We start from the raw sequence: 144,179 nt of genomic DNA on the forward strand, positions 1-144,179 counted from the left end.
CGCTACCTGATCCTTATCTCATTACCGGACCCCTCATCTCTCTAAACCAACTAGTGATAAGTACCCCACAGGGGATTCCTTCCTATCAACTTACACTATCTACTCTTGCATACTAAAGACTGTTGCTATCTATGCATTACTATTTCTATCATCTGCACTGTTACATAGATTGTTAGCTCTTGAGTCTACTACCATCTATATCCTTGCACTGAGTTAGCAATTCCTGTACACTTCATCTGCTGTCCCCTACCACCTGTTATTTGTACATGATTGCTAACCTATCTGCATACTATCTATCACCATCTGCTAACACTCCTGAACATTACTATTGAGTGCCTATCATTGCTATCACTACTCACGCCTGTCCTTTCAGCACATCACCTCTATACTATCGTATACAACCTATCACTCCAGGAACATCTTATCTGAGTGTTTGTATATTTGCATGCTGAGGCAGGCTGGGCCACAATGATGAGTCTGGAGAGTTGGATATGGTGATTCAACACATCTCTACACGACTACTGAGTGGAAATTCTGCAGCTGCAAATCCAGTTCACTAAACAAACGCCGGAGCGTTACAGATTGCACGAACCAGGAAAAAAAAATGGATTCAGCAGAATTAGCCACTCATGTGATACAACTAACACAGAAGGTAGATGCATTAATCCTTTCCCTTACCGAAGTGAAAAATGAAAATCAGACTTTGAGACAACAGATAGCCCGTGTTTCACAGCTCACTGCTGCTCAACCTCCTGAGCCCAAAATAAACCCTCCTCTAGTGTTTACAGGTGATCGGAAAAAATTTTTAAAAACGCATGTCAATTGCTTTTTAATTTAAAACCTCGTACTTATACTACAGACCAAATTAAAGTCTGTACCACTATCTCATATTTGTCGGGTGATCCACGGGCTTGGGCAGACTCTCTCTTTGAGAAAAATGACCCTCTTCTTAACTCCTATTCTTTATTCTTAGCAGAACTCGCTAGCTTATATGAAGACCCAAACAGGCAGAGTACTGCTGACAGCCAATTGTGGGCTTTAAAACAAGGAAGGAGACCTGTTGAAGACTTCGTAGCAGAGTTCAAAAGATGGACCCTTGATTCAGGGTGGAATGATGCATCTTTGCGAACCCAGTTCAGACTCGGGTTATCAGAAGCCGTTAAAGACGAGCTCGCCCGAGCGGATTTACCTGGCACTTTGGATGCCTTAATACAACTCAGCATCAATATTGACAGGCGACTGCGAGAAAGAAAGGCTGAGAAAATGGGAGTACCATTATCCAATCCTTCTCGGGTTTCGCCCGTTGACCCTACTCCTATGGAGGTAGGAACCATACGCCCACCATTATCGTCTACTGAACGAGCCAGGAGAAGATCTGAAAATCTCTGCATGTATTGCGCCTCCCCGGATCATTTGATAAGCGTCTGTCCCCTTGTCCGCAAAAAAGAGGGTGAGTGTTCACATGTCTTGCTGGGGGGATTAACGACTTCTTTTTTCTAATCCCTATCTTTTTATTCATTTGACCTTACAGTGGGACCACAATAGGATCACCACCAAGGCTATGATCGACACAGGATCTTGTGGGAACTACATTGACACTAGTTTTGTTGCTTTAAATAAAATACCTATTATTTCAAAATCTAAACCTGTCTCTGTTAGTTTTATTAATGGTATCCTGTTATCTTCTGGTCCAATTACCAATCAGACACAAGCACTCCTTGCTACTGCTAACGAGTCTCATGCTGAGACCACCACTTTTGATGTATTACTTTCACCACATTTTCCCATTATTTTGGGACTTCCCTGGTTACACATACATCAACCAACCATTGATTGGAAAACACGGACTCTAACCTTCCCCTCTCACTACTGCGAGACCACGTGTAACCTCCAATCATATAAAAAGATCCTGTCCATGGTGTCAGATGAAATCTCACCACCACCATGTTATCAGGATCTATCAGAAGTCTTCCTTGAGAAAAATGCTCAAGTATTGCCTCCCCATAGGGACTACGATTGTTCTATTGATCTACTCCCTAATAGTAAACTACCTTTCGGTCATGTTTATCCTCTTTCTCAGGATGAACTTTCTCATCTCAAGGAATACTTGGATGAGAATTTAGCGAAAGGGTTTATTAGACCCTCTACTTCTTCCACAGCTGCAGGACTTTTCTTTGTCCGCAATAAGGATTTAAGTCTCAGGCCTATTATTGACTATAGGCAATTAAATACCATTACGATAAAGGATCGCTATCCTTTACCTCTCATTCCCGAACTCATTGAACAAGTACGCGGAGCTACCTACTTTTCAAAATTGGATCTAAAAGGGGCATACAACCTCATCCGAATCCGTAATGGGGATGAGTGGAAGATGGCATTCAGAACCAGATACGGATTATTCGAATATCTAGTGATGCCTTTTGGGTTGTGTAATGCTCCCGCAGCATTTCAGCGATTCATAAATGACATCTTCAGAGATTTACTTGATGTTTGTGTTGTGGTATATCTGGATGATATACTCATTTATTCTCAGTCCTTGTCCGAACATGTAAGACATGTAAGACTTGTGCTATCCAGATTACTCGCACACAATTTATACGTAAAATTGAAAAAATGCCTATTTCATAAGGAAGAAGTACTATTCCTAGGATACATCATATCTAAGAACGGTATCAAGATGGATATGAGCAAGATATCGTGTATACTGGATTGGCCTGTACCAACAACTCGTAAGGCATTACAACGATTCCTTGGATTTTCAAACTTCTATAGGAAGTTCATCAAGAACTTCTCTTCTATTGTGAGACCGCTCACACAACTTACAAGTGTAAAGAAACCATTCAAATGGTCTGAAGAAACAAATAAAGCTTTCCGCTTGTTAAAATCAAGCTTCACTTCTGCTCCCATACTACGCCATCCAGACCCATCCCTCCAATACATCCTGGAGGTAGATGCGTCAAATATGGCTGTAGGAGCAGTTCTTTCCCAACGACCAACGAATACATCGCCACTCCACCCAGTTGCTTTTTTCTCTAAATCACTAAGTAGCCCAGAGGTGAATTACCCAGTGGGTGAAAAAGAGTTGCTTGCCATAAAACTGGCACTAGAAAATTGGCGACATTTACTTGAGGGTACACGATTGCCAATACTCATATATACAGATCATAAGAATCTCCAATACCTTCAGACCAACAAGACTCTTTCCCACCGGCAGGTACGTTGGTCATTATTCTTCCTAAGATTCAACTTCCTAGTGACCTACACGCCTGCAGACAAAAACAAAAAAGCGGATGCGCTATCACGACTAACCGAAGATAACTGCGCCGAAATCCCTTCACTTCCTATAATACCCCATGACCGTATTATTGGTGTTGTTCGTTCCTTGAAGGAAGAGATTCTGCACAGTATAGGACTGGATTCACCACCACCACAACTAAGTGCTGATGCAGAAGGCTTCCTCTACTTTAACGACAAACTCTACATACCTCCTGGTATGCGTACCAAGATCTTGGAATTATCACATGACGTACCTATGGCAGGACATATGGGTATGACTAAGACATTCAATTTGCTCACCAGGCAATTTTGGTGGCCTGATATGAAGACGTCTGTACAAAAATTTGTTTCCTCATGTGACATCTGTGCAAGGTCCAAAATTGACACTACAAAACCATCTGGTCTACTTTGCAGTCTACCAATACCCAAAGTTCCATGGGAAGTTGTGTCCTTAGACTTTATAGTAGAATTACCACCTTCCAAAGGATTTACTACCATTCTAGTGTCAGTGGACCATCTGACAAAGATGGTACATTTCATTTCTATTCGCAGACTACCTTCATCTAAGGAAACAGCGGAATTACTAGTGAAACATGTGTTCAAGCTACATGGAATTCCAAAGACTCTTTTATCTGACCAAGGTTCACAGTTCATCTCCAAGTTTTGGCAAGCTCTATGTCATATACTACGAATTGAGCGAAAACTTACTTCTCCCTACCACCCTCAGACCAATGGACAAACTGAAAGAGTCAACCAGTGCATTGAACAATATTTGCGTTGCTACACCTCATACCTACAGGATGATTGGGTGGACCTCCTCCCTCCGGCAGAATTTGCTTACAATAACGCAACCCACAGTACTACTAAGCAAAGTCCATTCTACCTAAACTATGGGTTTCATCCCACACTTCTTCCACCACGCATCCTACCATCAAGTAACCCAGTAGCCTCTGACTATCTTACCCAAATAAAAGACTCTCTGGGTTTACTTAACACCACCATCTCACATGCTCATAGCCAACAAAAAAGGTACTATGACCTCCGTAGAAGACCTTCTCCTCAATATGCTATTGGGGATCTCGTTTGGCTATCTACGAAAAACTTTAGGTTAAAGATCCCCAGTAAAAAGCTTGGGCCTTTGTTTCTAGGACCTTTCCCAATTGAGAAGCTCATTGGGAGAGCTGCAGTTCAACTCACCTTACCGGCAGATCTTAAAATACACCCCATCTTTCACGTGTCGCTACTGAAACCACATGTTCCCAACCAAGAAATAAGACCTACCATCTCGCCTCCACCTCCAGTACAAGTTGAGGGCGGAGAAGAATTTGAGATTAAGGAGATTTTGGATTCTCGTATCCACAGAGGGAAACTCCAATATCTCATAAGATGGAAAAACTATGGACCCCAAGACGACACCTGGTTGGACACTTCTGACGTTCACGCTCCCAGGCTTATACGAAGGTTCCACTCCAAATACCCGGAGAGACCAGTGCTATAGGCCTTCCGGAGCTGGCCTTAAGGGGGGGGTACTGTAAGATTCTGGTACCCTTCCAGCCCATTTCTTCCGCATTTGCGTCCCACCTTTTCAGCTAGGTGGAACGCATATACCTTTAAGCCGCATGACGTCATCACTAGGCGCCGCTCTGAGCGGCTATTTCAATCGCCGGCTTTCACTCACAAGGTGTTCGTGCAAACCGCTTGTTATACAGCCTTGTCTGACGCTGCCGAAGCCTCCAGCTATTTCCCCAGTATCTGGATAGACCGGAGTCTCGTTACTTGATCCTGTATCTCGCTACTGATCCTGTATCTCGCTACCTGATCCTTATCTCATTACCGGACCCCTCATCTCTCTAAACCAACTAGTGATAAGTACCCCACAGGGGATTCCTTCCTATCAACTTACACTATCTACTCTTGCATACTAAAGACTGTTGCTATCTATGCATTACTATTTCTATCATCTGCACTGTTACATAGATTGTTAGCTCTTGAGTCTACTACCATCTATATCCTTGCACTGAGTTAGCAATTCCTGTACACTTCATCTGCTGTCCCCTACCACCTGTTATTTGTACATGATTGCTAACCTATCTGCATACTATCTATCACCATCTGCTAACACTCCTGAACATTACTATTGAGTGCCTATCATTGCTATCACTGCTCACGCCTGTCCTTTCAGCACATCACCTCTATACTATCGTATACAACCTATAACTCCAGGAACATCTTATCTGAGTGTTTGTATATTTGCATGCTGAGGCAGGCTGGGCCACAATGATGAGTCTGGAGAGTTGGATATGGTGATTCAACACATCTCTACACGACTACTGAGTGGAAATTCTGCAGCTGCAAATCCAGTTCACTAAACAAACGCCGGAGCGTTACAGGCTGAACATCACTAAACAACATCCTGCCCTGATCAACTAAGGAATGATCAAGACAAATGCATTCTAGCAGCTGATCTCTGGCCCACTTCCTCAGTATCTGTCAGCAGTATTATTTTTCCTCTGTCACTAGCAGAGAAAAGTATATAATCTTCTCAGGATGCTTCTTGCCACAAACAACAGCAGAGCCAAGATGGCTTCCTTGTCCAGCAACTTATGGTCAGGACTGGCCTTGGTGTTATGTCAGGAACTGGTGTGACCAGAAACGTGTCGACTTCCACAGGGAATATCAGGCACAAATACAGTGTAAAAAAATAGAATTCTGTTAAAAATAAATGAACAACATAAACGCACCTCCAATATACCAAACTGTGTAAAACAAACAAGGTAATCAAACAAACAATGACACACAATGAATAACTGTCCAAACCAAGTATATACAGCAAGCAGGAAATGCAAAGTGCAGTTGTAACAAAGCCAGTCATACACGGGAGATCAAGAAGAGGGAGCTGGGAGCAAGACAGAACAGGGAGATGGTAACAGGAGATGGAGAGAGCAGGCAGGAAGAGATCAGGCTGTGGGGTCAGATTCAGGGTCCAGGAACAGGATGCAGGAACACTGGAACACAGGTCTGGAGCACATGGAGACAGAACACCAAGGCAGGAATGAAGAGCATAGATAGGACCTAAATACACATCCTGCAACAAGCATCAGGGGATGACTGATTGCATGAGATGATTGTCTGGCTGCTGAGAGACATCCGCAGGTGGACACTGGAACTGCAGTATATGGATCTGGGAGCCACAGTGTCACCAGCAGGTGAACCTTTTCCTGACAGCATCATTACCGCTCACCCATTGGTTGCTAGAGGTTACTATCACTATCGCTCACCCATTGTTTGCTAGAGGCTACTGCACATCATTACTGTTCCACTGATTGGTTGCTAGAGATTACTGCACATCATTTCCACTCACCCATTGATAGAAGCTACAAAACATTTCCCTGTAAGCAGTAAAATTCTAACTTACCTTTATCAAAGCTTTGGGGATTTCTGTGGTGCTCACTTGCATTATATTCTATGTTTTATCCCCCCTCCACTGACTAGAGTAAGCAGAAAGAGGGTAATGCCCATTCCAAACATCATCATCAATGCTACTAATTCCCAAAGATACCCAAGTGTGAAATATAGACCTGCCTGCTGGAGCTTTGAACACTGACAGCATTCCAACTGAACACATGCATGATCTAGACAATATGGGTGTGGTATGGGATCGGTGCTGTTTCTTAGTGAGAATACTTTATCTTGCAAAAATTGCTGTGTAAGTGCAAGGGGATTTGCTACTATGAATGGAATAGGATATTTGCATACTGTCGTTAAAGCTCGGATTATTGCATACAAATCCATGGAAGCTGCAAATCACTGTAGCAGAGGCTTCTAGAGTGAGTGCAACTATCTTCCAGGTCTTGTGCTAAGTAGCTTCCCTCCTGCATAGTGACCACAGGGGGTCGCTCATTCAGCACTGACAACATTCACAGAGCACCTTTTTTAATGAATATGTAGCCCCCAGGGGCGGACTGACCATTCGGGGATTAGGGCACTGCCCAAGGGCCCAGGGTCAGTAGGGGGCCCCATGAGAGGCTACACACTACAGAAAGAAGCCAGGAACTTCCATGCAGGCTATGCTGTGGTAGATATTTAAATGCCCACTCTATGTGGCTGAGCTGCAATTTGTAGGTGGGGCTTTGTGTGGCTTGAGTGTGGACACAGGGGGCCGCATGATTTCTGATTGCCCGTGGGCCCCATGAGTTGTCAGTCCACCCCTGGTAGCCCCATCCTAGGTAGGTGCTAGAGAAATGCATCTATCTGCTGCTTCTGCTTATCAGGGGAGCCTGATCTGTTAGGTTGCCTGTTGCATGTCTCCAGGTGTGATTTACTGGGTCTGAGGGAGTGTCCCCACTGTATACAATGAGGGAGCGTGTTGGACAGTGGAGGAAACCCAGTCAGTGACATACTGGCTTTTGTGGGAGTCCCAGTGGGAGGGCATTTTTGCAATGCATCCTGGGATTGCTCATAAAAGCAGGGGGAACATGTGGCAGGGTGTCTTTGGTGGGAAGCAGAGTCCCAGGAGGAGGTGGACAGCTGTTTCTCCTCCTGCAGTGTTTGAGGAAGGTGGTCTTAGGCGGTCGGCCTAGTGAACCAGGTGTGGAGCTGAGCTAAAGAGGATCCGGTGTAACTGACGGTGGAGCTGCAGGCAGAGTCTTTTGGGGAAAACAGTGTCCGTGAGTACTGAGGGATCTGCCAAAGGATCTGGCCCGGGAAGGGGGACCACTTCAGTGAAGTCAGGGGATCAAGGAGCTAGCTCACATGGAGAGTATTACAGTAAAGGGGGTGCCATGTAGTAAGCCCTAAAGAATAGGAACAAAAAGGGTGCCAGGAAGGGCCATGAAGTGTGTTCTACAGTACAGTGCGGCTTATCTAAAGTGGTTCATTAAATAAAACTTCAACTCTTGTGACAAGGTGAAGCAGCGGCCTTAATGCACTCAATTATATCTAACGTTCCAGAAAATTGTGCATAGTTTATTCAAGCTGGAGTATCCCACTCGTTCCCTTCTTCTATCCAAGTTCTCAAAAAAAACACAAAAACCAAAACTCCTAGATTGTTTCTTGACTGAGCCAGGCACTTTGAAGTTGCTGAATTATTGTACTGTTGCTATGGGTAACTCAGGGGAACCCATCAACAGCAGCTCTACCGGGATGTCACCCTTGGTTACCGGCCCGGTTGCTAATGGCAACGGCTGAAGAACATTTTCAAAATTGCCATTTTTGCTTCAGAGAACTACTGTTCTAATGCTCAAAACAAGTGTAAAACCTGCTCTACAGGAGATAGGGAGAGTGGGATGAAAAGGAAATTGCACAATAATGGTTGCCCTTGGCGATGGAAAGATTGGAAAGACTCTTTTTCCCTCCATGGGGTGGCTTTGGTCATTCAGACTCCAGTGACTGATCCCCTGTAAACAAGACTAAAATTGACTCAAATAGGTAGTTAGTGACAGGTTCAGGACCACCTTGGAGGAGTGGACTGATCGACGCGTCAAATAAAAACTACAGTGCAGCTGACTGTGGAAGTCAGGGAAATAGGATGAGAATATCGCCTCCGTGGGGAGGGTCTCCTCATTATTGTGAAGTTTAGATAGTGATACCTGTTGTGTACCGGTGATATGTTTAACGCTTTCTTCTTTCTTTGCAGGTAACGCAAGACTTAGAGATAGTCAGTCAGGCTAATTTGTTACACACCAGAGAAGGCTTTGCTTGGTGGGGGGGTGCATTGCTATAAATGCACCTGTAGCACCCTAGAAGGTAGGTGCTGGGCAAACGTATAGTGGGCCTTGGCTGCCTAACAGCAGGGCCCTGATTTTCAGCTGGGCTGTCATGTTTCCCAGGTGTTGCCATTGAGAGGGGAGCCTCCCCACTGACTCCCTGAGAGGGTTCTCATTGGGCAGTGGAGGAAACCCAATCAGTGGCACATTCAGGCTTGTATCTACCCCAGGAAGGCAGATTCTGCCGCACAGCATTCTGGAAGTGGGTATAAGTTTGAGGGGAGCACATGATGCAGCGTCTTTGGCGGGAAGCAGAGTCCCAGGAGGGAGGGTACGGCTGTCTCTCTTCCTGTCAGAAGGATCGGGTGTCTCGGGTGGCTGCCTGAGAGTCCAGAGAGAGAGCTGAGTTGAGTTGCGGAAACGAACAATATTCAACCTGATTATAGAACCTTTGGCGGAAAATCCCATCCGCATATTTTGGGTTTCAACTTTGGAGGCAGACCCCATGTAATCAATCTTTTCACGGACGATATCATTCTGATGTTAACAGACCCTATGACTATGCTCCCACATGTCCATGACACTCTAAATTCCTTCTATAAAGTAAACCACTCAAAATCTCTAATACTGAACATGAACAACCTCATATGAACAAATCGAAGACTTCAGCTAAGATTTCCATACACCTGGGCTAAAAAGACCATCCCATATCTGGGAATCCCGCTCACCTCCTCCTACTCCACTTTATGCAATGAACACTACGGGCCTTTGATCACAAAAATAAATGCTCAACTTAAAACAATGAACAAAGTTGAACTCTCGTGGATGGGAGACTTGCAGCATACAAGATGCAAATTCTACCCCAAATCCTCTATATTTTCCGTTCCCCACCAATACCTGTCAAACAGATCCACATCTTAACATCTCAACTCAAAAAGTTTGTCTGGCAGAGCAAGAGAGCTCGCAGTTCATACTCCTGACTTATAATACACAAATCAGTTGGAGGAATGGGCATGGTGGATCTACCAGACTACTTAACGGCAACGCACTCAGATCAATTGAAACACTGTTTCTGGAAGCCAGACAACCCCCCCCCCCCCCCCCCGGATAGAAATTGAAACGAGTATTCTTAAGACAGACTCCCTAAGCTCCTTACTATATGCAGGCATTTGGTAACCCCTTACACTATCCAAACTTCTCCCGACAACTATAGCATCAATCACTGCTTGGAGAAAAATAGCTCTACTACCCTCTTCCACGCAAGACAAGTTTATAGACATTCCCCTAAACACTGTAGAACAAATTTTACCTGACGTTAAGGTACACAACCTGGAAAAACAGGGCTTAGCTCTAGTACAACACCTCTGGAATGGCAACATTCTTCATTCCCCCAACTCCCTCATCCAACAATTCGCCCTACCCCCCTCATCACACTTCACCCTACATCGCATAGTACACTTTGTGAAATCCACTCCACCCCAAAATCACACTCCACCCTAAGATATGGCAATTTTTTCTTGGTCATCCAAAAAAGACAAAAGGCGCCTCAATTCTATATAATACTCTACAAGGGAAAAATGAATTCACAAAAACCAAACCAATGCTACAATGAGAGGCAGACCTTAACACATCCTTCTCTGACTCCCAATGGACCCGAGCCACTCGACTCAACTGGAACTTTATTCCACCTACTGTGGACATGTAATAATATCCGCAGCTACTGGCGAAAAATTTTCAGTATCATTTCAGAAATAACTGGCACAATTACTCAACCAGACCCTGCTCTTGCTTTACTCAACATAGGCATTGACAAATTTCCCACAATGTATCGCGGCATACTAACCAATGTTCTAATCAGGTAATTATCAATTACCAGATGTTGGAAACAAGCTACATTCCCCAATCACTCGGAGGTCCTTACAGCTACCAACCAACATTATATATGGGAAAAAGCTACAGCACTCCAAACTAAAAATCTAAATCTGAATGGTACATAACTGGATATTAATGTAATCTTAGACTACACACTCAACATCCCATGTCTTTACAAAATGTCTCTGCTGATTGATTTCTATATCGCCCCTTTTTGAGCCTTCTCCTTCTCTCTCTCTCTTTCTGCTTTTCTCCTCCCCTCCCACTCCTTTCTCTTCCCTTCTATATTTCCCCTCCTCTCTATATCTGCCCAACCCCACTTCTCTCTTTCCCATATCTTCTTTATTTGAAAACCACGGAAATAGTACCATTATACTACTTATCTTATACCTAGTTTGGAACTTTTGTACTGTTCATTACTCCACGCATCTAGCGGCTGCGCCTGCATTTCCGTATTATCTATTATTTTTCAAAATACCAATAAAGATTATTAAAAAAAAAAAAGACCTCAGATCTTCCAAGTACACTAAAAAAGAAAAAAAAATGGTTAAAAAAATAATCTCTTTAAACCGGTCGCTAGGCAACGCCATTTGACGTCGCTCCGGTCCTCTAAGACCATAGAGTCAAGTGAGGGCCATCTTCCCCTCACTCGACTTCCTGTCTAAGAGGACCTGGGACCGGATCATTTTCTCCGCTGACGGCGGGGAAAAGAACCGGGACGCGGCGGGAGGGGGGGCACCTCTTCCGCCGCACCGTAAGGGTGATCCCGCGGTGAATGCGCTGCTGGGACCACCCTTATCTAAATGCCGATCGCCCACCGTTTTCAAAAATACCGGGGTTATGGCAGCTATCTGCTGCCAAAAACCCGGTATTTAGCGTCAAAGGACCGACGTAAATTGACGGCGGTCGGCCGGTAAGTGGTTAACATCAAAACATCAACGTGAAACTGCGGCAGTCGGTCCGTAAGTGGTTAAAAAGTGTTCCTTTATTTTTTATGAGCAGTGTATTTCCAAATAGCCTGGGGAATGGGAAAGACTTACTCAGGTTAACTGAGGGGAAATGCTGAATCTGTTGTAGTCTAAATATGTCAGCTATAGTGGTGGTATCCAGTAGGTATTCCCGAAAAATTATAACCCTGAGCAATCTAGTCTCTCAGAGAAAAGTATGGGATAATGAATTTACAGGCCTGTAAGAGAATTTTAGGAATATATGGGTCCTGGGGAGGGGGGGGGGGGGGGGGGGTAGTTCTGCTGAGCACATTTTTCCAGGCTCCTAAAGTAGAAAGGATAGTGGGTTAAGCGGGTTTAACCACTGTAGGGGAAAGCAGTGATGCCAGAACTAGGGCAGTGAGATTGTGGCCAGGAGTAATGGCCTGTTCAATAGATAACCATAATTTATCACTTGTGGGCAGGGACCATGAATTAAAGTGTTTGTTACCCCCATGTACTTGTGTGTTCTCCTTTGTATTGCTTCCTTTGTATTAAATGCCTGGTGATCCTGCCAATCCCTCTGCGTTCCTATTATAATCTGACCACACTAAGCAGGAAAGCACAACATGGTCAGTTCTCTAGCTTTGCTGGGACCTCAGCCTGGGAAGATCAGTGTTCTGTTGCCTCTCCTCTCCCTGGCTCTTATGCAGCTGAGAACAGAGGGAATGTGATCACTTATAAAAAATGGGAAAAAAATGTATTTATTTTATATCTATACAAATGTTTTGCCTTTTATTTCTATTTTACACTTAATGTTTTTTTTTTTTTTTTTTACAAGGTGATCATTTACAATCACTTTGAGCTGACCCCATAGTGTGACCTAGTATGTTCGATGATTTGGGGGTCCTACTAGGAAAAAGAACCAGGGCAATATCCAGTAGCTTCTTCAGGGGTAGCAATACAGGAGCAATTACCCCACATTTGTGCAGATGTAGTCAGCACAGCCAAGACCCTGGACAGACGTTCCAGGAGAAGTTTACAGAATTCAAAAGGAGCTGCAGCAGCAGTCCTGTCACTAAAATGAGTAGAGGAGAGTAGTGAGCCGGATGCATAAAGGCTAATGGACAAGTCAGAGTCCTCTGAGTGAGTATTAATGACAAGAGAATAACTCATACCCAGCTGGGTAGTGCTATAAAGTGTGACTTGGAGGGAGAGAAAGGATGCTTCACTTTGTGAATCTCAGTTTTAATAAAGCAGAATGCTACAGATATAACATGGAAATGGCTTAGAAGTAATGTCTAATGTGCTGCTTTCACATAATGACAGTACATCCACAATATGTGTGATTGGCAAGGTGATGTCACGCAACCCCAGATAGTATGCCCATATAATGTGATTTGTCACTGCCATCTTTTGAAGAACAGCAGTAAAGTGCGGAAAATATATTATCATTTTGTGGACATTCCTTTCTTCTGAGTATAAAGTCTTATGGCAGGGGATGTCATGGGATAGCCTCTAGAAAAAAGATGGGCATATATCTATCTATATAACCAAAAGTATTGGGACACCTGCCTTTAAACATGCATATACTGTGTGTGTGTGTGTGTGTGTGTGTATATATATATATGTGTGTGTGTGTATATAACAGCTCCCACTCTTCTGGGAAGGCTGTCTACAAGGTTTAGGAATGTTTGACCATTCTTCCAGAAGTGCATTTGTGAGGTCAGGCACTGATGTTAGACGAGAAGGCCTGGATTGCAGTCTCCGCTCTAATTCACCCCAAAGGTGTTCTATCGGGTTTAGGTGAGGACTCTGTGGAGACCAGTCAAGTCCCCCCCCCCCCTTCCCCCTCAAACTCACTCATCCACACTATATTGCCAAAAGTATTGGGCCACCCCTCCAAATCATTATGGTGTGGGGTTGTTTTTCAGGGGTTGGGTTTGGCCCCTTAGTTCCCGTGAAGGGAACTCTTAAGGCGTCAGCATACCCAGACATTTTGGACAATTTCATGCTCCCAACTTTGTGGGAATAGTTTGGGGATGGCCACTTTCATTTCCAACATGAAGGAACTCAACCCAAGGTGTGCATAGGGAAAACCTTACAATTTGTTTGTTATGTGTTACCATCCACGCAGCATACTTAAAAATAATTTAAACATTTTTCCTTACCTTCCTAGGTTTTTGTTTTGAGCAAGCCTTGGGCAGACTCTGAACAATTTAAAATGAGAGGAAACTCAGTCGGTCTCCACTGAAAAAAGAGGGATACACAGAGTTTCCCATCTAGCAAAGGTTAAAGAAGCCAAGTTTTTAGATCTTTAAAGTATAACTAAAGTCAATTTTTTTTTTCTAGTTTTGGACAGAGTAGAGAGGGATCAATACACCTGTTTGTTTTTTGTTTTTTTGTTGCAGTCTGTGTTCCAGTTAGGGAGATTCACCCTCTCTATTTCTTATGTTTACTGTTACCATTGAAAGTAAAAGTAAAAAAGGGGGCGTGGCCGGCAGCCGAAGGAGATGGCCGCTTAGGATCCGAGCTCCGTCTCTCCCGGTACCTCCACCGACAGCCAAGCGACGTGGGTAAGCACCTCCGGCTCCTAATCCCCACATAAGCCACTCAGGAACCTCTAGACCACCATGAGGAAGCGCAAAGACCGCGGGGCGCCCCGTAAACTGACGGACTTTTTGGCCACCTCCAGCACTCCGCGCTCGCAAGATGGCGCCGAGTCCTCCTTGCAGGCCCGAGGCGCCGGAGCCTCCGGAGCGGCGCAGCGAGCTCACGAACGGACATCCGGCTCTATCTCCCCCGCTGCGAGCAGCAAGTCATCCCAGGGGACCTCACCTACCCACAGCCCCCACAAATCAGCGCCCAAGAGGTCTGAAAGCCACAGATGGGCAGGAGATAAGCGGGCGGGGGAGGGGTCCCTGAACAGCACGCTGGAGTTCTATGAGAACTTTAAAGACTTTCCTACTACAGGGCAGCCTCTCACAGATGCCACTATGAAGGAAATGCTCCTCACTATTAACGGCGCTTTTCACAGGGAAATTGTGGCCTGTGTTAATGGAATTAAAACCGATGTAGTTGAACTCGGGGGCAGGGTGGATCACTTAGAATCCAAAATGGAGGAGTTCACACTAGCGCATAATGAACTAGTTGACTCTCATAACGAGCAGGACGATGACCTGGAGGCCCTAAAGAGCAAGATGGCGGACCTGGAGGACAGGGCCCGCCGAAACAATGTTAAACTTCGGGGGGTCCCGGAGTCTATCCCACCGTCAGAACTGAGGCCGTATGTCCAAGCCATGCTTTTGGCTCTGATGCCTGACACACCTGTGACGGAAGTAGTGGTAGACCGGGCTCACCGTTTGCCAAAGCCGCAACATCTTCCAGATAAGGTACCACGGGATGTCATTGCCCGCATCCATTTTTTTCATGTCAAAGACGATCTCATGAGGTTCGCGCGGAAGCATACACCGCTGCCGGACCCGTATCATGATATATCTGTCTACGCAGACCTGTCTCAGTTCACCATGGCGGCGAGGAGGAAACTAGTTCCTTTGACCAAGCTACTACGGAACAACAACATTGCCTATTCCTGGGGATTCCCTACCAAGCTGCTCATAATCAAGGAGGGCCGCACACATGTTATCCGCTCAGTGCATGAGGGCTTTGCGCTGACTAAGCAGTGGGGAATTATCCCGGATCAGCAGAGCTCACCGCCGAGTACAGATCCACCAGCTCGACTTGAACCTGAATGGCGCCGAGTCAACAGATGAACTTTGGGTCCCTTTCAGTTGGCCCCGATGGTTCGGATGGCCTGTCCTTTTTCCATGGAGGTCTCTTCAGCAGTTCCAGGGAGGTTTTAGGGGGTCTGTCTGTTTCCCTTTTTTTTTTTCCCTGACCTACATGCTGGAGTTCAAGGGGTATGCGGGAGGCCGGTGCTATTACCCCCCTTACCACTACCTGCGATTGAATCGCATGATGGGGTTTACCCCAAGCTTTTGGTTTGTTACCTTTGTTACTTCCATGTTTTGTTCTATTTTGTTTCTTTTATTTCTTCAGCCTCTTTGCAAGCTACTTACACCTGGAAACCACTCAACATGTAACCAAGGACTCCCACGGTTCAACTATGCCAGCAAGGACATGTTGCTCAGTTCTGAACTTATTCTACATGGACCGCAGGTACTGTGACGGCCACGGCCTAGTGTTGCCCTCCAATTTAGGTCTGGTCGCTGATGCTGGAGACCATTCATGGTCCCCAACCATATCTTGCAGAGTTCTCATCTCTGCATATATGTGGGACGCGGCCACTGCAATGATCATTACGGTACCATTTTAAATGGTTATTCAAATCGTTTCTATTAACGCCCATGGACTGAACAGCCCGTTCAAACGTAGGTCCCTCTGGAGAGAGGCCCGCACCCTCAAGGGTGATATTATATGTGTACAGGAGACCCACTTCGCGCGATCAAACCCACCTAAATGCACGGATAAGGCTTATCCACATATATTTGTCTCTTCTGGGGAATCCAAAAAAAAGGGGGTGCTCACTGCAGTTAAACATTCTGTGGCATTTCAGCTGCATGAGGTGGTGTCAGATGAGGCAGGTCGATACGTGATATTGATCTGCGACATCAACAACACTACATATACAATTGTAAATCTCTATGCCCCGAACAAGGGCCAGATCAAATTCTTTAAAGCATTAGTCAAGAAGGTGGATCGCATGAAGAAAGGTCTCACGGTGTATTGTGGGGATTTCAACTGTGTGGTGGACCAGGAGCTGGATTGTTCTCCGGCTCAGGGACGTGCAAGGGCTACTCTGCAGCGGTTCTTGCATGCCTCTGACCTGTACGATGTGTGGCGTTGCTTTAACTCCACGGAAAGAGATTTTACTTACTTCTCGGCCCCTCACAAATCTTATTCACGGCTGGATTTGTTTGTGGCCGATTTGCAATTTTTGAGGGCAGTGGAAAATTCTGTGATACATTCTATATCATGGTCTGACCACGCGCCGGTTTCGGTGGCGGTCTCGGAGTCTCACGTGACAACGCCGGTGCATTTGTGGCGCAATAATGTCTCTTTGCTCCGGGACCCCGCTCATAGGGACCGACTGGGTGGTCAGATAAGGGACTATTTTGGGTACAACGACACCCCTGGGATTGATGTGTTTCATTTGTGGTGCGCTCATAAGGCGTTCTCGAGAGGGTTGCTCATTCAGCAGGCTTCTAGAGTTAAAAGAGCAAGAACGGGGGCTCTTAGGGCCCTAATGGAGAAACTTAAAGCACTAGAATCAGCACATAAACTGAATCCGTCCCAGCTCTTGTTGCGAGACCTCACGAACTGTAGACTGCAGGTTAGAGCTAAACTTATGGAGGAACATCAATACCTCCTCTTTCGCACTAAAGCGCGGCATTACTCTCAAGGGAATAAGTCGGGGAAAATGTTAGCTAACTACTTAAGGAAAAGACAACAAAAAACTAAGCTGGCCTCAATCACTGATCCCGTCTCTGGTAATCAGGTGCGACACCCTAATGAGATCGCTAACGCTTTCTCGAGTTACTATACCTCGTTGTATAATCTTCAGGATGACGCGATTACCCCACAGCCTACAGATTCCCTTATTGCTGACTTCCTGGATACCCTTCATCTCCCAGGTGTTACGGACCATATGTTGCAATCCCTTAATGCCCCCATAACCGAAGAGGAGATCCAACTAGCCATAGCTTCTTTGCCCTCCAATAAATCACCGGGAGCGGATGGCTTCTCCTCAGAATACTATAAGGCCTTCAGTCAGGTTCTGTCTCCATATCTAAGTAGGGTGTTCAACGCCGCTGTTCAGTGCTCCTCCTTCCCCGAGGAGATGCTCCAGGCGGTTATCGTGGCACTTCCAAAACCTGGGAAGGCGCCAGATGCTCCTCAGAATTTTCGCCCCATTTCCCTTTTAAACACCGATCTCAAGTTGTATGCAAAAATACTGGCGGTCAGACTGGCTGAGGTGACTCCTCACCTGGTCAAGGCTGACCAAGTGGGTTTTGTGAAAGGGAGACAGGCGCCGGACGGTACCAGGAGGATGCTGGACCTGGTGCAGATAGCTGAAACTCGGAAGGTGCCCTCTGTGTTCCTGACATTGGATGCTGAAAAAGCGTTCGATAGGGTTCACTGGGGGTACCTTAGAGCGACACTTACTAAATTCGGGTTGAGGGGGAACATCTTCTCGGCTATCTCAGCACTGTACACCAAGCCCTCAGCTAGGGTATTTACATCAAGTGCTTTATCATCTAATTTCAACATTACAAATGGGACCCGTCAGGGGTGCCCCCTTTCCCCCTTGATTTTCACCCTGGTTATGGAACCGCTGGCTGAGGCGATTAGGAGCGACCCTAATATATCTGGGATTTCGGTGGGAGGTAGGGATCACAAAATCAGGCTTTTTGCGGATGATGTGATCCTGACCTTAACTTCCCCTGTAAAGTCATTGCACTACGTACAGCAACAGCTAGACAGGTTTGGGACAGTCTCTTACTACAAACTCAATGTCACTAAGTCCGTGTGCCTACCACTCTCCCTGAACCCTCCGATCTTGCAGTTCCTGAAATCAAAATATCCTTTTCAATGGACTAACAAGTCCCTTACGTACCTGGGTATCTCCTTAGTGGCGCCGACATCCTTAACGTACCAGACCAACTTTACTAAATTACAGTCCATTATTGCTGGGGACTTGCAGCACATTGCGTCCTACGATCTTTCCTGGATGGGCCGCATAGCTGCCCTTAAAATGATAGCGCTCCCCAAAATATTGTACTATTTTAGGACGCTCCCTATATTGTTACCCGAATCCTTCTTTAGGGGTATGGATAAGCTCTTCCGAAACTTCCTATGGGAGGGCAGGGTACCTAAATTGTCATACTCCACGTTACTTAAATCTAGATCGGCTGGGGGGGTGGGCTTCCCTCATCTTAGGTCCTACCACTCTGCTGCCCTGTTGGACCAAGCAAAAGCTTGGTTCGATCCAACTTCGGACAAACTATGGGTGCTGTTAGAGAGGGCAATGGTGGCACAGCGAGATCTACCATCTCTGCTTCAGGCCGCATTGACAAAAAGGGAGGTGCACATTCCCAGCCTGTCCTCACTGCGGGCCACACTGGGAGCTTGGGGGGAGGTACAGAGGATGGAGGGAACCCCGATAGCTAAGAGAGAATTAACACTGGCAGCCTATCAGTTCCTGCTTCCCTCCCTGAAAATTCCGAGGACATTGTTCCCGGATACCTTCACATACCATGATGTCCGTGGGCAGGTCGGAACCCCGTCCTCCTTCTTTCATGCACAGCTTCACCATTACCACATTAAGTTTCCCAACCCGATTATTGAGGTGCCCTCTGAGATCTGGGACTATTTGCACAAAGAGTATCGTAAAACGAAGGGATTGTCGTGGTTCTACCATCGTCTGCGCCTCCAGCGTGGATGGGTCAAGTCGGCTAGTATGGTGGCCTGGGAGGGCGACCTTTCAGTGGTATTTTCGGAGCTGGAATGGCGGCTGGCTATTCGCTCCTTTTACACATTTACGCATTGTACTAACCACTGGGAGGTGGCTCTCAAATTTCTCCACCGTAGTTATCTGACACCTGTGAAGATGGCTAAGATGTTCAAAGATGCACCAATCTTATGCTGTAGGGGATGTGGGGGTAGGGGTACACTATTCCATCTACTGTGGCAGTGTAGGAAGCTGAGAGGATATTGGGCAGCGGTGTTTGCACTACTTATCTCTATAACGGGAATTTCGCTGTCCATGTCCCCAGCCCTAGCTCTATTGAACTTGGGTATTGACAGGGTTCCACGACCGTTTCGTTGTGTGACCTCTCACATTCTCACAGCTGCTAGGATGTCTGTCACCGCGGCGTGGAGGTCTGTTGATGCCCCCATGGTGACAGATGTCATTAATAGGGTTAGAACCCACTACTCTTATGAACAGTTCTTTGCCAACTCCAGCGATAGAAGCCTGCTGTTTGACCGCGAATGGAGTCCTTGGTTGCTAAAGTACCCGAGCTGAGGGGTTTTCCTCTTGCTCGGGCTTGATCTTTACTTGATCATATTATTAATGATGACATATATTTCTATCTGAGGCTGATGTTTAGACCGTCCGGTTGATGGTCTCTGTGTTCATCTGCGTGGTTATTGCAAACGTAATGTTCTACAGCATGCTAGAGTTCGGGTTCTTTGTGGACGCACCTCTTGTTAGCTTCGGGAAGCTCTGGGTGTACGCCGGGGGCTGGGTCCCAGCTCCTGCGGGGGTGGGGGGGAGGGCGTGGGACCACAGTATTGATCCCCTTGGGGGTGGTCCGGGCGGCCCGACCCTTCGGCTCAGCGCGGGGGGGATTGGACTGGAGCCTGGTCTCCGGGGGGGCCCGGATATTGAGTAATGGGGGCTCCAAAAATGTATCCAACACGGTTTTGTATGGTACACTCTAGTGTGTTTACTATATTTGTTTAATGCTATACAACCTTTACGTTTACCTGTACTGTATCTTATGTTTGATGTTTTGAAACTTTAATAAAAACCATTGAAAAGAAAGTAAAAGTAAAAAAAATCTCATATTTTGGTTTTCCCTAGAACAATAATAGGGGGAACATTTTGCAATGTAGTTGATGCCAATAAACTAGTTCTTGTGGTAACCAGGGATTCCTCTCACTTTCTGTTTGTCTATGGGACAGGAAGTGAAAGGAAATCTCCTCAATGGCACACAAATTACCAAAACAACTTAACTGGGATTATAACCCTATTTTACTCTATACACAAAAAAAAACCTAAAAAGTATTTGTGGTTATAGAGGTGCAAAAGAGAGTAGGACAAACCCCACAAAATGTGTCAAGCATATTAACAGTAAAAAGGTCAGGTCTGAGCATGTAAGCCCTTTACTAGATAATTTTGGGTTGGTTACTGGCGACAGAGAAGGCAAACTTTTTAAATACCCTTTTCAGTACTGTGTAAACAAAAGAAAATGGGAGGCTCAAATCATTAATTGGGATAGTATCGACATAGCCCTAAATGGTCCACAATAGCTAACAATTGACATGGTCCAGAAATATTTGGAAAAAATAAAGGTGAATAAAGCACCTGGACCAGATAGCTTACACACAAGTGTGAGGAGCTGAGCTCTGTTACATTTATACAATTATTTCTAATTTTAGGAGACTCCTTAATAAATGGCATACTGTAGTACCACTGGATTGGCATAAGGCCAATATGGTACTTATATTTAAAAATGGATCAAATCCATTACCAATTAACTACAGACCAGTTATTCTATTTCAATAGTCGGGAAAATACTGGCGATATTAATAAAAGAACACATAGAAGAGCTTTTTCTAGAAATTAAAATTGTAAGCAATAGTCTTCATGAATTCACAGAAGACTGACGTTTTCAGGAGGGGATGGCTGTGGACGTGGTATACTTGGATTTTGCCAAAGCATTTGACACAGTTCCCCATATGTGGCTAATGTGTAAATTATAGTTTACGGGCTTTGAAAATTCATATTGTAAATTGATAGAATGATTTTAGCGTAATTTGTCGCTCGACAATCGCGGCAAAAATCACACTGGGTTTGAGGCGCCATTAAGAAATAATGGCATTGCAAAAGCATCCCGTGTTTTGCCACAATTCTGGAATAGTGGGCAGCATCATGCGATTCCGTCCGCAATTCTAGTGCTGCGAGCGGAGCCTAAAAGAGAAGTATGGATTATAAAAAAATAAACAAATATACTTACCTAGATGGTTGCAGCTGTCCCCCACCACCTCTAAGACAGAGAATTGAGTGGTCAAACATTGTTGACCACTGCTGATATGGTTGGGATCTTTTCAGAGCTTGGAAAGGGTTAGTGACATCAGCTGACAGTGGTCTGCTAACTGCACTCCTGTGATCCAGAAATATAGCAAAAAAATTTTGCATGCAGCTTAACTAGTATAGGAACTGAAATTTCACATAATCACCCAAAAAATCAGCTAAAGGGCAATCTTTCAGCATTTAATCTTTCCTTCAAATTCAGAATATCCAGAGATCCTGCAAGAATAGTACACGGGGCGTCCCTTATTTCACTAATATTTTTATTACAATTGTCAGTTTATTATTTTTCATAATTTTACAAAGGTCAGAACATATTGAACGTGAAGATGTGGAAGTCTACATCTAGTTCAAAAATGATTTTATTTGCGAAATGGTGAGTCTAGAATAATTGCAATACACAATAAAATGTATACATCCAGTTCAAAAGTAATTTTATTTGCAAAATGGTCTATAGTGGCTGCAATATACAATCAAAGGTTTACTACCAAAACCAAAATAAAGTTGGCAGCCTCTAGCCACAGTGTGACACCATGTTTGACAATGCATGATGAGTATTTCACCGAGGGACAGCAAACATCTTATATTTCCGAGCTCTTGAAGCGTTGGTGTTGGGTTCTGGGGTGATCTCTAGGTCCTTCGTGTCCCCTGTAGATTTTAAAGTAAATCTTTGCAGTATAGTAGTAAAAAATAAGAAGAGTTCCATACGAGCCAGCCCTTCTCCTGCACAAATGCGTTTACCTAGAAAGAATGGACCAAATAAAAAATCAGCATTTCAGTGCCATTACAAGCCCAACGTGCAGTGCAAAATCATGTTTGTCAGTAACCTAACACTGTACCCAGGAACACCTGATTCTAGGCTTATGATGTGGAAAGCCAGGGCTTTACAAATCTATGCATCAGTGTTTCTTTGCAGACAATGTGATTACATAGTTTTGTTTCATTCTGTTTTTTTTTTTTTGTTTTTTTTTACATTTTGTACAATTTTGTATCTTAAAGTGCTTGTAAAGCCTTAAAGTTTTTCACCTTAATGCATTCTATGCATTGAGGTGAAAAACTGTTCTGGATGCAGCTCCCCCCAGACCCTCTCTTTTTCTTACCTGAGCCCATTCGATCCAGCAATGTGCAGAAGCTAAGCGGCTCCAGCCGCTGTCACTCTACTCACTGGACAGATTGATAGCAGCAGGAGCCATTGGCTCCCAATGCTGTTAATTACAAGCTGTGACATGAGAGCGGGATGGGGCAGAGTCCCACTGTCTATGTCAATGGAAGCAGCAGCAGCAGGACTCAGGAGCGAGCCTGCACGGGTGTTCCCATGGAAAGCTGCTTTCTGTGGGGGCACCTGATGAAGAGGAGGGGCCTAGAGCACCGTTTGGGGACCACAGAAGAAAAGGATTGGAGCTGTTCTGTGAAAAAACATTGCACAGAGCAGGCAAGTATAGACATGCTTGTTATTTATTGAAGATACATTTAAACTCCCTCATACTTTCTTCTGTCTGACTGCTGGGTTAAGAAAAAAAAAAAAAATCTGAATTCCTATTTTTCTCTTCCTAAGCTTTGGTCATATGATCATCCAATGTTGGGTACTTTTCCTTGCTGCTTACTTCCCGGTGGGTCCTTCTTTGAGATGACCAGTGAAGGCTTCCTCTTAGGATCCAGAAGACGCCTGATTAGATTGTCGGCTCTAACGAGCCTACTGTATTAAATTGTATTGTAACTGTACTGTCTACCCTCATGTTGTAAAGCGCTGCGTGTTTGCGCAGTGAGAGTAAAGGGAGCTAGCTTGTAATGGTTACATGTGGGTACTGAACTAGCAGTTCCTGCATGTGGAAACAGTGTCAGCAAGGGAATTAGATGGGGGACTTTGGTGAGTATAATTGACTTCACCAGGTAAGGAAAAAAACAGTTTGCAGGATATATTAGATGGGGGGGAGAGATGGAGAAAAAAAATATTTTTGCCTTCAGTTGGTCCTTAAGTGAGCAGATTCTTGATCTTGGTCAAGAAAATATGGCACCCATGATCTGACAACAGAAATTAATGTCATGAGACTATGGTTCTGTCCAGAGAGTTTCTCATAGGATTGCAAAGTTGGACTGAAGAAGAGGATTAGATCAAACTTCAAAAAGCAAAGATCAAAGCAAATAATGCATCCCCTAGTAAGAGTTGTCCATGTGGGATTCATTTTGATACATATTTATATTTTTACTCACATTCATATGTAATAATAAATTGCAACATCCATACAATGCTATAATGTGGAGGACATGTTGAGGCTTGGATTTATTTTCTTTTATGGATTAGAGCCACTGTGTAATAAAAATCATACACACAGGTTGAACTGGATGTAACTTTGTATTTACAACTTTATAAATTATATAATATACTTAGTCTTAGAATGAATTGCCACTTTCATCATTCCAAAGTTCTCTGGTACCTGCAGAAAATGGCATGAAGGCATCATTCTTCTTAAAGGCCCCGTTCTCATCAAGAAAGTGCTCTGGGTCAAACTGAGTTGGGTTCTTAAACCATTTAGGGTCTTTCAAGACCGATGTTAGTATAGTCGCCACCACAGTGTTCTGAAATGAAAATAATAAGAATGAAATTATTTGATTTTCTGATTGGATACTGTGAGACACATCTAGGCACTGGCATTCTTTTACATAAGGGTGTATGTATGGCAGCAGAGAAGACTCAGGGAATCCTCAGCATCTTAAATAGGCACGTTCTGGGTTCACCATACTAACGGCAGAACGGAGTGCAGTGCACCTGTACAGTGCAACAATGTTTGCATGAAAAACTGAAGTACTGAGCAGGTATCCTGGGTATCCTGAGCTCCCTATTCTCATCCCAAGGTTTCCTTGTGTTTGTTTGAACTACCCCATGTAATCCTCAGGCTTTCTCACAGCACAACTCTATCTCACTCAGGTATGAAGTGTACTCTATGGGACTGAATTACTGAAAAGGACATAGGCTGTTAACATTGCAGAGCAAATTGCTATTTGAAAAATAATTTACACTTAGTCTAGTGAATGAAGTGAAGCTCTGCTGACTTTCATCATCAAATCATGTGCAAGCCGAATACTGTTTTTTGTTTTTTAATTACCTTTGCAGGATTGAGTATTTTTTGCATTACCTATACTTAGGGAAAATTCCATTGCTAGTACAAATTTCTGTGTAAGTGAACAGCCTGTTTGCCATTAGTAAATATAAAAATAATATAGATGTGGTAACATAGTAGATAAGGGTGAAAAAGGCCAAAATCCATTTCATTTACCATATTCCAAGTATTTATGTATATAAAAATATTGCTGTAGTACCGATGATCCAGCAGAAGAAACACAATTCTATTGAGAAAGCTGCATTCATCCTGACAGTGGGGGAAATGTTTTATTAAAAGTTGTAATGGCATTAATCAGTGGACATGCATTATTTAGGTAATTAATGAATCAGCTAACTATAACCAGACATTGCCCTATTGCCGGCCAGGTGTAAATGGACCTGTCTGCCCACTGCCCTCTGATCTAATTATTCTAGATGGAGGGGGACAGATCCCCTTCAATTTTCTTTTAGGACCCTTTCACACTTGTGATTTTGTCTCGACTTTGACTGGACTTCAAGCAATGCCTGTGTAATCTTGAGGTCTATGGACCTTCAAGTCGCATCCAAATCAGACCAAAGTAGTGCAGGGACTACTTTGAACTTTGAAGCTGCACAGATATGAACGGTACTCATTGGAAATCATGGGGTACGACTTGTCATGGGACTTTGCAATCCCAAGTCGCAGGACAAGTCACACAAGTGTAAAAGGGTCCTTGGGGGATCAGACAAGATTGGAGGTAGGCAGGTATAAAGAGACATAAGTCTGTTTACACCCACCAGTCCAAAGGGGTGAATAGAGGGTCTGATCATGTCCTCTAAAAAACAGGCGCATAAAAAGGGCCTTAGGCTTAAGTAGGAAAAAGATTAAACAATGGGGTTGATTTACTAAAGGCAAATAGACTGTGCACTTTACAAAGTGCAGTTGCACACTGCAAGAGAAGTTGCTTTAGATCTTAGTAAATGAGCAGAAGCTCTGCGGACTGCCATCATCCAATCACGCATAAGCAAAAATGCTCTTTTTTTTTTTTTTCATTTTTCCTTACACGTGATTGGGTATTCTTTGGAAAGTGAAGCTTCACCTCATTTACTAAGCTCTGGAGCAACTGCTCTTTGCAAAGTGCACAGTCTTTTTGACTTTAGTAAATCAACCCCAATTAAATAAAAGCTGGATTTCCCTTCTTGAATTATTGCCATTGAAAGACAATAATCACACATATATTGATTATGAAGAAAGAAGCAAGGCTCACTCATGCTTCTATAGCATTTGTGACAAATTTTTGTTGTGTTTTCAGAAGTGTTAAAGAAACATCAAGGATGCTTGTTAAATGCACATGAAAGTGTTGTTCTTCTAGTGGGAAGTGCTTAAAGTGGATATGTAGTAGCAGAAATGATCTGCTTTGAGGCATGGTTAGATTGTGGTGTGATAGCAGTCATTTTTGTGAATTCTCTGCAAGATGGATTGGTACACTTTGATCTCTTTGACACGTGGCTTGGTACAGCTCAAGATGATCATGGAAAGAATGGCCCAACAGCAAAATAGGAGGGTGTTGTGCTGATATTGGGTGCATCCCATAGTCTCAAAGAGAATTTCCAAGGGGCATTTCCATACTCTTTATCACAAATGTATATCACTAGGCTGCTCAGTGGCTAGAGCTGCTCTGTTCTAGTTCTCTATTATTTCCCAGTGCATTAAAGCATACAGGAACTTCCACTGCCTCTTCCCAATGCCTCATGAACGTGACATGCTGTTTAACACAACACAATGCTACCACTCCTGTGAATACTGCACTTTGTGATGCCCATTGGAAAAATTATAGCAGAAGGGCAGTTATAAGGAATTAAAATAGTAGTAACACTGGAAAAGGTATAGCCACCGCTTATGTGCAATGTTCAATGTAAATATTATTATTAAAAATATAGCTGCCAACACTTGGTGTGTTCCCACATGTAGAACAAGTGCTAAAATTTAATTTAAAGTGCGGCACTAAATCCCCCAATAATTCATTAATTGGAATTCCAAAAAAAAAATTCAGCCAGGTGACTTTTACTTCCGGTCGCAATTGAAAACAGAAGTTCAGAAGAGATAGTGTTTGTGCCCTGGAGAACTCCACTGTCTTGTCACACTCGCTGATGAGTATAATTTTATGTATTTATGTGAGTTTTTGCTACTTTTTAGCATAATTTAAAAAAAATACTACACTATATGGACCTTTATTATTATATGTGGCGGCAAATTGAGAGCAGGATTTGTGAGCATAACTTCACTAGCTTGGGGATGAAGATTGCTTATTGTCCATGCAAAGCGCAATGTGACCTGTATGTGAATATGGGTCCATTATTCAGGTGAGCTGCTACATTGCACATTGGTGGAGCATTGAACTTTTTGAAGTGAAGTCACATAATTATGGAATTGTTATTGCACCATTACAAACACTGGATTTTATGGGACTTTATGAGTTTATGAACTTTGTTTCGTCCTATTATATTTCACAACATTCACAGCACTGATGATCGGGGTTTACTGTCCAGTAGTGCATTTAAATATTTATTAAATCACTATTTTTTTTTTTTATAACATAATTAGCATGTAAATTAAAGATTTTATTTATTTAGAGTTTTATTCCATCTTTTAATTATTACATATATTGATAGCACTGATGTTCATTTTTCTGAATATTTGATTGATGGTATTATGTTTAGTATTTAATTTACGTTATTCACTTGTTTCAACACTACATATTCATTATTTGTTTTAGATTATCAGAATAATTTTTGGAATTCCTATTGGTGAATTATTGGGGGATTTAACACCACACTTTATATTAAATTTTAGCACCTATATTGATTTAAAAATGCTTCTTAAATGCTGCATAAACACAGAGTATTCACACAGGTATGAACAAGCTCAAAGCCTGTGATATTTCAGCATATACCGGGCCTGCTGCCAAGAGCCCATTTTTGTATGATAAAAAAGTAGGAGCAAACACTTTAGTGTTTGGCAAAGAGCAATACTCAAAACATAGTACCCTCCTATCATCAACTTATCATCTAGCCCTTTTTTACATGGTTTTGCGTAAAAATGATTCCTAACTATGCACAAGTGCACTTTGCCACCTTGGGAATGTGGTATCCCCGGAAGATGGTGTCTTTGCTGGCAGCATGTATTAATCCTGCAGGTAAAATATCGGCAAATCTCTGGATCTCATGTATAACAGCATCTGTATATGGCATCTTGCTCCTGTCTTCCACAGATGGAAGGCGATCTTGTCCAATCACTGTGTCAATCTCCCTCTGGACCTTTTCTGTAGGTTGTATAAAAATCATGAAATATATTAAAATAAAATTTTCCTCTTGCAAAAAAATAAATAATAATTACGATCAGCACTTTTTATAATTTGTAAGCATTGACACTTTCACACAGTTTAAATGGCAGAACACATGCTAGAAGACTTGAGCCATGTGTACATTATATGCTCCATACCTATCATTTCAAGGGAATCGGTCAGAAAATAAAACAGCTGCAGGGGAAACTTCTAAACTGCCTTAGAAATTTTGGGGGCTGGAGCAAGGGAGGCAGATGACAGAAAAATGATGTGAGATCCATGAGAGAACTGAGGTTTAAAGCTTCAGTGGATAGCTAGGGGCTAAAAACTAGAAAGTCATCCAGAGACAAAACAAAGACCAAAAAGAGATACAGGAGTAAGAGGATAGCTACAAATCTGATAACAGCCATTAGCTCACAGGGGTTACCTTCCAAGGCTCATTTTAACTATTAAACAAACCAAGCCAAGAAAGGAAACCAGGATCTACAAATGTAACACAGGCTGTAATGGGCATACGAACATGAGAAAAGGATAAAGGAATGAGAGTTGATGGCAGGAGTGTGCTGCTGAGTCAAAGATGCTGCTTGCTGCCAGAGATTACACTGTTTCAGAGTGGGACTGTGCTGCCACACTGGTTTAGAGGCTGCTTCTGTCTGAGGGACCCAGCGAGCTATAGTAAAGGGGTATCGCTGGCTTCATAGGACATTGTGGCTACAAAGTCCATAGTTGCCACAAATGCCACAGGTTCCGTGGGAAGCACCTCTTGAACTTTCAGAGTTCCAAACGCCAGAGAAAAGGATGAGCCTTCATAACAGGCTCCAGAGTAGTCAGAGGCCACTGGCCTCAACCTCATTACCTTTGAGCAAGGACAGTGCCACCCTTACTTGGAACTTAGTTTGGAGACTTACTCCCTTTTACTGTGTGATTTCAAATCTTGAGCGCTCCAATGCAGGACTCTAGGCCCCAACATTTAGCACAACACTGGCCAGTGGGAGGAGTTTTAGGAGACTTTAGGACAATTCAGCCTGTAGTTAGGCATCACTCCCCCACTCCCACTCCCCCAGATTTAGGATTCAGGTACCTAGAGGGGATTGGATCCAAAAATACTTGGCTCTTGCATTGTTGATGTATTGTATAATATTACTTTATTTATTTCTGTTGCTTTTTTTTTGTTATTGCCTCATTGGGTGTGTAGCCCGAATGCATGCTTCTTTTTCAGCTAGAGGTGTGTCAGAGGGTGTGGCATTGCCGGAAGGGTCATCATCATCTGGAATCATGGGGCCTATCCGTCAGCAGCTCCTTTAGAGGTAAGTGATACAGTGATAATATCATTGGCCATTATGTTGGAGTTCATACTTACTTTATATTAAAATTTAGGAGTTACGTTTAGGGTTTGTGTTTGGGTTTAAGAATGGTTTAGGATTTAGTGGTTTGGTTAAAATGTAGCTTTAAGCACAATTTAAATGCAAGTTCCACCGAGAGAAACATAACAAGTTTCTCTTATAGATCGCTCACCTTTTCAATTTTTTTGCTTGACCTGTAAAGTCACTGCAGGTATGCATGCATAGTATCTACTTTCATTTTTGCAGATAAGAGATTGTGGGAATGTTTTTAAACTTGCTGATGAGGTTAACTCCTATGTGTTCATAACAAAGACATGTCACACCATGACGTGTAACATACAATTGGTTTACAAACAAGACATACTGTATGATTAGCAGGTCAAAACAAGCACCTAATGATGGCATGGTTACGTTTCCACCTAAATGAATCCAAATTTCATCCACTTTAGCATAAAACATTTTTTTTAAATAAAACTATTATGTAGACAATAGCGCCAAAGATGGATTTGGAGCAACAAATAATGTATAAGAAGCAAAGGTAATACCTTGTATCTCTGGGTGTTTCAGCATTATTAGGAAAGCATATCTCAGAGTACTACTTGTAGTCTCTGTACCAGCAAAAAACAAATCAAGTACTGATCCCAATAGGTTTTCCTCGTGATATTCAGTATTTGAGTTATGTTTCTCCTGAAAGAAAAACAGACAATTGTAGGTAGACGTCTATATATGCGTACGTTTATTGTGTAACATACACACACGCACATGTAAATAAAAAAAGCAGGTGGAAGGGCTACCAGCCATGATACCTTTAAGTACAGTATATGCTTACTACCTTAGGTGCTCCCTAGTATATTAATCTAGGTTCACAACTATGCATTTTTTAGTGCATTTTTAGATCTTCAGAAACACACTACAGTCCATTCTATTCACATCTATGCAGTTTCCTACAAAGCATTTTTTGGAAAGATGCTGGGATTTTTTAAAAAAGCAGCAAGGTGCATTTTTGGCACCATAGACTTCAATAGATTTGCATCAAAAATGCATACACATGCGTTTCTTACACGTTTTGCTGCATTTTCATGCATGACAACAGACACTTCCTCTCATCAACAACAATACCTAGCTTGCCATTGGCCAAAACGAAAAATGCAGACTGCATCAAAAGCATACATGAAAAACATGCAGCAAAAACACGCCGCAAAAAAACACATCAATAGCACATATATAGATGTGAACCTAGCCTTAGGCAGGAAGTCAGCAACCTTGCTGAATATCTGCAGTTCTATAATTTGTTACAAGACCAAAAGATCCCATCAACTTTAAAAAAAAAAAATGTATTTCTGTGTACAGGTTGCCTGCCTTTTAAAATATTCTATAGGTTATCTGCTAAAATTTGGATTTTTTTTCCTACTTACCTGTAAAATTCATTTCTGGAGGTACGTCACGGGACACAGAGCAGGCTATATACTGTACTTATCTGGGTTATATGCCACCTATAAGTGAATGGATATATATATCCCCTCACATACAGGAAGTACTTCAGTTTTGTAGCAAGCAATTATTTTCCAAAAAGAGGGGAGGGACCTATGTGTCCTGTGATGTATTTAAATAGATTTTACAGGTAAGTAGGAAGAAAAAATACAACATTTCTTTATCATACATCACGGGACACAGAGCAGGCTATATAAGTAACTATCTGGGATGTCCCAGAGTAATACCCCTGAGGGGAGGGAGACATCACCAGAAAACAACTATCATCAACTAAATAGACTATACTGCTATCTGTAACTTACTACGGCCAAAAGCAGAATCCTCTGCAGCTCTAACATCCATTTGGTAAAATTTTGAGAAAGTATGCACTGAACACCATGTAGCGGCCTTACAGATCTAAAACACTGAAGCCTGATGGCGAAAAGCCCAAGAACTTCCTATGCTTCTAGTAGAGTGTGCTTTTACTCTAAAAGGAGGAGCCATACCCTTCAATCCATAGGCCAGAATGATCAATTGGTGAATCCAATAGGAAAATAGATGCCTAGGCTGCTTGACCCTTCCTGGGCCCCTCCAGCAATACAAAATCTAAATTCCTGATTTGTGCTGAACTCTTCAGTAGGGATGATCGAACGGTTTGGGTCGACCATCGGTTCGATCCGAACATTGGGTGTTCGAAATTCGTCCAAATTCCGAACTTTTTGCGGTAAAAGTTCGGAATTCGGTCACCAGAACCGCCCAAAATGCAATGGGACAGGAAGTGGGCTTTTTAAAGCCAGTGATTGGCCTAGAAACGTCAGCAAAAGCCAATGAGGGGACAGGAGTCTGCTAGGAACGTGATTGGAGTGACTACGGGGACCAGAGGCCAATCAGGAGTGAATACGCCCCACAGTATATAAGATAGCCCCGCCTAACCCCTAGCACAGTGATTCTGTTGAAGAGAGTGGAAGCATTTCTCTTACTCCTGCTTTGTTACACTACGTTTGCTGCATAGACGAGTGCTTCTAAAGCTCCATATAGCAGAATTGCATTCAGCTTACAGCCAGTCAGTGCAGTTTTAAATACAGCGATTGTGCGGTTTTTTTGATTTAGAAAAAAAAAAAAAAATTAAAGGGACAGTGTCAGTCTTCTGCTGTATGGAGCTGTTCTTTTAGTGTGAGGAAAGGGATATCTAGTGTAGTTAGGGTACTTTATACCACAGTAGTTATATTCAACAATCTAGTTTCTGTAGGGAAAGTGAAAGTGTCAGGGTTCTGTGTAGTGAACACGTTGCACTGCTGATATATCTACAGCAGATATATGTGCTTGCTAGTCAGCAAAATACATTGCCTCAGTGACAACTTAACGCCTGTTCTTGAAAGCCTTAGGTCCACTGAGCAAAAGCATCTGCTGTGCTGTATTCAGTGACAACTTTTGGTCGCATAGCAGTGTGCGTTTTTCACCGCACAAAGTTGCCAACGCCTCGGTGACAACTTAACGCCTGTTCTTGAAAGCGTTAGGTCTATTGTGCAAAAGGCTTTGCTACTGTGCGTGACACGCATCTGCTGTGCTGTATTCAGTGACAACTTTGGGCCGCATAGCAATGTGCGTTTTTCACCGCACAGAGTTGCCAACGCCTCAGTGACAAATATGCCAGGTAGACCAAGAAAAGGCAAACGTGGCCCTGCTGCGGAAAGGGGCACAGCTTCTAGGGTGTCTAGAGGCAGGGGTGGACATGGTGGTCAGTCCTCAGCCAGGCCACCATTTGGATTGTTCTCCGGCAGTGGCCGAGCTATACGTCCACAGTACGTACAAGAGATGGTGGACTATATTACCAAACCCTCATCATCGGCATCATCTGCAACTACAGTGACCCAGGCAGAGAAAAGTGGTCAGTCTTCTGCAGTTGGCAGAACAAATAGAGATGAGTCCATGTCCACCTCACGTCCTCCCTTAGACCCAACTTCGGACATGGCAGAGGAGTCAGCTGAGCTGTTTGACCACAGTGTCGGCCATCTACTCCAGCCTGATGCTCAGTCCTTTATGGAGTCTGATGTTGGGTCTAAGGTTCAGGAGGAGGCAGAGCGAGCAAGAGGGGAGAGCAGAGGGCCTACTCCATCTAAGGCCGCACCTGTTGTCTCCTGGGCCACGCCTGAGGCTCAGTCCTTTATGGAGTCAGATGTTGGGTCTGAGGTTGAGGAGGAGGCAGAGCAAGCAAGAGAAGAGAGCAGACAGCCCGCTCCATCTAAGGCCACACCTGTTGTCTCCCGGGCCACGCCTGATGCTCAGTCCTTTATGGAGTCAGATGTTGGGTCTGAGGTTGAGGAGGAGGCAGAGCAAGCAAGAGGGGAGAGCAGACGGTCCCTCCATCTAAGGCCGCACCTGTTGTCTCCCGGGCCACTATACACACCTCTTCTTGCTGGGCCTTTTTTGAGACATCTCATGCAGACCGAACAGTTGCGATCTGCAAGATTTGTCAAAAGGGTATAAAACGTGGCAAAAATGTCAACCACCTGGGTACAAGCTGCCTAAACAGGCATTTGACAACCCACCACTTGGCCCGTTGGCAGGAGCATTTGAAGAACCCACAAAAGGGCCAAAGATCGGTCAGTCGGCCTCCTAGTCCTCCTCGTGCTCCTCCTCGTGCTCCACCTGCACATCAGTATGTCCCTGCTATAGTCACTCGTCACCTGTTGGCAGCCTCCACTGACAGGGATGATGATATAGCAGGCAGTGTCACATCTACCTCCAGCACACCACCAGCTGTAACATCTAGACGCCAAATTTCGTCTAAACAGTAGTTTGGCAAAACTACTGACTCTGCAACTGTTACCATTTAACCTGGTAGAATCTACTCCCTTCCGCGACTTTGCAAAATGTGCAGTTCCACAGTGGCAGGTGCCAAGTCGGCATTACTTTGCCCGTAAGGCCCTGCCATCCCTATACCAACATGTGGAAGGCTATGTAGTGTCGTCCCTGGCCAAGTCAGTCAGCCATAAGATACACCTGACGGCTGACACTTGGTCAAGCAAACATGGGCAGGGACGGTACATTTCTGTCACAGCTCATTGGGTGACACTGCTTGCCAGCGGAAGGGATTGTAGCCATAGCTCGGTGCTGCAGCCAGTATTGCCCCCATGTCTGCAACTGTCACGTCTACCCCCTCCTGCCCCTCCTCCTCATCCTCCTCCATGCCCTCCTCTGCAGCATGGTCCTTTGAATATGATGAGGTACCACGTAAGCGTTCAAAGGGCTATTCTATGTCTCAGGCCAAAAGGTGTCACGCAGTGCTGCAGCTTGTGTGTCTAGGGGACAGGCAGCACGCTGCCCCTGAGATTCTTGGAGCTCTGCAGGCACAGGCCCAGAGGTGGTTGACACCACGCCAGCTGCAGCCAGGAATGGTGGTTACCGATAGTGGGTCAAACCTCCTGGCCGCCCTTCGGCAGGGAAAGTTGACCCATGTGCCATGCCTGGCGCATGTCCTGAATCTCGTGGTACAGTGGCTTTTGAACTCATACCCGGGAATGCAGGATGTGCTAAGGATGGCAAGAAGGGTGTGCAGTCACTTCAGGTGGTCGTACAGTGCCACTGCACGTTTGGCCGAAGTGCAGTGCGAGTTTCACCTGCCGGTACACCGCCTCATCTGCGACATGCCCACCCGCTGGAACTCCACCTTGGCTATGCTGCAGCGCCTGTACATGCAGTAGAGGGCCCTCAATGAATATCTCTGCGAGTATGGCACCAGCACTGGCTCAGCGCGCCTGGGCTTCTTTTCGCCACGGCAGTGGCTTTTGATTAAGGATGCATGCGCTGTCCTCTCGCCATTTGAGGAGGCCACAAGGATGGTCAGCCGGGACAGCGCATGCATCAGTGACACCCTACTGGTACTGTTTTTGTTAGAGCACACTCTGCGTGGCATTATGGACAGGGCACTGGAGACAGAGAAGCAGGAGGAAGAGGAGGACTTCCTTGCCTCTCAAGGCCCCCTTTATCCTGAGAATCCTGACCCCATTATGCCTAGCTTCCAGAGGCCCGAGCAGGATCCAGGGGTGGAAGAGGAGGAGGAGGACAATTCTCCGGGAACTTTTGCAGGCTTTGAGGAGGAGGAGGAAGACATGCGGCAATCTGCAAGGCCTAGTTTGACTCCCTCGGGACACTTTGGAGTAGTACGTGGCTGGGAGGAGGAGGAGCACGTTCAAGATAATGTCGTTTTGAGTGACCCCGAGGAGTCAGCTTCTCAGGCCTTCGCTAATTTGCAACGCATGGCAAACATCATGCTTCAGAGCCTGCGAAAGAACCCCAGAATCAAGGCCATTAACCACTTCAATACCAGGCACTTTCACCCCCTTCCTGCCCAGGCCAATTTTCCCCTTTTAGCGCTGTTGCATTTTGAATGACAATTGCGCGGTCATGCAACACTGTACCTACACCAAATTTATGTCATCCCCCCCCACAAATAGAGCTTTCTTTTGGTGGTATTTGATCACCTCTGGGTTTTTCCCTTTTTGCTAAACAAATAAAAAAAGACCGAAAAGTTTGAAAAAAAAAAAGTTTTTTTGTTTATGTTATACAATTTTGTAAATAAATATGTTTTTTCCTGCACTGATGAGCACTGATGAGACTGCACTGACAGGCACTGATGAGGAGGCACTGATGGGGTAGCACTGATGGGGTGGCACTGATAGGCGGCACTGATAGGCACTGATAGGTAGCACTGATATGCAGCATTGGTGGGCACTGATAGGCGGCACTGCTGGGCACTGATGGGCGCTAATGGGCACTGATAGGCGGCACTGGTGGGCACTGATAGGCGGCACTTATCGGCACTGACGGGCGGCACTGGTGGGCAATAATGGGCACTGGTGGGCGACACTGATAGATGGCAATGATGGGAACTGGTGGCCAGCACTGATAGGGAGGGCAATGGGGGGCTCCTAGAACCTAGTGGTTCTAGTGGCACCCCCCCCCCCGAGGATCTGCACTGGTAAGCAATGATCTGATTACCAGTGCCGAACCCCCCCCCCTCTCAGGAGAGCCGCCAATCGGCGCTCCTTTACTCGTGCCTGTCAGGCACGAACTAAGGAAAGCTGATCAACGGCTCTTCCTGTTTACTATGTGACCAGCCGTGATTGGACACGGCTGGTCACATGGTAAAGAGCCTACGTCAGGCTCTTTACCGAGATCGGAGATGCAGGGTGTCAGGCTGACACAAACAGTAACTCACCCTAGCTCCACCGCACTGTGGGAAAATAAAGAGCTAAGTGTCGGTGCTCAGGCTGAACGTCCAAACCAAATGTTATATGAAGGCGTAAAGCCGAAACGCGTCAGCATCTGTCATGTTATCACCGCTATCCATGTTGGAATAAAGCATTTTACTTGGAAGAAGACTTTTCGTGTGCCGGCTTTATTCATATAACATGTCAAGCTGACACCTCGCATCACCGATCGCATCACCGATCGCCGCTCTGCGCGTTCCCGGGGGGCGCTGTATTATCCTGCTGCCGTCCTGTCAGGATAATACAACCACAATCCCGCCGTCATTTTGCTATAGGGCGGGCGGGATGTGGTTAAAGAGACTAACCACTATTGGGTGGCCACCCTACTTGACCACCGATACAAGTTAAAAGTCGCAGAGCTTTTCCCATCCACCCAGAGAGTACACAGGATAAAATCCCTTGAGGACAGTCTCAAGAGGATTCTGGTGAACATGTCCCCCGACTCCCGTAGGGTGCAGGGGTGGGGACAACCTACCATGGACTCTACTGCGGAGCGTTGGATAAGGCGTGCAGTTGACGGATGCCTTTTGGTCTTTTTTGAGTCCTCACCGCCCAGGCCTCTCAGCTGCCACATCGCATCGACAGCGTCTGCATCACATGGTGGATGATTACGTCAGGGCACAAAGTGACACAGAGGGCTTTTCATGTGACGAATCAGATCCACTGGCATACTGGGTCTTAAGATTAGACCACTGATGCCATGGAGTTGTGGGCCTGCTCTGCTTCCAGTGTACTATCGGAACGGGCATTCAGCGCAGCAGGAGGATTCATCACAGACCATCGAACGAGACTCTCCACCGACTCAGTCGACCATTTGACATTCATTAAAATGAATCAGTCATGGATATCAAGCTTTAATGCACCTGATGCAGACCTTGTAGACTAGTCTATCGTTGCGATGTGGCTGCTGAGCCCCAGTTTAAGCCTGGACCATGGTGCCACCCTCCAACCCTCCTCTCATTCTGTTTAGGTTCACAGAACCTCATTTTAGTTATACCAAAAATACCATGTTTGCGCACCTGTTCCACAGGTGCACACCTTTATAATTTTTTGGCCTCCTTCAACACCAGCCCTTTGGGCTTATGGTGGGGAGGCTACGCTAAACAAAAAATACCATGTTTGCGCACCTGTTCCACAGGTGCACACCTTTATAATTTTTTGGCCTCCTTCAACACCAGCTATTTGGGTTTACTGTGGGGAGGCTACGCTAAACAAAAAATACCAGATTTGCGCACCTGTTCCACAGGTGCACACCTTCATAATTTTTTTGGCCTCCTTCAACACCAGCTCTTTGGGCTTACTGTGGGGAGGCTCCGCCAACACCAAAAATACCATGTTTGCGCACCTGTTCCGCAGGTGCACACCTTCATAATTTTTACGCCTTCAACAGCAGCTCTTTGGACTTACAGTGGTATGGCTCCGGCAACACCCAAACAACAATTTTTGCGCACCTGTTTCACAGATGCATATCATTGCAATTTTTTTCCTTACAAAGGCAATTATTGCCTTCACGACTAGGGATGATCGAACTTTTCAAAAGTTTGGTTCGGCCAGAACATCCGAACTTCTCGAAAGTTCGGCCCGGATTTCAGAACCCCATTGAAATCAATAGGACCCGAACCTCTGTAATCAAAAAACACCATTTTGAAGCCCTAAAACCCAATAAATGTCCCTAAAAAGTGCCTAGGGTTCTCGGTCATACCCCAGGGACTATTAATCACACAAAAAAAAGTTCTTAAAAATTGTCATTTTTGATAGAGAGCCAATTATTGAAAAAATTTAAAAAAAAAAAATTCTTTGGATTTAGTATCTGGGGGGTCTAAAAAGTGTTCCTGTGAGTTTCAGCTCTGTAGCATGTCCAGAACCATAAAAAAAAGATTGTTTGTATTAGGTCACTTATAGAACAGGTTAGTGGCTTCTCTCTTTTCACACCTTGCCGGTTTAGTAGCAAACGTTTTTTTGGGCATTTTTTGGGGTCTTTTGAGGCAGGCAAAACATCTGAACTTGTGTATACGGGTAAATATACACACATACTTATATGTATATATACACCTAGACATATATAGGTGTGATAGTAGCAGAAATATATGCTTGCGCTAATGAAATCATTTACACTAATATGGCTCCGCTCCTATAACACCTATATATGTCTAAGTGTAAAATACATATAAGTATGTGTGTATATATATCACTATACACAAGTTCAGATGTTTTGCCTGCCTCCAAAAACCCCCAAAAAATGCATGCAACAACACACCTGGGCGTTTTTTTTTTTTTACGCTAGCGTTTTTTTGGGCATTTTCTTGGGTTCTTTGGAGGCAGGCAAAACATCTGAACTTGTGTATAGTGGTATATATACACACATACTTATATGTATTTTACACATACACATATATAGGTGTGATAGGAGCGTAACTATATTGGTGTTAATTATTTCATTAGCGCGAGTACTGTTTTCTGCTCCTTTCACACCTATATATGTGCAGGTGTATATATACATACATGGGTGTGTATATATACCCCCTATACACATGTTCAGATGTCATGCCTGACTCCAAACATGTGCTCAAAAAATCCCTATAGACTCCTGCAGCCAAAAAGCAAGCTGACAGGGGCGAAGCCATATTACTGCAGCAAAAGTGACTTCAGAGAAACTAGCTTTTCTCTATAGCGGTCACCCTGATATAGAAGGGTTTGGTCACCCTGCCATAGCAGTCAGTGTCTGTTCACCCTACACTACATTACGGTCACCCTGATATGGAAGGGTTTGGTCACCCTGCCATAGCAGTCAGTTCACCCTACACTACATTACGGTCACCCTGACACTTCACACTTTCCCTACAGAAACTAAATTTTTGCATCTAACTAAAGTGTAAAAGAGCACCCTAACTACAGTAGAACAATACTACGCCCCCCAGTATAACAATGCTAGGAATTTGGCGGGGGCTATCTTATATACTGGGAGGCATATTCACTAATGATTGGACTATGGACCCCCTAGTCACTCCAATCACATTCCTAGCATTCTCCTGCCCCCTCAATTGGCTTTTGCTAATGGTTCTGGTCCAATCACAGGCTTTTAAAGCCCATTTCCTGGCCCATTGCATTTTGGTCGGTTCTGGTTGCCGAATTCCGAACTTTTTCAGCAAAAAGTTCTAAATTCGGCCGAACCTCGAACAGTCAATGTTCAGGTCGAACCGATGGTCGACCCGAACCGTTCGATCATCCCTATTCACGACCAGCACTTTCATAGGGTTATGGTGTCAAGGCATCGTCGGCACCACCAAAGGCCCAATTTTTAAGCATCCTTTACTTCTATTCAAAGTCAAGAGACAACAGTATTCATCCAAAACATCTCTAATCTTGTTCACTGTGCACTACATTGTGGCCCCTACCCCCAACCCTCAATGTATCCGTGCATATATGTCTGTTTCTTGTGAGAATTCAAGTTAAAGTGCACCAAACACCATTTTACATGAAATAAAGTGCATCTGCATACATCTTTTGACTTCTTGAAAACATTTGGTAATAATAGCCCCATTGTGAAAATACACCCGTTAATTATATGCACATTTAAAGAGATAGCACCTTTTTCCAAAAAAAAAACTCTAATCTTGTTCCCAGTGCACTGCATTATGTCCCCATCATACACAATGGCTGTGCAGTTGATTAGGAGCAAAAGAAAGGCGCGGTTAAGCAAAAAAGTAATTTGTGAAGGTTTGTCATGCTATAATTCTGGTTCTGGACATGCTACAGAGCTGAAACTTCACAGGTACACGTTTTAGACCCCCCAGACACTAAATCCAAAGAAATCTCTTTTTTTTTTCCAATAATTTTTTCATTAATTGGATCTCTATCAAAAACGACAATTTTTAAGAACTTTTTTTTTGTGTGATTAATAGTCCCTGGGCATGACCCAGAACCCTAGGCACTTTTTAAGGGCATTTATTGGGTTTTAGGGCTTCAAAATGTTTTTTCTTGATTCCAGAAGTGCGGGTCCCATTGACTTCAATGGGGTTCTGGAATCTGAACCGAACTTTCAGGAAATTCGGGTGTTCTGGTCGAACCGAACTTTTCAAAAGTTCGATTACCCCTACTCTTCAGATAAACTCTGACAGCTAGCACTACATCCAAGCAATGCAGCTGCTTTTCCTCTGCCGAACTGGGATGCAGGAAAAAGGAAGTCAATATGATGTCCTGATTTAAATGAAAACTAGACACCCCTTTAGGCAAGAAAGTCGGAAGTGGATGTAGCACCACCTTATCGTGAGTACCATATATTGTCCTTTACAAGAGCCACCAAGTATGATATTCTTCTCATTGAAGTGATAGCGATCAGAAAAGCTAACTTTGGAGACAAAAGGATCAACAAATCTCCTGAATAGGTTCAAAAGGTTGTTACTGTAGAACAGACAAAATCAAATTTAAATCCCAGGGGCATAAAGGTAGTCTGATGGGAGGGACCATATGAGTCACACCCTGTGAAAGTGCAGACCAAAGAGTGTGAGGCTAAAGGTCTCTAAAAAAAATATAGACAAGGCCAAGATTTGCCCCTTAATTGTTCCCAGAGCCAATTTCATTTCCGAACCAGACTGAAGAAAAGAAAGGATTCTCCCAATCATATATCTTCCAGGATGCCACCTTCTGGCTTTACACTAAGCAATATAGGACCTCCAGACCCTGTGATAGATATTTCTAGTGACTGCCTTCCTGGCATTCACCAGTGTAGAAAAAACTGGTCCTGAAATACCACAGTTCTTTCAACACCTTGGCTTCAATAGCCATGCCATCAACTTTAGAGACCGTAAAGTAGGATGGAATATCTGTTCTTGAAACAGTAGGTCTGGATGGGCTGGAGGCGTTCACGGTCCATTCACAGAAAAGTTTATTATTTCTGAGTACCAGGCCCTTCTGGGCCAAGCTGGGGCCACCAGAATGACTGAGACCACTTCCTCTCGGATCCTGTGTAAGAGACGTGGCAGCAGTGGTACCAGCAGAGGGGAAAAGCATAAATTAGGGAGAACTGGTTCCAGGGAGCCATCAGAGCACCCACTCTGTTTGCAAGCTGATCCCTTGCTCTGGACACAAACTGGTCCAGCTTTTTGTTGAACCTGGATGCCAATAGATCTACATCTGGTGTACCCCACCACTGGAAAATCTTTAGAAACACTTTGGGTTGAAGAGACCATTCTCCTGATAACTGCTGATGGCTGAGAAAGTCCACCTTCCAGTTCCCACCCCCGGAATGTAGACTGCTGATAGCACTGGCACATGTCCCTCTGCCCAAGTCAACACGCGGCTTGCCTCCTCCTGAGCAAAGCTGCTCTTGGTGCTACCCTGGTGGTTAATATAAGCCACAGCTGTGGCATTGTGGGACTGGACCCTTACCGGATACCCCTGAAGTTTGCCTGACTAAAAATCCAGAGCCAGGCGCACCACCCGAAGCTCCAGAATATTGATGGACAACCTCAGTTCCGACTGAGACCACCTTCCCTGGACTGTGAAATCCTCCAGGGCAGCCCCCCAGCTAGAGAGATTGGCATCCGTGGTTACTACCTTCCAATTTACCGGAAGAAAAGACCTCCCTTTTTCCAAATCCCGAGCTATACCAACTGAGACTTAGCCAAACTTCAGGGAACAAAAGCATGTGACAATCCAGCACCTAGACCTTCTTGTTCCAGGCTGACAGAATGTTTCGCTGTAGAGTCTGGAATAGAACTGAGCATTAGGAATTGCCTTGAATAAGGACATTATTCTCCCCAGTAGACTCATGCAGAGCTGAATAGAAGGATGCCTCCTGCTTCTCACTTCCCGAACCTGATCCCTCAGGGCAATGATCTTCCTTGCAGGTAAGAACACTTTTGCCTGAACTGTGTCTAGTGCTAGACCCAGATACTCCAGATACTAAAACTGGTTGCAAGGCCGACGTTTCAAAATTTAAGATCCAGCCCAAATATTCCAAAACACACACCGTGAGAGCTATATTCTGCCTTAGGGCTTGCACCAATTGATTTCTGAGTAAGAGGTCATCTAGATAACCTAATGTCAAGACCCCTTGTGACCTTAGAAGGTCAAACACTTGGGCCAGGACCATTGTAAACACTCTTGGTGCTGTTGCAAGCCCGAAAGGGCAGTGTAACAAATTGGAAATGATGATCATTTATTACAAAAATCTTTGATGTGGCTGAAAAATTGGCACCTGCAGGTATGCATCCTTGATGTCTATGGATGTTAGAAAATCTCCTAAAAGCCTGTAGAGAGGCTACCACAGATTAGACTTATTCCATCCAAAACGACCAGACAGAAAGATATTGGTTCACAGCCTTTAGGTCTAAAATAGGCCTCACGTCCCCATTTGGTTTTGGGAATGTTAACAGTTGTGAATAAAACCCTGCACATCTTTTGTACTCTGGCACGTCTATGACTATCCCCTGAAGCATAAACCAGTCTAGTGCCTGAAACAATAAGCTCTTCTTAAAAAGATCTGAGAGAACATTGGACCTCAGAAAACACTGAGGAGTAAAGGCCTGAAATTTGCCTCGAGTCATTGTCCCCCACATCTTTGAGAATTTCTGTAGTCTTCCCCCCACTCGAGTAAGTGGGGGGCGTCCCTTCAAAAGGAAGGCTTAGAGCCTGACTTAGAGGGCTTTTGGCTCCAGGGATTTTTTGTCCTGGATTTTGAGGCTTCCCTCAAGAAATTATTCCTTGTGGCCGCCGAAACTGCCTGGATGGTGAAACATTTGTAGCAGAGGTACCTGCAACCTTGAATGGAGAACGCTTGTTCTTCCTGTTAACAGGCAGCAGAGAGCTTTTTCCCCCAGAAATTTTCTGGATATATTTATCCAGATTGTTGCCAAACAAACGTTCCCGTGAAAGGGAAATCCAGCCAGCAATTTTTTGCAAGGCAGTTTAGCCGACCAATTTTTTAACCCTAATATCTCATCGGTATAGCACAATTTGGATTATTGTAATTTTCCTTGTTTATCTGCTGAGATTTTGCAGAAAGTTTGTGTATGTAACCCAAGGCATGTGTAGAAACCTCAGAGACCCAGTGCAAGAAACCTGGTAGTTTCACCAATGTATAGAGAGGACTACAAATTCCAGCAATACAGTAACAATACCGAATACCACTAGCTATAGGGGGTGTATATAGAGAGCCAAGCATTGTACGGTATACAGAGATCCATGCAATGTACTGTATATAGTGATCTATATATTGTGATGTTTATACAGAGCCATGCCTCGCACTGTATACACAAAGATCTGTGCATTGTATTGTATATAGAGAGCCGTGCTTTGTACTGTAAATAGAGATCCATACACTGTACTGTACATAGAAATGTAGCACTGCCCCCTTGGGGGTTGCTTGAAATTGCATGTTCTTCTGTGCCGCCTTGACCCTGTGAACTTTCCAGCCCTCCTTACACTCTAGGTTCAGACATATTGTGTATACCTTTAAATAACACACTGACACAATGCAGATTGTTTTAGCTCTCATATGGCACTTTTCCACTGCAAGTACTGGCTCGGCTCTACTCGGCCCTGCTTGGCCCTGCTTGGCTCGGTTTGCTTTTCCACTGCCGGTACCACAAGGTACGGTGTTGGAACGGTTCGTTACGGTTTGGTATGGTTTGCTTTTCCACTAAAGTAGTACTAAAGTTAAGTGGTTGAATATAGAACAAGAAAGGACAGGCGCCACTCAGTAATGCAATCACGGTTTATTACACAAAAACATAGCACACTTACAAGAGGGTTTGGTATGGGCTTCTCCTGTTAGTTTCTCTACCCCATGGCATGGCGCTTTCTTCCTCACAGCTGGTCTGAGGAAGGAGCGTTGCATGCATGCTTCGAAACGCGTTACGTCATCAAAGGTGGACAAGCAGCTTACCGCTGTTCCTGGACTGATCCTGCTCCCCCATTGGACTCTATCGAGGCGGCATCATCCCCCGGCTGCTGGTTCGGCTGTGAGGAAGAAAGCGCCATGCCACGGGGTAGAGAAACTAACAGGAGAAGCCCATACCAAACCCTCATGTAAGTGTGCTATGTTTTTGTGTAATAAACCGTGATTGCATTACTGAGTGGCGCCTGTCCTTTCTTGTTCTATATGTGCCAGCGGGATTTCGGCTTCTGCCTGCTCACAGTGCTGCCCTCAGGAACCAACATTGGATTTTTTTGCCACATTCGGATCAACATCCCTCCATTCCATCTACAGTTCAGTGCGGGTCCTATCTGTCGGCTCAAGCGCCCAACACATCACTTGTCTAAAGTTAAGTGGGTGGGATAACAACGATTCTCTGACCAATCAGTGGCTGGTAGTGACTGCATGCAAAGGATTGTGGGATATGGTACCGGTATGGTACCTCTTGGAACCACAATCGAGGTGGTACTGTTTTAGAGAGCCGTACCATTCGGTTCCATGCAGTGGAAAAGCGCCGCCGTACCGTACCGTACCGAACCGTTCCTACGCCGTACCATGCGGTACGAAAAGCACAGTGGAAAAGCACAAAAGCGAGCCGAACCGTTCGGTTCCATGCAGTGGAAAAGCGCCATTAGACTTACTGAATCAAAAGAAGAAACTTAAAAGAGTATTAGTCAGCCAAGTTCTGGATAAACAGGCAAACCTCGGTTGAAATAGTTCTTAAAGCAGTTAAATGACAATAGCAATGACAAGCCAATGATACCAATGTACAAAATAATAGACAGTAAGTAAATGGATCTCTCAAGAAGGCTATTGGCTGCTGTACGTAATACTACTGCTAAAGGAGAACCCCAAGCCAGCCTACATGCAGATCAATGCACTGTATTGTATATATAGATCCATATATAGTACTGTATATACAGAGATAAATACACTATACTGTATATACAGAGACCAATACATTGTACTGTATACAGAGAGATCCCTTTTATAGGAAAGAGGAAATGGTGGATACTTTTGTCACCATCTATATAAGGCTTACCTCACACTACAGAGGTCGCAGGTCACATGATACATTTCTGGTCTAGGAATGCCTTATATCCCTGACAGTAAAGCAGAGAGTTCCCCCAGTACTGGTTCCTTTATTGTGCTGTATTGGGGTTGGTCTATAAATGGCTAGATTTGCCTCCCACATTGTGTGCAATGTCTACCATTTCCCTCTTGCATTCAGTTAACTCCTTCTGTAGCTTTATTCGTGGCTGGCTATTCTCTGAAAAATCTCTGTATTTATGCATCTGCTGCCCCTCTATCTGAAAAAAACACAGCGATTCCCATTATGGAAGGCCCTGTGTATATGTTGTGACAAACAGCCCCTGTCAATTATTGATGGTGTGTAACTGCCATATAGAAACTTGAGGTTCTTAAGTTAAATGGGTGGCAATGAGAGGTCTGTAGGCAGCAAGGGGTTAGGTACTGGCCACACCTTTCTCTCCACCCGGCGCGTAGAATTGGTCTTCCCTGGGTTAATCAGGGTGAGTGCTGAGAAAGGAGACAAGCAGGCTGTGAGGGAACATGTCTGCAGGACTGGAGCAGACCCAGTGAGGTCAGTTTTTTAGCCAGGAGGCTTACACTTGTTTTACTGGAGATTTGTTTTTGGGACTGTTTCCTAACCCTGCTTTTTTTTAATTGTACATGCTGAACAATAAACACGAGCAGGAAACCCTTAACCTTTCATGCGGCTTGGATCAGCTCTCTCAGAACTCTTCACTTGAAGCTGTAGACTTGCAGGGCTCTTGCTGTAGACTTGCTGAGCTCTTGCTGTAGACTCACCACTGCAACTTTGCTCTGCTAGAGGCTTGCCATGCAAATTTGATACAAATTGGAAAAGTGTCAACTCAAACTTCTGCTTCAAGTGCTAAGAAAGTGTACAACTTGCCAGTGAAAATATGCAGCAAGTTAACAAGACTTACAATTCAACACTGCCAGAAATTTTTTGCAAGTTATCCTTGCTATCTGGACTTGTAACCATCCACCAAGAAGAAACTCACATGCCCCACCGAATAGCCTGCTCTGTGTTCAAGCTGCAGCTTTCTGGAAGCTCCACATGCAAACAGACTGCCCAGTTATAAAAGATGTTTGCCCTTCGCTTCCGGGTCCTCCCGTGCATGTGCTGCGCCATGAGTATGCTTCCTGCATGTATTCGTGGCAAAACCTCGCTACTGCACAGGTACGGCAGTCCCGCGTTCTTGCTATCGCTCGGACACACAGGGTACAGGTAACTCATACAGGGAGAAAACCATTCCTAAAAAAAGGAGAAGCTGACAGGCAAACTGGCCTCTATTACCATGCAAGACTGTAGCTCTCCAGGCAGCTCCCATTCTGTTGCCCCCTAGTGGCCAATATAAAGCAGAATGAGTCTGCTCGCTCCATATTGTCTTTTTGTTCATTTTCTTTCCATATTTGATGGCTGACAGGCTGACCAATGTTGCACTAAAATACCACTCCATATATATTAAAGGGGGTTTTACTTGCCAATCCACGCTGCAGGGCTATAATAACATTTTTGGAGCCCAATCTTCCCCCATCACGGCGAGTTCTGTCATTAAGGACAAATGGTTGCAATAAAGGCAAAACCTTGTAGCTTTTTCCTTATCCTTTTTCAATCTTCCTTATACGAGGTTCGGGTACCATTTATTTTAACCTTCAAGCCATTCCAAATGGATCCGATCATCTCATCCTCTTGATTCTCAAGAACCAGACTGGGACTAGCAAAACTCACAGAGAGCTAGACAACCGTAACCATCACCTTCAAGACACTGGCGAAAAACTTGAAGTACTGCCTGTATGGGAGGGGTTATATAGAGGGGGACTTCCTATCTGTTTTGGTCTGCCAACGTCTATTCACCTATAGGTGGCGTATAACCCAGATAGTTAAGTATATAGCCTGCTCTGTGTCCCGTGATGTACGATTAAGAAAGTATTTTTACTATGTAAAATATTAATATTTTCTCCAAACTTAACATACAGTAAAAAGAGACAAATATTTCCCCATAATTCGATCACCGGTTTCAGTCCTGGACTCACCTCTTCCATCTTTATGAGGAAACAATCTATGAAGTCCTGTGGATTGTTTTCATCCAGAACTTCTCGGTGTGACTTCATTGTCTCCCTTACAAATGCCCTCAGCTTTTCAAAATTGACAAACATTTTCTGATGGGGTCCAGGAAGTTTGCTTGTTAATTTTGGGAACATGCTGAGGATCTAAAACGAAAATGTGGTTTTAATAAAGAATGCAAATAAATCACCCTGCTCTTAATTTCAAGATAATATAAGCCTTAGTGTTGGTACTCTCTCTGCTGGGTGTCATGTCATTGAAAACATTATTTCATTCTTTTCAGAAAGGTTGATAAGTGGTTGGCCAATTTTAGGCCAAGTCTTTTTAGAGAAATTAATCCAATTAATAAAGTGAAGAAATATCATCAGCCCACCAAGGATTCCTCGAAAGGGTCCAAAGCTTTATTCCGTGGACACATAATAAAATATAGCAACGTTTCAGGGCCACACAGGGCCCCTTAGTCAGGCAAGTGACAAAGTCACTTTGGTCACTTGCCTGATGGAGGGGCCCTGCGTGGCTCCTAAACATTGCTTTATATTTATTTTGTGACCATGGAATAAAGCTTTTGACCCTTTTGAGGAATCCTTGGTGTGCTGATGATATTTCTTCACTTTGATTATCCACGGTTTCCAACCTATGGTCATTACAGCACCCAGCATCACTGAACAGCTGGTTATCATGAATTTGTACGTAGGGAATATTGTGTTTGGACAAGATATCATCAGCACACCATATTTAGGTAAACAGACAGGACATTTTAATGTCACCAAATTAAATTAATAATGTTTCACACGCTAAGAGCCTCTTTCTCAGGCAGCAGTGACATGGGGCTAGGGTCACTGCGTGCTGAGAGAAAAGTGCTTAGGGGTCTCAAATTCTCACTGCTTTCTGTTGGTGACGTTAAAGTTTTTCGGTCTATTTATCAAAACATGGTGTGTTGGTAATATCTTGGATTGGACATGCAGTGGTGGCACCATCCACCATTTTACCACAGCATCCCAGCATATCACTGGGTCTCATTGCTAAATGGAGTAATCTGAACTCTTTGGGGGGATTTATTAAAACTGGTGCACATAGAATCTGGTGCAGCTGTGCATAGTAACTAATCAGATACTAACTTCAGCTTGTTCAAATAAAGCGTAACTCCACTTTTGTTGAGAAAAAAACATTCCCCTCTTGGTGATCTATGTACATTACAAGGTTTTTAACAAACTTTGTTGCAGATTCCGACCTTTTGTCATTCTGAAGAAATCCCTGATTGTTTCTCTGTGCCTCTGTGCTCAGTGGGTCTAATGGGAGTGGTTTCATAATTATCTATCAGCTGTGGCAGCTGCTGGGCTCTAATGAGGGAAGCTGCTGGGCCTGCATCCCTTTAGACGTGTTCCTATTTAATTTTTGTTGCAGGGGATGCCAGAAATCTGACTTGTATTTTAAACAGACTTCTGGGAAAATTGGTGAGCCAATCACACAAGCAAGAAAATTATGTTTCTGGGGTGTGGTCAGTACACATTCTGTTTACAGAACAGCTCTAGGTAGCTGTATTGCATTGCATTTTCTGAAAATTACAACTGCTGCAGATTGAAAAGGAAAGGTAATTTTAAATAACATTCAATTACAATATAATTTGTGTCACAATTGTATACGCCATATTGTTTTTTTCTTTATTAGCCATTTTTTCCCCACAAAAGTGGAGTTACCCTTTAAGCTTGGACAACAAATCATAGAAGCTGATTGGTTACTATTCACAGCTGCACCAGATTCGGTCTGCCCTAATTTTAGTAAATCTCCCCTTTTGTAATTTTGGTAGTAATAAGACATTGCATAGTGCAAACTGACGGTTTCTATCCATTGGGACTTAAGTGGTGGAATCTCCCAGCTGGAAGTCCATGCTCACCTCTAACGCCCTACAATTCATATATAGTTATCATACAGTTTAAAGCGTTTCTTCATCCTAGCAACAAAAATAAAAAGTCAGCATCTACAATTTCAAATCTTTACCCAAGCCAGGTTCTTCACTGGTCTTCAGTCTCTGGTGCCAGCATTTTAACTGTGGACTTTCGGCTGTGACTCCTTGTGGTTTAATTGCTGGCTGCCCACTATGCCTGTGCGAGCTGCACTGGGCCTTGTAGATGGTCCCATAACCTTCTGGGACCTGTGATGTGTCCCAAAAGGCTGCAGGCAGGGAGGGGGTAGGAGAGCTTCCAGTGGATCTGCTGCAGTAATCCGGCTGGAAGTAGGAGCGGGTACCTGTCAAAACCAGGTACCCCACCCTAAAAATGTCTAAAGGTAGTAGAGGAGGGTGGAGGAGGCAGAAAAGTGCAACGTACCCTTTTGGGTGAAGTCAGTTAGACACCCGTCTCAACAGTGTTCACGACCTATGATGCCCATTATTCATGACCAAATGAATTGGAGGAACATGAATGCCTCATTCAGCCAACAAGTACTATAAATGATGGCCTACAGACTAACACTGGGGCAGCTGGGGAATTCCAATGGGGGGAGGCATCTAAGTTGGCCAATATTTAAAAACCATGCTCCCCCAGAAACACCTGAGTGAATATACTGTACAAGTTCAACCCCCTTTGTCATGTGATTATTTTAGTAAAAACGAATGCTAGATTGTCGTGTTGGAGGCAGCTTAGCCTTTTATGTGCAGAATTATGTTTTGTAGTACAGATAATGACATAATGATCAGTTTAAGTTTTCTCAAATTTAACAAGGTTTCTGACTTTTCAATATCTCCTACTAGTCTCCTGCTGAATGAAGACACTGTAAAATTATTATCCAAATGTATAAATTGATTTTAGTATCTTTATATATATTAGTAATGTCTATGATTACTAATGTGTGTAAAATAGGCTTCGATAATAATGCCCAGATGTGTAAAGTCTGTTAAAGCTTACAACATGAAATCCTAAAAGAGTTAGTTAAAGTGGTTGTTAATCCACTTTTACAACTTTATATAACCCTCTGTGTAGCCTGATTACTATTGCTCCTGTCTCTGTGTTTTATAAAAAAAATGCAGCCTTTACCGTATTTTACAGCTGCACCTGGCAATCACGTGACCGGCCGGCTCTCTCCTCTCCCCGTCTGACAGATGAAGGGGACGGGGCCGAGATTCCTTTGCTGATGTCAGGCAGGGTAAGAGAAGGAGGGGGGAGAGAGAGCCGGCCAGTAACGTGATCGCCGGGAGCCGCTCTGAAACATAGGTGCCAACATTTTTTAAAAAATTGCAGGGACACTTTGCAGCACAGCTATCAATTACTTACCACACCCACGTCCACTCTGCATAATTTATCTCCGCCTACTTATCAGATTATAGGGTCTACTCAATAAAGAGAGAATTACAGGAAATTGAAAAGGGTATTTCAAATTTCAGGCCAAAGGAGCAGAGTTGGAATAATTCTTCCATTCAGCTGCACTTCTTCTGCCCAAAGTTTAAAATTCTCATCACAATTCCCTGCAAATCTAAAGTGTTAAATGTGCTCAGATGTGACCATACAAAAAAATGTAATATGCAAATATAAATAAAGTGCAAGGTGTAAATAAGTACGATAAAGCCGAATTATACTATCTGGTATAATTAGGTTTTATCGTGCTGTCTTATTTACACCTTGCACTTTATTTATATTTACATATTACAATTTTTGTGTGGTCACAGTCACACCTGAGCAGTTTTTGCACATACGATTGTTGCTTTCATCCTACCTACCTTCAAAACTAATAGATGAAGCTACAGGCTACATTAAACAAAAAATTATTAAATAAGGAAGTATCTACATTCCAATTATGTATAGGAAAAAAATTGAGAAACGGGGGCAAATAGGAGGAAGGAATTTTATGGTACGGTACCCGTACAGATAGTCATACCTACTAATGTATATAAAAATATCAACATTTTTTTTATTGTATACAGAGTAAAATAAAAATTTAACAGAAAGAAAAAATCATCAGCAAATACATCATGGAAATTGAAAAAAATTAATCATCAAATACATAAAAAAAAACTTATATAATATCTTTGATCTTAAAATCTTAATATCTTTTGATCTTTTTGATGTATTTGATGATTATTATTTTTTTACATTTCTTTGATGTATTTGATGACTATTTTTTTCTTACTGTTAAATGTTTATTTTACTCTGTATTCAATATAAAATGTTGATATATTTATATACATTAGTAGGTCTGACTATCTGTTCGGGTACTGTACCATAAAAATCCCTACCTCCTATTTGCACGTTTCTCCATTTTTTTCCTACCTATCTTCATGACATGTCTGTGAATGTGTCTTCAATCTCGATCTCCAGGGGTCCTTCTCTGCAGTATGGCGGCCAGTGCCGGCGAGGCGCTGCCGAGAACAAGTGCCTTTGCTTTAAAAATGGTGCCAGGCAGCGCCATTACATAGCTGCGCATGCGCCCACCCAGCTGAGCTTGTACGAGCTTTCCTGAGCCCGGCAGGCATTGGAACAGCGCATGCGCAGTTACAATGTCGGCCCAGCACCATTTTTTTTACAGCTGCCCATAACAGGGGGCATTTACGGGCAGCCCAATGCAACACTAATTTGCCAGGACAGGGTCCTATTTGCCGGGACTGTGCCAACATTAAACGGGACATTTGGCAGCTATGTCTAAAATACAGTAAAGGCTGCATTAAAAAAAAAAAAAAAACACACACACAGACAGGAGCATTAGTAATCACGCTACACAGAGGATTATAGAGGACAAGAAAAGTTTTAAATGCAGCAGGAGGGGAGGGGGTGGGCTCTGACACAGGTACAGACCGGCAGGGAGGGGAGAGGAGAGAGGAGCAGAGAGGAGGACAGAGAGCTGCGGATGACTGAGGCATGTACACTGACCACGGCGTCTGGGCTCCGCAGCCATGATACACCATGGTCAATGTACAGAGGGGAGGGTATAAACTGGCAGGTTCAGCCAGGTTTTTCAGGCCCCCATTGCTTGGCACCTGTCACAGTGACTCATACAGAGATCCTGGGAGCTGCAGGCAGCTGTCTGGGGGCAGGTTTGACATCACTGGGGATGGGGTGAGGATGTGATCCTAACCACCAAGAGCCCAGGAGAAAGGAAAATTCCAATGCACCTGAGAACTATCTGAGGTCAGAGGAGGGAGAGAGGAGGGGGGATTGAGCACACTGTGAAAGACTGATAGGGGGGGGGGGTTGTGTGTAATTATTGTAGTGGGGGACAGACTAATGCCCCTCATGCAATGTGCTCCCATGTAATGTACCCTCCTGTGCCCAACATGTAACGTGTACTGCTGTTTCCCCACATAATGTGCGCCTCCTGCACATTGCCCTGCTGTCCCCTATACATTGTCGTGCTGACCCCCCTGTGCTCTGCATAATAATCCCCCGTTCCCTGCCCTGCTGACCTCTTCTGCTCTGCCCTGCTGCATCTTGTGCAAAAAAAAGAAAGCACATTTTACATTACAATCATACGTTTTAATATTTATTCTAATATTTAATAATATTTTCAAAAATAATTGTTCTATCAACAGCTCGCTGTTCACACCAATGTTACATGAGCTGTAGATCTGAATATTATTTCAGATCTAAAATCTCACATCTTTTGCCAAAGGTTAATCCTAGAGAAACTCTGCACTATATTGTACATTACAGTCTTATGCTGTACTATAGACACTAGGGCTGTGCATCTTCACTTACCTCACGATTCGATGCGATTATGATTATTAGGGTCGCGATTCGATACGATTCGATTCCGCGATGCATCACGATGCATCACGATTACTGCCCAATGCCCATGCCCAGCCCACTGCCCAATGGTTTTCAAAACTTTATCAAAAAAAACAAACAATCAAGGAGTCACAAATAAAAGAATCCTTTTTATTTTCATTTGCTTCAAAGGACACTTTCCTGGACCCTGTCATGGCCTGCAAGCCCTGCATACTTTAGTGCACTTGCACTGCAAACATATAGGAAGGTCTGAAAATGCAAACAGCATAGCAGAGACAGACAACAACACTAGTATTTTACTAGAAGTAACAGTAAAATTAGTAAAAAACTGTAGTAGTGCAGTTTACTGCTTCATAAAAGAAAATATTAATATAAGCCAGGCCTACCACCATTTAAAGTACAACTAAAGGCCAAACTTTTTGGATTTTGGATAAAGTTTGGCCTATAGTTGTACTTTAAGGCAAGCCAAGATAGAAGAAGCCAGCCAGCCAGCCAAGCTAATATTCTTGTGAAAATGGTCATCATAAATTCCCACAAAACATTATATATAAATCCTTTTATGTGAATATGCATTGCAATAAATTCCAGGTGTGCCATAACCTGTCCTCTACAAAACAGAGCACTTCCTGACTAGTAGCAAACGTCAAGGGTGAACCTGGCAATAGTGCACTGCTGCATAACTTCCATGTTCACCGTGATGTTTGTTTCCCTCTGCAACTGCCAGTCAACTCAAGTGAGTTGATGGATTGGCTGCTAGAGGGGAGTTACAAATATAAGCTTTAAGCTTATCAATTCACTTATGTCACTTTTATGTCACTTACTTTACAGAAAACGTTACCTGTCCTGCAGACAGTCTCTGTCTCTACCACGATTAAACCCAACTGAAGTCAAGCCAAAGCCACCATTAGAGGAAGGAAAACCCTTGACAGAGTAAATCATCAACTAAAGCTTAAACCTTGAGTAAATCTTCATGGGATCACAAAAAAACACACAACACGATTGTCTGCATCAGAATCATGAGAACCGAAGAAAGGTTTGGCATTGCCACACTGGTACAACTCAAGGCATATAGGTTAGGTCAGGTTTGTGTGTATTTGTGATCCACTAAAGATTTAATCAAGGTTTTACGCTTCAATGTATGATTGATTTAATCTTTCAAGGATGTCCTTTCCTGTACCGTGGCTGCCTGGCTTGCCTTCAGTTGTCTAGATACACTTTTACCTTTAGTATTTGTTTGGTTGAGTGAACCCCCTACACTTGCTATTGCTACAGAGTACAACAGACCAGCAGACAGACATGCGTTGCAATAATTTCCAGGTGTGTGCCATAACCTGTCCTCTACAAAACAGAGCACTTCCTGACTAGTAGCAAATATCAAAGGTGAACCTGGCAATAGTGCACTGCTGCATAACTTCCATGTTCACCGTGATGTTTGTTTCCCCCTGCAACTGCCAGTCAACTCAAGTGAAGTGAGTTGATGGCTGCTAGAGGGGAGTTATACAAATATAAGCTTAAGCTTAAATAATTATCAATTCCCTTATGTGAATGGACCATTTTTTAAAACAAGCCATTCTCCATTTCTCCAGTGCTAGAAAAGCTGTAAAAAATATAAAATTTTCCAGGTTCACTGCGATTGTGTTTGCCCCTGCCATTGCCAGTCAACTAAACACAGTGTGTGTGTGTCGTGACTACTCAAAAGCTTATACGCAGCCTCATCAGCATCAACTCAACACACACACACTGTGTGTGTGTGTGTTGAGTTAATGCTAGAGCTGCGTTATAAGCTCTTGAGTTGTCACGACAATCAGTCAGTCAGTCACGTTACAGAAAGAAAACTTTACCTGCACTGCACTGAGCAGCACTCTACCATGTCGATTACATCTGTAACTGAAGCCAAGCTAGCCAACAAGCCACCATTAGAGGAAGGAAAATCCTTGAGAGAATAAATTGTAAACTGAAGCTTAACCTTGAGGAAATCCTATGGGGGTCACATTCACAAACTCACAAATATAGTATATTACACAAGAATCCACAATTGGTGTTTGTGATCCAATAAGATAAGATTTACTCGAGGTTAAGCTTCAAATGTACAAGTTATTTCTCTCAATGATTTTCCTTCCTATAATGCTGCACCGTGGCTGGCTTGGTGTCAGTTGTCTAGAAGAAAATACACTTTAATATTATTTATTTGGTTGAGGGTTAAATGAACCCCTAGTACTTGCCTAGACACTTTTAGTGTGAAGCAACGGAATGGATTATGGATTAGAAATGGACACATTGGACAGGACAATCTTCAAAAACAAACCATCAGTGCTATAAAGCTATAAAACAAGACTGGTGATGTGACTGACTGGTGACTGGCGGCAGACTGAATTAGTAATTACTAATTCATTAAAAACATGAATTAGTAATTATTTCAGTGCTTAGCATTTGGGAACATGTAGGTTTTTCTGAAGGGAACACTAGATGATCCACATGCTCAGGTTTAAGACTGCTTCTTTTCGCTGTTATAACATCTCCTGCAGTAGAGAAAACCCGCTCTGCAGATACACTTGTACCTGGGATACACAAGTATTGCTTTGACAGCTGAGAGAGGAGGGGGAATATGATCTCATGCTCACGCCACCATTTTAAAGGGTCCTCAGTGAGAGGCAGAGGTGGGGCTTTAAAATATTTTTCCATTTCGTCTTCTGCCTTGGCATAGGGGGTCTTAGGTTCTATTGCACCATCAGTGAAAGACTGCCCCAGCAAAGTCATGAGCAGCGATGTTGTGGCCTTTTTTTTGGGAGGAGAATGGCTGTCCTCAATGGGTGTTGTTTCTTATTCCACAGTTGCTTTTTCCCTAGGCACTTCATCCACATTTGTCCTTCTATTAGATGTAATCTGTGTGTTTGAACAAAATATAATAGTATAAGAAGAGCTGAACTGACTAAGAGTGTGATTCATTGATGAGGTGTGGGAAACTGCACTGTAATCCATACCATACAGTTCCACTTCCCACACCGCATCAGTGAATCAGGGCATGTTATTACACAACACAATGTAGCTGAGCTTCTAGCTGTCTGGCAGGAAACATGATGAAATTCTAATTACCTCCAAAGATGCAGCCTCCTCAGTCACTCCTCTGTATATCTCCGATCTCTACTCCTCTGTGAGAATAAAAGGCAGTCCTTTAAAGCGAGGATCCAGAGCAGAGGCTGCATGAAGGATCTTCTTCTCTGCCTCACTGCTGTACCTCTTCAGGAGATCTGTTTTGATTGCATTCTTGATCTCATGGGTCATGGCTGTGTCTCCCATGGTGTCTGTCATGCTCTGGAGCAGTTGTGCATTTAGAGGGGCAATGAGAGACTCTGTTGGGTTGCGCTCTTCTGACATCAGCAAGGTTGCATCCTTCATTGGCTTTAATGCACTCACAGCGTCCTCTGCATTTGACACATCTGTTTCATTGAGAGTGCAGAGATCAGACTCTCCTTTTCTGACTTCTGGAGACAGCAAGGTGGCACAAACTGCAGGTTGTTGTTCTAAGAACCATGTCATATGCGCTGTTCCATCTTGTTGACACATCAGTTATTAGCTTATGATTCTTCAGGCCCAGACATTTCTGTTTCTCTTTTAGACAGTGGCTTGCTCTAGTACTGTGATGGAAGAATGTGGATATTCGTCGCACTCTGGCGAGAAGCCTGGAGAGCGTGGCCCCTTTCAGTGCCCGCTGACATGCAAGATTGAGTGTATGGGCAAAACATTTAACATGAGGAAATTTACCAACTTGAGCTGCAACTATCATGTTCGCCGCATTGTCGGTCACAAGCACTACAGATTTATCAGACAGCTGCCATTCTTCAACAACATGAGACAGTAGCTCTGCCAGATGATCACCTGTGTGAGACTCATAAATGGCTCTTGTTTGCAACACATGTGACAAGACCTGCCAGTCCTTAGTAACGTAATGTGCTGTTATTGTAACATAGGACTCCGTTGTGACTGACGTCCATGAATCACACGTTATTGCAACTCGACTGGCTTGGTTCATTGACGCAAGTACCTGAGCTTTGGTGTCGTGGTAGAGTGCAGGTATAACGTTTTCTGTAAAGTGCCTGCATGATGGGATCTTATAACGTGGCTCTAGCGTCTTCACAAGGTAGCGAAACCCGGCGTTGTCCACAACTGAGTAAGGCCGTAGGTCCTTGGCGATGAAAGCTGCCACAGCTTTGGTTAGTTTCTTCCCTTTTTCTGAGTTGGGCGGATAAGTTGACAGTATGGCATCAATTCTTGGCTGATCTGGGTCTAGCAGTCTTTCCTTGGCAGTGGTGGCACTGCTGGTGGCGACAGGTGTTACTAACTCAGAGTGAAAACGGCTAACATGGTTTCTCAAGTTCGTAGTATTCCCTAGGTATTTCATTTTTGTGTGACAGGCTTTACATACGACGTGTGTCTTGTCCAACTCACGCTTCCCTGTGTGTTCGTAAAATCCGAAATGTGCCCAGATGTTTGCTCTTAAAACGCTAGGTGCATTTTTTATCTCTCGATCTTTTTCTCCTTCTGCCATATTTACCACCATACTACCATGTATGTGACGGAGACGGATGACGTAAGTTGCCAAACTCTGTCAGTGTTTAAAAAAAAAATAAAAAAAAAAAAACTTGTAAACTAAGCCGCAACAAATCAACCAAGCAACATCTTTCATAAAATATGACTGTCTGTCTGTCTGTCAGACTCCCTTCCTTGCATGCACTGAGCCAAAACCCCCGGGGCCCCCCCTTACCCCACAGCTGCCTGTGACAGTGACACTGACAGAGACTCCCCTCCCCCCACAGCTGAGCTGGCTGCAGCCTGACACACTGACAGAGACCTGGGTGGATGTCCCACACCTTCCCCAATCACCCACAGCACTGACAAACACTGAGAGTGAGTGAGTCCCCCCCCTTGCCCAGACCCCCACACTGACAGAGACCTGGAAGTCCCACACCTTCACCAATCCCCCACAGCACTGACAAACACTTGAGTGAGAGTGAGTCCCCCCCCTTGCCCAGACCCCCACACTGACAGAGACCTGGATGTCCCCCACACCTTCCCCAATCCCCCACAGCACTGACAAACACTGAGTGAGTCCCCCCCTTGCCCAGACCCCCATAGCTGACTGACACTGACAGAGACCCCCAGGCCCCCACTGACACTGACTGACCCCCCTGGCTGCCAGACTGCCACAGCAGAACAGTACCCTCGGGCCCCGACCGACCGTCCCCTGTCCCAGGCCCCCCCCATCACAGACATCCCCCAGAGATACAGACGAGAGACCCCCATGAATGATTACACAATTATTTGTTCGGACATACCTGCTGTGTGACTGTGTGGGTTGTTGTGCACTGCATTGCAGAGGAGGACAGGTGCTGTGCTGCTCTCTGGGCTCTGTGGCGGGCGGCTGGCGTCACTGGCAGTGGCGTGGCGGCTGGGCCTCCAGGGCCTATCGGCTACGGTGAGGTGAGTTGAGGCTGGCGGCGCTGGCTGGCTGTGATGGGGACGCACTTGGGGCTCCTCGCTCCTGTGTGTGGACTCACTGGACTGGCGGCTTCTGGCTTGGATGGCTGGCTGGCTGGCTTCTAGGCCGCAGGTGGGATGCCGATACACGGGGGGGATGTCTTGCTGCGCCTCGGCCCGGGTCAAAGAGGCGGAAGGGGTGGGGCGGAGCCTTTTTATTAAGCTCCCGCCACTAACCCACCAATCAGCTGCCGATCCTGCGATCTTGTGATTTTTTTTTTCCCTTGCGCGATAGGGCGTGGCCGCGGCTGATGACGTCATTTCCTATAATCGATTATGCCGGCAGCCCGCATCGATGCAGAATCGCAAAGGGTCGAATCGCGATGCATCGATCTTTCGATTATATTCCCCAGCCCTAATAGACACTATATTTTACATTACACATCCCTGCACTATATACAATATATTTTACATTACATACTCTGCACTATATTGCACATTACATACTCCTGCATCATATACACTATATTGTACATTATGTACCCTGCACTATAAACACTATATTGTACATTACACGCTCCTGCACTATGTACACTATATTGAACATTACAGACTCCTGCACTCTATACATTTTATCGTATGATACACACTCCTGCACTATATACACTATATTTTACATTACAGACTCTGCACTATATGCACTATATTGTACTTTACACATTCCTGCACTAAAATACGCTGTATTTTACATTACAGACTCCTGCGCTATATTGTACATTACATACTCCTGCACTATATTGTACATTACATGATCCTGCACTATATTGTACATTACAGACTCCTGCACTATATACATTATATTGTACATTACACACTCCTGCACTCTATACACTTCATTGTACATTACACACTCATCCTACACTATATACACTATATTGTACATTACACACTCGTGCACTATATACACTATAGTTTGCATTACAGACTCTACACTATATTGTACATTAAACACTCCTTCACTATATTGTTCTTTACAGACCCCTGCACTATAAACATTATATTGTATATTACATACTCCTCCTGCACTATATTGTACATTTCACACTCCTGCACTATATACATTATATTGTACATTACACACTCCTGCACTATATGCATTATATTGCACATGCACTATATACAATATATATTGTACATTACACACTCCTGCACTATATACATATATTTTATATTACACACTCTTGCAATCTATACACTTTTTTTGTACATTACACACTCCTGCATCATATAAATTATATTTTTCATTACACACTGCTTCACTATATACACTATAGTGTACATTACACACTCCTGCACTATATACATTATATTGTACATTACACACTCCTGCACTATATACATTATATTGTACTTTACAGACCCCTGCACTATAAACATTATATTGTACATTACATACTCTTGCACTCTATACACTTTTTATTACGCATCACAAATATCGACACCTCCCTATTCACCTTAGCCCGAGCCTTGTTCAGCCTAGCCACTTAACGTGCCATGCGCCAGTGAGTACGCATTACCATATCCAACCACACCACCAACATATCCGGGTAAGTTCTGCGCATCCTTAGTACATCCCATTTAATGTCCCTGATGATCTCTCTCATAGACCTTAAGCCCAAATCATTGCTACCCACGTGGACCACCAACACATCCGGGGCCCTATCCAGCCGAGCGTAACGTTCCAGTTCCAGAAACACTCTGCTCCACAATAATCCAGTCACTCCAATCCAGCGAACCACTGCCTCCTCCCTCGGGATGCCCAATTGATGGCCGTTAGGCCGGACATCAGCTCTCTTTGCACCCCAGTGGACATAGGAGTGGCCCACTATCCAAACCAAACACAAACCCATACCTGTAAAGAGAGAACAGCAACCATACACTACAACAGAATAACCTTAAAACAAAGTTAACCGACATACAATACCAGGCTTTCAGTCAAACCGCTCATCTTAGCCACCACCCACCGTTCAAATATGGTGCAGTCCCAACAGGTGAGGTCGAACATGCAGGCGGAATCGCTGAGACTCCCACCTGCCAATGCGCCTCACCACCCCGTCCCCCAAACCTCATCGCGCCGCCTCTGTGGCAGCCACAATTCTAAACGAATGGGAAGCAAAAGAGACTGGACATAATCTCAAACTACCAAACATTTGCGGAATACCGAAGTGAACTGATACTGCAACAAAGCTAACCCAACAGCATGCAACAAAAACGGGACTTCCCCCCCGAGTGTAATTCCAAAAAACGAGTCACCGCTCTCATCGGGCAGGCCAAGGAACCAGGAACCCCAAATAACTCAACCCACATTCCCTGTCCCTCTTGGTCCGTTTTGGAGAGCCATATCCAAAAAACCACCGAACCACCCCCAAACTGAATATCAGCCAACTGTAAACCATCCCCATTTCGCAGAACAGACCACTTTCCCAATACGCAAAGCCCCAAAGAATGCCAATGTAAATTCTTCCTGAAACAGCACCACTTCATAAAGTGATGAACAAATCTGGACAAAACTGATAAAAGGGATCCCAATAATTCAAAAGACACCAGCCGGTGGCCATCCACCGACCAGCGACCCCTGCGGTATCCCTTCACTACCTGCCGCACCAAAAAATCCTTGGTAAAATCCTCCTTACCCAACAACTTAAACAAAAAAGCCAACACAGCCAACTTACGATTTAACAACGACACTGTTTCCTATAAAACAAAGCACCAAAATATAAATCTCACCATCTTCCAGCTCACCTACCAGGTCACCAACCAAGCCAAACCATTTCTCCCAAACCTTCGAATAGCCAGCCCATGTAGCCTCACTCACCGCCCGCCGTATCAACGCAGCCATCACTCCAATGCAGTCTTCCACAGCCAGCCCGGACAAGGAACTCCCAATTGCGCCGCTCCTGGAGCCAACGAGCAAGACTTGTCCCACTAAAACCGAGACGACAATGCTGACTATTAATCGGCATCCGATGCCCAAATTGTCACAATTGAAATGGATCAAATGCATTCAAAGACTAATATCTCTGTGATACCAACGCAGGGACGGCCGAACCGCCTTACGCTGCCAGAACTGTTCGTCGTACCGAAGCCACGTCAAACCACCATACACTCTATATGCCTCCCCCATCGCGTCAAAATAACAGAACAACGCTGAACAATTCTCCGGCACCTTTTTGCCAATTATGCTGGCCAAGATCGCGTGCAGCCAATTAGTACACGACCGAGGAATAAGCCTATAAGGCCACTTCTCCTCTTCCTCGTTCTTGCTGTCATCCAACTTACCTCGGTCCAGATTAAATTTCTCCAAAGGAAGCAAGGAAAAAATTTCCACATACTCACCCTTCCAAATTTTTTCCTTAACTTCAGTCTTGAGGTGCGCGCCAAGGGGGCCTTCCAAACACACGCAAACCTCGCACCTAGCCGAGTCTGCCAAATGCACCCTGTCCCCTTCCTTATCAGCAGCCTTACCTGTTCTGCTGTCACCACCTCCACCGTCCTCCACTGTGAGGGGCCTGCTAGATCAGGCTGAATGTACTAAGATGATTGATCAATCAACTTGGGTACAACTAGCCTGCCGGATTTCACGTACGATTATTGCTAGGAGCTGCGATAGCCACTAGCAATAATCACTGTCTTCTCCTGGTGGGGGCAGCTTGCCGCTGGCCGGGAGCAGACAATTGCTCAGCAAGAGGGATTCCCCTGTCAGCACTGCATGTTGATGGAGGAATCATGTGAAATTTGCATGGTCTATGGCCTGCTTAAAACACACATTCCTTGGCAGACATCTAGTTTAGCTGCACACATGGACACATGAGCACACACATTTTTCATACATTTTTTATATCTTTGTTGTACTTTGGAGACCTCTATGTGATCAAATAAAGTCACACTTTTTTTTACTTTGTTGGCTATTTCATCAAACCTATTATCCACAATCGCCTAAGACTCTTAAAATATTATAAGTGCCCAGAGGTGGAGAGAGGAGGGAACAAAAAAGAAAACAATTATCACAATTTGTAAATGCCCCAGAAGTGGTCTACAAGTGCTAATATGGTAAATACAGACCAAGATCTAAGCAATTGGTACCTAATGCAATTTGCCAACATTCACCCCATACTTGACCTCTTGCTAAATTTTGCTGTAATCCCAACCCTTGGGCTGACGTTGGTTTTTCCATTAGATGAATGTCCGACCATATGATCTAAAACACCAAATTGATCTCTTTTTTTTTTTCTATTTCTAAAAGCATGCTCATAAACTTATATGGGTATGATGGGATGGGTATGGGGAGTTAAGTCCAGTCACTTCTAACTAGGGATGATCGAACTTTTGAAAAGTTTGGTTCGACCAGAACACTCGAACTTCCCGAAAGTTCGGCCGGGATTTCAGAACCCCATTGAAATCAATGGGACCCGAACTTCGGTAATCAAAAAACACAATTTTTGAAGCCCTAAAACCCAATAAATGCCCCTAAAAAGTGCCTAGGGTTCTGGTTCATGCCCCAGGGACTATTAATCACACAAAAAAAAAGTTCTTAAAAATTGTCATTTTTGATAGAGAGCCAATTATTGAAAAAATTATTGAAAAAAAAAATGAGATTTCTTTGGATTTAGTGTCTGGGGGGTCTAAAAAGTGTACATGTGAAGTTTCAGCTCTGTAGCATGTCAAGACCAAGAAAATAAAAGTTTGTTTGTATTAGAATTGCAGTAGAGCAGGATAGTGGCTTCGCTATTTTCACACCCGGCTTTTTGTTGCAGGCGTTTATAGGGCTTTTTTGTGGACGTGTTTGGAGGCAGGCATGACATCTGAACTTCTGTGTAGGGGTATATATACACACACACATGTATGTATTTATACACATACACATATATAGGTGTGAAAGTAGCAGAACCCTATGCCAGCACTAATGAAATAATTAGCAGGCATGGGACTTCGCTCCTATCACACCTATATGTGTGTATGCGTATAAATACATATAAGTGTGTGTGTATATATATACCCCTATACAGAAGTTCTGATGTTATGCCTGCCTCCAAAGACGCCCAAAAAATGCCCAAAAAAACGCCTGCTACAAAAATGCCCAGGTGGGTTGTTGCAGGCATTTTTTTGGGCATTTTTTGGGCGTCTTTGGAGGCAGGCATAACATCAGAACTTCTGTATAGGGGTATATATACACACACACTTATATGTATTTATACACATACACACATATAGGTGTGATAGGAGCGAAGTCCTATGCCTGCTAATTATTTCATTAGCGCTGGCATAGGGTTCTGCTACTTTCACACCTATATATGTGTATGTGTATATATACATACATGTGTGTGTGTGTATATATACGCCTACACAGAAGTTCAGATGTCATGCCTGCCTCCAAAGATGTCCACAAAAAAGCCCAATAAACGCCTGCTACAAAAACGGCCAGGTGTGAAAGTAGCGAAGTCACTATCCTGCTCTACTGCAATTCTAATACAAACGATCTTTTTTCTATGGCGGTCACCCTGACATTGAAGGGTTTGGTCAGTTAACCCTACACTACACTACAGTCACCCTGACACTCAACACTTTCCCTACAGAAACTAGATTATTAAATCTAACTATAGTGGAAAATAGTACTCTAACTACACTAGATATCCCTTTCCTCCACTAATAATTAATAAATGACACTTTGAAGCAGGAGTAACAGAACTGCTTCCACTCTCTTCCACGTCCCTGTATTACAATGCTAGAGATTTGGTGGGGCTATGTTATATAATGGGGGGCGTATTCACTACTGATTGGCCTCTGGACCCCCTAGTCACTCCAATCACATTCCTAGCATCCTCCTGCCTCCTCAATTGGCTTTTACTGATGGTTCTGGTCCAATCACAGGCTTTTAAAGCCCAGTTCCTGTCCCATTGCATTTGGGTCGGTTCTGGTTGCCAAATTCCAAACTTTTGCAGCAAAAAGTTCGAAATTCGGCCGAATTTCGAACAGTCAATGTTCGGGTCGAACCGATGCTCGACCCGAAACGTTCGATCATCCCTACTTCTAACACTGGTTTCATCTTAAAAAAAAAATAATAATAATAATAATTAAAGCACAGCCAGTTGCTAGTTCCTTTAACAATGGTTACCCAGCAGTTTCTGCTGCTACCCAAAGATGCAAAGATTGATTCTAACCAAAATGACACGAATCAGGTGACAAATATTTCATTTTTCTAAGTAACTTTAGACATTAAAAAAGGTATCATCGTTTTATAAAATGCACTTCAATGGCAAACATACTGCAACTTCTAAGAATGTATTCCTGTTTTGTTTCTATATATTCACCTGACCAGATCTGGAGTTCATACTTCTGAAGATCTCTCTGATATATTCTAGAAGGGTCATAAACTTCTTGTCCTCGTAGTCAAATCTCTTTCCGAACACAACAGAGCAGATAACATTGGAGACTGCTAATCCCAGCAGATATGTTGGGTCAAATGGAGTGTCTGTAGAAAAAAGAAAAAGCTAGTCACTCTTTAAATGGGCACACCTCCATATAAGCTTGAGTTGAAGAAGGTGAAAGCAAGTGCGCAATACTTTACAAAATTCCTGACCACTCAGCTCAAAAGGCAGCAAAAGGACACATCTATATTTTCTAGTTTAAATCTAGTTACAATGCAAATATGTATCATGTACAGAACTCATACAACATTCACAAAATGTATTTTAATAAATGGTAATCTGCCAAATGATCAGAGCAACTTGCAATTTACTAAACAGGTGCAAACTTAGAAGCAATAATGCAAAGCAAGTTCAGGGTGACAAAAACATGCATATACTGCAGAATACCCAAAGCTGTACAAACATGGAATCTTCACCAGCCATGCCTCTGTGAATCAATAAGGTTAAAGTGAATGCATAGCATAGTCTTTATAAGATTCTTTTACAAATGAGGGAAAAGCTTAGAAACACGAGGGGGTGGGGGTTTTTGATCTTGAAGGTGGTATAAATGGGTGTTGCCTCCGTCCCTATATCTTGAAGAAAGAAGGGGTTTTCTTGGTGTCTCAGGCCAAGGGAATGGGACTTTATGGGCAGGTAGGTATCAATTAAACAAGGTGAAACAATAAATAAATAAATAAATAAATATATATCAATTTATTACCGATATTTACATAGGTCAAAAGTAAATGGATAATATCATCTCAATTGTGAGCATTAGTGTTGGGTATAGGCCCAATGTGAAAAGGATAAAGAAAGGAGGGATTCTAATTGAACCCGTGACATAAGTGATATTTGTGACAGTTATGGATCTTGTCTCAGTGTATCCCGTGTATGAATCAGGAATAGATGGTTCACAGAGTTTCATCCATAAATCTGACGCGTTTCGGCTATATTAGCCTTTATCAAAGTTTTCTGTCACCCAGCTGTAATATATGAAATTTAATATTTCCATTGATTTGGAAATATATATATAATTAATGTACAAAAGTGAATAAATACATACTTGTATTTAAAATCTTGTTTCTTGCAAACCAAAAAATTCCCTCTGTCTCCTCTAGACCTGCAGCAAGGAGCCGTAAGATACCATGGTCTGGAAGGATATATTATTAATTATAATTAGTGTTGAGCGAACACGGACTGTATTATTCGTGTTCGTACCGAATAATTGGATTTTTTTTACCCGAACACGGACACGGACACTTTACTGTATGTTCGGGTAAAAATCCGTGTTCGGTCGTTTTATTTCCGGGTTTTGCATGCTTTGGCGCTCTTTTCATGGCGGGCTTTCAACAGCCAATCAACAATCGTTTAACTGGTGTGCCTTAAGCCATCCCAGCCATGCCTGCAAATGTCTTAGTAGCTGTGATTGGCCGTCTGAAGCATGTGACCAAGTCTTTATAAGTTCGAGGCAGCCGCCGCAGCAGCGTCATTCTGCTGCTTAGCTAAGGGACAGAGCACACATCAATGTGCTGGCTGCTGATTAGGGAAAGATAGGCAGGAAAAAACCATTTGTGTCCGGATAGAATTGAGGGACAGGTCGGAGTGTTTAGGCAGGGCGAGTTGTAGGCATTTTAGGGATAGAGTCTGCTGAATTATAGGGTCAGTGTCTTCTACAAACTACAATCGATATTGCTGTGTGGGGGGTGGGGTGAATCTGCACTCAATCCTGATCTACGATCTCTTCTCAATCCTGTTAGGGACAGAGTCTGCTGAATTTTAGGGAAACTGTGTTCTACAAACTACAATCGATATTGCTGTGTGGTGTGGGATTGGAGATAGGCAGGTGTCAGTGATCCACATCCATTTTTCTGTGTGTGAGCTGCAGTGAACACAATCTTTTTGGGCTGCAGTGAACACAATCTTTTTGGGCTGCAGTGAACACAATCTTTTTGGGCTGCAGTGAACACAATCTTTTTGGGGTGCAGTGAACAAAATCTTTTTGGGGTGCAGTGAACACAATCCTTTTTGGTGTGCAGTGAACACAATCTTTGTGGGGTGCAGTGAACAAAATCCTTTGTGGGGTGCAGTGAACACAATCTTTTTGGGGTGCAGTGAACAAAATCCTTTTTGGGGTGCAGTGAACAACATCCTTTTTGGGGTGCAGTGAACACAATCTTTTTGGGGTGCAGTGAACAAAATCCTTTGTGGGGTGCAGTGAACACAATCTTTTTGGGGTGCAGTGAACACAATCTTTTTGGGGTGGAGTGAACAACATCCTTTTTGGGGTGCAGTGAACAAAATCCTTTTTGGGGTGCAGTGAACAAAATCATTTTTGGGGTGCAGTGAACACAATCTTTTTGGGGTGCAGTGAACACAATCTTTGTGGGGTGCAGTGAACACAATCTTTTTGGGGTGGAGTGAACACAATCTTTTTGGGGTGGAGTGAACAACATCCTTTTTGGGGTGCAGTGAACACAATCTTTTTGGGGTGCAGTGAACACAATCTTTGTGGGGTACAGTGAACAGAATCTTTGTGGGGTGCAGTGAACACAATCTTTGGGGGGTACAGTGAACACAATCTTTTTGGGGTGCAGTGAACACAATCTTTGTGGGGTGCAGTGAACACAATCTTTTTGGGGTGGAGTGAACAAAATCATTTTTGGGGTGCAGTGAACAACATCCTTTTTGGGGTGCAGTGATCAAAATCCTTTTTGGGGTGCAGTGAACACAATCTTTTTGGGGTGCAGTGAACAAAATCCTTTGTGGGGTGCAGTGAACAGAATCTTTGTGGGGTGCAGTGAACACAATCTTTGGGGGGGTACAGTGAACACAATCTTTTTGGGGTGCAGTGAACACAATCTTTGTGGGGTACAGTGAACAGAATCTTTGTGGGGTGCAGTGAACACAATCTTTGGGGGGTACAGTGAACACAATCTTTTTGGGGTGCAGTGAACACAATCTTTGGGGGGTACAGTGAACACAATCTTTTTGGGGTGCAGTGAACACAATCTTTGTGGGGTGCAGTGAACACAATCTTTGGGGGGGTACAGTGAACACAATCTTTTTGGGGTGCAGTGAACAACATCCTTTTAGGGTGCAGTGAACACAATCTTTGTGGGGTGCAGTGAACAACATCCTTTTAGGGTGCAGTGAACACAATCTTTGTGGGGTACAGTGAACAGAATCTTTGTGGGGTGCAGTGAACACAATCTTTGGGGGGTACAGTGAACACAATCTTTGTGAGGTGCAGTGAACACAATCTTCGTGGGGTGCAGTGAACACAATCATTGTGGGGTGCAGTGAACTCAATCTTTGTGGGGTACAGTGAACACAATCTCATACTTCTGAAGATTTGAGGGTGCTGCCTGTTCCATACTCCCCCTACTCCTCATCTAGCCTTTTAGGGGTACAAACAATAGTAATTGGGGCCTAGTGTGGTTGTGTACGTGTGATATACATACACTTTTTTTGGATCATATTTTCTATTCCGCTATTTAATCAAAAACCTTTGGGGATCAGTTAAATTGGGGGATAGTCTGTGTTGGTACGTGTGAGAGAGATCCACCTTTCCAAGTTGTTGGGGTTCATCTCATACTTCTGAAGGTTTGAGGGTGCTGCCTGTTCCATACCCCCCCTACTCCTCATCTAGCCTTTTAGGGGTACAAACAATAGTAATTGGGGCCTAGTGTGGTTGTGTACGTGTGATATACATACACTTTTTTTGGATCATATTTTCTATTCCGCTATTTAATCAAAAACCTTTGGGGATCAGTTAAATTGGGGGATAGTCTGTGTTGGTACGTGTGAGAGAGATCCACCTTTCCAAGTTGTTGGGGTTCATCTCATACTTCTGAAGGTTTGAGGGTGCTGCCTGTTCCATACCCCCCCTACTCCTCATCTAGCCTTTTAGGGGTACAAACAATAGTAATTGGGGCCTAGTGTGGTTGTGTACGTGTGATATACATACACTTTTTTTGGATCATATTTTCTATTCCGCTATTTAATCAAAAACCTTTGGGGATCAGTTAAATTGGGGGATAGTCTGTGTTGGTACGTGTGAGAGAGATCCACCTTTCCAAGTTGTTGGGGTTCATCTCATACTTCTGAAGGTTTGAGGGTGCTGCCTGTTCCATACTCCCCCTACTCCTAGCCTTTTAGGGGTACAAACAATAGTAATTGGGGCCTAGTGTGGTTGTGTACGTGTGATATACATACACTTTTTTTGGATCATATTTTCTATTCCGCTATTTAATCAAAAACCTTTGGGGATCAGTTAAATTGGGGGATAGTCTGTGTTGGTACGTGTGAGAGAGATCCACCTTTCCAAGTTGTTGGGGTTCATCTCATACTTCTGAAGGTTTGAGGGTGCTGCCTGTTCCATACTCCCCCTACTCCTAGCCTTTTAGGGGTACAAACAATAGTAATTGGGGCCTAGTGTGGTTGTGTACGTGTGATATACATACACTTTTTTTGGATCATATTTTCTATTCCGCTATTTAATCAAAAACCTTTGGGGATCAGTTAAATTGGGGGATAGTCTGTGTTGGTACGTGTGAGAGAGATCCACCTTTCCAAGTTGTTGGGGTTCATCTCATACTTCTGAAGGTTTGAGGGTGCTGCCTGTTCCATACTCCCCCTACTCCTCATCTAGCCTTTTAGGGGTACAAACAATAGTAATTGGGGCCCAGTGTGGTTGTGTACGTGTGATATACATACACTTTTTTTGGATCATATTTTCTATTCCGCTATTTAATTTAACTGGGCCTCCATGCGAGACCTGTGTGCCTTGTTGCGCTGTTTTGAGTACTCCACCAACATGGCCAGTGGCAATGACGCCGTTCTCAGCTTAACTATCCCACTTCTATGCCTCCTTGAAAAAACAATTCGGGCGATGATGGAAGAGGATGTGGCACAGGATGAGGAGGAGGAGGAGGATGAAGAGGTAACATTTCCAAGGCTTTCAGGGCAGTCATTCGCAAGGGGCTCCGAGGGTGGGTTCCTGCACACGCAAACGCCAGGGACGCAATTGTCCAGCAGGGGCACAGTTCTGGAGGATGAGGAGGATGAGGAGGAGGAGGAGCTGGAGGAGGAGATGGAACCATGTTCACAGCAGGGTGGCACCCAGGCCAGCTCATGGCCATCACTGGTGCGTGGCTGGGGGGATACAGAGGACACGGACGATACACCTCCCACAGAGGACAGCCTTTCGTTGCCTCTGGGCAGCCTGGCACACATGAGCGATTACATGCTGCAGTGTCTCCACAACGACCGCCGAGTTGCCCACATTCTAACTTGTGCTGATTACTGGGTGGCCACGCTGCTGGATCCCCGTTACAAGGACAACGTACCGTCCTTAATTCACTCACTGGAGCGCGATCGCAAGATGCGCGAGTACAAGCGCACGCTGGTAGACGCCATGCTGCTGGCATTCCCATCTGACAGCGGGGCCACAGTGGAAGCACAAGGCAGAGGAGGAGGAGGAGGAGGTCGCCAACGCAACCAGGGCACCGCCAGCACCTCAGAAGGCAGGGTTAGCATGGCCGAAATGTGGAAAAGCTTTGTCAGCACGCCACAACAAACAGCAGCACCAGCAGCTCAGATGGAACGTCTTAGCAGGAGGCAGCATTTTACCAACATGGTGGAGCAGTATGTGTGCACACGCCTACATGTAGTGAATGACGGGTCTGCCCCCTTCAACTTCTGGGTCTCCAAATTGGGCACATGGCCTGAGCTTGCCCTTTACGCCTTGGAGGTGCTGGCGTGCCCTGCAGCCAGTGTATTATCTGAACGGGTATTTAGCACGGCTGGGGGCGTTATAACAGACAAGCGCAGCCGCCTGTCCAGAGACAATGTGGACAAGCTCACGTTCATTAAAATGAACCAGGCATGGATCCCACGGGACTTTTCCGTACCTTATGCAGAATAGCAATGGATACCGACCTTACCCACCCATTGTTCCATTTTTGCTCTTTCTCACTCTTTTGGGGTGTACCCTCATTTAAAATTTTTGAAAAGAAGCAGTGTTGGCTACCTCGTCCTCCTCCTCAGGGCCAGATTAATGTAGGGGCTATTGGAGCTGCAGCTCCAGGCCCCTACCTTTTATATAGGCCCCGGGTTGGCCATATTCACTGTTACCGCTCTTCTGTCACTTGTAAACACAGAAGTCTGGCTTCTATGCTCGCTTCCCCAGGCAGCACCCTCAGAACCTCCCCACACAGCGTGAAGGCCGGACAAGGAGGGACAGTTGGCGATGCATGGATGTGTTTATGGGCTTCAGAGACAGCATCCCATGTTGAATTAGGCATGCATGGCTGCACCCTTCCTCCTCTGGGTGCATGGCAAGGCACGGCCCTTAAGGCCCTTCAAAATCCTCAGCACCAAGCCCATGATGCTGTTAATCCGGCCCTGGTCCTCCTCCACCGCCGCTTCCACCTACACCGCCCATAGGTGTGCGCAGCCTATTGCATTAAGGTGTGCACCCCAAAGTTGAAATACACATGCATGTGTTTGCCAGCAGGGAGAGTAATGTATCGGGGCCATGTACCTGTAGGCAAGGAGAAATAGAGCAGAGCAGGTCCCAGGGAGATCTTTCCCATCTCCTCACTGGCAATGCTATGTGCCCTAGGTGATTAGGGTGTGCCCAGGCACACCCAGCACACCCTGTGCGCACGCCTATGTCACCGCCACATCCACCACCACCTCAACCTCCCTCCTACTCCATATGGGCCTCGTCCTTCAGAGATGAAGAAGAACATTGTTTTATTTTTCTGTTTTTTTTTGTTGTTTTAAGTTATTTCCCTATCCACATTTGTTTGCAGAGCACTTGCCATGCTCTTAATTACGTTTTGCTGCCATTTGCAGCACTCTAGCCCTTTCCTTTGGTGTTTTAGAGCCATTTTAGTGCCTTAAAGTTCGGGTCCCCATTGACTTCAATGGGGTTCGGTGTCCGGGAAAAGTTCGGTAAAAGTCCGGGACACGGACCCGGACTTTTTTTTAAAGTTCGGCCGAACCCGTCGAACACGGACATCTAGGTGTCCGCTCAACCCTAATTATAATGTCATATCATATGAGGATATAAGGTCATATACTGCCATTGTTGGCTACTCACATCCAGATGGAGGTACTCTTATGTGGGTATTGTGTTATTCCTCCAGTAGTATCCTGGATGGTTCTGAAAAGGGTATGTATATAATTGACATTATATCTCTCTAGGTAGGTAATCCATGTGGGTGTTCTATGCCCAAATAAAAACTTACATTAGCAAGGTTTGTGAATGGAAATTAATTGGAGGAAGGGAGGGAATCTCTCCTCAAGCCGCAGTCCAAGGTGAGAAGCTGCCGCCAGTAGGCCGTTTCTGCAAAGGGGGGGATCATGGGTTATATCCATGAAGTGTTTTGTAACTTTGTGAATAAAAGTATTTTATTTGTGACTTTTTAGAAGAATCAGAATATTCGTCCAGACTTACATTTTAGGAAAGGTATGGTATAAGAGAAGAGGGGGGGTATGGTCCTTCACCGCCGCTGGTAACGTCTGTCCTGTTCCCTCCTTCCGAGGAAAGTGAGAGTAGACGTCGGCTCCCCGGCCTTATAAAGCCGCTCGCGCATGCGCATAGAGCGCTGCACGTAGTCGGCTTCTTCCGTCAATGACTCAGGCTCATTGTACTGCGCAAGCGCCTGGGTGATGCGCGCGCAGTACGAGCCGGTCATGACAGCTCGGCCGCCGACACGGGATATGTGAGATCTGGAAGATAGCCCAGCCGTGACCGGCGGGTATGGGGGAAAGATCTTAATTCCCTTTCCGTCTCAATGATGTCCCCTGTCCCAAGGAAGGGGGCAGGGGCTTTCCGTGCCGGGTACAGGATGGAGGGGAACAGAGTGGTTTGTTTGTGAAACAAGATAAGCATAATCATAATGATATGAGAAACAGCAGTTCTACATGAATAAAATTGAGCAAAAAATAAAGCAAAAAGTATAGCAAAAAATAATTCCAAATTTTCCATAACATTCTTTTAGCTTGTTTTAACAGCAGTAAAAATATGTGGATGGATACACCGGGGAGTATCCCCGAGGGGGGACATTGATGGGATATCCACAGGTCTTGGCATATCAAAAGAGGGTGGGGGGGGGGAAAGGGGGAGAAAGGGGAGGGTCAAGCAGGAATTTCAAAGAAATGACACGAGTATAATCTCAAAGGAATTATGATATTAATCTGTTTTCCCGGATGCAAAACCTTCCAGGAAGGGTCTGAAACTCTCTGTTTCATTAAGCCCTGGGTATTTGGTGGCATTTAGGCGTCTGATCCAGCGCATCTCCATTTGTAACAGTTTCTTATTCCAATCGCCCCCCCGTTGCGGTATATGCATTCTCTCAAGGGCGATAAAAGTTACTTTGGGCATTTTGTTGTTGTGTGTATTTTTGACATGTCTGCCTAGTGGGAGGTGGAAATTGCATATTTCCATGCTTTGGATATGCTTATTAATTCTCTTGCCCATTTCCTGTTTGGTCTTGCCAACATAGAATGACCCACAATCGCACCTCATAAGGTAGACGACCCCTCTCGTCTTACAATTAACATAGTGATGTGGTCTAAAATGTTCACCATTTGGGAGGATGGTATCTGTGCATTTTTTTATGACACTGCACTGTGCGCAAGTGCCACAAGGGTATGTACCTTTATCCTTACACGGATCCTTCCTTTTTTCCTTAAATTCACTATGTATTAAATTTTGCTTGAGGGAGCCGGCCTTTTTATAGGTGATTAGTGGGCCATCCGGTACAAATGGTTTCACCACAGGGTCTTCACTTAGTATGGTCCAATGTTTCTGGAGAATTTCTTTTATTTTGTAATGTTCATTTGTGAATCGTAAAATGATACGACTTTTGTCTCCTTGTTCTTTTATTTCATCTACTTTTTTGGTTTGAAAAAGGAGTTCATTCCTTTGTCGTTTCTTAACTTTATTGAATGCTTTCCTGAGGGTGCTTTTGGTGTACCCTATTTCCAGTAGTCTGCCTGTAAGGAGATCAGCCTCTTTTTGGAAATCATCCTCATCTGTGCAATTTCTCTTCAATCGTAAAAATTGGCTATATGGTATAGCTCTCTTCAGTGATCTTGGGTGGAAACTGGTGGCATGCAAAATAGAATTTCCCGCCGTTTCCTTTCGGTAAAGTGTGGTTTTGATTGTTCCATTATCTTCTTTTAGAATCCAGGTGTCTAAGAACGCAATCTTGCTCTTATCGTAGTTGAGTGTAAAATACATGTTGTAGGTATTGTTATTCATTACTTTCAAGCACTCCCTAATTAGATTTTCTGGGCCTGTCCAGATGATGAAAATATCATCCAGAAAACGCTGCCATAATAATATATGGTCTACAAAAATACTGTTTTTTTCCTCAGCTAGAAATTCAGATTCCCAGGCTCCTAAATAGATATTCGCATATGACGGTGCGCAACTCGTACCCATCGCCACACCGCACGTTTGTAAGTAATAGGTGCCATTGAATGTGAAGACATTATGATTCAATATATATTCCAACATCATAACGATTAATTCATTGAAGTTGTAGTCCCTTTCACTCTGTTGTTTTAGGGTTTCTCTTATTGTCTCAATGCCTTTTTTATGGGGGATGTTATTGTAAAGAGCTTCAACATCAATGGTAATCAAGAAAGCATCTTCCGGTATTGTTAGATCGTCAAGTATCTGGAGTAGGTGTACTGTGTCTTTTATATGTGATGGGAGTTTTGTCACATGTGGTCTCAAGTATGCATCGATAATTTTACTTGTTGTCTCAGTAAGGTTACCATTCCCGGATACGATTGGTCTCCCTGGTGGGTTATCCTTGTTCTTATGTATCTTTGGTAGAGCGTATAGAGTAGGGGTTCTAGGGTGTTTAGTCCTCATATATGTCCATAGGGATTCTGTAATAGTGCCCTCGTTTAAGGCTCTATCCAGTTTTCTGTAAAAATCTTCTTTGAAGGTCTCCAGCATGACAGGTAGTATTTTCTTATAACATTTTTTGTTGTTCAAAATATTTAGACACATCATTTTATATTGGTCATTATCCATCAAAACAACATTGCCCCCTTTATCAGAGGGTTTAATTGTGATGTTCTCATTATCCTGGAGTTCCTTCAGGGCCTTCTTTTGGTGTTTTGTTAGATTCTGTGTGATCCCTTGGTCTTTTAATTGGTTGATTTCCTTAGTGGTCTCCCGCACAAAGAGAGCAATAGCTGGGTTAGTATTTAAGGGTGCAAAGGCACTTGATTTTTTCTTGAATCTTTTAAGGGATATTCCCCTCGGGGGTCTATTTCCTGTTCCTCCTCCTCACTATCTATTGTGGTATCATCATCCGTCCAATCTTCCAGACCACCTTCCTCCAATAATAGATTAAGATCCCTAATAGCTCTGTATTCAGCAGCTGTAAATTTTGTCTGTGGTTCTTCTGTTTGTTTCTTGCTGTACATGACTCTTAAGAGTAATTTCCGGGCGAAAAGATTAACGTCCTTTATAGTCTCAAACTTATCTGTGGTTCTATTTGGGCAAAAGGAGAGCCCTAATTTTAGAACCTCAGTTTGTTCCTTAGTAAGTGTATGTTGAGAAAGGTTTATAATGGTATGTTCCCTTGCTTCATCCATTATGTGGGGTTGGTTTTCTTCTTCTGGGTTTTCCCTAAAAAAGGCTTGTTAGATTTTGGGTCATTATCTTTATTTCCTCTCGGTCTTAAAAATATTTTGTGGTGTTTAACTGGGACTGTTCCATCTTCTGTGTTGGGTATGTCTGCTTCTCTAGAGTCCATTTCTCCCAAATTTTGTGGGGGTTCCGCTCTGTCCTCCAGGTCGGATTGTAGGTCCTGTTGGGGTTGTTCTGCACCTCGTCGTCTTCTTGGGTTTTCCGTGCCCGATGCATAAAATGATGAATCGGATGAGTAGTAGGGTCCCATATTGCGATTGGTTTTGTTTCTCCTCTGTTGTCTATTGTTAGACCATTTGTATGCGCGATTTTGGGAAAATGCGTTCTTATCCCTCCAGTATTTTCTCTCCTTTTTCTTTAATATTTCTCGACTGTATTCTTCCAGGTGTTCTTTAAGATTCTTCTCCTGTTCACTATATAAAGATATCTTCTTTAGGGGGGTAAATTGGTCGTAGATAGTTTTTATGTCTTCATCCAGGTTTTTCATCTGCCTGGTGTATTCCTCCTGTAGAAGTATCATCAGTTTTTTTGAACATTCATTCAAGATTTCTTCCCATTCTTTTTTCATATTCATGGTGATATTGTCCATTGTTGGGAAAATTTGTATACGGAGGCCTACTGGATTGATATTTTCCGTTATATATCTCTGAAAGGATTTGATATGCCAGAAGAGGGCTGATTTCCGTTCTAAGTGTTTCCTTAGGGTTCCAAATAGGGCCATAATATCTGAGTCCTGTTGCTCCTGCCCCTGAAAACTCTTTTGGATGTCTGACATGAGGGCATTCCATCCATCCCCCATCAGGTCTCCCGTGGGTATCTCTTCCATTATGAAAAGGTTGTGTATCAATCTCAGCCTTGTTGGTTGAGAGTAAGTGGGTGTGGGGTATAGTTCCCCTTATTCTCGTGTGATATTATCACTGAGAGAAGGGGGAGGAAGTACTGCCCAACCCTTACAAATAATTAAGGATTATGGGGTCCTGCTGAGCGACCCTATAGGAGTAATATATCTTTTTTGAAATTTCTTTTCCACCTAAAGATCAGTGAGAACATGGATGTATTTTCCATCCGGTTGATTTAACGAGGGGGTGGGGGTTTTTGATCTTGAAGGTAGTATAAATGGGTGTTGCCTCCGTCCCTATATCTTGAAGAAAGAAGGGGTTTTCTTGGTGTCTCAGGCCAAGGGAATGGGACTTTATGGGCAGGTAGGTATCAATTAAACAAGGTGAAACAATAAATAAATAAATATATATCAATTTATTATTTATCATTTCCATTCACAAACCTTGCTAATGTAAGTTTTTATTTGGGCATAGAACACCCACATGGATTACCTACCTAGAGAGATATAATGTCAATTATATACATACCCTTTTCAGAACCATCCAGGATACTACTGGAGGAATAACACAATACCCACATAAGAGTACCTCCATCTGGATGTGAGTAGCCAACAATGGCAGTATATGACCTTATATCCTCATATGATATGACATTATAATTAATAATATATCCTTCCAGACCATGGTATCTCACGGCTCCTTGCTGCAGGTCTAGAGGAGACAGAGGGAATTTTTTGGTTTGCAAGAAACAAGATTTTAAATACAAGTATGTATTTATTCACTTTTGTACATTAATTATATATATATATTTCCAAATCAATGGAAATATTAAATATCATTAATTTCATATATTACAGCTGGGTGACAGAAAACTTTGATAAAGGCTAATATAGCCGAAACGCGTCAGATTTATGGATGAAACTCTGTGAACCATCTATTCCCGATTCATACACGGGATACACAGAGACAAGATCCATAACTGTCACAAATATCACTTATGTCACGGGTTCAATTAGAATCCCTCCTTTCTTTATCCTTTTCACATTGGGCCTATACCCAACACTAATGCTCACAATTGAGATGATATTATCCATTTACTTTTGACCTATGTAAATATCGGTAATAAATTGATATTTATTTATTTATTTATTTATTTATTGTTTCACCTTGTTTAATTGATACCTACCTGCCCATAAAGTCCCATTCCCTTGGCCTGAGACACCAAGAAAACCCCTTCTTTCTTCAAGCTTAGAAACACATCCTCAGTAAAATATTAGAGAACACAGACATTTGTGACTATCTACATAAATAGCTTACCTTGCAGTGAAGTACAGGAAGTTCTGGCAGCACAGGTGAATAGTTGGAGGGATCCAAAGCCCAAGGCCAAATAGCCACCCCATTGGAATATAAGTACTCTGGTAGCAATCAGGAAGGGGCTTCTGGATCTTCTGGAGAAGCAATTTGTTATTAGGTTCTGGCCTGGCTGCCCGTACACCTGCTCTGGCTGTGGAGGTCCTCCCACCTGGCTACAGAACAGGTACTAAGCTACCTCTGTCCCATCAGAGCTGCTGAGGGATGGAAGGTGAGGAATTTATACTCCCTTTGCATGTCCAGAAAGCCATGGAGTTGTGAAAAATGGGCAATTCGCCACATGTACATTCTAAGATACAAAGAAAGGGAAGGAAACCAAGCAATTTTTAAATAGACATAATTTCTGTCACCTACCTTTTTCTTTCATGAGTTGCTCCCTCAGGTTTTCAGCCTCTTCCTGAATCCTCTCCTCAATACTTCTCTTCCCCATTCCAAAATTTCTCAAGGTCATTAAAGCGAAGCGTCTCATTGTCTTCCACCTTTCTCCATTAGTCATGACAATCCCTAGAACATTGCAGGAGAGTGTTTGTCTACAGACTGCACTGGCCACAAACTTATGAAATCTAGATGAGTAAACATTACAGGTATACAGCTTCTGAGACTAGACAAGTGGCCTCAGTTAAAAACATGTAAATTACAACATATCTTATGGCCTTAGGAAACAACAAGGTTCTGGCTTTCTCTCTCGAAATTTTAATGGCAAAAGGTAAACTGAGTATTTGTGGTCATTTATTACAACCCAGTTGCCATTAAAGCCAATCTGTCACCCAATTTCTTGCAGCTTAAAAAAATACAGTTAACCAAAGTGGATATGTCCCCCTGCTCCAAAAGCTGACAGTTTTCTTCTCTATTCAAGTGTCCAGTTAGGTACAGAAAGCCCCAGGAACCCACTTTTGCTCCACACACTGCTTGTAAACAGATAAACAGGGTTCACATAAATTACATTATTTAACTCCAGTCAAGTTTGAGCAAAGATGAGAAACGCCACACACTGCACTGTACACATCCCACCTTAAGCCACGCGTCTAATGTATTCAGTGTTGGGGGTAACTAGTTACAAAGTAACTGATTACAGTAACTACATTACTTTTTTTTGGTAACAAAGTAATGTAACTAGTTACAATACTAATATTGGTAACTACACAACTTTACTAGGCTATAGGAAGTAACTACACTACTTTACTAGGCTATAGGAGGTAACTACACTACTTTACTAGGCTATAGGAACGCGCTTTCCTGCATTACCCAAGCTGTGCGATACAATCGTTATTTCGAAGAATAGAGAGGGATGAAGTTTATGACTTTTTGTTGCACTTTATGTTTTATTCTGTTTTTTCAGGTTTTGTTCTCATGTTTCCCAAAGCCTGTGTTTATACAATAAACTCTATGCAGAAAGAGTGTCATGTATCTTCTTCTACACGGTCAGTTAAGAAAGAGGAGAGTAAAGTAATAAGTAGTGAAGTTACTTTTCAAATGCAGTAACTAGTAAAGTAATCTCGTTACAATTTACAGAAGTAACTAGTAACTAGAAACTAGTTACATTTTTTGAGTAACTACCCCAACACTGAATGTATTTCACCCAAGACAGAGTACATAGAATGGTTTGCAGTGGGAGGTGTACAGTGCATTGTGTTCTAATTATCATCTTTGTTTTCTCAATAAAGTTGACTGGAATTCTAGGCCACCATCAGTGTGTGCCCCATTCTATCTGTTTAAAAAAACATGTGGTCATGGCCACAATACTCCTCTCTGGTGCTGTCCTCTGCAGTTAATCTATTTCAATACAAGAGGTCTTCCTCTAAGTTGAACAAGGCCCTTCAGAGCATGCTGAGCATGTTCATAAGGATATACTGTGAATTCAGGGCATCATGGACCTGCTTCGTGAAGGAGCGCTCTACAATCACAACATATTCATGTGGAAAGGGGTGCCAAAATCATGTCAGCACCACTCTGCAGGGGGTGAGCATTGAGTTGGGAGCCCTCAGTTGGGTTCTAACAGTGCTTTAAAGGGGTTGGCTTCTCAAACCTCCTTTGTGCATCCCTCTGATCTCCATTTGACTTTTACTGTGGGTTCAATTTTCCAGAAAGCACCACCTCATCCATTTGTTCAATAAGAGTGACCAATAAGGTAGATCCTAGCTTTGGGCACAGAATTTGGCTTTAAAGTTAGAGAACTTGGGCTTTTCGTACTAAAAAGAAACTAGGATCAGAGTGGAGCAGAGAAGAGGCTTTTCTGGATATTAAGTGTAGCAAGGTTTCCAGGCCTATGGCCTGATGTGGGTCTGCCATTTTTACCGGTTACCTCTCCAGCCCATGTGAGCTGCGACTCTGGGTGTGAGAACTGAGACCTTGACAACTCCGGCATCTTTGTTTTGTGGTTTTATTGTAGATAAGGGGATGAGAGAAGGGAATGAGTGTGATACTACTAAGGCTCAACTAAATACACTTGGGAATTTATCCGGTAACAAAAACTGTTAATGCTGCCTTAACGCCAGCCGACGCTAGCCAACGCTCACTGACTCTCAGAACAAACTGTAATTTGATAGAAGTGCTAAATCCTTGACTTTAAGTTCAGAAGATCCAGGACTGTGGATTATAGAACTACTGACACTGCGGTACTGCAAAGTCACTGACTTCTTTCCCCCCCAGCCTTGCACTGGCTTGAGGTAGTTTGTTGTAGGTTCCTGTATGGCTGCAACTCTCAACTGACACTCTGTACAATTCAGGGCCCAAACTGCAGGTTCCCCCTTTAACCTTGAACTCTTTGGGGTTTACTGACTCTGTACCCCCTCAGTAACTTTAGGGTCCTCAACCTAGGTACCCCCTTTCTTCAGCTAACTGACACTGGATCCTAGAACCTCTTCCGGAGTGGTCCCCTCTGACCCTAGGCAGACCCCCAGGGGCAATCCTCCATACTCACCACCTGTGTAGGCTTTCCTGGGACTGGACCCCTCTTGCTCTCCACAGGTTCTCGGCACACCGGATCCCCTCAGCTCAACTCAGCACTCCCTGGATTCCCAGGTGACACCCCGAGACATCCACTTCCTCAGACAGGAGGAGAGACAGCCGTTCTCTCCCTCATGGGACTCTGCTCCCGCCAAAGACACTGTGTGACGCACTTTCCCCAAACTTATATCCACTCCCAGAATCCTTTGCGGCATAATCTGCCTCCTGGGGTAGCTACAAGCTTGAATGTGTCTCCTTATCGGGCTTCCTCCACTACCCTATGAGAAGCCTTTCATAGGAGCCAGTGGAGAGACTTCCCCCTCAGCAAACACATCTGGAACCCATGACACCCTAACTAACAGAAATCACGGCCCTGCTGTTAGGCAGACAAGGCCCACTATACATTTACCTAGCACCTACCTGTAGGGTGCTACATAAGGTAATAACAGAACGCAGAGAAAAAGTTGGTTATTAGTTGGTAAATATGAGGCAGGGGAGCAATAGAATAGTGTGATCATAGGTCAAACATTTATTGTGATATTTAGTGAAATTTCACTACCGTGCAGTGTACATATTAGATAATTCCAACGCTGTTTACAGAAAACAAGACAAACAAACATGAAACATAAATAACATAACCGGCCGGTGCAAAAAGTAGATGATACTCAGTATCAGGAAAAATAAAAATAAAGTTCACATGGAAAGTTCCTTTAGTAAGTGTAATACTTTAAAGATGATTTTCCCTGATATTTTCCTGTGGAAGCTCGGATGCAAAAGAAGGTGATAAGTTCCAATATTGCCAAGTGTATGGGGATAATGTTGCAAATCCTGTAAATTGTGGACATGCAGATAATGATAAAATATCAATGCATTAGCGTTTTTGTCCTGATGGCTGTCAGGGAATTGCAAGTCAAGTTATTCATGACACGGGTGTCTCCGATGTAATTACCTCAGTTAGTGGACATGGGTGATATAAATCTGTACCATGTATACGTGGTATAACTCATTGGATTGAGATTCAGCTGTAAAAGGATATTCTTGCGCTGGTGTAATGCAGTATATCTGCCGGTCTATTGGTCCACACAAAGCTACGCTATTCCCAGCGAAACACGTTGACGTCACCAGCCTGGCGGTGCATACTCACAACTTTCCGTAGTGGATGGCGGACCCCACACAGAGGACATTGCAGCCAGCATTTATACCAGTGACCGGAGGGGGAAGGAAAGCAGCATACTCAGCACAGCAGTGACTACCCGAGTGATTCGCCACACAGGCATTCGATCACAGGAGCAGCCGACAGCAATAGCTATTAAGGTACTTCTGAGGGGTGAAGATACAGCCCAGCTGGCTGCCAGGTATACACAGGGCCGGTGCTTCCACTAGGCAAACTAGGCAGCCGCCTAGGGCGCATTGCCACCTAGGGGCGCAGCTACGAGTCAGCACTCGCGCTCCATCATGAATGATCCTTGTGAGCTGAGGAAAGGGGCGGCAGTGGGGGAGGAAGAAGGGACAGAGGAAGATGCCAGGTATCTGGGTCAGTGGCAGAACTACCAGGCCCTAGCTTTCCACCATTGTTGGGGGAGCCCCAAGGGGCAGGAAAGGAGCCCACCGGAGTGCTAGCTGCATAATGATCCTCTTCGTCTGGAGCTGAGCGGCCTAATCCCTGGGCAGGAAGTGACTCTCTAATCTGAGCTGGTAGGCAGCCATTAATTTCCCTGGGTCGGTATTAAGCAGGGAGTGGAGGAGAGCTGAACCTGAGCCGGAGCTCGGCACTGGAGGGCGGCACCTTTACTGGAGCAGAAGCGACGAGGCAACGGAATGGTCTGAGGATGTTGGTGATGAAGGACATGCGGAGCTCTCTGACTGCTGCTTCTCCCTCCACCAGTAGCCGGTTGGAGCTGTGGTGAGCACTGTGGTCCAGGAGAGGAGTGTCCTGGGAGAAGGAATAAGCAGGATCATGGGGAAGGAGGGCAGAGTGCAGGCCACTCTCTTTATACTGCCCAGTAAGTGTCCCCAGAACAGGGAATCAGGGTCCCTGGGTGTGACATGGAGTATCCCTGGTGTGAAAGAGAATTGCGGTCACAAGGTATGCCATGGGGAATCTGAGTCACCAGGTGTGACATGGGGAGAGGGGTCACAAGTGTAACAGGGGTTTGGGGTCACCAGGTGTGCCATGAGGAATTGGAAACCCTGCGTGTGCCATGGGGGATTGAGGTCCCCAGGTGTGACATGGAGGAACATCAGGGTCCGCAGGTGTGACATGGAGGAACATCAGGGTCCCCAGGTGTGACATGGAGGAACATCAGGGTCCCCAGGTGTGACATGGAAAAACATCAGGGTCCCTGGGTATGTCATGGAGGAACATCAGGGACCCCTGATGTGACATAGAGGAACATTGGGATCACTGGGTATGACAGCATTACATGGAGGAACCATCAGATCAGGGTCACTGGATATGACATAGAGCAGTTTTTAACCCCTTCCCTTTTTATTTATTTTTTTTTTGGGGGGGGGGCGCAAGTAGCTGATCTTGCCTAGGGCGTAAAACAGTCTAGCACCGGCCCTGGGTATACAGGAACCGGGATATCTGTAGCTGTACACACAGCTACTTACGATGCACTATTCACATTCCATGCACAGGAATAGCACTAAGTGGACTACCACACAACCCTATATACCTAACATAAGTCCCCCATAGACCGGCAGATATACTGCATTACACCAGCGCAAGAATATCCTTTTACAGCTGTCTGATTACATTTGCACTCCATAAAACATTTCCTCATTGATTACACTAAATCTCCACCTCAATCCAATGAATTATACCACATATACATGGTACAGATTTATATAACCCATGTCCAATAACTGAGGTTAATTACATCGGAGACACAGTGTCATGAATAACTTGACTTGCAATTCCCTGACAGCCATCAGGACAAAAACGCTAATGCATTGATATTTTATCATTATCTGCATGTCCACAACTTCACAGGATTTGCAACATTATCCCCATACACTTGGCGATATTGGAACTTAACCTCTTTTGCATCCGAGCTTCCACAGGAAAATATCAGGGAAAATCATCTTTAAAGTATTACACTTACTAAAGGAACTTTCCATGTGAACTTTCTTTTTATTTTTCCTGATACCAAGGGCTCTTTCACACGGACGTTCCGTATGTCCGTATATTAGGGCTGTGCATCTTCACTTACCTCACGATTCGATGCGATTACGATTATTAGGGTCACGATTCGATACGATTCAATTCCCGCGATGCATCACGATACATCACGATTACTGCCCAATGCCCATGCCCAGCCCACTGCCCAATGGTTTTCAAAACTTTATCAAAAAAAAACAAACAATCAACCAGTCACAAATAAAAGAATCCTTTTTATAGTTGTACTTTAAGGCAAGCCAAGATAGAAGAAGCCAGCCAGCCAGCCAGCCAGCCAAGCTAATATTCTTGTGAAAATAGTCATCATAAATTCCCACAAAACATTATATATAAATCCTTTTATGTGAATATGCATTGCAATAAATTCCAGGTGTGCCATAACCTGTCCTCTACAAAACAGAGCACTTCCTGACTAGTAGCAAACATCAAGGGTGAACCTGGCAATAGTGCACTGCTGCATAACTTCCATGTTCACCGTGATGTTTGTTTCCCTCTGCAACTGCCAGTCAACTCAAGTGAGTTGATGGATTGGCTGCTAGAGGGGAGTTACAAATATAAGCTTTAAGCTTATCAATTCACTTATGTCACTATTATGTCACTTACTTTACAGAAAACGTTACCTGTCCTGCAGACAGTCTCTGTCTCTACCACGATTAAACCCAACTGAAGCCAAGCCAAAGCCACCATTAGAGGAAGGAAAACCCTTGACAGAGTAAATCATCAACTAAAGCTTAAACCTTGAGTAAATCTTCATGGGATCACAAAAAAACACACAACACGATTGTCTGCATCAGAATCATGAGAACTGAAGAAAGGTTTGGCATTGCCACACTGGTACAACTCATGGCATATAGGTTAGGTCAGGTTTGTGTGTATTTGTGATCCAGTAAAGATTTAATCAAGGTTTTACGCTTCAATGTATGATTGATTTAATCTTTCAAGGATGTCCTTTCCTGTACCGTGGCTGCCTGGCTTGCCTTCAGTTGTCTAGATACACTTTTACCTTTAGTATTTGTTTGGTTGAGTGAACCCCCTACACTTGCTATTGCTACAGAGTACAACAGACCAGCAGACAGACATGCGTTGCAATAATTTCCAGGTGTGTGCCATAACCTGTCCTCTACAAAACAGAGCACTTCCTGACTAGTAGCAAATATCAAAGGTGAACCTGGCAATAGTGCACTGCTGCATAACTTCCATGTTCACCGTGATGTTTGTTTCCCCCTGCAACTGCCAGTCAACTCAAGTGAAGTGAGTTGATGGCTGCTAGAGGGGAGTTATACAAATATAAGCTTAAGCTTAAATAATTATCAATTCCCTTATGTGAATGGACCATTTTTGAAAACAAGCCATTCTCCATCTCTCCAGTGCTAGAAAAGCTGTAAAAAATATAAAATGTTCCAGGTTCACTGCGATTGTGTTTGCCCCTGCCATTGCCAGTCAACTAAACACAGTGTGTGTGTCGTGACTACTCAAAAGCTTATACGCAGCCTCATCAGCATCAACTCAACACACACACACTGTGTGTGTGTGTTGAGTTAATGCTAGAGCTGCGTTATAAGCTCTTGAGTTGTCACTACAGTCAGTCAGTCAGTCAGTCACGTTACAGAAAGAAAACTTTACCTGCACTGCACTGAGCAGCACTCTACCATGTCGATTACATCTGTAACTGAAGCCAAGCTAGCCAACAAGCCACCATTAGAGGAAGGAAAATCCTTGAGAGAATAAATTGTAAACTGAAGCTTAACCTTGAGGAAATCCTATGGGGGTCACATTCACAAACTCACAAATATAGTATATTACACAAGAATCCACAATTGGTGTTTGTGATCCAATAAGATAAGATTTACTCGAGGTTAAGCTTCAAATGTACAAGTTATTTCTCTCAATGATTTTCCTTCCTATAATGCTGCACCGTGGCTGGCTTGGTGTCAGTTGTCTAGAAGAAAATACACTTTAATATTATTTATTTGGTTGAGGGTTAAATGAACCCCTAGTACTTGCCTAGACACTTTTAGTGTGAAGCAACGGAACGGATTATGGATTGGAAATGGACACATTGGACAGGACAATCTTCAAAAACAAACCATCAGTGCTATAAAGCTATAAAACAAGACTGGTGATGTGACTGACTGGTGACTGGCGGCAGACTGAATTAGTAATTACTAATTCATTAAAAACATGAATTAGTAATTATTTCAGTGCTTAGCATTTGGGAACATGTAGGTTTTTCTGTAAGAACACTAGATGATCCACATGCTCAGGTTTAAGACTGCTTCTTTTCACTGTTATAACAACTCCTGCAGTAGAGAAAACCCGCTCTGCAGATACACTTGTACCTGGGATACACAAGTATTGCTTTGACAGCTGAGAGAGGAGGGGGAATATGAACTCATGCTCACGCCACCATTTTAAAGGGTCCTCAGTGAGAGGCAGAGGTGGGGCTTTACAATATTTTTCCATTTCGTCTTCTGCCTTGGCATAGGGGGTCTTAGGTTATATTGCACCATCAGTGAAAGACTGCCCCAGCAAAGTCATGAGCAGCGATGTTGTGGCCTTTTTTTTGGGAGGAGAATGGCTGTCCTCAATGGGTGTTGTTTCTTCTTCCACAGTTGTTTTTTCCCTAGGCACTTCATCCACATTTGTCCTTCTATTAGATGTAATCTGTGTGTTTGAACAAAAGATAATAGTATAAGAAGAGCTGAACTGACTAAGAGTGTGATTCATTGATGAGGTGTGGGAAACTGCACGGTAATCCATACCATACAGTTCCACTTCCCACACCGCATCAGTGAATCAGGGCATGTTATTACACAACACAATGTAGCTGAGCTTCTAGCTGTCTGGCAGGAAACATGATGAAATTCTAATTACCTCCAAAGATGCAGCCTCCTCAGTCACTCCTCTGTATATCTCCGATCTCTCCTCCTCTGTGAGAATAAAAGGCAGTCCTTTAAAGCGAGGATCCAGAGCAGAGGCTGCATGAAGGATCTTCTTCTCTGCCTCACTGCTGTACCTCTTCAGGAGAGCTGTTTTGATTGCATTCTTGATCTCATGGGTCATGGCTGTGTCTCCCATGGTGTCTGTCATGCTCTGGAGCAGTTGTGCATTTAGAGGGGCAATGAGAGACACTGTTGGGTTGCGCTCTTCTGGCATCAGCAAGGTTGCATCCTTCATTGGCTTTAATGCACTCACAGCGTCCTCTGCATTTGACACATCTGTTTCATTGAGAGTGCAGAGATCAGACTCTCCTTTTCTGACTTCTGGAGACAGCAAGGTGGCACAAACTGCAGGTTGTTGTTCTAAGAACCTCTCGACCATGTCATATGCGCTGTTCCATCTTGTTGGCACATCAGTTATTAGCTTATGATTCTTCAGGCCCAGACATTTCTGTTTCTCTTTTAGACAGTGGCTTGCTCTAGTGCTGCGATGGAAGAATGTGGATATTCGTCGCACTCTGGCGAGAAGCCTGGAGAGCGTGGCCCCTTTCAGTGCCCGCTGACATGCAAGATTGAGTGTATGGGCAAAACATTTAACATGAGGAAATTTACCAACTTGAGCTGCAACTATCATGTTCGCCGCATTGTCGGTCACAAGCACTACAGATTTATCAGACAGCTGCCATTCTTCCACAACATGAGACAGTAGCTCTGCCAGATGAGCACCTGTGTGAGACTCATAAATGGCTCTTGTTTGCAACACATGTGACAAGACCTGCCAGTCCTTAGTAACGTAATGTGCTGTTATTGTAACATAGGACTCCGTTGTGACTGACGTCCATGAATCACACGTTATTGCAACTCGACTGGCTTGGTTCATTGACGCAAGTACCTGAGCTTTGGTGTCGTGGTAGAGTGCAGGTATAACGTTTTCTGTAAAGTGCCTGCGTGATGGGATCTTATAACGTGGCTCTAGCGTCTTCACAAGGTAGCGAAACCCGGTGTTGTCCACAACTGAGTAAGGCCGTAGGTCCTTGGCGATGAAAGCTGCCACAGCTTTGGTTAGTTTCTTCCATTTTTCTGAGTTGGGCGGATAAGTTGACAGTATGGCATCAATTCTTGGCTGATCTGGGTCTAGCAGTCTTTCCTTGGCAGTGGTGGCACTGCTGGTGGCGACAGGTGTTACTAACTCAGAGTGAAAACGGCTAACATGGTTTCTCAAGTTCGTAGTATTCCCTAGGTATTTCATTTTTGTGTGACAGGCTTTACATACGGCGTGTGTCTTGTCCAACTCACGCTTCCCTGTGTGTTCGTAAAATCCAAAATGTGCCCAGATGTTTGCTCTTAAAACGCTAGGTGCATTTTTTATCTCTCAATCTTTTTCTCCTTCTGCCATATTTACCACCATACTACCACGTATATGACGGAGACGGATGACGTAAGTTGCCAAACTCTGTCAGTGTTTAAAAAAAAAAAAAAAAAACTTGTAAACTAAGCCACAACAAATCAACCAAGCAACATCTTTCATAAAATATGACTGTCTGTCTGTCTGTCAGACTCCCTTCCTTGCATGCACTGAGCCAAAACCCCCGGGGCCCCCCCTTACCCCACAGCTGCCTGTGACAGTGACACTGACAGAGACCCCCCTCCCCCCACAGCTGAGCTGACTGCAGCCTGACACACTGACAGAGACCTGGGTGGATGTCCCACACCTTCCCCAATCCCCCACAGCACTGACAAACACTGAGAGTGAGTGAGTCCCCCCCCCTTGCCCAGACCCCCACACTGACAGAGACCTGGAAGTCCCACACCTTCACCAATCCCCCACAGCACTGACAAACACTTGATTGAGAGTGAGTCCCCCCCCTTGCCCAGACCCCCACACTGACAGAGACCTGGATGTCCTCCACACCTTCCCCAATCCCCCACAGCACTGACAAACACTGAGTGAGTCCCCCCCTTGCCCAGACCCCCATAGCTGACTGACACTGACAGAGACCCCCAGGCCCCCACTGACACTGACTGACCCCCCTGGCTGCCAGACTGCCACAGCAGAACAGTACCCCCGGGCCCCGACTGACCGTCCCCTGTCCCAGGCCCCCCCCATCACAGACATCCCCCAGAGATACAGACGAGAGACCCCCATGAATGATTACACAATTATTTGTTCGGACATACCTGCTGTGTGACTGTGTGGGTTGTTGTGCACTGCATTGCAGAGGAGGACAGGTGCTGTGCTGCTCTCTGGGCTCTGTGGTGGGCGGCTGGCGTCACTGGCAGTGGCGTGGCAGCTGGGCCTCCAGGGCCTGTCGGCTACGGTGAGGTGAGGTGAGGCTGGCTGCGATGGGGACACACTTGGGGCTCCTCGCTCCTGTGTGTGGACTCACTGGACTGGCGGCTTCTGGCTTAGATGGCTGGCTGGCTGGCTTCTAGGCCGCAGGTGGGACGCCGATACACGCGGGGGATGTCTTGCTGCGCCTCTGCCCGGGTCAAAGAGGCGGAAGGGGAGGGGCGGAGCCTTTTTATTAAGCTCCCGCCACTAACCCACCAATCAGCTGCCGATCCTGCGATCTTGTGATTTTTTTTCCCTTGCGCGATAGGGCGTGGCCGCGGCTGATGACGTCATTTCGTATAATCGATTATGCCGGCAGCCCGCATCGATGCAGAATCGCGAAGGGTCGAATCGCGATGCATCGATCTTTCGATTATATTCCCCAGCCCTACCGTATATCATCCCATCCGTTTGTGGGTGATATACGGGCATAATGCTTGTCAATGGGATTGTGATTTGTGTCCTTTCAGTTCTGTTCCGTTTTTTGGAACGTAACAGAACCCAATTTTTCCTCCGTGTAAAAAACGGAAAGGAAGGAAAATCGGATGTCAGCGGTGTCATCCGCTGACATCCGCAATCCCCATAGACTAACATTATGTCCGTATATCATCCGCAAAACAGATGGGATGATATGCGGACATACAGATCGGATGACACAAGTGTCATCTGTGTCCGTAAAAAAAAAAAAAAAAAAAGTGGACAAAAAAACCGGAGCGGCGGTGTGAAAGAGCCCTAAGTATCATCTACTTTTTGTACCGGCCGGTTATGTTATTTATGTTTCATGTTTGTTTGTCTTGTTTTCTCTAAACATTGTTGGAATTATCTAATATGTACACTGCACGGTAGTGAAATTTCACTAAATATCACAATAAATGTTTGACCTATGATCACACTATTCTATTGCTCCCCTGCCTCATATTTACCAACTAATAACCAACTTTTTCTCTGCGTTCTATGCAGAACACTTTTTCAGATATGCATTATGGTTAAGTTGGTATAACATCAACTAAATATACAGGGGTATATCATAGCTCTATTTAGCATCCCAGCCCCAATCAACAATTTTTGAAATAAGGTAATCACAGGCACATTGTAGTGCCTTCTTTATGCTGTCTACTGACTTTAAGGCTGAACTGTATGATCCTAATTGCATACTTAACTCATAACTGTAGGAACTGTGCGTTGCAACTAGTACAGTAAATGTCAGCTTTCAAAGTGGTCCCTTGGGTTTGAGACATGTCCGCTTACATTGGTCCAAGCTGGACTAATGTAAGTATGCAATTAGGAATACACCTGGAGTTCAGGATTAAATTAATACTAATGTTTTTAGGTAACTGACAAATAGTGACCATTTGTTGAGTTTTTTGTCAAGAAAGTAGATTGCCAGGCCTTTCTGTATGCAGGAGATTCATACTATGGACACTCTATTCAGTAGCTAATTATTAATACTGTAGATTTATATAGTGGAAGCTGCTCCCATGGCTTTGTACAATGTAAGCGGTACTAAAAGGGTGGGTAATACAAATTAAAACGATCATGTCAAAAAGGCAGCACACTGATATTTTCACTCCACTCTGATTTATTCTACCACCTTGCTTACTGGTGGTCCTCGTCTAAGGACACTCCTCTGTGATCCTCTCTGACACAATTTACTCTATTAGCTTAATCGTAGAGGTGGAGTTTTGGGGGGGGGGAGTGGGCATAGGCAGGGACCGTCCACCGGTAAGGCGTCTGGTGGAATAAACATTGCTGGAGTGACAGCATCAGTGTGCAGCCTTTTTTGGACGACCATTGTGAATGCAGAGCGGATACAGGCTCATGGAGGCAAGCCACCAGGCACCTGATTCACCAGTAGACTGCAAAGGTGAGTGGGAGCAGGTCTTAAGGATCTTTAAGACAGATTACACACATATGTAAATCATTTCCATTGTTGGTACATACAGTTTGCCAGAAAAAAACATATGCTGCTATAACAGGACAGAGGGTTCTACTTGTACAAGATTACAGTATGATCCTTTTACACTGCAGAAGGTAAACAGGGCACATCTACACAAACATAGTAATAACTTGCAAACTCCATGTAGTAGGAATCCACAGAGGAACTCACAGCCAGTACACCAGCACTGCAAAGTTGAAGTGCTACACCGCAGTTCCAAGTAGTGCTCACACATTTTGGATATACAATACAGTTACTGTATATATAATTCTAAATGACTTCAGTTTTTTTTATAATTTTACATTATTAAGTGTTAATTTTCTGAATTGTTAACAAAAATCAACATGCATTTCCCACAAGCAGCCTATTAAGCTTCTTCCCAATTAAAGACTACAGAAAATGCATGAGCACTGAAATACCCTCCATAGAACATGCACCGCAAGATATTTAAAGGAAAATGTTGATCATTTTTTACTTACCATAATTTTTGAATAACATAGTGAGCACCTCAAACTCTCCTCTTTTGCTGAACGCATCACTGTGGTCTACCAATGCCTCCTTCACCGCATCATATCCAACCAGCACAACCACCGGAATGTGGGTCAGGTAGCAGGTGTACACAGGTCCATAGGTCTCACCTAACTGTATGCCATGATGGGTCATGTTGTGCCCAGAATGAAAGAGCAGCAAGTGAAAAGATTGCTGTTAAACATTCCTCCCTCCCCAGTAATAATGAAATGATTATAATAATAATGAAAGGAAATATTACCTTTACGAAAGCTTTGGGCATTTCGGAGATGCTCAGCTGCATTACATTTCCCAGCAGAGGAAGGGGTGTGGGCCCTGGAGGGAGATTACTGTTCTTTATCCTTCTCCACCATGACACAAGGTAAATTATAAGAGTGACTACAGTAGCCAGCAGAAGTGTTGTCCCTACTCCCAGCGCCATCCTGATGGTAACAAGTTCAAGTGTCTGCTTCCTTTTTGCCTGTTTGTATATGAGCTTTGAACTCTGGCACCTATTCTGATAAAAATGTGTATGACATAAAACAAGGAAGTGTTGTAAGTGCCTGGTGCTGTTCTCAGTTCTTTTATGACCTGGAGCCAAAAGGGGCCTCTCTAGGGAGGTTGCGTGCGTGTACAATCTTCACAGATCCAGTACTGTATAGTTAGCCCTAATTTTAATCATTGTCTTGATTCTAGAACTGACTGCCAGATATACAGGACATGTATTTGGGATCCTGCTGTCATTCGTCATATAACTCTCTTTCTAATCCCCATCCAGGAGTAGATTTACTGTCTTCAGAACTTCTGATCATCCTGGTCAGGGCTCTGATTTTACCTCTAAGTCAAAGTCTTAATTGTGAAATTCTTAAGCACCTCCTAAAGTAAAAAAAATACAGTATATATATATTTGAGGGTGTTCCCGCTGTAGTCCTCAAGGTGAGTGCCACATCCCAAACAAACTTGAAAGAATTGTAAAACCCCCCAGGGGTGGGACTTTTTAGGCACATCAAAATTATAATATAACAAAATATTAATTCATACATTTTATTGATATATACAAAAAAGTACAATAAATACAGTAAACTCAAGATAAAATATTTGGCAAACTGATATAAAATATGCAAATAGACTCAACCATCCACCCCAGATAATGTCCAACGTTTCGAGGTAATGAACCTCTTCTTCAGGGATTATATTTGAGGTTGTTTATTCTGTAGCTGTTAAAGAAGCATATACATCACACAAAATATCTCAAAATACATATTTTATCAATACGTGTCCTTTTGTAAAGGTACAGAGCATGATTAATTATATGAAAAATAGAATACACTTACATGGTTAATTCGCATATGAGCATATAGGATAATTTTGCCACTTTAAAAGCAAGGAATTTGTTGACACCCACAAAGCGCTGTAAGGGCTCTTTCACACGGGCGATCCGATCAGATCCGCTTGTCAGTTTTTTAGGTGGATCTGATCGGATCCTCCATGCAGCTCTATGGGGCAGCGGGTGTCAGCGGAGACACCTCCGCTGACACCCGCTGCCATCCGCATCCGATCCTGTCCGTGAAATCTGGACGAATGGAAACCCTATTTTTCCATCCGTTCAGTAATCGGAGCGGATCTGATGAGAGCGGACAGGCGGTCCGCTCTCATCCGATCCCCCATAGAGGGCAGCGGGGGCTGAGACACCTCCCTCTCTGCTCTGCAAGCGGAGATGGAGCTGTCATCCGCCGGCTCAGCGGGGATCGCGGATCGATCCCCGCTGAGCAACACAGATCCGCCTACGGAGGCGGACCGTGTGAAAGAGCCCTAAGTTTTAAAGATGAAATGTATGAGGATATAAATCTCTCAAAAATAGAGGGAGTGAGGCAGATGGGCTGCGCGTCTCGGATGCACCTATCTCAACTGGAGTCCAAATGTGCTTAGCAGATCAGGTGGAGGCCACTCACATACGACTGCAAAAAGATATAGAGTATGTGTAATCAATACACTATACTAGTCTGTTAGTGCCCGTTTACATACGAGCAACGCTACTTCGCACCGCGACCTCGGAGGTCGCGGTGCGAGCAGCGCGCCGCGACCTCGGAGCGGCCGCTACGGACTTTTCTAAGTCGGAGCGACTTGTGTCGCTCCTATTAGAACGGGTCCGCAACTTCCCTATGGGAGGCGACCTACGGTGACCTGTGAGGCGACCAGGTCGCCTCACAGGTCGCCTCAGTGTGAACCGGGACTTAGGGTGTCCACATAATTAGACAAGACATATAAATGTTTGAAGGGCAGAGTCCAGTGCGTGTATTAAATCTGCTTATAAATTTAATTGGAAAGAAATAATAATCAACAAAAAGGGGGAGTAAATATAATAAAAGATCATTGCAAATCATTAAAAAATAATAAAGCAAGTATCAAAAGCTGGATCCAGCAGGATCCATTAGCTCTATTAATGAATAAGTAGGTAACACGCACTGGATCCAAAATACCAGGCAGATGCCTGGAGATTAGATGGTAACTTCAAAAATGTCTTCCCAAAAGCAAAAGGAAAAATACAGACCTCGAGAATAGAGTGCAATGAGCTTCCCTCTCCCAGCAGCGGACATCACAAGTGACCATCGCTGGGAGTTACAGATTTAAGGAAGGCATAACAGGTGAAGGCAATCAGTGTGATTGCGCTCCACCCGCTGCCAGCTGTGGGCACCCTGGGCGGTGCTCGCCCGGCCAGTCCTCCCCATGCTTCGGTGCACACAAAGTGTGCTTAATCGAAGGGGGGGGCGTGGTTTGCAGGGCACATCCCACCAGCACGGAGATGGCGCCGCTGCTGCGTGATGACGCAAGCGGCGTCAGCCGGAAGTGTGGTGGACACCATGATGGTGTAAGCAAGGAAATACCTACACCCCCGGGGGGGCGGGATCCTAGTATAGATCCCGCTACTGTGTCGGGTTGGATAGATACGGCCGAAACGCACAGCACGCAGCCTGACAAAATTAGAAAAAGATGTATTGTATCCACAAGGGATAAAGGATATAGAGAGATGAAAAATGTATATAAAACAAAACCAACCATAAAGATATGGTTGGTTTGTTAAAGGGGATATAGACAAAATATACTATCTCACAGAGAGATTTATTGATATTAATTGAAAGAATTTTGGAGCCTCTGTGGGTGATAAACATCCTTGCTGTTTTACAAAAATAAGCGACACAGACATCTTAAACAAAAGGGGCAAGAGAGAACAGACTGGCCTATAGATAGGTGATAAACAAAAGACAACCAACCGAATAAACATTAGGTTTGTATATAATAAAGAAAATTAGCCACAACGTTGTCAAGAACCCCCCATAATAGATGGAGAGTATGTTATCTCTCAATGCCACCAGAGTCAGAACCCTCCAGGAAGGGTCTGAACGAAACTACTTCGTTCAGGCCTGGAGGTTCCATTGCCCTTAGAAAGTAAATCCACCTCAGCTCCAGTTGTAGGAGACGCTTGTTCCAGTCGCCCCCCCTGGAGCTGGGATGGACACGATCGAGGGCAAGGAATTTGACTCTGGGGAATTTGCCCGAATGTAACGAGGACACATGGCATCCTAAAGTTAGCTCGGGATCACATTTGTGCATGCTTCTCGTATGTTGGTATATCCGTCTCCCAAATTCGAGCTTTGTCTTGCCAACATAGAAGCATTTGCAGTCGCACAATAAGAGATAGACAATCCCATTTGTACGGCAATTTACAAAGTGTCTTGCCTTAAATTTGGTACCGTTTGGTAGAATGGGATCCTGATGGGTATACATGTATTTGCAGTAATGGCAGGACCCGCACATATATGTACCCTTATATTTGCATGGATTAGATTCAGACTGTACCTTAAGTTCGCTCCGAACTAATTTATCCCTAAGGGCTGGGGCCCGCCTATAGGTGAATTGAGGCAGCTGGGGGAGATGTGGGCTCAGAGTTGGATCTAAGGCCAAAATGTGCCAGTATTTAGTGACAATTTTGCGCATGTCTTGATGTTGTTGAGAATAACCTGTAATTATCCTCAAAACGTCGTCGGTTTTGCGTGTTTTTGGAACTTAAAGTTCTTCTCTGTCACTTATTAAGGCCTTTTTATAGGCTGACTTTAGGAGTTTGTTGGAATACCCCCTTAGTAACAGCCTATCTCGTAGGCCATTGGCATCTTTTTTAAAAGTGTCGAAATCGGTACAGTTGCGACGTAAGCGCAAGTATTGGCCTGTAGGGATCGAGCGTATAAGGGGTTGGGGGTGGAAGCTGGTAGCATGGAGGATGGCGTTACCAGCAGTAAGTTTGCGATATAAGCCACTGTGGAGGGCGCCATCCTCACCCCGAAATATCTCTAAATCCAAAAAGGTAATTTTTTTTATAGTCTGCGTGCATGGTAAATTTTAGATTAAAATCGTTTCTATTCAATCTCTCCATGAACCTGTCAAGGAGGTCGCGAGGACCATCCCAGACTAGAAATATATTGTCTATGTATCTGATCCACGTACGCATACAGTCTGTGTACATGATGAGGGTCTCGTCTAAAAGAAAAGCTTGCTCCCACTCCCCCAGGTACAGATTGGCGTAGGATGGGGCACAACATGTCCCCATCGCTACGCCCTGTACCTGGAGGTAGTGGGAGTTTTGGAAAGAAAAGACGTTATGAGTCAGAACAAAGTCTAAAAGGGATAGAATAAACTCGCTGTACGGGTCAAAACCAACCCGGGTGGCGATCGTGTGGCGTATAGCTGCAATTCCCCTGTGATGGGGAATCGAGCTATACAATGCCTCTACATCGATCGCCACCAGGAGACAATTAGGTGGAATTGTGAGGTCACCTATTCTTTGCAAAGAATGTATTGTATCTAGTGTATGTGAGGGTAGTTGTACAACAAAGGATTTCAGGAATATGTCAATAACTTTGCTAGCGTTGTCAGTAATTGATCCACAGCCGGATTTAATGGGCCTTCCGGGGGGGTATTTAGGGTCCTTATGGACTTTTGGAAGGGCAAAAAACGTGGGGATTACAGGGAAAGCCGGACGTATATAATCCCATGTATCCTTAGTTATAACGTTGTTTAAATATGCCGTATCAACCAATTCATAGAATTGTAGATTGTACTTGTGTATGATGTCTTTAGTGATGGGCCTATACCATTCTGAGTTTTTAAGAATTTTGAGGCACATGTTAATGTACTGTGTATTGTCCATAAGGACAATGTTGCCCCCTTTATCCGCTGGTTTTATGACAATAGATTGGTTCTTGGCTAGGGTGTTGACAGCCTGTCTTTGTTGGAGGGTAATGCTGGATTCGGTCAGTGTCTTTGTTTTGAGTTTTTCCACGTCTTTAGAGACCATCTTAAGGAAAGCATTTATATTAGCGTTTTGTATGGGTGAGCATTTGTCAGACTTTTTCTTTACATTTAAATGAGGAAGAGAAGGCTGAGATTGTGTTGACTGGACGCCCGCTAAAAGGGAGGGGAGGTCCACCCGATCGATTAGGTCTTCGTTTTCCTCTAAAAGAGATATTAGTGTCTCAAGCACTGGATCGTCAGAAGTACCTGATGGGGCTGTTTTGGCCTCTTTCTGAAAAAGCACTTTGAAATTTAGCTTTCGTGCGAATAGATGTAAATCCTTGATAAAGTCAAATTTATCAAGGCATGTATTAGGGCAAAAGCTCAATCCTTTCTGAAGAACTAAGGATTCATCCTCTGATAAAGTCTGGGAAGACAAATTAATGATAGTGTGGTCAATAGTGTGTGAAGTGGATTGTTCTAATTGGGTTGTGAGGGGGTGAGGGAAAGCGAGGTGAGTTTTAATGCTTGTTGGTGTATAATTTCTAAAAAAGATGCATCCTGTAAATCAATAGTGCTGGATAAAGTAGAGGGTGGTTGAATGGGTGCTGGGTTGGTGGTTTGTGCAGGGTGGGAAGTTTGTGATGATTGAATAGTGGTATCCAAAAGTTGGTTGGTACCAGGTGGTTTAAATAGAGAAAATAATCCTTTGGAGGTGGATTTAGTGTTTGATTTTTTTGAAAGAGATTGATCTCCATGCAGATCCCCAGGGAGAGGTCTTTTTGATCGATCAGTGTTGATGGATTTTTGATTTTTATGTTGGGGATTTTGAGGGATGGGTTGTATTGGCTGATCACTCTTCCTATTTATGTTGGTATTATATTTCTTGGTTATCCAATTATATGCCTTCCCCTGTTTGAAAGCATTCCTATCTCTATTTAGCTTTTTTTGTTTTTTACTAAGAATGTTTTTATTGAATGTATCAAGGTGTTGTTTAAGTTTAATTTCGCGATCTGCAAATGTTTTATGAGACTTGAAGGCTTGAATCTTCTCACATAGTGAGGCGATTTCAAAGTCCAATTTTCTAGATCTCGCTGTATATTAATCGATAAGAAGTTTCATGAAGGAAGCGGAACAGTCGCGAAGCGACTGTTCCCAATTGGATTTGAAGGCTGGACTTAAATCCTCAAGTTAATTCAATAAAAACATTCTTAGTAAAAAACAAAAAAAGCTAAATAGAGATAGGAATGCTTTCAAACAGGGGAAGGCATATAATTGGATAACCAAGAAATATAATACCAACATAAATAGGAAGAGTGATCAGCCCATACAACCCATCCCTCAAAATCCCCAACATAAAAATCAAAAATCCATCAACACAGATCGATCAAAAAGACCTCTCCCTGGGGATCTGCATGGAGATCAATCTCTTTCAAAAAAATCAAACACTAAATCCATTACAAAGGATTATTTCCTCTATTTAAACCACCTGGTACCAACCAACTTTTGGATACCACTATTCAACCATCACAAACTTCCCACCCTGCACAAACCACCAACCCAGCACCCATTCAACCACCCTCTACTTTATCCAGCACTATTGATTAACAGGATGCATCTTTTTTAGAAATTATACACCAACAAGCATTAAAACTCACCTCGCTTTCCCTCACCCCCTCACAACCCAATTAGAACAATCCACTTCACACACTATTGACCACACTATCATTAATTTGTCCTCCCACACTTTATCAGAGGATGAATCCTTAGTTCTTCAGAAAGGATTGAGCTTTTGCCCTAATACATGCCTTGATAAATTTGACTTTATCAAGGATTTACATCTATTCGCACGAAAGCTAAATTTCAAAGTGCTTTTTCAGAAAGAGGCCAAAACAGCCCCATCAGGTACTTCTGACGATCCAGTGCTTGAGACACTAATATCTCTTTTAGAGGAAAACGAAGACCTAATCGATCGGGTGGACCTCCCCTCCCTTTTAGCGGGCATCCAGTCAACACAATCTCAGCCTTCTCTTCCTCATTTAAATGTAAAGAAAAAGTCTGACAAATGCCCACCCATACAAAACGCTAATATAAATGCTTTCCTTAAGATGGTCTCTAAAGACGTGGAAAAACTCAAAACAAAGACACTGACCGAATCCAACATTACCATCCAACAAAGACAGGCTGTCAACACCCTAGCCAAGAACCAATCTATTGTCATAAAACCAGCGGATAAAGGGGGCAACATTGTCCTTATGGACAATACACAGTACATTAACATGTGCCTCAAAATTCTTAAAAACTCTGAATGGTATAGGCCCATCACTAAAGACATCATACACAAGTACAATCTACAATTCTATGAATTGGTTGATACGGCATATTTAAACAACGTTATAACTAAGGATACATGGGATTATATACATCCGGCTTTCGCTGTAATCCCCATGTTTTATGCCCTTCCAAAAGTCCATAAGGACCCTAAATACCCTCCCGGAAGGCCCATTATATCCGGCTGTGGATCAATTACCGACAACGCTAGCAAAGTTATTGACATATTCCTGAAACCCTTCGTTGTACAACTACCCTCACATACACGAGATACAATACATTTTTTTGCAAAGAATAGGTGACCTCACAATTCCACCTAATTGTCTCCTGGTGGCGATCGATGTAGAGGCATTGTATAGCTTGATTCCCCATCACAGGAGAATTGCAGCTATACGCCACACGATCGCCACCCGGGTTGGTTTTGACCCGTACAGCGAGTTTATTCTATCCCTTTTAGACTTTGTTCTGACTCATAACGTCTTTTCTTTCCAAAACTCCCACTACCTCCAGGTGCAGAGCGTAGCGATGGGGACATGTTGTGCCCCATCCTACGCCAATCTGTACCTGGGGGAGTGGGAGCAAGCTTTTCTTTTAGACGAGACCCTCATCATGTACATAGACTGTATCCGTACGTGGATTAGATACATAGACGATATATTTCTAGTCTGGGATGGTCCTCGCGACCTCCTTGACAGGTGCATGGAGAGATTGAATAGAAACGATTTTAATCTAAAATTTACCATGCACGCAGACTATGAAAAAATTACCTTTTTGGATGTAGAGATATTTCGGGGTGAGGATGGCGCCCTCCACAGTGGCTTATATCATAAACCCACTGCTGGCAACGCCATCCTCCATGCTACCAGCTTCCACCCCCAACCCCTTATACGCTCGATCCCTACAGGCCAATACTTGCGCTTACGTCGCAACTGTACTGATTTCGACACTTTTAAAAAAGCTGCCAATGGCCTACGAGATAGGCTGTTACTAAGGGGGTATTCCAACAAACTCCTAAAGTCAGCCTATAAAAAGGCCTTAATAAGTGACAGCTGCCTCAATTCACCTATAGGCGGGCCCCAGCCCTTAGGGATAAATTAGTTTGGAGCGAACTTAAGGTACAGTCTGAATCTAATCCATGCAAATATAAGGGTACATATATGTGCGGGACCTGCCATTACTGCAAATACATGTATACCCATCAGGATCCCATTCTACCAAACGGTACCAAATTTAAAGGCAAGACACTTTGTAAATTGCCGTACAAATGGGATTGTCGATCTCTTATTGTGCGACTGCAAATGCTTCTATGTTGGCAAGACAAAGCTCGAATTTTGGAGACGGATATACCAACATACGAGAAGCATGCACAAATGTGATCCCGAGCTACCTTTAGGACACCATGTGTCCTCGGTACATTCAGGCAAATTCCCCAGAGTCAAATTCCTTGCCCTCGATCGTGTCCATCCCAGCTCCAGGGGGGGCGACTGGAACAAGCGTCTCCTACAACTGGAGCTGAGGTGGATTTACTTTCTAAGGGCAATGGAACCTCCAGGCCTGAATGAAGTAGTTTCGTTCAGACCCTTCCTGGAGGGTTTTGACTCTGGTGGCATTGAGAGATAACATACTCTCCATCTATTATCGGGGGTTCTTGACAACGTTGTGGCTAATTTTCTTTATTATATACAAATCTAATGTTTATTCGGTTGGTTGTCTTTTGTTTATCACCTATCTATAGGCCAGTCTGTTCTCTCTTGCCCCTTTTGTTTAAGATGTCTGTGTCGCTTATTTTTGTAAAAAAGCAAGGATGTTTATCACCCACAGAGGCTCCAAAATTCTTTCAATTAATATCAATAAATCTCTCTGTGAGATAGTATATTTTGTCTATATCCCCTTTAACAAACCAACCATATCTTTATGGTTGTTTTGTTTTATATACATTTTTCATCTCTCTATATCCGTTATCCCTTGTGGATACAATACATCTTTTTCAGGCTGCATGCTGTGCGTTTCGGCCGTATCTATCCAACCCGGCACGGTAGCGGGATCTATACTAGGATCCCGCCCGCCCGGGGGTGTAGGTATTTCCTTGCTGACACCATCATGGTGTCCACCACACTTCCGGCTGATGCCGCCGCTTGCGTCATCACGCAGCAGCGGCGCCATCTCCGTGCCGGTGGGATGTGCCCTGCCAACCACACCCCCCCCCCCCGCGCGCGATGACGCACACTTTGTGTGCGCCGAAGCATGGGGAGGACTGGCCTGGCGAGCACCGCCCAGGGTGCCCACAGCTGGCGGCGGGTGGAGCGCAATCACACTGATTGCCTTCACCTGTTATGCCTTCCTTAAATCTGTAACTCCCAGCGATGGTCACTTGTGATGTCCACCGCTGGGAGAGGGAAGTTCATTGCACTCTATTATCGAGGTCTGTATTTTTCCTTTTGCTTTTGGGAAGACATTTTTGAAGTTACCATCTAATCTCCAGGCATCTGCCTGGTATTTTGGATCGAGTGCGTGTTACCTTCTTATTCATTAATAGAGCTAATGGATCCTGCTGGATCCAGCTTTTGATACTTGCTTTATTATTTTTTAATGATTTGCAATGATCTTTTATTATATTTACTCCCCCTTTTTGTTGATTATTATTTCTTTCCAATTAAATTTATAAGCAGATTTAATACACGCACTGGACTCTGCCCTTCAAACATTTATATGTCTTGTCTAATTATGTGGACACCCTAACAGAATAGTATAGTGTATTGATTACACATACTCTATATCTTTTTGCAGTCGTATGTGAGTGGCCTCCACCTGATCTGCTAAGCACATTTGGACTCCAGTTGAGATAGGTGCATCCGAGATGCGCAGCTCACCTGCCTCACTCCCTCTCTTTTTGAGAGATTTATATCCTCATACATTTCATCTTTAAAACTTACAGCGCTTTGTGGGTGTCAACAAATTCCTAGCTTTTAAAGTGGCAAAATTGTCCTATATGCTCATATGCGAATTAACCATGTAAGTGTATTCTATTTTTCATATAATTAATCATGCTCTGTACCTTTACAAAAGGACATGTATTGAAAAAATATGTATTTTGAGATATTTTGTGTGATGTATATGCTTTTTTAACACCTACAGAATAAACAACCTCCAATATAATCCCTGAAGAAGAGGTTCATTACCTCGAAACGTTGGACATTATCTGGGGTGGATGGTTGAGTCTATTTGCATATTTTATATCAGTTTGCCAAATATTTTATCTTGAGTTTACTGTATTTATTGTACTTTTTTGTATATATCAATAAAATTTATGAATTAATATTTTGTTATAATATAATTTTGATGTGCCCAAAAAGTCCCACCCCTAGGAGATTTTACAATCCTTTCAAGTATATATATATATTTTAAGTATTTTAATTATTTTAAGATTGATTATCTTTTCAGGCTTGTAACTTTGCAAAACAGGCCACAGTTTAAAGAACATTTAAGGTTACAGATTCATTGTGCAAAGAAGCACTAACAACGTATGAGGCCCTCTGATTCCTCCTGTGTTGAATTGTATTGTAACTGTACTGTTTGCCCTCCATTTGCATAGTTGCCAACAGTCACAAATTGCCCGGGACAATCCTGAAAATCCAACTGATGTCCAATAGAGCTTGTCCTAGCCGGATTTCCCAAAATTGATCAGTCCTGAATGAGTGGGCGTGGTCTCCAGAGGATGAAGACTGTTAGTATAGAGTCTGGCTGTGTGCTGAGGTAAGGTGCGGAACCATCCTCTCCTGTTACTGTTCCTGTCTGGAGCTGAATCAGTTCTGCTCTCACCGTAAGAAGCAGAACCTGAAGACGGTGTTCTGCCGAAAACTCCAACTCGCCTAAATCTCCAACCACGTCTCTTCTGGTGACTCTCCAGCTGCAACAATTGGAGATTTTGACGAGTTGGGGTTTTCACAGAACACCGGCAGCGTATACATTACGGTACCTGAGGAGTTGGCTGTTTTGACAGAACATCAGGTAAGGAGGAAAAAAGTTGTCGCCTCCTCTGAGGTGGCCATGTTGGTGGTTAGTAGTGGGCGAACTAACAATGTCCACTCATTATATCATGTGTTGTAGTCTATAGACTGCCAGTGTTCTGTGAAAACACCAATTTGTCAAAATGTCCAATTACTTATGCTGGAGTCACCGGAAGTGACGTGGTTGCAGATTTTGGTGACTTGGAGTTTTCAGGAGAACAGGGAACTATTTTTTTACACTGTACCTTTACATTTTGTGATCAACTTTATTGCTATGACAAGGGATGAACAACATCCCTTGTGATAGCTTGGCCCATGACAGGTCCTTTATGGTCCTCTTCTGGCCTCGAAAGCACCTGATCAAACTGAGAACGATTTGATCAGATACTTTACAAGCCGGTAACAGTTTGCAAACAAAAACTTAAATAGGAAGTGACAAAATCCTCGTCGCTCCTTCTTTATGACATCACAGAGGGGGAGGAACAATAAAAGGTCCTCTAAATCTCACAAGAGTACACCCCTCACATTTTTGTAGATATTTTATTATATCTTTTCATTTGACAACCCTGAAGAAATGACACTTTGCTACAATGTAAAGTAGTGAGTGTACAGCTTGTATAACAGTGTATATTTGCTGTCCCCTCAAAAGAATCCAACACACAGCCATTAATGTCTAAACCGCTGGCAACAAAAGTGAGTACACCCCCAAATGTCCAAACTGGGCCCAATTTGCCATTTTCCCTCCCCGGTGTCATGTGGCTCGTTAGTGTTACAAGGTCTCAGGTGTGAATGGGGAGCAGGTCTGTTCAATTAGGTGTTATCGCTCTCAATCTCTCATACTGGTCACTAAGTTCAACATGGCACCTCATGGCAAAGAACTCTCTGAGGACCTGAGAAAAAGAATTGTTGCTCTACATAAAGATGGCCTAGGCTATAAGAAGATTGCCAAGACCCTGAAACTGAAGTGCAGCATGGTGGCCAAGACCATACAGAGGTTTAACAGGACAGGTTCCACTCAGAACAGGCCTGGCCATAGTCGACCAAAGACGTTGAGTGCATGTGTTCGGCGTCATATCCAGAGGTTATCTTTGGGAAATACTGTAGACGTATGAGTGCTTCTAGTATTGCTGAAGGGGTTGAAGGGGTGGGGGGTCAGCCTGTCAGTGCTCAGACCATACGCCGCACACTGCATCAAATTAGTCTGCATGGCTGTCGTTCCCAGAAGGAAGACTCTTCTAAAGATGATGAGCAAGAAAGCCCAGAAACAGTTTGCTGAAGACAAGCAGACTAAGGACATGGATTACTTTAACCATGTCCTGTGGTCTGATGAGACCAAGATAAACTTATTTGGTTTAGATGGTGTCAAGCGTGTGTGGCGGCAACCAGGTCAGGAGTACAAAGACAAGTGTGTCTTGTCTAAGGTCAAGTATGGTGGTGGAAGTGTCATGGTCTGGGGCCTCATAGGTGCTGCCGACACTGGGGAGCTACAGTTCATTGAGGGAACCATGAATACCAACATGTACTGTGACAAACTGAAGCAGAGCATGAGCCCCTCTCTTTGGAGACTTGGCCACAGGGCAGTATTCCAAAATGGTAATGACCCTAAACACACTTCCAAGACGACCACTGCCTTGTTAATAAAGTTGAGGGTAAAGGTGATGGATTAGCCAAGCATGTCTCCAGACCTAAACCCTATTAAGTATCTGTGGGGCATCCTCAAACAGAAGGTTTGAGGAGCGCAAGGTCTCTAACATCCACCAGCTCTGTGATGTCATCATGGAGGAGTGGAAGAGAACTCCAGTGGTAACCTGTGAAGCTCTAGTGAACTCCGTGCCCAAGAGGGTTAAGGCAGTGCTGGAAAATAATGGTGGCCACAAAAAATATTGACACTTTGGACCCAATTTGGACATTTTCACTTAGGGGTGTACTCGCTTTTGTTGCCAGCAGTTTAGACATAATGGCTGTGTGTTGAGTTATGTTGAGGGGACAGCAAATTTACACTGTTATACAAGCTGTACACTCACTACTATATATTTTGTACAGGGCACCAGGGACGGTCCTACGTGGGAGATATGTGCCCCCATTATTTGGGTTTGGTCCCTTTAGGGAGGACAAAATTAAGTAGTTGGAAGTGCTCAGGGATTCTCACCCATGCAGGCTGAGGGGTTCCAGGGGTGATCTAGCGAAAGGAGGAAACAGACTACAGTCTTGGTGTGGGATTCGAAAATTTGGAGGCTCAGAGTTTTTGGGTGGGGAAAAATATATATTAATTACAGTACACACAAAGTAATTATGCAAAATGCTATGAGTAACTTTCGTGGCTTGTAGTGAATTGTGTAATTAACCAGGTCGCGTTCAGCCTATAACAATGATGGCTGGGTGGGCCTCTCGTCGATCCGGATGGACATAATATGACATCCTCCTGGATTGCGTGGCCACATAGCAGCACAATCTGTCACTGGCTGCATGCACTGGACACAATCGATGACTGATCAGTGTACTGGCTCGCTGCCGGTACCATGTGACCGCTATGACCAATCATAGCAGGTCATATGACAGTTGTAAACAACGGATTGCTTCCTTTCATGCCATCCATTGTGTACAAGTGTGTTGCTAGCTGTGATTGGTGAGTGTGATCACATGGCACAGACAGGGCCAATCACAGCCCATCTGTACCATGTGATTAGTTCTGGCCAATCACAGCTAATCAAAACAAGCTGAATCAGTTTCATTCAGTAAAATGCTTGTTTATAACAATGTAATACATTGCTGTAAGCAATCACAATGTGTAAAAAAATAAAAAGATAAAAAAAAGATCACTTTCTCAGAGTAATACGACTATGGTAACAATATATTGCTCTGGTCACAGTGGTTTTTGTTTTTAAATTAAAAATATTTTTAAAAAAATTAAATTTTTTTTTTTTTCGTACTATCACCAGTCAGTGATCTGGATCTCCGCCACACCAGTTATATGATAACGCTGTACTGCACTGGTGACAGTATGTAAAAAATAAATAAAATTAGGGATTTTTTTTTATTTCTTTATTTTCCAAATAATATGACAAAAATGTACAATTTAAAAAAAACTCACCATGCCTCTCTTACTAAATGACGTGGACTGTCTATTTTCCAAAAAGGGGTTATTTCGGGAAACTTTGTACTGTCGTGGCATTTTCAGACCTCAAGAAATGAGGTCACCAGTACATCAGGATTGAACAATTTTCAGAAATACTGTACTGTATGCTAAAGTTTGTGGACTCACACAGACCAAATAACAAACACTGATTTTGTTTTGTTTTTTCCACCAAACAAATGTAGCAGAATACACCTGGATCTAGATTTATGAAGAACAATTATTAATTTGCAAAATTTTATAAACAGAAATGAAGAAAAACAAGTTTTTTTTTTTTCCATTTTCGTTTTTTTTTTTAATGTATTTAGCAAAAACATAAAAAAACCCATTGGTGATTAAATACAACCAAGTTCTAGTTGTGTGAATAACATAAATATTTAGTTTTGTTACCATATTGCATGACCGCGCAATTGTCAAAAGCTGGTAAAAGCTGAAAATTGGCCAGGTCAGAAAGGGGGTAAAAGTTAGCAACCATATGTTAGCAGTAGAAGAGGAATTTGCACAGCTGTGTATGGCACCTATTGTGTGTATCAGAATGTCCACACAGCATTTCACTGTTAGTCATATTAATAATCAGAATAATGTCCATTTCAGGTAAAAAAAAAACACTAGAATTCAATAATTCTATTACAAGGTGTGATGTGTATTCTGTTAAACCTGTCTGTCCCATTGTTAATTGTTAATGAACTAACATATTGTTTCTGTCCAGATGGCTAGATAATTAGTTCAGGTTACTTCTATTTCTGAATACAATTTCATCTGCATATGGTAATGTAATCAGACAAACCCTGACCTTTGTGGGGTAATCAGATCAGGAGGGGGATGTCCATGCTGTATATAAAACTGTGTGACTGTTCAATAAAAGAAGGTTCCAGTACAAGCTAGGTTGTCGGCTAGCTTTGTATGGGGGGCAGCTGGAAAATCTGATATCTATGTTCAACACTGAAGGAAGCCGTATACTGATGGAAGTCCACAAGCACAGTGTGGGTCACGTTTCCGTTACATTGGTGGCAAGTAGTGATGTCGCGAACCTAAAATTCGCCGTTCGCGAACGGCGAACATCGGCAAATGTTCGCGAACCGGCGAACCGCCATAGACTTCAATAGGCAGGCGAATTTTAAAACACACAGGGACTCTTTCTGGCCACAATAGTGATGGAAAAGTTGTTTCAAGGGGGCTAACACCTGGACTGTGGCATGTCGGAGGGGGATCCATGGCAAAACTCCCATGGAAAATTACGTAGTTGACGCAGAGTCGGGTTTTGATCCATAAAGGGCATAAATCACCTAACATTCCTAAATTGTTTGGAATAACGTGCTTTAAAACATCCAGTGTGTGAATATGATCAGGTATGATGTTGTATCGATCAAGTAGTGTAAGGATTACGCCCGCTTCACAGTGACAGACCAAACTCTGACAGATCAAACTCCCCGTTTAACAGTCAGTCAGTCAGTCCATTTGCACAACCGCAAACTTCCCATTTGCACAAGGTTGGATACCAAGCTAGCCATGTCCCGTTCCTTGTCCTCACTGACATCATTGAAGGTCTCTTCCTCCACCCAGCCACGTACAACACCAAGGGTCCCTGAAAGGTGACAACAAGCCCCCTGGGACGCCTGCTGTGGCTGGTCTTCCACCTCGTCAAAGCCAACTTCCTCCTCTGCCTTCTCTTCTTCAGACTCCTCTCTCTGCGTTGCCACAGGTCCAGCAATTGACAACGACAAGGCTGCTTCTGGTGGTGATGGGGACCACAACTCTTCCTCTTCATGCTCAGCTACGGCCTGATCCAGTACTCTTCGCAGGGCACGCTCCAGAAAAAACGCATATGGGATGAGGTCGATGATGTTGCCTTGGGTTCGACTGACCACCAGGTTTGTCACCTCCGCAAAAGGACGCATGAGCCTACAGCCATTGTGCATGAGCATTCAGTAACGCGGCCAAAAAATACCCAGCTCCGCAGAAAGAACGAAAGAAAATGAATGTTTTTTCTATGAAAAATTCCTCCCCCTGCTTCCAACTCGTCTCCTCCTCCTCTCTGTCTCCCCATCTGAACTTTCCCCCTCTTCTTCTGCTCTTCGAGCAGGCACCCAGGTGACATCCACGGACACATCGTCATCATCAGCCGTTTCACTTGACAACTCAGCAAAGGCAGCAGCAGCAGGTACAACATCATCATCATCATCACAATGTACGTCCATGTGTATAATGCTGCCTGACTGAGACATATCCCCGTTATCTACATCCTCTGGCACTAATAGTTGCACATCACTTATTTCTTCCAACTGATGTGAAAATAACTCCTCTGACGGATCAAGTGAAGCGGCTGTGGTGCTAGTGTTGGTGGTGGTGCCGGCGGGCGGGCGAGTGGTAAATTGAGAGGTGCCCGAAGCTGAGCTGGAGGAGGATGGTGCATTAAGGTTCCGAGCGGAAGCTGTAGACGATTGGGTGTCCTGTGTAAGCCAGTCAACTATGTCCTCAGAATTGTTTGAGTTCAGGGTCTGTGGTGGCCTCTGAACACTGGGCATTATTCTAGGGCCTAAGGAAATCACAGCACCACGACCACAACGGCCCTTGCGGGGTGGCCTGCCTCTGCCTGTCATTTTTTTTTTTTAATGTGTTGTACTATGAGTGCAAGGTGCTGTGCCACCCTATAGGAGTGTTGGGCAGTGGGTACAGTACACTCTGTGGACCTGACAGTCACTGGCAGCCCAGGCAACTGCAATTATAAAAAAATATATATATTTTTAATTTGCAAGCTGCTGTGCCACCGTATATATCAGTGGTGGGTGGGCAGTGGCACAGTACACTCTCTGTGGACCTGACAGTCACTGGCAGCCCAGGCAACTGCAATTATAAAAAAATATATATATTTTTAATTTGCAAGCTGCTGTGCCACCGTATATATCAGTGGTGGGTGGGCACGCAGTGGCACTGCAGTGGGCACAGTACACTCTGTGGACCTGACAGTCACTGGCAGCCCAGGCAACTGCAATTATAAAAAAAATATATATATTTTTACTTTGCAAGCTGCTGTGCCACCGTATATATCAGTGGTGGGTGGGCAGTGGCACAGTACACTCTCTGTGGACCTGACAGTCACTGGCAGCCAAGGCAACTGCAATTATAAAAAAATATATATATTTTTAATTTGCAAGCTGCTGTGCCACCATATATATATCAGTGGTGGGTGGGCACGCAGTGGCACTGCAGTGGGCACAGTACGCTCTGTGGACCTGACAGTCACTGGCACCCAGGCAACTGCAATTATAAAAAAATATATATATATTTTTACTTTGCAAGCTGCTGTGCCACCGTATATATCAGTGGTGGGTGGGCAGTGGCACAGTACACTCTCTGTGGACCTGACAGTCACTGGCAGCCCAGGCAACTGCAATTATAAAAAAAAATATATATTTTTAATTTGCAAGCTGCTGCCTGCTGTGCCACCGTATATATCAGTGGTGGGTGGGCACGCAGTGGAACTGCAGTGGACACAGTACACTCTGTGGACCTGACAGTCACTGGCACCCAGGCAACTGCAATTATAAAAAAAAATATATATATTTTTACTTTGCAAGCTGCTGTGCCACCGTATATATATCAGTGGTGGGTGGGCACGCAGTGGCACTGCAGTGGGCACAGTACACTCTGTGGACCTGACAGTCACTGGCAGCCCAGGCAACTGCAATAATAAAAAATATTATTTTTTTTTTCAATTTGCAACAAGATGCTGTGCCACCGTATATATATATCAGTGGTGGGCAGTGCACTGCAGTGGGTACAGTGCACTCTGTGGACCTGACACAGCACTCACTGCAATTATGACAGAGGAAAAAAAAAAAAAATTTAAAATGCAAGGTACTGTGCCTGTGCCACCCGAAATGAGTGTGGTGTGCACACAATACAGTCTGTGGTGGGTCTGTGGCCTCTCACACACAGCGGGCAGGCAACTGCAGTGTACAATAGATATATATATATATATATAAAAAAATACTCAATTACCAGCCCTAAAATGGGGTTTTGGGGACACTATATATATATATATATATATATATATATATATATATATATATATATAACAAAAAAAATTACCCAAATACCAGCCCTTAGAAGGGCTTTTTGGGGTGCTGTCAGGATGCTGTCCTTACAGCAGTAGTGGACCCCAAGAACACTGACTAGCAAGACCAGGAACACTAACTAACAACTGTCCCTAGCTATTAACAGCAGCAGCAGCACTCTCCCTGCTCTCACTAACACACTGCTTCAGAATGATCTAAGATGGATGCTGCCCTTGCTTATTTATAGGAGGTGGGAGGGTGTGGGAGGGAGGTATGCTGATTGGCTGGAATGTGCCTGCTGACTGTGAAGTTCAGGGTCAAAGTTTGCCTGTGATGTATTATAGGGGGCGGACCGAACATCGCATATGTTCGCCCGCAGCGGCGAACGCGAACAAGCGATGTTCGCCGGGAACTGTCCGCCGGCGAACAGTTCGGTACATCTCTAGTGGCAAGCGGTGGGATGCTTCCTGCAGTCTGGGACATCCAAACCTCCACCAGGATCCAAGGTCTGGATAGCAGAAGAGGAGAGGTATAGATATCAGCCGTCATGGAAGAGGAATTTGGAAGGAGGTTGCGAGAGATGAAGATACAGCACAGGGGACCAGTGTCAGAGAAGGTGCTGCTAGGATGGTATCAATCAATCCACTTGGAACTCTGGGAGGAAGCGCTAGCCCGTGAGCAGCGACACCAGGTAAAAATCCTCCCCTCCTTCCAGGAAAGGTACTGGTCACAGTATGAAGTTTGAATGGTGTTTTTGGGGACACAACCGCACAAGGGATGGAAAGCGGAGTTAAGCAGGCTGGTCCAGGTGGAGATGCGGTTGGACGAGAGCTACAGAGCCCTCCGCTGGTATGTAACCAAAGGGTAAGGGGAATATGGAAGAGGTAAATGGCACTGCCTGGAAGTGTCTAATAAATGATTATGTGAGCAAGGTGAAAAAGGTCAAACTCCAAAATACAAACACATAGAATGCCCAATAAAATGAAATAAAACCAAAAGATTTTTATCTTATTGGGAAATATGAATAGAATGCCCAATAAAATTGGATAAATATAATGTGAAATATAAATAAATAAATATATTGGGAACTCAATAATTAGATTCAATAAAGAAACCTAGGCACAGGATACAGAGGGCCCTTGAACACCATGTCCAGCTAGGATTTCAGGCTTGGTACCCCTGCAGGGGTGATAAATTCTGGTAAGTGCGGTCCTGGGAGTGAGGAGAGCACCCTGTCCTTCTCGCACCGACCACATCTGGGGTCCCCTGAAGCGGTCCACAGCACCTGTAGTCACCTGATTTACACATTTTGGGACTGATCTATATTTCAACATTGGGATCACTTTTTCAAGCGATTTGGAGAATTGCACTGTTCATTTTGTGCGATTCTAATTTGCAGTCGCATTTTTCTCAGCACCAGTCACTTTATATGTTTTAATTAATATTCACATAATTTTATTTGTCATCTACCTGGTGTCAGCACTGTGGTTGTGCAAGCACTTCACACCACACCTTTTTGAGAGTGTGAGTTATAGTATTGATTATTTATATCTATAATAAGCCCACCACTTGTTTTATCAGTGCCTTATCACTTTAGTTTTTACATTGACCCCTTTCAGATCCACACATGATTATATTTTGGTCACTTCAGAATTTTTTGGTATATGTGACACCACCACCTAAGGTTATTTATATTCACTCAGCACTTTTTGTCACTTTTTGCACTTTGAATTTATTCATTGTCTGAAGAAGCTGTGAAAATTATAGTTTATTACATTGTGAATTACCGGATGCGATTCTCCCCACTGTGTTACCATTAAACATTTTTTTATGTGAGGGAACCTTTTATCTGAGGAATTGCAGTCTAATATATTGTGACCCATTATTGTTGGATTTACCAGATCAGATTCCCCTATACCACTATCTAATTATTGAGTTCCCAATATATTTATTTATTTATAATTCACATTCTATTTATCCAATTTTATTGGGCATTCTATTCATATTTGCCAATAAGATAAAAATCTTTTGAGTTTATTTAATTTTATTGGGCATTCTATATGTTTTGTATTTTGGAGTTTGACCTTTTTCACCTTGCTCATATAATAATTTATTAGACACTTCCAGGCAGTGCCATTTACCTCTTCCATATTCCCCTTACTGAACTATATATCCTTTTGGATTATAGATAAGAGGTGGGCTGCAGCCATTTCTAATTTTGTTCACATTATTGGTCTTATATCTTAGCGCGGAATTCTTTGTTTTTCGATGTAACCCAAGTGTGCCCATGGACAGCGGAGGACAGCCCAATGGAAGGCTTTTGCTACAGCAGCCCAGGACTGTTATTAGAGGCTGTCCAAGGACCCCGACTTTGGGAGCGATTTGGAGTGGCGGTTAGAGGAAATTGAGGATTACAGAGAAGAGATCCTGAACATCTCAGAAGTGTTCTGGGCACTGGAAGATTTGGAATTTCTAGCCAATAAGGAATGGGAGCTGGAGCTTGCCTACAGACGGCTGCTAGAATCTGCTCAGCCCTGGGCCTGGGCTCCCCTTGCCTGGGAATATCCAGAAGTACCAGCTGACAGTCCAGAAATCCTGACTGAAGAATTGACAATGTGGCACAGTAATAGTGTGCTTTGCTCACCTGCACCCACGGTTTTGGATGCGGAGGTCTTATGGCGGATGCAGACAGTGCTGACTCACCTTGATGAACCTGTTTCTACACAGGACGAGCTTGGATGGAGGAATGTGTCTATTCAGCTGCTGGATAAAGGTATGAGAGAAGAGAAAGCCATCTTCATTCCCCAACCACGGATCACAGATTTAATAGATTTTCCATCGGAGGATGATATGGATGATAAATCACCCGCCAAAGTGTTGGCACTGGGCCCAAGTGCCACCAACCCATGCCCTGGACTTTCAGCAATTCCAAAAGGCTGGGGATTTAATAGACTTTTCTGCTGAGGAGGAACATCCAAGTGAGCCTACAGCAGAAGAGCGGGCATGCAGGCATAGCGCTGCTGACCTCTGCCTGCAACAATTGGTGACCAAAGAAGATGTGTGCAAGGCCACTGATTTTTCAGTTTACTTTCTTGCAAAACAGCTGGCATCAGGGCCTAACATCACTGAGCACAGCCCAACACCAACATCAGCTTCAGCCTTCCTGAGAGAAGAAGCAGTTGACCTTTCTCCTACACCACTGACAGGGACATGAGATTTTCTGCCAGCAGCATCTGTGAAGTTACAAGAAACTTTTCCAGCTGAAGCGCTGGCAACTGAACAGAGGGTCCAAGACCTCTGCCCCACACCTGTGGCAGTTTCACAGGCCCAGGGTGAGAAGGTGGTGATCACTCGACAACAGCAGCTACACAGTTCGGAGAAGAAGGTGGTCATCCTTCCTCCCAAGTGAAAGATCCACAGTCCCTACCCAGCAGTTAGCCGGAGCGGATTATGTGGAGTCCCCAGCAGAAGTGTTGGCAACAGGGCAGAGTGTTGCCAACCTCTGCCCAACACCCGCAACAGCTACAGAGTTCCAGGAAGCTGGGGAAATGGGCCCCTTTCCCCAGCGACAAGCTAATGAAGTGAAGCTTTTACACCCAGCTGAAGCGCTGGCAGCCGGACAGAGAATCAACTACCTCTGCCCCACACCTGTGGCAGTTCTGGAGGCCCAGGGTGATAAGGGAGAGGAGGTTGCTGTCCTCCCTCCCCAACAGTCAGCAAGAGCAGAGGAAACTGTCTTCCCTCCCCAACCAGGATCTGTGCATCTGGGAGACAGTACCAGAGAAAGGTTGTCCCAACCGCCAGATGAGGGTAAAGACGATGGAGCAGCTGACTCCCCTTCCCAGCAGCAGAGGGTGCCCCAAAATGATAACACCAACCCAGCAGTTCCTGTGGTAGTGGATGGGACTGGGGTCTTCACCTCTATATCCCAGGGATGCTGGGCAGTCAGCCCAGGTCCCCAACAGCATGAGGAAGTGAGCTCAGCCACCCTGTCTTCTCTCCAGCAGCTGAAAGGACTTCAGGGAAAAGGGCCAGTCTACACTTGGCTGGGTGAGTAATGCTCCGTTAGGGACAATTTTCTTGGGGGTACTGTGTGGGTACAGACATTGGTGGACTGGAACTACAGACTACCTTCAAAGTCAACCCGTTTGGGGTACCCTCCTGTGTTAGTCTCCTTCCGAAAGGGGAGAGATGTGACAGGAGTCACTTTGGTTGGGGGCCCGTGGAACACATCTTACCTTAGAGAGGTTGAAAAATCCCTCTCTTAGCCCCCTAGGCCATTCTTATGTCTAAGTCTACCTGTGTCTATTAGGGACCCAGGATGACCAAGAAGCCCAGTCTGGCCTGCCCAAACCAGACTTCCATAACTAATCGGCTATGAGAGCTCCATGCGCCCTGCCAGGACAAACTTACAAGCTATGTGGAACTTTGTCAAGGAAGCTGCCATGATGGATTGACTCTTTGGGATTTGTTACCCGACTAACTCAGGCACAGACCAATTGGAGGTCTGATACCTGGTTAGTCTATCTTTCGGGGGGGGGGGCTTTTTGGGGAAAATATGTGTCGGTACTCACCGTCACTGGAAGTGAAAGACAGATACTTATTAGACACTGAGAATATAGTTTGGATTGTTTTAAATGGGTTCTGTGCTTACATTTATGATAATGTGTATTGTACCTCAATGTCAGAGATAGGCAATCTGTCACTGGCGGTCGCCTCCTGTTGTCTGTGTATTGAGGTGTGAATTTTATTCTGTTAAGCATGTCTGTCCCATTGGTAATTGTTAATTAACTCACATATTGTTTCTGTCCAGATGGCTAGATAATTAGTTCAGGTTAATTTTATTTCTGTATACAATTTCATCCACATGTGATAATGTAATCAGGCAACCCCTGACTAGGGATGATCGAACAGTTCGAGGTTCGGCTGAATTTAGAACTTTTTGCTGAAAAAGTTCGGAAAAAAGTTTGGAATTCGGGCAGCCAGAACAGACCAAAATGCAATGGTACAGGAAATGGGCTTTTAAAGCCCGTGATTGGACCAGAACCATCAGTAAAAGCCAATTGAGGGGGCAGGAGAATGCTAGGAATGTGATTGTAGTGAGTAGGGGGTCCATAGGCCAATCATTAGTGAATACGCCCCCCAGTATATAAGATAGCCCCCGCCAAATTCCTAGCATTGTTATACAGGGACATGGAAGACAGTGGAAGCAGTTCTGTGACTTCTGTTACAAAGTGTCATTTAGCAATTTTTAGTGTGAGGAAAGGGATATCTAGTGTAGTTAGGGTGCTATTTTCCACTATAGTTAGCTTTAATTATTCAGTTTCTGTAGGGAAAGTGTTAAGTGTAAGAGGACCGTAGTGTAGAGTAGGGTTAACTGACTGACTGCTATGGCAGGGTGACAAAACCCTTCCATATCAGGGTGACCGCTATAGAGAAAAGATTGTTTCTCTTGTGTCACATTCAGTGCACTAATATGGCTTCTCACCTGTGAGCATTCTTTTTGCTGCAGGCATTTATAGGGCTTTTTTGAGGACATGTTTGGAGTCAGGCATGACATCTGAACATGTGTATAGGGGTATATACACACACGTCTGTATATATACACCTGCACATATATAGGTGTGAAAGGAGCAGAACACTATACTTGCGCTAATGAAATAATTAACACCAATATGGCACCGGTCCTATCACACCTATATATGTGTATGGGTATATATACATATAAGTGTGTGTATATATACCCCTATACAGAAGTTCAGATGTTTTGCATGCCTCCAAAGAACCCAAAAAAATGCCCAAAAAAACCCCTGCAATAACACACCTGGGCGTGGTTATTGCAGGAACCCTAGGCACTTTTTAGGGGCATTTATTTGGTTTTAGGGCTTCAAAATGGTGTTTTTTGATTACCGAAGTTCGGGTCCCATTGATTTCAATGGGGTTCTGAAATCCGGGCCGAACTTTCGGGAAGTTCGGATGTTCAGGCCGAACCAAACTTTTGAAAAGTTTGATCATCCCTACCTCTGACCTGTGTGTGGTAGTTTGATCAGGAGGGTGATGTCCATGCTGTATATAAACTGTGTGACTGTTCAATAAAGGAGAAGGTTCCAGTACAAGCTAAGTTGTCGGCTAGCTTTGTGTGGGGGCGGCTGGAATATTTGAGATCTATGTTCAAGACTGAAGGAAGCCGTATACTGACAGAAGCCCACAAGCACAGTGTGGGTCGCAATTCCGTTACAGTCTTTAAAAGTCTTATATAGAAACAAGTATAAATGTTATTGTTTTCAAAACAAAAACAGAAAGTTAGGACGATAGAGCCACAAAATTGGGTAAAGTCGTATACATATTGTAAAAAAAACATTAAGAGCAAGTAAAACATAACCAGTAAGCATATAATTAAAGATTATACACATGTGGTCTTTAAAGAAGGAACAACCCAAAAATATAGTGGCATAGACTGCATAAAAGGGATATTGAAGAAAAGAGGGTAAAAGGGGAAAAAAAAAAAAAAAAGACGAGCTGATACGGTCAAGGCTAGAAATAGATGCTGAGAGAGCAGAAGAAGGTAAGAAAAAGAAAAAGAAGTAGAAACAGTCTTGAGCAATACAATGAAGCAAGAAAAAAAATTAAGTTAATGAAAATTTTAATGAAAATGGATAGTTCCCAAGTAGGCATTTAAGGTTGCACTGCTGTATGAGTATTGTAGAGAAGTAGCAGTTCCTTGAGTGTATCAGAGTTGGAAAAGTGAAGCCAAAATGTACCATAATACTTTATATTTCTCAAAAGTATCATTATCTAATGCCAGCATTTCCTCCATACCCATAATATTATTCACTGTAGAGGCCACATGGGCAAAGAGGTAAAAGTCTTGCATAAAAGTTGATCTCATCCAAATCAACACAGTATCAAAAGCAGAGGTCCCCCAGGAACTGCTCCACAAATAACTGAAAAGTGCTAAATTGGTTAGCCTGAAGGACATGCAGTTGAATTTCTCTAACCCCAGCAGGGTGACGGGTTGTATTTTCATAATCTCCCATTCCTTAACAGGCACTTGCCAGTATCTGCTAGCTAAAACCAATGTAGAAAAGTAAAAAGCTTACACCAGGGCTAGCTAAGTGCTGGATTGCTTTTACAAGCAGTGGGAGGGGATGTCAAAATATAAAAATAAGACGTCCATATGGTGGTTCCAATAAATAGTGACTTTTGGTGTTGATTCCACAAGTAACAAGTGACTTCTGTGATTCTTTACAGTGTTGCCTGTAGAGATGGCGTGTCACTCCAGTGAGCTATAGTGGACAATAAGTGCAATGGCCGCTCACCTCCATGAACACTCATAAGAGCGTGTTGTGATAGTAATCACCAGGATCTGACACAGGCCTCTCTCCCCAGGGATGAATAGTTGGATGAAACAAATCAGAAAGACACAAATCTCTCTTTCCCTCTCTCCTCAGTGGAAAACAGCTCACACAAAATGGCAGTATGGGGATAGCAGATCGCTAACATGCCACAGGATATGGAAGTCTTTTGCTGCTCCTCGCTCGCTACGGCCGTAAACCGGAAGTGACGTCACCTGGCTCCTGGCACCCTGTGGTGGGTGGCTGGCTTGTACAGGGCCTGTGGGCGGGCGGCTGGCTGGTATAGGGCCTGTGGGTGGCTGTCTTGCACCCTGTCTGTGGGTGGCTGGCTGTCTGTCTGGCACCCTGTGGTGGGTGGGTGGCTGGCACAGGGGCTGTGGGTGGCTGGCTGGTACAGGGCCTGTGGGTGGCTGGCTGGTACAGGGCCTGTGGCTGGCAGGTGCAGGGCCTGTGGGTGGGTGGCTGGTACAGGGCCTGTGGCTGGCTGGTACAGGGCCTGTGGGTGGCTGGCTGGCTGGTACAGTGCCTGTGGGTGGCTGGCTGGCTCGCTGGTACAGTGCCTGTGACTGTCTGGTACAGGGCCTGTGGATGTGGGTGTCTGGCTGGGACCAGGCTGCTGTGGGTGGGTGTATGGCTGCAAAACACTCCCACAAGACTAGTCCCAACTCCAGACAAGGCTGTCCAAGGCCAGGGAGGCAGCCTAAGGAGGCAGAATGACGTCACAAAAATATCGGCAATATCGGCCAGTTCCGGGGTAGATACCGATATATCGGGGAAAGTGCATATCGGCCACTGATACTGTATATCGATCGGCCTTGCCGATAATGGGTCTATCCCTTTGTGTATATATATACACACATATATATATATATACATACATACATACATACATACACACACACACACACACACACACACACACACACACACACACACACTCAAACAACCTGGGAATTGTGTGAAACCCTGGTGTGGGGGTTCAACACAAAAACCATGTTTTGATTGAAAAGATCCAAAAGATGGAGTAGAGAAACAGACACACAGAAATGAATAAGCCTAGAAGTGGGGAAGCCACAACTCAAAGAAAAGAAACAAGGGAAAAAAATATATACGGGAAAAAGGGAAAGAATATCAGATTGCAAGAGGGAAGGCTGGAGAAAGAAGGAAAACAGGGGAGGATGAGAAAGAAGAAAAAAAAAAAGAGAAAAAAAGAAAAAGGAAGGAGAAAAGAAAGGGAGGGTGGAGGAAAGGGAAGAAGGAGAAAAAGATGGGAATGTGGAAAGAGATGTGCGAGAAAAAGAAAGATGGGGAAGAAAAGACTGAGCAGAGAAAGAGAATGAATGGTTGAGGGCTGATGGGATTTTATCTGTACTATAATCAGCGATGGAGAACCACCATATATAAAAAATATATAAATTTTATTGTTTTACATTAAAAAGTAGTTACATACAAAATAGAAAAGAAAAAATATAGAATAAAAATTGTACAGAGCAATTTACCATTATAATTGTTTAAATTACATACAGTTCAAAACATTTCAGGCAGTATTAATATTTTGCAAGCTCCGGTAACCCCAAACCAAGGTACCGGCATTAACCCAACATGTTTCGCGGGTTTCAACACTCCGCTTCTTCAGGGGTATAGAGTTGTATGGTATGTTAATTTGCCTTGGAGTTCCTATATAATAGAGATATGGTATGAGAACAATATAATCAGCAATATTATACAAAGGAGTTATTCACATGCACAACCACATGATAGTCCAGGGCTCCCACCACCGTGAAACATGCAAGGATGGCCACCCAGTGAACGCCTCACCCACGGATGTGGAGGGGGTCAATAAGGCGGCGTAAATAAAATAGAATAATAGTGCGTGGCTTTGTCACAATACCTGTATGTGGTAATAACGGTATCTAATAGCTCATAGAATGCCCGCGGAGTTGTTTGGCCATGCAATGTGGCATATCTCTCTGTGGGACATAAAAATATTATGTAATACCATAGCTTGGAAGACTATGTATGCAGGGGTTACTGGCTCTGTTGGAATTTGAGCTTACCACACTTCAGTTAGATATCTGCATGTGTAGCTATGTCTGAGTATCATAAAGGGTTCTTTAGCTCCATATTTGCATGCGTGGCAACATTAGGAAGATAGATGGATTTTACCAAATGGAGACTCCCTTCAGGAAGGTGAGAAGCACTTGGATATCTGTATAGCAAAAAGCCAATTATATATAAATAGGAAAAGATTTGTCTCAGTGTATGTCGCTATATCCTGTTCAAAGAACGCTACACAGCGCTTACCTCGTGTCTGGTCTGCTGGCGTTCACCCCGGCATCTGCAGGGGTATCTCCCGCACGCCACCTTATGAGCATCCCCTCAACCCGGCGTGTGTACGCACATCCGGGCGGAAGTGACGAAAGCACGTTGGGTCAGGTCTCTAACGACGCTTGCCATGCACAGGCGCGCGCCATGCTGTGTGGTACCCAGCCGCATTCACAGCTGCACGCAGCCACATGACCAGACATGGGCGGGGACATAGCCCCGTAAGTCTGTCAGTCCAGAGACCACACATCCGTTGGGAGTGCCGAGTGGTGCCGCCCCCTGCTGTCAGATCGTAGGTAGCAGAGGACAGTGGGTGTGCATGAAAAACAACTCCAATGCAAAAATCAGAAGTAACTGAGGAACACATTCCTATATACAATTTACAAACAAATTATAATGTGCAACAATGGATCACTATATATATATATATATATATATATATATATAAATGTGAGACACCAATAAGAAAAAAGCAAATGAAACATATTTTCAATACATTGCATGGTGTCGGGATTGTTTCCAATCACAACGGCACCGGCAGTGGCTAGTAGTAGGCATCACAATAGAATATGTGTAGCCTATCATATCAGATATTTAACAACATAATCCAAACTTTGGTTGCTGGTCTAGGGTAGCAGATGAATATTAGCAATTCTAGGAAAAAAGAAAAGAAAAACCAAACATATAATATTTACAAAGTATATATAACAATAAAGCTATTTAAAATGATCCCTCGCTTGAATGTGCATCAAAGTGAGGGAAACTCTCATGGTCCAAATCAGTCCCACATGTATGGGGACCGCAGCTGCAGCAAACGACCATATGGATCCATCCAGGGAAGTCCCGAATGGTGCCATGCAGAATCTGCAGCATAATGATATGCTGGCAATTCAGCCAAGAAATGGTTTATAGGTAACCATTTCATTAATACCTGGGGGTTTGGTCGCGTCCAGTGTTTCGATCCAGTATGATTCTTTTTGAAGAATACGTTTGTCCCAATTACCCCTGCGGGGGTCCTGGGGGATAACCTCTAGAACAAAGAATGACACAACTGAATTATCAAATTTATGATACAGATTAATGTGTCTAGTGACACTAGTTTGATATGTGCCTCCCTCAGAATGATACATATGGTCCCCAATTCTTTGCCCTAATTTACGTATTGTCTTGCCGACATAGTATGAGCCACATCGGCAAGTCATTAAATAAACAAGTCCCTGTGTATTACAGTCAGCATATTGTTTGGATTTTAGCCATTGGCCATTAGGCAAACGGATGCCATTACCACTGCGGATCCAAGGGCACCTGCTGCAGGATCCACAGGGGTATGTACCCTTTTTGTTTCCATGATGAAGGCTCTGGGTTGTGTAATGACTTTTAACAAGGTTGTCTCTAAGGGAGGTGGCTCTTCTAAAGACTAAATCAGGTCTAGGTTTAACATATTTATTTAACGTGTAGTCCTGTGTAAGAATAGGCCAATGTTTGTGTAGGACATCACGGAGAATTTCCTCATGTGCAGAGAACCTCGTGATGAACCTCACATTTTGTTGGTCATCCCTGGATGCAGTTTTTTACAATAGTTCAGGTCTTGATTTTGCCTTTGCTCGATTGAATGCTTTTCTCAAGAGACTTTTTGAATATCCTCTGGCCAGTAGTCTAGACTTCAAATGATTAGCCGGAGTATGGAAGTTCACGTCAGTTGCACAGTTTCTACGAAGTCTAAGGTATTGCGCATATGGTATGCTTTTTATCAGGGGGGTGGGATGGGCACTCGCTGCGCACAATATGGTGTTACCTGCGCTGGGTTTTCGGTACAGATCCGTGTCAATGCGGCCATTAGGCAGCAGAGAGATATTGAGGTCCAAAAAGGAGATTTGTTGATGACTAATCGTGTGTGTAAATTTTAGATTAAGATCGTTATTATCCAATGCCAATAGAAATTCCTCTAGATCCTCTCTGCTGCCTGTCCAGATTATCAATAAATCGTCAATGAATCTGTACCAAATGAGAACATGAGACAACCACCGTTCCATGTTTTCATTGGAAAACACCAGACGCTCCCAGCCACCAAGATATAGGTTGGCATAGGACGGTGCGCAGCAAGTGCCCATCGCAACCCCCTGTATTTGCAGATAGATCTGCTCCAAAAAAGTGAAATAGTTTCTAGTCAAAATAAATCTAAGTAATTCAAGGACAAAGTTCATGAGGGGCCAGGTGGTACGGTCTTGTTCTTTTAAGAAGGATTCAGCCATCCGGATGCCCTGCTCATGCGGGATACTCGAGTACAAAGCCTCGACATCAATGGCTACGAGCAGGGCATCCGGAGGGACTTGAATCTCTTCCAGATGTTTGAGGAGGTCAGTGGTATCACGTATGTATGAGGGCAAGGCACATACATGAGGGATAAGGAACGAGTCAACAAATTTGCTGGCATTTTCAGTTAGTGATTCGTTGCCCGATATAATCGGTCTACCCGGGGGGAACAAGATGTCTTTATGAACTTTCGGTAACGTATAAAACGTAGGAGTTTTTGGGAATTTAACATTTAAGAATTTGTACACATCTTTGTCTATCAATCCAGCTGTATAAGCATTGTTACAAAGTGATTTAAATTCCTCAATGAATCCCTGGATACATGTGGATTGAATGGGACAGTACCAGTCAGGGTTTTCCAGGACCTTCATGCACATCTGTTCGTATTGATAAGGTGACATGATCACAATGTTGCCACCTTTGTCTGATGGCTTTATCAACATATTCTTATTTGCTTTTAACTGTTTTAGTGCTGCTTCTTGTTCGCATGTTAAATTACTGGTTACAGATGGCCAAGAGATAGATTTAAGGTCCTGGGAAACCCTTTGAACGAAAGTCCAAATATGAGGGTTGGTGGTTAGATCTGGGAATTTTTTCTGATTTTGGTTTGAAAGTTTTTTTCGGAATCAAGGTACCCTGTGTGTGGGAGGGTTCCACAGAGGGGGCCGGGGCATCAATGACCGAGACCACCTCTGTGTTGCCCTCCTCATACAGGAGAACCAAATCTTTGAGGGCTCTACTTTCGGCCATCGTTAGATGTTTGGTACGTTCCGCTATTTGTCGTTCAAGTTGTTTTTGTTTTCTATCGGTGTCAAAAATATATCTGAAAGTAAGGTTCCTTGCGAAAAGGTGCAAGTCCTTAATGGTTTCTGAGGTATCAATGGATTTGGAAGGGCAGAAGCCAAGGCCCAAGCCAAGGACCTCTTCCTGTGCCCTTGTAAGCTTGAAATTAGTTAAGTTAATGATATTGAAATTTTTGTTAATGTTGTCAGCGTTTGGACAAGGGATTAGTTGGTTTGTGGTTTTATGTAGGTGTCCAGGTTGCCCTGTTTGGAATTCTTGGTAATTGGAGTGTTGGGTAACACTAAAAAACCGTCATCATTTTCAATTTGAGTGTTGGGGATAAGGCCTTTTGAAAGAATTTTCTGAACAGTGGGTGTCAAATTTGCCATTTGTGAAGGTGTTTGGAGTTGTGCACGAGTGTCCGGTTTTTTCTTGTTATTTTTATTAGGTTGGTTAGGTGAGGGGCCCATTCCTCCCCTACCACGTTTTTGTGGTTTAGTGCGATTATGTGTCGCTGTAATACTATATCTTGAGCCTTGTGATAATTGTGATGCCGAACTAGAGAGAGAGGAGTCAGACTCCATGTGCTCTTCTGTGTTTTCTGTGGTGTTTCGTGTTAGGGGCCTACGTGATCGTGAGGAATAATTTTTTGTGGTCCATTTGTAGGCATAACCCTCTACAAAGGCCTGCTTGTCTTTATTATATTTTTGTTGTTTTTTGGTAAAAATTTCCTTGTTTAGGGCTTCCAACTTATTTTTGACCTCTTGCCAACTAGTGACAAAAGTGGGTATGTCAAATACATGTTCAAATTGGGTGTTCATGACTTCGATTTCCTTGTCCAACACTACCATGTCTTGTTTGTACTGGGTCACCAGAGCCTTCATTAGATCTGTACTACAAGTATTCAAGATGCCCTCCCATTCTTTTTTGAAACTTTCTGTGGGGTCTCGTAAGGTTGGTAGATTATGTATCCTGAGTCCCTGAGGGCTGATATTATCATTAATATATTTTAAGAAAAACTCGGTGTGCCAGTACAAATGAGACTTTCGTTTTAGTAGGCTGTGCATTTTTATCAAATATACCTGTAGATCTTCCTCAGTTTTGGTTCGTACCCCACAGTTAGACTGAATGTCTGCCATGAAACCCGTCCAGGCGTTTCCTAGTAGGTCCATGGTCGTGTGTACAGCTGACAATCAGCAGCACTGGGAAAGACGTTTGGACGTGAGAGATAAAAAATAGAAATGTAAAGAAATTAAATTATATCGTCAAAAAATATATATGTCTATATGTCTTCTCGGCTTGTTTGTTCTTATCTTATGATTATGAAATAATAAGATTGTAATGGTTGCTGGTCTATAACTGTAGCTTTCTAGGGAATTTTTATTAATATCTGTATATATTTTTTGACGATATAATTTAATTTCTTTACATTTCTATTTTTTATCTCTCATGTTCAAACGTCTTTCCCAGTGCTGCTGATTGTTAGCTGTACACACGACCATGGACCTACTAGGAAACGCCTGGACGGGTTTCATGGCAGACATTCAGTCTAACTGTGGGGTATGAACCAAAACTGAGGAAGATCTACAGGTATATTTGATAAAAATGCACAGCCTACTAAAACGAAAGTCTCATTTGTACTGGCACACCGAGTTTTTCTTAAAATATATTAATGATAATATCAGCCCTCAGGGACTCAGGATACATAATCTACCAACCTTACGAGACCCCACAGAAAGTTTCAAAAAAGAATGGGAGGGCATCTTGAATACTTGTAGTACAGATCTAATGAAGGCTCTGGTGACCCAGTACAAACAAGACATGGTAGTGTTGGACAAGGAAATCGAAGTCATGAACACCCAATTTGAACATGTATTTGACATACCCACTTTTGTCACTAGTTGGCAAGAGGTCAAAAATAAGTTGGAAGCCCTAAACAAGGAAATTTTTACCAAAAAACAACAAAAATATAATAAAGACAAGCAGGCCTTTGTAGAGGGTTATGCCTGCAAATGGACCACAAAAAATTATCCCTCACGATCACGTAGGCCCCTAACACGAAACACCACAGAAAACACAGAAGAGCACATGGAGTCTGACTCCTCTCTCTCTAGTTCGGCATCACAATTATCACAAGGCTCAAGATATAGTATTACAGCGACACATAATCGCACTAAACCACAAAAACGTGGTAGGGGAGGAATGGGCCCCTCACCTAACCAACCTAATAAAAATAACAAGAAAAAACCGGACACTCGTGCACAACTCCAAACACCTTCACAAATGGCAAATTTGACACCCACTGTTCAGAAAATTCTTTCAAAAGGCCTTATCCCCAACACTCAAATTGAAAATGATGACGGTTTTTTAGTGTTACCCAACACTCCAATTACCAAGAATTCCAAACAGGGCAACCTGGACACCTACATAAAACCACAAACCAACTAATCCCTTGTCCAAACGCTGACAACATTAACAAAAATTTCAATATCATTAACTTAACTAATTTCAAGCTTACAAGGGCACAGGAAGAGGTCCTTGGCTTGGGCCTTGGCTTCTGCCCTTCCAAATCCATTGATACCTCAGAAACCATTAAGGACTTGCACCTTTTCGCAAGGAACCTTACTTTCAGATATATTTTTGACACCGATAGAAAACAAAAACAACTTGAACGACAAATAGCGGAACGTACCAAACATCTAACGATGGCCGAAAGTAGAGCCCTCAAAGATTTGGTTCTCCTGTATGAGGAGGGCAACACAGAGGTGGTCTCGGTCATTGATGCCCCGGCCCCCTCTGTGGAACCCTCCCACACACAGGGTACCTTGATTCCGAAAAAAACTTTCAAACCAAAATCAGAAAAAATTCCCAGATCTAACCACCAACCCTCATATTTGGACTTTCGTTCAAAGGGTTTCCCAGGACCTTAAATCTATCTCTTGGCCATCTGTAACCAGTAATTTAACATGCGAACAAGAAGCAGCACTAAAACAGTTAAAAGCAAATAAGAATATGTTGATAAAGCCATCAGACAAAGGTGGCAACATTGTGATCATGTCACCTTATCAATACGAACAGATGTGCATGAAGGTCCTGGAAAACCCTGACTGGTACTGTCCCATTCAATCCACATGTATCCAGGGATTCATTGAGGAATTTAAATCACTTTGTAACAATGCTTATACAGCTGGATTGATAGACAAAGATGTGTACAAATTCTTAAATGTTAAATTCCCAAAAACTCCTACGTTTTATACGTTACCGAAAGTTCATAAAGACATCTTGTTCCCCCCGGGTAGACCGATTATATCGGGCAACGAATCACTAACTGAAAATGCCAGCAAATTTGTTGACTCGTTCCTTATCCCTCATGTATGTGCCTTGCCCTCATACATACGTGATACCACTGACCTCCTCAAACATCTGGAAGAGATTCAAGTCCCTCCGGATGCCCTGCTCGTAGCCATTGATATCGAGGCTTTGTACTCGAGTATCCCGCACGAGCAGGGCATCCGGATGGCAGAATCCTTCTTAAAAGAACAAGACCGTACCACCTGGCCCCTCATGAACTTTGTCCTTGAATTACTTAGATTTATTTTGACTAGAAACTATTTCACTTTTTTGGAGCAGATCTATCTGCAAATACAGGGGGTTGCGATGGGCACTTGCTGCGCACCGTCCTATGCCAACCTATATCTTGGTGGCTGGGAGCGTCTGGTGTTTTCCAATGAAAACATGGAACGGTGGTTGTCTCATGTTCTCATTTGGTACAGATTCATTGACGATTTATTGATAATCTGGACAGGCAGCAGAGAGGATCTAGAGGAATTTCTATTGGCATTGGATAATAACGATCTTAATCTAAAATTTACACACACGATTAGTCATCAACAAATCTCCTTTTTGGACCTCAATATCTCTCTGCTGCCTAATGGCCGCATTGACACGGATCTGTACCGAAAACCCAGCGCTGGTAACACCATATTGTGCGCAGCGAGTGCCCATCCCACCCCCCTGATAAAAAGCATACCATATGCGCAATACCTTAGACTTCGTAGAAACTGTGCAACTGACGTGAACTTCCATACTCCGGCTAATCATTTGAAGTCTAGACTAGTGGCCAGAGGATATTCAAAAAGTCTCTTAAGAAAAGCATTCAATTGAGCAAAGGCAAAATCAAGACCTGAACTATTGTACAAAACTACATCCAGGGATGACCAACAAAAAGTGAGGTTCATCACGAGGTTCACTGCACATGAGGATATTCTCCGTGATGTCCTACACAAACATTGGCCTATTCTTACACAGGACTACACGTTAAATAAATATGTTAAACCTAGACCTGATTTAGTCTTTGGAAGAGCCACCTCCCTTAGAGACAACCTTGTTAAAAGTCATTACACAACCCAGAGCCTTCATCATGGAAACAAAAAGGGTACATACCCCTGTGGATCCTGCAGCAGGTGCCCTTGGATCCGCAGTGGTAATGGCATCCGTTTGCCTAATGGCCAATGGCTAAAATCCAAACAATATGCTGACTGTAATACACAGGGACTTGTTTATTTAATGACTTGCCGATGGGGCTCATACTATGTCGGCAAGACAATACGTAAATTAGGGCAAAGAATTGGGGACCATATGTATCATTCTGAGGGAGGCACAAATTAAACCATGTGTCACTAGACACATTAATCTGTATCATAAATTTGATAATTCAGTTGTGTCATTCTTTGTTCTAGAGGTTATCCCCCAGGACCCCCGCGGGGGTAATTGGGACAAACGTATTCTTCAAAAAGAATCATACTGGATCGAAACACTGGAAGCGACCAAACCCCCAGGTATTAATGAAATGGTTACCAATAAACCATTTCTTGGCTGAATTGCCAGCATATCATTATGCTGCAGATTCTGCATGGCACCATTCGGGACTTCCCTGGATGGATCCATATGGTCGTTTGCTGCAGCTGCGGTCCCCATACATGTGGGACTGATTTGGACCATGAGAGTTTCCCTCACTTTGATGCACATTCAAGCGAGGGATCGTTTTAAATAGCTTTATTGTTATATATACTTTGTAAATATTATATGTTTGGTTTTTCTTTTCTTTTTTCCTAGAATTGCTAATATTCATCTGCTACCCTAGACCAGCAACCAAAGTTTGGATTATGTTGTTAAATATCTGATATGATAGGCTACACATATTCTATTGTGATGCCTACTACTAGCCACTGCCGGTGCCGTTGTGATTGGAAACAATCCCGACACCATGCAATGTATTGAAAATATGTTTCATTTGCTTTTTTCTTATTGGTGTCTCACATTTATATATATATATATATATATATATATATATATATATATATATATATATATATATATATATATATATTGTGATCCATTGTTGCACATTATAATTTGTTTGTAAATTGTATATAGGAATGTGTTCCTCAGTTACTTCTGATTTTTGCACTGGAGTTGTTTTTCATGCACACCCACTGTCCTCTGCTACCTACGATCTGACGGCAGGGGGCGGCACCACTCGGCACTGCCAACGGATGTGTGGTCTCTGGACTGACAGACTTACGGGGCTATGTCCCCGCCCATGTCTGGTCATGTGGCTGCATGCAGCTGTGAATGCGGCTGGGTACCACGCAGCATGGCGCGCGCCTGTGCATGGCAAGCGTCGTTAGAGACCTGACCCGACGTGCTTTCGTCACTTCCACCCAGATGTGCGTACACACGCCGGGTTGAGGGGATGCTCATAAGGTGGCGTGCGGGCGATACCCCTGCAGATGCCGGGGTGAACGCCAGCAGACCAGACACGAGGTAAGCGCTGTGCAGCGTTCTTTGAATAGGATATAGCGACATACACTGAGACAAATCTTTTCCTATTTATATATAATTGGCTTTTTGCTATACAGATATCCAAGTGCTTCTCACCTTCCTGAAGGGAGTCTCCATTTGGTAAAATCCATCTATCTTCCTAATGTTGCCACGCATGCAAATATGGAGCTAAAGAACCCTTTATGATACTCAGACATAGCTACACATGCAGATATCTAACTGAAGTGTGGTAAGCTCAAATTCCAACAGAGCCATTAACCCCTGCATACATAGAGTCTTCCAAGCTACGGTATTACATAATATTTTTATGTCCCACAGAGAGATATGCCACATTGCCTGGCCAAACAACTCCGCGGGCATTCTATGAGCTATTAGATACCGTTATTACCACATACAGGTATTGTGACAAAGCCACGCACTATTATTCTATTTTATTTACGCCGCCTTATTGACCCCCTCCACATCTGTGGGTGAGGCTTTCACTGGGTGGCCATCCTTGCATGTTTCACGGTGGTGGGAGCCCTGGACTATCATGTGGTTGTGCATGTGAATAACTCCTTTGTATAATATTGCTGATTATATTGTTCTCATACCATATCTCTATTATATAGGAACTCCAAGGCAAATTAACATACCATACAACTCTATACCCCTGAAGAAGCGGAGTGTTGAAACCCGCGAAACATGTTGGGTTAATGCCCGGTACCTTAGTTTGGGGTTACCGGAGCTTGCAAAATATTAATACTGCCTGAAATGTTTTGAACTGTATGTAATTTAAACAATTATAATGGTAAATTGCTCTGTATAATTTTTATTCTATATTTTTTCTTTTCTATTTTGTATATAACTACTTTTTTATGTAAAACAATAAAATTTATATATTTTTTATATATGGTGGTTCTCCCTCACTGATTATAGTAACGATAAAATCCCAGCAGCCCTCAACCATTCATTCTCTTTCTCTGCTCAGTCTTTTCTTCCCCATCTTTCTTTTTCTCGCACATCTCTTTCCACATTCCCATCTTTTCCTCCTTCTTCCCTTTCCTCCACCCTCCCTTTCTTTTCTCCTTCCTTTTCTTTTTTTCTCTTTTTTTTTTCTTCTGTCTCATCCTCCCCTGTTTTCCTTCTTTCTCCAGCCTTCCCTCTTGCAATCTGATATTCTTTCCCTTTTTCCCGTATATATTTTTTTCCCTCGTTTCTTTTCTTTTTGAGTTGTGGCTTCCCCACTTCTAGGCTTATTCATTTCTGTGTGTCTGTTTCTCTACTCCATCTTTTGGATCTTTTCAATCAAAACATGGTTTTTGTGTTGAACCCCCACACCAGGGTTTCACACAATTCCCAGGTTGTTTGAATTATCACTAGGGATGCTGGTACAATACTATAACCATATAACAAACACCAAAAATTGTATGTATACACACATACATATATATACACACACCTATACATACATATACACACACACACTTATAGTACATTTTATATACAGCTTTAAAAATCGGACCAAAATAAAGGACAAATGAGGAGGAAATAAGGACAGAGGGACTTTTTTCCAAATCAGGGATAGTCCCTCAAAATCAGTGAAGGTTGGGAGCTTTGTTTATACATCAACAATAAGCAGCGGAGCAGGAATTTGAACAGGAGTAATGCCCAGATTGACTGAGTATCTGAATGAGCTCCTTCCCACACTCTACTACAGACATAATCATGCCTAAAAGCCATTCTCCCCTTACCTCCACATCACGCCCAGTGCTTGACCATGACAGCAGACAGTAGTCCTTGTCATTTTTTTCCTATTCCCCACAAATATTAGGCAACTTGCTTTTGTCATGGTAGCATCTTCATCCTATGTGGCAACTGCAGCATCCCCACCTTCTCTGTCTGCCAGGTATTCTGAATCTGTTGAGCCTGATAAGTGTTGACCCGGTTCTGAAGCTGGGTTGATTTCCTCTAATCTCTGGAATGCATTGCTGGACATACTGTAGCCTCTTGGAGCAGTCGATTTCATTCTCCTCTCTTCTGTAGAATGGTCCCTAGCTCCACTGCCTGCAGGTACTACCAGCACTCCTGGTTGCTGGTTTACCTACTCTGAAGATCTCCCAAGACAAGGGATAAAAGGGTTAAGCACAGCACTGTCCTTTTGAAAGCTTCCCACATGTGGCAGTCTCTCCCCTTGTGAATACCTGGGTGTGCTGATGTACTCACTCTGCTCTTACGGAAGATTCCTTCTCAAACCTGATATTGAAAGTATTTTACCCAGCCAGCCCAAGCTCAGCCTGGAGGCAACCATCCCCCCCAAATCCTAGGGGACCCCCTCCTAGGCCACCAACAGCCTCTTCAACGCTCCATCTTCCACCCGACTCCCCTGCTAGCATGGCTCTACCATATTTAAAGTGTTACTAAACCCACAAAAGTAAAATCAGTCTGTATATGCAGTAAAGCATGCTTGATATACTTGCTGTGGAGCCTAAGGGGTAATCCTCTGCATTGTGGAAAAAGACTGATTGACCTTGTATGCACAGATCCTCCTCTTCCACTGACTCCAAAACATGTCCAGATAATACAGAGCCTTTGGAGTCTGGCTGGACATGCTCAATTTGGTATGTATTGCTAGACAGGTTTTTTTTTTTTTTCTTGGGAGAGTGTATGTGATCAGCACAAGGCCAATCAGCACTGTGCAGACAGAGGGTCTGGAGCCCTGAAGCCTCAAAGGACAGTGCAAGATGAAAACGCCTCCTACAAGCTTCACCAGGAACACATCGAAGTCACAAGACTGCTATATACTGCTGATGAGAAAAGGTATTTAGCAGATTAGATTTACTAAAATAATTGCATTTACATGTTTTATGTACTATGGGAGACCAGATATAGTGAACGCAGGGTCCTAGGTCTAGTAACACTTTAAGGGTTGACCTAGCAACCCTGCCAGAACATTCTGCCTGGGGATTGGCAAAGTTCTCTCAAGTATGCAGATCAGGACCTCCTGCCCTCCGCCCACTAATTTCCAGAAGCTTCTAGATCCAGGGGGAGGAACCCGAGACCTGCATCTGTGAAGCTGTCCAGCCTAACCTGCAGTAAGGCAACTCAGTTTCAGACTTGCATAACGCACCAGGAGTCATATAATTAAAATTTACCTACACTACCACTAGTAGCACACTAAAGGGTGCTCTACGCACTACACTCACTACTGTGGTTTCCATAGGATATCCAAGTCATACCCAGTAATGTTGTGCCTCAGCTGCTGGACTATTTTTCAAACTTAGATGTAGTCCTGTAACGTTCATGCGTTTTTGTTAGTGGATGGATTTACAGCTGCAGAATTATTACACTCAGTAGCCTTGTAGAGATTCTGTTGAACAAACATATCCAACTCTCAGGACTTCATCACCGTGCACAGCCTGTTATATACCATATATATACTTAATTAGATGTTTAATGGAGGGATAGAATATATGAGGATGTATAGATGAGAGACAGGCTATTGTATGGTGAGCACTAGAAGTAGTATTAGGAGAGTTGCAGGTGATGGTAAAGCAGATAGGTTCTGATGTCAAGTATAGTGCAGATGGTAAGAGGACACAGATGGAGTATACTTAGACAGAGTAACCTAGTGCAAGGATAGTTGAAGGTAGTCCCAAGAGCTAACAGTCTATGCAGATGATAGTGAATAGATAGATACAGATAGTCTTGGTAATTGCAGTAGATGACAGTAGGAGATTGGTTAGTAAGAATCCCCTGTGGGGTACTTATCACTTAGATAGGTTAGTAGTAACAGTGTCCATTAGAGAGAGGTGATCCCGTAGCGAGATACGGATCACCAGCGAGGTTCCGGCTTCAGTTCAGCAAGGGAAAATGTCAGCAGCTCCGACTTCACAGGAGTAGGTGCGGTGAACATGTGGTTTGAACGAGCGATCAGTGAGAGCAAGCCGGCGATTGAAATAGCCGCTCATAGCGGCGCTCGGCAATGATGTCATCCGGTCTTAAAGGTATATGCGTCTCTTGTTACACAAGATGGGACGCAATAAGCAGAGGAGAAATATGGAAACAAGGGTACCAGAGGTACCAGAACATTACAGTACCCCCCCCCCCCCCTTAAGGCCGGCTCCGGAAGGCCTCTAGAACTGTTTTTTCTAGATATTTCGAGTGGAAATTGCGAATCAGTCTAGGGGCATGTATATCGGAGGTATCCAGCCAGGTGTCATCTTGGGGCCCATAGTTCTTCCATCGTACAAGATACTGGAGTCTTCTTCTATTGAAACGGGAATCCAAAATTTCTTTTATCTCAAATTCTTCTCCACCTTCCACTTATACAGGAGGTGGAGGTGAGATAGTAGGCCTTATTCCTTGGTTAGGAACATGGGGCTTCAGTAGCGACACATGTAAGACAGGATGTATCTTGAGGTCTGCTGGCAATGTGAGTTGTACTGCAGCTTTTCCAATAAGCTTCTCTATTGGAAAAGGTCCCAGAAATAGAGGTCCAAGTTTTTTACTAGGGATTTTTAGTCTCAGATTTTTTGTAGAAAGCCAAACAAGATCCCCAATGGCATATTGGGGAGAGGGTTTCCTACGGAGGTCGTAGTACTTCTTTTGTTGGCTATGAGCATGGGATATGGTATTTTTGAGTAATCCCAGAGAATCCTTTATCTGGGCAAGATAATCAGATGCCACTGGATTACTTGATGGCAAGATACGTGGAGGAAGGAGTGTGGGATGAAACCCATAATTTAGGTAAAACGGACTTTGTTTAGTAGTGCTATGTGTCGCGTTGTTATAGGCGAATTCCGCCAGCGGGAGGAGATCTGCCCAATCGTCCTGTAGATACGAAGTATAGCAACGCAGATACTGTTCAATGCACTGGTTAACTCTCTCTGTCTGTCCGTTGGTCTGAGGGTGGTAGGGAGAAGTAAGGTTACGCTCTATTCGCAGTATCTGACATAGAGCTAACCAAAACTTTGAGATGAATTGTGAACCACGGTCAGACAGCAGTGTTTTTGGAATACCATGTAACTTAAAGACATGTTTCACAAGTAATTTCGCTGTTTGTTTGGATGAAGGTAGTTTTTGGATAGGAGTGAAATGTGCCATCTTGGTCAGATGGTCCACTGACACCAAGATGATGTTGAATCCTTTGGAAGGTGGTAGTTCCAGTATGAAGTCTAAGGATACCACTTCCCACGGAACCTGGGGTATCGGTAAACTACAAAGTAACCCCGATGGTTTCGTGTTAATTTTAGACCTTGCACAGATATCACAAGATGAAACGAACTTTTTTACGGTTGTCTTCATGTCAAGCCACCAAAACTGCCTAGTAAGTAGATTGAAAGTTTTAGTCATACCCATATGTCCTGCCATAGGTACATCATGCGACAATTCTAAGATCTTGGTTCGCATAGTAGGGGGTATGTATAATTTATCGTTGTAGTAGAGGAAGCCTTCTGCGTCAGTAGTTAGTTGTGGTGGAGGTGAGTCTAATCCTATGCTGTGCAAAATCTCTTCCTTCAGGGAGCGAACGACACCAATAATACGTTCAAGTGGTATTATAGGAACTGAGGGAACCTCAGTACAATCTTTCTCGGCTAGTCGTAAAAGTGCATCCGCTTTTTTATTTTTGTCTGCGGGCGTGTAAGTCACTAAAAAATTAAATCTCAGAAAGAATAACGACCACCGTACCTGCCGGTGGGAAAGAGTTCTATTAGTTTGAAGGTATTGAAGGTTTTTGTGATCAGTATATATCAGAATTGGCAATTGAGTGCCCTTAAGTAGATGTCGCCAATTCTCTAACGCCAGTTTTATGGCTAATAACTCCTTCTCACCTACTGGGTAGTTCACCTCGGGGCTGCTTAATGACTTTGAGAAGAAAGCAACTGGGTGAAGAGGTGAGGTGTTTGTTGGTCGTTGTGAGAGAACTGCTCCTACTGCCATATTTGACGCATCTACCTCCAAGATGTATTGAAGGGATGGGTCTGGATGGCATAGTATGGGGGCAGTAGTAAAACTTGATTTCAGCAGACAGAATGCTCCATTTGCTTCTTTTGACCAATTAAATGGTTTCTTCGTGCTTGTAAGTTGTGTGAGAGGTTTCACAATCGCAGAGAAGTTCTTAATGAATTTCCTATAGTAGTTAGAGAATCCTAGGAATCTTTGTAATGCTTTGCGAGTGGTTGGCACAGGCCAATCCAGAATGCAGGATATTTTGCGCATGTCCATTTTGATTCCATTTTTAGATATAATATATCCTAGGAATAGTACTTCCTCTTTATGAAACAAACATTTTTTTGATTTAACATATAAGTTATGTGCAAGTAGTCTTGACAACACAAGCCTCACATGTTTTATGTGCTCAGGTAAGGAATGAGAATAGATAAGTATATCGTCCAAATATACTACAACACAAACATCAAGCAAGTCTCTGAATATCTCATTTATAAACCGTTGGAAGGCTGCGGGAGCATTACATAGCCCAAATGGCATTACAAGGTACTCAAACAGTCCGTATCTGGTTCTGAATGCCGTCTTCCATTCATCCCCTTTACGGATTCGAATTAAATTGTATGCCCCTTTTAGGTCCAATTTTGAAAAGAAAGAAGCCCCACGCACCTGTTCGATAAGTTCAGGAAGAGGTAAAGGATAACGATCCTTTATTGTAATGGCATTTAATTGTCTGAAATCAATGATAGGCCTAAGGCTAGAATCCTTATTGCGGACAAAGAAGAGTCCAGCAGCAGTGGAGGAAGTAGAAGGTCGGATGAATCCGTTTGCCAAGTTCTCATCCAGATACTCCTTAAGATGAGAGAGTTCATCCTGTGAGAGAGGATAAACATGTCCGAAAGGCAACTTGCTATTAGGGAGTAGATCGATACAACAATCATAGTCCCTATGGGGAGGTAGCATTTGAGCGTTTTTCTCAAGGAAAACCTCCGATAAATCCTGATAACACTTGGGAATAATGTCATCCGGCACTACAGACAGGATCCTATAATGTGTGGGGAGATTACACGTTGTCTCACAATAGTGAGAAGAGAAGGCTAGCGTTCTTGTTTTCCAATCGATGATTGGTTGATGTATGTGTAACCAGGGAAGTCCCAAAATGATTGGAAAATGTGGTGAAGTTAATACATCAAAGGTGGTGGTCTCCACATGAGACTAGTCAGCAGTTACAAGGAGTGCCTGTGTCTGACTGGTGATAGGACCAGAGGATAAAGGGGTACCATTAATAAAACTAACGGAGACAGGTTTGGGTTTTGAAACAATAGGTATTTTATTAAGGGAGAAAACAAATGTCAATGTAGTTTCCACAAGATCCTGTGTCGATCATAGCCTTGGTGGTGATCCTAGTTTGGTCCCACTGCAATGTTAAATGAACAAAAAGATAAGGATTAGAAAAGGAAGTTGTGAGTCCACCTAGCAAGACATTTGAACACTCACCCTCTTTTCTGCGGACAAGGGGACAGCCGTTTATCAAATGATTCGGGGATGCGCAGTACATGCAAAGATGTTCGGTTTTCCTCCTGGCACGTTCAGAAAGGGTCAGAGGTATCATTCCTATTTCCATAGGAGTAGGGTCAGCAGGCAACATCCGAGAAGGACTGGAAAATGGTGAGCCCATCTTCTCAGCCTCTTTCTCGTAGTCATCTGTCAATATTGATACTGGTCTGTATCAGTCCCTCTAGAGTGCCAGGTAAATCCGCTCGGGCGAGCTCGTCTTTAACGGCCTCAGATAGGCCGAGTCTAAACTGCGTTCGCAAAGATGTGTCGTTCCACCCTGAATCAGGGGACCAGCTTTTAAAATTCGCCACGAAATCTTCAACAGGTCTCCTTCCTTGTTTTAAGGCCCGTAATTGGGTATCAGCGGTACTCTGCTTGTTGGGGTCTTCATATAAACTAGCGAGTTGTGCTAGGAATAAGGGATAAGAATTAAGGAGTGGATCATCCTTTTCAAAGAGAGCGTCTGCCCAGGCCCGGGGTTCACCCGTTAAATAGGAGATGACGGTACAAACCTTAATTTGGTCAGTGGTGTAGGTTAGAGGTTTTAACAAAAAAACCAATCGACATGCGTTTTTAAATTCACGAAATTTGCTCCGATCACCAGAAAACACTAGAGGAGGGTTTATCTTAGGCTCACGGGGCTGAGCAGCAGGAGGCTGTGTGAGACGGCCAAGCTGCTGTCTCAAGGTCTGATTTTCATTTTGTACCTCTGTAAGCGCAAGGATCAATGCATCTACTTGCTGTTTTAATTGTAGTACATGAGTGGATAATTCTGCTGAATCCATATTTTTTTTTAATGGCTCGTTCAATCTGTAACGTTCATGCGTTTTTGTTAGTGGATGGATTTACAGCTGCAGAATTATTACACTCAGTAGCCTTGTAGAGATTCTGTTGAACAAACATATCCAACTCTCAGGACTTCATCACCGTGCACAGCCTGTTATATACCATATATATACTTAATTAGATGTTTAATGGAGGGATAGAATATATGAGGATGTATAGATGAGAGACAGGCTATTGTATGGTGAGCACTAGAAGTAGTATTAGGAGAGTTGCAGGTGATGGTAAAGCAGATAGGTTCTGATGTCAAGTATAGTGCAGATGGTAAGAGGACACAGATGGAGTATACTTAGACAGAGTAACCTAGTGCAAGGATAGTTGAAGGTAGTCCCAAGAGCTAACAGTCTATGCAGATGATAGTGAATAGATAGATACAGATAGTCTTGGTAATTGCAGTAGATGACAGTAGGAGATTGGTTAGTAAGAATCCCCTGTGGGGTACTTATCACTTAGATAGGTTAGTAGTAACAGTGTCCATTGGAGAGAGGTGATCCCGTAGCGAGATACGGATCACCAGCGAGGTTCCGGCTTCAGTTCAGCAAGGGAAAATGTCAGCAGCTCCGACTTCACAGGAGTAGGTGCGGTGAACATGTGGTTTGAACGAGCGATGAGTGAGAGCAAGCCGGCGATTGAAATAGCCGCTCATAGCGGCGCTCGGCAATGATGTCATCCGGTTTTAAAGGTATATGCGTCTCTTGTTACACAAGATGGGACGCAGTTAGCAGAGGAGAAATATGGAAACAAGGGTACCAGAGGTACCAGAACATTACAAGTCCTTGTTTAAAGGTATATTAAAAAGGTTCAGTTTTTTTATTTTAAAATAATAAATGTTATACTTATCTGCTCTATGGAGTGGTTTTGCAAAGAGCAGCCCCCATCCTCCTCTTCTGGGGTCCCCTGCTGGTGCTCCTGGCTCCTCCCCTCCATGGAGTGCCCCCATAGCAAGCCACTTACTATGGGGACACTTCTGAGTCCTGCTTTGTGTCTATAAGCCACAAAGAGCATGGCTTGGCCTATCCCCTGCTCCCTCGTCACTACTTCTGATTAACAGCAGTAAGCCAATGGCAGCTGCTGCTGTATCTGAGCCAATGTGGAATGAGAGAGCATTGGCGGTCATGCACTTCACTGGATTGAAATCGGGCTTCGGTCTGTATTTTGGGGGGGCTTGCGTGGAATGCTGATGTTAGGTTGCTGGTGGTAACCTGACGGCAGAGGAAGGCCCCAATGTTCGCTAGAGGACGGAGCTTGGATGGGAACGCCCAAGGTAAATGACACAGGCTAGCCTGAGGTGCGGAATCTAAGTATCCACGGTTTTCGCCAGAGCCTCTGCGTGTGAATTATCAGGGTCGCCTTACCAAGGGTGAACCTGTCAAGGTCCGAAGGCAGATTAAACAGACAAGGAAGATCCGAGAGAATGGTCAAACAAGCCGGGGTCAGGACGGGCAGCAGACAAGCGGAGTCAGGGACGAGCCAAAAGGTCAACAGGAAATCAGCAGGAAACAGGTCACAGGTTCAGGAACAACGGCAAGAGCTGTAGACACGACAGCAAAGACACAGAGCTGCTGAGGAGTTTAAATAAGGCAGCCTTTTGCCAAATACTGCAATTAAGCCTACACTGGGTTAACCCTTTGTATGGCAGACTCATGACAGCACATCAATGTGCTCAGGGAGCGTTCCTAACAGCTGCATGCAGAAGGTTTTTTACCCTCTAAAAAACCTTCTGCCCTTTTGACCTGTACTCAGTCCTCCAAAATAAAAACTCATCACACCTCCAGTCTTAAAAGCATAAAGAATTAATGAGCAAAATCCTTGCTTTTTAACCTGCATAATGCTGCCACTTTTCTTCTAATGAAAGAATGTCTCTCATTCATGTCAATACTGCAGGAAGCAATCATCTACCTCTGTAGTGTGAGCATCACAGAGAAATAAAAGACTGAGCAGGATCCTTTTTTTTTTTCTCCATTACAGAATTTTTTATTAGGTTTAAAAGGAACAGTACATTTTATGACATAGCATAACAAAAAAAGGGTATACAAATTGCAACACGGATATGTACAGCAGTTAGAATGGTCATACAATTATACCATTAAGAGTCTTGGGCAGACCTTTCGGGACGTATTGTGTCACCTAGTGCAGTATTCGTCTGCCAGCATGGATGCACATAAAGATTTGGATGAGGGCATCAATAGGTAGAGAGGGGGGAGGGAGGTGGAGGGGGAAGAAGTGGGAGAAGAGAGGAATGAGAGAAATGGGGAGGAAGGAAGAGCGGGGAGAGAAGGCCGGAGATACATAGGAAGGAGGGGGAAGAGAAAGGGGGAGGAAAGTGAGGGGGGAAAGATGTGGGGGGGGGGTATAGGAAGAGAGGGGAGAGGAATGGGGGATAGAAGAATTGGAGGAAGGGGGAAGGAGGTAAGGGGAGGAGGGGAGAGGGGGATGGGGGCCGGAAGGGAAGGTTGGAGGGAGCGAAAAAAAAAGGAAGGAAGGAAGAGGAGAGAGGGGGAAGGAGGGGAAAGAAGGAGGAGGGGACAGGGGAAGAAGGAGTAATGAAGAAAGAAGGGAGGGGGGGGGAGAAGGGAAGGGGTAGGAGAGGGGAGCGACGGGGGGAGACAAGGAAGGAAGGGATGGGAGGAAACGTAATAAGAGGGGAAGAAAGAGAAAAGAGAGGGAGAAAAAGGGGGGGGAGGGGGGAGGAGGAGGGGAAGGAAGAGGGGGGAAGGGTTGTGGAGACCACAGGTTCGGAAAACAGGGGAAAAAAGGGGGGAGGGGAAACTAGTGTGTGAGTTGTCTGCAAATCATCATAACATCGTGTTCATCAGCCATATCCAGCAAAAAGTAGGGAACTGGTGAAATTAGGGGATAACCATTAAACGTAACAGGAAAAACAAAAACAAGAGTAACCGGTCAGCAGAGTAATCCAGAATCAAATTCAGCAAAGCATGATTAATAACCCTTAGTCGAGATCCAAGAGGACCACAAGGACCATTCACGGTCAAATCTGGCGCTGCGACCAGCTTTGCGTGCGAGAATGCCCTCATATACAGAATTAGTTTTGACCATGGCAATAACCTCTGAGGGGTTGGGTACAATATCTGATTTCCATCGTCTAGTCACCAGGCCGCGGGCGGCCAGTAGTATGTGGGTAACTATGGAGCTACTTTCTATAGGGAACCTCTCAACCCCTATATAGCAGGATCCTTTTTTAGTGGTCCACAATGCTTTCATGAAAGGCTGTCAGTCATTTTTTTTTTGTGATATGGCAAAACTGCATTATGGTACTGACAATTGCATGGTTATGCAACACTATAGCCAAATATAATTTACGTCCCTTTTTTCCCCCCATAAACAGAGCTTTCTTTTGGTGGTAAGCGTTTGTGGGGAACGGTGTCAAAGGCCTTTGCAAAGTCCAGATACACCACATCCACAGGCTTTCCTCTATCTAGGTGGCAGCTCACTTCATCGTAGAAGGTTAATAGATTGGTTTGGCAAGAACGATTTTTCATGAATCCATGCCGATTACTACTAATAATACCATTTTCATTACTAAAGTATTGTATGTGGTCCCTTAACATTCCCCTCCAAAATCTTGCAGACTACTGATGTTAGGCTGACCGGCCTATAGTTACCCGGGATATATCTCGGCCCTTTTTTAAATATTGGTACCACGTTGGGTTTTTTCCAATCAGCTGGCACCATACCTGTCTGTAGACTATCCTTAAAGATCAAGAATAATGGTCTGGCAATCACCTGGCTGAGCTCTTTAACCACTTAAGCCCCGGAAGATTTTACCCCCTTCCTGACCAGGGTTTTTTTTGCGATTTTTTGCTGTGTGACTTTAACGGACAATTGCGCGGTCGTGCTGCGCTGTACCTAAACAAATTTCACGTCCTTTTTTTCCCACAAACAGAGCTTTCTTTTGGTGGTATTTGATCACCTGTACGATTTTTTAATCATGCGCTATAAACAAAAAAAAGAGCGTAAATTTTGCAAAAAGAACAATATTTTTCACTTTTTTTATATGAAATCCCCCCCCCCCCCCAAAAAAAAAATGTAAAAATCAAAATTAAACATTTTCGGCCAATTTGTTTTATGCTACATATGTTTGGTAAAAAAAAAAAAAAAAAAAAAAGCGTATTTTGATTGGTTTGCGCAAAAGTTATCGCGTTTACTAACAAAAGGGAACAATTTGTCATTTTTGGTTTTTTTTTTTTTCAAACGAGTAATGGCGGTGATCTGCGATTTTTTTTTGCAGTACTGCGACATTGCGGCGGACAGATCGGACCCTTGACTGACATTTTTGACACTTTTGGGGTTACCAGTGACATTACTGCAGTAATCAGTGCTATACCTATGCACTGTTACTGTAAAAATGACACTGGCAGGGAAGGGGTTAACTGTATTGGAGAGGGAGGGGTTAAGTGTGTCCTAGGGGCATGTTTCTAATTGTGATGGGACATGTCTCCTATTGTAAAAACAGAGATCAATGGTTCTATATAGTAGAACCGTCTGATCTCCATTTTTACACAGGGGAGAATGACAGGCGGCTTGTTTACATAAGCCGCCCGCCTTTCTCCCGCTCTACCGACGATCGTAGTGTGACTGGCGGACATCGGGTCCGCCGGTCACATGCCCGGACTCCTCTGTGAACGAGCCAAGGCGGGCACGCGCTGGCCCGCTATTGGCTCAAAACCCGGTGACAGGCTAGCGACGTAGACCTATGTCACTCTGCCTGGCCGGGGCTGACTGCCGCAGTAAATATACTGTGCGCAGTCGGCAAGCGGTTAAGAACCCTTGGGTGCAAGCCATCCGGTCCCGGTGATTTATTTACCTGACAGCTAAGAATGTTGTATTATGTGGGTGAAGGTACATTAGGCATTCACAGGATACAAAAGTAAGTGTCGCCCATTACAGGCCCCAAAAATTAGCCCACATGCGTTTACCTGACAGCCAACAATGTTTTTTTCTGTGGCTGAAGGTACATTAGGCATTGACAAGAAAAATTATTGTCGGCCATGAAAGGCCCCAAAAATTAGGCTTTCAAATTGACATGAAATGCCTTTTATGTCGCTGTATTTACCGAAGACAAGGACCATCATTTGTTGTGGATGGATGGCGGTCTGAGAGATATTTGTGGCCTGTCATGAGAAATTTTAATCAAACATGGTCTGCTGGTCACATGTGTTGAATTCTTCTGAGATCCATGCCTCATTCATTTTTATAAATGTGAGGTAGTCAACACTGTCATGAGCTAGGCGAATGCGCTTATCGGTCACGATCCCCCTGCTGCGCTGAACGTCCTTTCGGACAGGACAGTAGATGGGGGGCAAGCCAACATTTCCATTGCAAATTGTGCAAGCTCTGGCCAGAGGTCAAGCCTGCCCACCCAGTAGTCCAGAGGTTCATCAGTCCTCAGAGCGTCCACATCAGCCGTTAACCCGATGTATTCGGACACCTGTCGGTCTAGGCATTCCCTGATGCTGGATCCGGAGTACAGCTGTCGATGGTTCGGCTGAAAGAAGGATCTCTTATCTGAAGTGACCAAGACATCTTCCAACCGCCCTCTTCTTGCAGGCGCTGTTGGATTGCTACCCGCAACTGTCACTCTGTGACTGGACATTCCTCTGCCAGCGCACGGAAAAGCAGAATGAAGCATTTCCCTCAGCAAGGCCTGGAAGTGCTGCATTCTGACAGCCCTCTGTGATTGTGGTACCGGGGGTCTAGGTACGTTTCCACCCAGTACTGGTCCTTGGCCTTTATGCTTTTTATACAGGGGTCCCCCTTAAAACACTGCAGCATGTAGGCCCCCATTCCCACTAAACTGTAAGCGGTATAGCGGCCTGCTTCCAGCTCATCATCCAGGATAATGTCGTCCTCGTTCTCCTTCCCCTCCCCCATCCACGGATAACGCCAGGGATTCCAGAAAGGTTTAAAGCATGCTCTTCTTGCTCCTCCTCATCCCCCCCAGCACCATCCTCCTCCTCTGACTCCTCTTCAGACTCATGCTGTTGATTTGTCTCAGATGGAGTAGCACCCCCTGGAAATTCATCCAACATTGCGACTTCCTGATCTTTGTGCTCCCGCTCCGACGGCTTGATCAATGACATGATGCAATGCACGCTCCAGAAAGAAGGCGTAAGGTATGATGTTACTTATGGCACCCTGGCCTTCACTGACCAGTTTGGTGATCTCATCGAATGGCCGCAGAAGTCTGCATGCGTCCCGCATGAGCAGCCACTGGCGAGGTGAAAAAAACCCAAGCTCCCCAGAACCTGTCCTGCCACCGAGTTCGAACAGGTAGTCATTAACTGCACGTTTCTGCTGGAGCAGCCTATCGAGCATATGCAACGTTGAGTTCCATCGCGTCGGGCAGTCACAAATAAGACGCTTGAGGGGCAGGTTGTGTCGCCACTGAATCTCAGCAAGGCAAGCCATGGCTGTGTAAGATCTTTGGAAATGGCCCGAGATTTTCCTGGCCTGCCACAAGACGTCCTGGACCCCAGGGTATTTGGCAACGAATCGCTGCACCACCAAATTCAGGACATGTGCCATTTTGCCCTGTTTCAGCGCGCTCAGCAGATTGGCACCGTTGTCGCACACCACTTTACCAAATGACAAATTCAGCGGTGTCAGCCACTGATCTGCCTGTGAATGCAAAGCTGAAAGGAGTGCAGGACCAGTGTGGCTCTTGGCTTCCAGGCACAACAGACAGCACAGCATGGCAACATCTCACCTGGCATGTGGAATAGGTTCTGGGGATCTTGGGCGGCGCAGGAGAAGAGACGGTAGCAGCGGAAGAGGAGGAGCCAGCCGAGGAGGAGAGGGAGGATGGAGGAGGAGAAGAAGAGGCAGGCCTGCTTGCAATCCGTGGC

The 144,179-nt window shown here is 43.9% G+C and overlaps 1 protein-coding gene across 1 annotated transcript; it reads right to left on the reverse strand.

Moving 5' to 3' along the window:
• Positions 1–22,040: 22,040 nt before the first annotated feature.
• LOC309559470 (cytochrome P450 2C8-like) lies at positions 22,041–92,272 on the reverse strand. Its single transcript, XM_082262742.1, has 9 exons — positions 91,813–92,272; positions 91,523–91,685; positions 78,064–78,213; positions 64,717–64,877; positions 47,129–47,305; positions 29,929–30,070; positions 27,832–28,019; positions 24,053–24,194; positions 22,041–22,358 (listed from the first exon to the last, which is right to left on the reverse strand). Exons 1-9 carry the CDS (start codon positions 91,990–91,992, stop codon positions 22,177–22,179), a joined length of 1,485 nt encoding a protein of 494 aa, XP_082118868.1. The 5' UTR covers positions 91,993–92,272; the 3' UTR covers positions 22,041–22,176.
• Between the last annotated feature and the right edge of the window lie 51,907 nt (positions 92,273–144,179).

The sequence above is a fragment of the Pelophylax lessonae genome (assembly GCF_965119305.1).
Source record: "Pelophylax lessonae genome assembly, chromosome: 7".
NCBI lineage: Eukaryota > Metazoa > Chordata > Amphibia > Anura > Ranidae > Pelophylax > Pelophylax lessonae.

Excerpts from the sequence above, each read along its gene's own strand:
- LOC309559470 (XM_082262742.1), bottom strand. The coding sequence starts at position 91,992 with ATGGCGCTGGGAGTAGGGACAACACTTCTGCTGGCTACTGTAGTCACT. Across the intron at positions 64,878-78,063 it reads GCAACTCATGAAAGAAAAAG|ACACTCCATTTGACCCAACA; the intron begins GTAGGTGACAGA and ends TTTTTTCTACAG. Across the intron at positions 22,359-24,052 it reads CTTCATGCCATTTTCTGCAG|GTAAACGCATTTGTGCAGGA; the intron begins GTACCAGAGAAC and ends CATTCTTTCTAG.